This window comes from Culex pipiens, unplaced genomic scaffold (genome assembly GCF_016801865.2).
Source record: "Culex pipiens pallens isolate TS unplaced genomic scaffold, TS_CPP_V2 Cpp_Un0003, whole genome shotgun sequence".
Taxonomy (NCBI): domain Eukaryota; kingdom Metazoa; phylum Arthropoda; class Insecta; order Diptera; family Culicidae; genus Culex; species Culex pipiens.
Window position 1 is genome coordinate 826,998 of NW_026292820.1, and position 100,949 is coordinate 927,946.

The following is a 100,949-nucleotide window of genomic DNA, read 5'->3' on the forward strand; positions in this document are numbered from 1 at the left end:
ACACAACAACAACAATCGTGCGCAATTTGAATCTGTCAAATCAATGTGGTGTAAAAAGAGGTGGCGATGTTTTGATCGTAAACAATCGTTAATTTCTCGTTAATATATTAATTTCGGCAGTTAATTAATTAAATTATTTATTTTTTTACTATTGTCACGCCCCTCGGGCCCGAGCCTGTTTATGTCCAAATAAATAAATCGGAGATTCCGTTTAGAAAATTTCAAAACAATATTTGAAGCGGAATGAACCCGTCAAGCTGAAAACGGATCGATTGGGTGTTGATGATAACTGAATCTTCTGGCTGGCACCCATGGCTTTCTACCTATATACAGCCTTGGCTGGCACCCCTGTTCAGTGTGGCGTCGGTTGTCATTTCAATTGTGTGAAAGAGGAATACAGTTCTCTCCCAAATTTTTTTGTTTTTCGTTGGAACAAATAAATAAATCGTATCTTAACATAGTGTAAAAGGAAATCGTGCTCTGTATGCAACTTTTGAATTATAAAGTAAGTGAAGGGTTATTGATTTGTAGAGTGAATAAAAAATCCAGCAATTTTGTGAAAAATCTCATTCCACATAGCATATTTCGACGCATGTGTGTGTAGGTGAGAGACAGTGCTTGCTAACAAGTGTATGTTTGCTTGTGGTTGGATGGTTCGGCTAAAAACTGGTACATATTCGTAATCGATTGTTTTATAAATAAGAATATGAGAAAAAAGTAACCGTTATTTGTGAAGTGCATTGTTCAAAATATTTCGATAGAATACACAAAAAATGCGAATGGCCTTAATTATAAACGCAGTGTTGTTTAGTGAATCCGCATGATGTATCGCACCTCTTTCTGGTGAGTTCCAAGCAAGGTTGTATCGAGAAATTAAAAGTGAGAGTGTGTGCGTGCAACCAGTGGCGTACTAAGGGGGGGGGGGGGGGGCGGCCCGCCCCGGGTGTCACCCATCTTGGGGTGTATATGGAGCCATGTTCCTTTTCGATTTTTTTTTATTTGAACATGTACTTTTAGTCATGTATTCAACTATTTTATATAAAAATCACCATATTTCTTTTAGGAAGGTCAAAGTATAATCTAACAGTAGATACAGTTTCAACCGTAGATCCGTTTAAAAATGTGTTTAATATTTTGAACAATATTTGATTATATTTATTATTCTTTAGTAAAACTTTAGATTTTGCACAACCATTGATATGATTTTTAGATTTAATTAAATGTTTTAAATTTTAATATTTAACAAGATTTACGTCCGTCTCAATCCCTTTTCATAAACTTCCTTCTAATAAAATTTCCTGTGCAAAAAATAATTGTTATTCAATTCGATACTTTAATTCAATTAAGTTTAAGGTTTGTTTCACAGAATTTAAGATTTTTGGAAAGTAATCTATTTTTCAGTTTTACAAATATGTATGTACCGAAATCCCTTTTGTAAAGAAACATTTTATTTACTACTCTTTTCAATTTGAATGAATATTGAAACATACATTTAAACAACAAAATCTAAAAAATAGATTTATTCAAAAATTACATCAGAGAAATTTATGTTTTGCAAAACAATGCATATTATGATGTTTTTCGGAATTCAGTGTTTAAATGTAGAAAAAAATCCAAAATTTTTTTTTCTAAAACACACGCTTTTTCAATTAATAAATATTCCAGCTAAATCTTTACTAGGCAATAATGAGAGATACAAAACAATCTTAACGTTACCATTGTTTTCTTTTTCATTAAATTGACAGAGAATATTTAAAATTGAAATTTTTAAAAAAAATGTATTTAATTAAATTCTTGTACCAAATTTTATCATTTCATAATTATTAATAAAATTTAAAAAAGATGAGGAATAAACATACGAATTATATGAAATATAATTGTTAATTTAATCTAATCGGTTTTATCGGTGAAATCTGACGCGGTGACCAAAACAATATGGGAATAAAAAGTTTTCGGATAAAAGAAAAGTAAATCAGAACTGTTCTATTTATGGAGCGCAAGGGTAATGCAGTACGGCTTTGTCTTGAATACCAAGCTACCAGAGCAAGGCTCAAGACACATCCCCGAAATATTCGAACGCAATAAATGTCATCGGTAGAACCAAAGTAACGTGCCGGTTGTATGTATAGGCGGTGTGCGATCATTTCTTTTGGCCGTCCGGGAGTCATATGGATGACGCTGCAGGAATAATTTGTCTCTGTACATTTACTGTGTGTTTCACTCAGTACTTGTACAGAGCCAAATTAGAAGGCTAAAAGACTTGATCACACACACATACTTCCTCAAATGGCCCTTCGCTGACTTAGTTTTCCGTCCTTTATATCTTCTTCTATGACTCTTAGTCGACCTATCCACCTAAAATTTCATTATCTTTCTTCTAAAATTTGCGTCAGATTTCACCGATAAAACCGATTAGATTAAATTAACATCAGTTCTCGGTGACCAAAACAATATGGGAATGAAATATAATTGTAACATCTTTTTTTTGTTATTCGGGTAGTAGAATTTAACATGAAAATAATAATTTTGATGGGAAATTTAATGACAATTTCAAATAGGTACGAAAAATTCGAATTCATTTCCTAAACAACATTTATTAGGATTATGTCTTTTTTTGGTTTATAATGATTAAAATTTGTAACTCCTTCTTGTTAGATAGTATTGATTTCAGATAGATAACATGATTCGAAATATTATTTGCAAAATAGAGATTTAAAAATATTGCCATTTGTCAGGTTAATTTAAATTTGTTTATTGTTTATTATTTTTGTTTCAATGAAATTGTTTTATCGAACTTTCCTTCGACCGAGCACTAACGGCCATGTTTTAAATTTTATTTTAAAAATTGTCAGGCAGATCCGAAGGGGTTCACAGAATTATGATTTTGAAATTAATAAAATTTACTTTTTGAATATAGTTAGAATCTATGTTTCAACAAAGGAAATAATGTTTTTTCCATTTTCTTCCCTTCACTTATATTTTTTAGTTTTTAAATTTTTAATAAATCTTTTTGGAAAATGTGCTTATTCAATATTTTCCGAATACTCATAAATATATTAGGTATTAAAATGTAATTGTAGATTCTTATTGTTTTTATTAAATTTCATGTTTTTATTATTTTTGTTTATAAAAGCACTTATTCATCATTTTCCTAAACAACTTCATAAGAAGAATCCTAAATTGGCCGGATTCCACAGTAATCTTAAGACCAGCCCGCGAGACCAGCGTGCAAGTCTCTATATAATTTTAGCAACTGTCCATACAAAAATTGTAAGTTAGAGTAAGACTCGGCAAGAGTGCCCAACAACCTTTTCAAACCCTAAAAAAAGGCAAAGCAATCCACTTTAAAATGTTCAAGCAATCCACCTTTCAAACCCTATTATAATTGAAATAAACAAAACAAAGCATCCATGCCAAAAACGTTGGATATTTGAACAAATATCCTAAATTATGATCAATTAAAAATATAAATTAACGAAACATTAAACTACTTGTCACAAAACCATTTTGATATTTTCACATGCAATTTAGTTAAAAAAACAGCAAAAAAGGTGGAGTAATCGGCAATTACATTAAAATACAGAATGCGCAATCTTTGCTCGTATTGTTGCCGTGCTTCTAGATTATATGAAAATCCTTGTATTCGATTTTTTTGTTTTAGATTATAGTAAATTTAAGATAATCAAAACACATCTTTTGATTTTATGAAAGAGATAGTCAAAAAAATTTATGCCGGTATGATACAAAATGCGATTTTCAAAAAATTTTAGGATGTTCTCATAGCACTTTCAAAAGCATTTTTTTGTTTTTATATTCAAAATAATTATATAGTAAACTTAACTATTGTAAAGTTTTTAGAAATTTTTTAAAAGGCATTATTTTAAAGTTAAAGGCAATAAAGGACCAAGGCATTATTTTTAAAGCAGTCCCAAGTATGTACATTTTTGTTGATTCAAAAAGATATGAAATTCTCTTGCTTAATATTTTGGAAATTTTAAAATTCAAAATAACAAAGGTATTTTCATGTTTTTTCAAATACCTTTCATTTTTCAATAGAAGTTTTTTCCCAATGTTTTTTGTCAGAAAGGTTATATCTCAACTATTATTTTTCTGATTTTTTCAAATTCTGCAACTGTTTCCATAAATGGGCACTCTCTTGAAAAATTAAAAAAAATACTTATTTTTCTGAAATTAAATAAATAAAATGAATTAAGTTGTTTGACATGCGTTGAGTGTTCCAGTGTTAAAATAAAGCTTTAAATATTAAATATATATATTTGTTCATTTGAAAATCAGATTTTTTATAATATTAAAGTTACAAATACAAAGATGCGTGAAAATCCATTGAATACCATTGAATACCAATTAAAAAAACTGAGTTGACTCCATTCTTTTTGTGAGTGTTTTCAAGTCAAGGCAATATTAATATATTGACAAATATTGAAAGGTAAATCTACCTCTACCTTCAGTCTTAAGAACAAAAAAAAAAGATTCTATAATGTTTCAGCAAAATTAAACAAAATATGAATGAAACTAATTAACGCTTTTCAAGGAAAATTCAAGGCAAAATGTCTCAAGTATTTGGATTCAGTGTTAACCACTTTTTTTTAATTCTGATGTTTTGATTGATGGGAAAACATGCAACAAAATATTTGCACAATAAAAAAAATAACATTTCAATTCTGATTTAAAGACATCACCGAGTTCTTAATCTTTCCGGAATCAATTTTTAATTTATAAAATAATTAAAAATAAACTTTTAAATATGTATTTTAAAAAATTAAACCATTTTAAGATTTTTTGAACAAACTGTTTTTTTAAATGAACAAATATATTTAAAGCAAAAAAATAAAAATTAAATTATTGGTTGAAATAAAATTCATTGATAGTTGAAAATTTTTCCCTTTTGTGTTTTTCCGTTTTTATTTTTGAAAACTTAATAGAAAATTATTGAGCACATTTATTTGATTAACAAATTTTACAATTTGAAGTTTTATGTTAACACTGGAACACCCAACGCATGTCAAACTTACACGGACGCCCAACGGCAACTTCTACTCGCTGGTTCTTGTGCATAATTCAATCAATTTGGACGATTCTTTTTTTCTTTTTTGATTTGTAAGAATGTCTAAATGATCCTAGAAATTTTAAGTACTCGATTCAATTTGCGCAATTTGAGCGTTAAAAAAATCGCCCAAAATTCCGCGGGTTAAAAAAAAACTTGGAATGATGTTTTTGATCGCAAAGAATACAGATTTGATCAAACTAATTGTTGATCAATCGTTGGAATGTTAAAAAAAAAATAGTGAAATGTCAGTTTATCTGGTGTCAAAAATTTCAATTCAAGAAACCCTAAGTCCAAAAATGTTTTTTTATCTGCAGTTCTCAGAAAAAAAGCTTAAAAGTGTCTTGTCTAAAAAAAACAACGGGAAATTTACGTTTCAAAATATCCTCCTTAACCGCTTAAAATATTTTGCATATTCTAATTATTTTTAAGTTTAAACTGACAATTATTTTAGCTTCCAAAGACTTTGGAAAATATGGAATAGATGGTTTTTTAATTACGGCTAAACATTATGTATATTAAATCGAATCAGTTTGCTTTATTAAATTTGTTGCCTTTGGAAAAAGATTTATAAAGCTTGAACAAATATCATGTCTTATAATTATTAAAAGATATATTTACCTTAACAAAATTTCTAGAGAATACTAATACCGCGCATTTTTTTTTTCAAAATAAATATTTGAATTTCAAAATTTACGAATTTTTTAATCTCGTATCGAACAATTTTCTAAAAATAAATGCATCATTTAAAAAGCATAATGTTTTACTTAAAAAAAATAATGAAATTCAAATATTTTTATTGAGCGAATGAATTTTTAATATTTTTAAATTTTAAGGAAAATGATTATGATTTTGATTGAAAGAATATTCTGTGTAAACACTATCAAACGATAAAAATAATGTATTGTGTATTTGATGACACAACATATTTTCTGAATATTTTTCATTTTAAAAAAATCTGTTATTTATAAGGAAAATCGCCGAGCTGAATGATATGTTCTTTTTTGAACAAGTTCATCGATATAATTATTTCGATAATTATAATACGTGTATTTGCATATGAGAAAAACAATCAAATTATAAACACTTTTTGAAAAAGTCTTTGCTTTAATATAAAAAGTTTTATTTTCATTATTAAAAATATTTGTGTTTTTTATATTACAAGATGTTTGCTCATTGCAGAGTATTATTTAGAATTCCAGTTTGTAAGAAGAATACCCACGGTGCTCAAAATACCGTTATTATGAAAAAAAATATGCACTCCGAGATTTTGGGGTCTATCGATTCCTTACACCATAGCGCATCTCTGTGCAAAAAATAAAAACATTCGCTGATGTAGTTTTCGAGATACAGCCCTTTTAAGATGTTACATCCGATTTTTAATAAGAAAACCAAAACAATCAATACAATTTCAGCACTTTAAAGAATATGCATTTCGAGATACTGATGTTTTTTGCTTCATATGACTGTCAAGTATCTCTGGGCCAAGTTTCAGAAGGTTTACTGATGTAGTTCTCGAGATACAGCCATTTTAAAATGTTATTTCCGATTTTTTCAAAGAAAATCCATAAAATCAATACAATTTCAGCACTTTAAAGAATATGCATTTCGAGATAAAGGTGTTTTTTGCTTCATATGACTGTCAAGTATCTCTGGCCAAGTTTCAGAAGGTTTGCTGATGTAGTTCTCGAGATACAGCCATTTTAAAATGTTATTTCCGATTTTTTCAAAGAAAATCCATAAAATCAATACAATTTCAGCACTTTAAAGAATATGCATTTCGAGATAAAGGTGTTTTTTGCTTCATATGACTGTCAAGTATCTCTGGGACAAGTTTCAGAAGGTTTGCTGATGTAGTTCTCGAGATACAGCCATTTTAAAATGTTATTTCCGACTTTTTCAAAGAAAATCTATTTAATCGGCGTTAAAAGTCGGAAATAGCAAATTAATTCGGCTGTTCCTCAAAAACAACATCAGCAAACCTTCTGAAACTTAGCCCAGAGATGCTTGACAGTCATATGAAGCAAAATTCATCATTATCTCGGATTGCATATTCTTACAAATGCTGAAATTGTATTGATTTTATAGATTTTCTTTGAAAAAATCGGAAATAACATTTTAAAATGGCTGTATCTCGAGAACTACATCAACAAATCTTCAGAAACTTGGCCCAGAGATGCTTGACAGTCATATGAAGCAAAAAACATCATTATCTCGAAATGCATATTCTTTAAAATGCTGGAATTAAATTGATTTCATGGATTTTCTTTGAAAAAATCGGAAATAACATTTTAAAATGGCTGTATCTCGGGAACTACATCAGCAAACCTTCTGAAACTTGGCCCAGAGATACTTGACAGTCATATGAAGCAAAAAACACCTTTATCTCGAAATGCATATTCTTTAAAGTGCTGAAATTGTATTGATTTAATGGATTTTCTTTGAAAAAATCGGAAATAACATTTTAAAATGGCTGTATCTCGGGAACTACATCAGCAAACCTTCTGAAACTTGGCCCAGAGATACTTGACAGTCATATGAAGCAAAAAACACCTTTATCTCGAAATGCATTTTCTTTAAAGTGCTGAAATTGTATTGATTTTATGGATTTTCTTTGAAAAAATCGGAAATAACATTTTAAAATGGCTGTATCTCGAGAACTACATCAGCAAACCTTCTGAAACTTGACCCAGAGGTACTTGACAGTCATATGAAGCAAAAAACACCTTTATCTCGAAATGCATATTCTTTAAAGTGCTGAAATTGTATTGATTTAATGGATTTTCTTTGAAAAAATCGGAAATAACATTTTAAAATGGCTGTATCTCGAGAACTACATCAGCAAACCTTCTGAAACTTGACCCAGAGGTACTTGACAGTCATATGAAGCAAAAAACACCTTTATCTCGAAATGCATATTCTTTAAAGTGCTGAAATTGTATTGATTTAATGGATTTTCTTTGAAAAAATCGGAAATAACATTTTAAAATGGCTGTATCTCGAGAACTACATCAGCAAACCTTCTGAAACTTGGCCCAGAGATACTTGACAGTCATATGAAGCAAAAAACACCTTTATCTCGAAATGCATTTTCTTTAAAGTGCTGAAATTGTATTGATTTTATGGATTTTCTTTGAAAAAATCGGAAATAACATTTTAAAATGGCTGTATCTCGAGAACTACATCAGCAAACCTTCTGAAACTTGACCCAGAGGTACTTGACAGTCATATGAAGCAAAAAACATCATTATCTCGAAATGCATATTCTTTAAAGTGCTGAAATTGTATTGATTTTATGGATTTTCTTTGAAAAAATCGGAAATAACATTTTAAAATGGCTGTATCTCGGGAACTACATCAGCAAACCTTCTGAAACTTGGCCCAGAGATACTTGACAGTCATATGAAGCAAAAAACATCATTATCTCGAAATGCATATTCTTTAAAGTGCTGAAATTGTATTGATTGTTTTGGTTTTCTTATTGAAAATCGGATGTAACATCTTAAAAGGGCTGTATCTCGAAAACTACATCAGCGAATGTTTTTATTTTTTGCACAGAGATGCGCTATGGTGTAAGGAATCGATAGACCCCAAAATCTCGGAGTGCATATTTTTTTTCATAATAACGGTATTTTGAGCACCGTGATACCATGTGACATAAGTTTGGTGGGATTAAACCTAGAAAGGGGGGTGTGAGAAGGGGGGGGGGGGGGGTGAGGGGTGACACCGGGCAGCCCGCCCCGGGTGACACCCGGCCTTAGTACGCCTCTGCGTGCAACATGGAGTTAAACTTTTCGAAGTGCCATGGGAACCTTCACAGCAACTGCACAGAAAGTTTAACTCCATGTTGCACACACTCTTTCCCTTTTACTTCTCGATATCATAGGTACTCGCGATCTTGGTTTGCATTAGTGTGAGTTCACCACTCCGTGCCACGAAAACCAAATCAAACGAACAATGGACCGTGCCAGAAAAACCAAAACATAAACAAAGTCAGCTTCCATCGGAGTGACAGAGTCGGAGATATCGATTTTGACAACCGCACCACTACACACTCAATCGCGAGTACCTTTGGTAGAATGCCATGAGTTCCAAGGTGGCCCATACAACTTTCATATGTGTATGCATGAATGAAATAAAGCAAGCTACGTTGATTTGTTGTCAGAGTGGAACGGGAAGACAAGGTGAATAACTTGAAATGTGGATTCAAATTAAATACAGTTATCTGCTGTATCGATTATCTGAATAAATGAAATTTACTATCTATATTGAAATTTTGTTAGTATGAGCTATTAATACTTCTAATTAAAATATCCAGATTGTTAAAGATCTGGCTTGCTCTAGATTTCGCCCCAAATTGCAAACGGAATCCTGCGTTAAAAGGAGAATGAAAAAAAAAAAATGCAGTTCAATGGTGTCCAATTTCTAGAAGAATTTGTTTCTTTGCATGAATAAGGCTCCTAACATGATAAAGGTGTTTTATCTGCAAGAGGCGATGGGATGTGATTTAGTGCATGCATGTTTAAATTCTTATCTTATTTATTTTTTTATTGGACACCAACGACATGGGCCGCAATGGTGTTTTGTCTTACAAACTAATACACACATTAACGCCTAAAGAAAAAAATGAATTTCCTTTTGATAACATCACGAGACTAGTGTTGCCAGATGGTGCTCGTGAAAATAGAGTACAATTTTTCAAATTGATGAAAATACCCTAAATGGCGAGGGGGATATAACACTTCCGAGATGAGCTCGCAATTCGGTAATTGTCCTCCCGGGAGTACCTTCCTGGTGGCACCGACCACTCCAAGTTGTGGCCAATACTGTCAAAATGGTCATTTTCATTACCAGTATTGAAAACCATGAATTTTGATACCCATTGACTGCGCACATAAGAACGTCTGTTGATCCTGTCGCACTTTCTTTCCCGGTAAATACAATCAAAAGTTCTCGCGATACAAATACTGAACTGTTTATTACTAAAATACTTTATTCGCGGTAAATTAAACTGTATTTCACAGTAACTGTACTGAACCGAACTGTTCTGACCTGTTCTGAGGTCTGTCAGGGAATGGGACTGTTCTGAGGTGGTTTTCCTACAAGAAAATGTTCGGTCAGGACAAGTTCACTGACCTCTTCGTCCTGTTTGTGTTCTGTTATTTACAAATATGTGTGTGTTTACATGTAACGCAGAGTGGGAAAACTAGACAACATAAACTGAGGCAAAAACTACACGAAAACAGTACAGTACAGAAGTTTCTGACTAGAATCATCGTCTTGTGTGTAAACACCCATATTGTCCAAAATCGTATGGTTCTGTAAATGTCCTCCCGAGAGAACCTCCCTGAGGGCACCGACCACTCCAGCACGCAGGAAAATATTTTGTAGAATCAGCCTGTACAAGGCATTCATGAATGCATGAATGATTTGAAGCAATAACTAGCGAAAATGCCTCACTTTCTTCTGATACAAGTCGCCATATTGAAATTGCTTGAAGATTCATACCCGTGTCTTACCGGATACAACTTGCTGCTTCGAACAACTTTGGCGCGGGCACCACACTGGCCTAGGCCGACGAGAAGATGGCCGCAAAGCAACCTCGCACTCCTCCGGGGCACCCGGCAAGTGTTCGCAATGTCCGTGACATTTTCGGTTGCATCGATCACCACGACCAACCGCTTGTATTAGAACGGGCCAGAATCCAAGTGGCCACGGTGAAAGTATGCTGCTTCCAGAGTTCGGCCGCTGCAAAAAATATATAATTATTTATAAATAAAATCATGTAAACTTAATTAAACTTATCGTTTGTTCTATTTTTGATAAAATTTTGCAAGCACAAGTCCGGCAGCAGTTCTTCACCGAACGCAATCAATTTTCATACTAAAATAATCACGTAGAATTTTTGCCGAATGGCGCACTCGAGTCCCTTTCAAGCTACATTTCAAAACACATAAAAACTACATGGAAAACCCTGGTGGCAAAATATCATAAGGCTTTTCACGTAACATCAACGTGAAAACATTTTTTTGCCAGTACACTGTCACATCATTTTAACGTGTGTCACGTAAAAAGAGCCTAGCGAGGGGAAAATCTGGGATACGTGATTTTCAGGTAGCATCAACGTGTGGATTATTTTGAGTGTATAAACCATAAATATTTGCTCTAGATTTTTTTTTTACCTTCTAACGCCCATACATACATTTTTTCAACCTGGTTCAACATGCGTTAGTTTATATAGAATGTTAACGTATAACCGCAGGCCAAGGATTGATATCTAAGAGCATGCAATGGCACTGACCTTGTTGCGTGCTCTTCGGTTGACGTCCACGTAAGGAACATCCTGGAAGGAGCGCAACTAACTACATCCGTAGTTCTGTTAGATCATTCGAATTATCTTGATCAGAACAGTATAGCTCTGGTTCCTTGCGAGTGTCCTATTTTCTTAACTCCACGTTGGCTTGGTTTTAATGATGACCTAGCTGGTGGCCTGTGGAAACGGATCGTAAACCTTTGACCACCGCGGGACAGAGTCGAGACGGCTAAAAGAAAGGGGCGCGACAATGTGGGAAAGGGAAGTAATTTGTGATAGTAGACAGACGGTATTGTTTTGATTCGCAGTATGTTGAGTCAACTGCTGTGGATGTACCTGAAACATCGCACAACGGGGTTTCTCTTCTCTTCATTCTCAGCTACCGCCTATCTCCTATTTTTATTTTGCTCTACTGATTCTCGCTTCTTCACTGATTCTTCTATTTAATATTTATCATTTGATTTTGATTTGACTAACTTTTGATTCTCTTTTCTCTCAAAGCTTTTCACTCTTATTTACCAATTGATACTGCTGTAATAATATCAAGTCTATTTATCATTTGCCTAATCTTTTTTGATTTTATTGCGAATTTATATGTTTGATTATATAAATTATCATTACTATTATCTAAGCTTGTTTTGTATCTCTATTTATTAACTATTGTCTAATTTTACATCTAATACATCTAGCTTCTCATTTTTATTCTTTAAATACGCTCATCATTCTCTTTCTATTGATTCTTTGTTTTCTATTGTTTTCAATCTTCACCCTTTTTTCAAACAAGTGAGGTTTGAGCCCTTACTCAATTTATGGAATGGTTAAAGGATTAAAACAAATATTACTATTGTACTTTTGGTAAACTTTTATAACATGCTTAGGACCAAAAATTGTAACAAATCACCGCGACAAAAGAAATAGCAACAGATAAACACGACTCAACACTAGGAAAGATTTCAGAAGAAAACAATACACAGTAAAATAACAATTAGTTTTTGAATTCAAACTAAAATATAACAGTTTTTGCTTTAATGAAAATTGATAGGCACACTACAAATGGTTAGGCGCTTATACTTACATCAAACCCTACGTAATGTACCACCCCCGGCCGAGTTAAAATGCGTAACCGGAAAAGAAGGTGTGCATGCCTGGCACGAACACTCAAAGCGTGTTCTAACGTGCTGCTCGTACTGACTCAGAGCAAGGGTGAGATGTAGGTGTAAGGGCAGTGCGTGTTCGTCGGGAACCTAGTGCATAAGATCGGTCAAGGCCCGTTCTTACACTGAAAATTGCGAATTGCGAATGTTAACGTATAACCATGAAAGTTTCATCCAATTTGGTCGGTCCAGTTTCAAGTAATGGCGAAAAACGTAAAAAATCTCGATTTAGCTCTGGGCGGGAAGGGGTTAAGGGTATGTACTATAAACATATCTAGACTTTTTGGATTAAGTCCTTTATACTAGAGAGCCTGGAGCTTATTAGAGAACGGACATCTCAAACCAAAAGTACCAATCGAAGCACGAGAACTGTCAAACGGAGGTACCAAGCGAGCCTAAGACAAAGGATTTTGATCGATTGGTACCTCCGTTTGACAGTTCTCGTGCTTCGATTGCCACTTTTGGGTTTGAGATGTCCGTTCTCTAAGCCGGGACCGTGGTGTAGGGGTAAGCGTGGTTGCCTCTCACCCAGTCGGCCTGGGTTCGATCCCAGACGGTCCCGGTGGCATTTTTCGAGACGAGATTTGTCTGATCACGCCTTCCGTCGGACGAGAAGTAAATGTTGGCCCCGGACTAACCTAAAAAAAAAAGGTTAGGTCGTTAGCTCAGTCCAGGTGTAGGAGTCGTCTCCCTGGGTCCTGTCTCGGTGGAGTCGCTGGTAGGCAGTTGGACTAATAATCCAAAGGTCGTCAGTTCGAATCCCGGGGTGGATGGAAGCTAAGGTGTAAAAAGAGGATTGCAATTGCCTCAACAATCAAGCCTTCGGACACTTAGTTTCGAGTAGGAATCTCGCAATCGAGAACGCCAAGGAAATGCTGTAGAGCGAATAATTTGATTTTTGATTTGATTTGATGTCCGTTCTCTAATAAGCTCTAGGCTCTCTACTTTATACATATGAAACACAATAGCTTATAGGAACGTTTTTTTTTTTAAAAAACCTCTAGATATATAGATGATTAACTTTCGACACTTTCGAAAAAATGAAATTCTTCGAAATTTTTGAATAAGGTTAAAAAGATTAATAAACTTTTAGCATTTCTAGGCATGAATCAATACATAATTATTGATTTTGAAGGTAAACGAAAGCATTGGATGATTTTTTGCAAGAATGCTAAGAGCAGAATGGGGGGAGGGCAGAGAGGTTGGGGGCGAGAGCAACCTCATAAAGCTGTGCATTCCGTCGCCCCCGAAGACCAAAATTTGTTCCTGAAATTTAAATTGAAATTATTGCAGCTCGCTGCCTCGTCCCGGGTGGGACGAGGGATGAGGGCAACTCTTTCAAAAGTTTGGAATTGGATACGACGTAACTCTTTCAGAAGCGCTCGCCGCGAATGCGACGAGCTAGTTGGATGTCCTGATTGTTTCCCAACCACGGCTTGACCCACGAGAGGCTTTTCGGCGGAAGGCAGCAGGCGCGCGCCTCATCTTGTTGATGCCTCGTCCCGGGTGGGACGAGGGACGGGGAGTGAGGCAACTCCGAAGAGTTGGGAAGTCTTCACCCCCTACCACGAAAGATCCAAACGGTCCGGCCATCGAGAGGCAACTGGCTGACGGTGACGACGAGAAGGCGATGCGCGCTTCTTTTCCAGTTCTGGTCCCTCTCTCTCCTGCTGCTGCTGCTCTGGGCTGAGCTTTCCTGCTGCTGCTGCTGCTGCTGCCGGTCCGACGTCTGAGACGTGAATGTTGGAATGAAAACTGGCGCACTTTCTTATATATGATTCGGCCCGCTACTTCCCCTCCTTTTTCGCGACCGACACTCGGTCGCGTTGCTCGGATGATTTTCCCCTCAAAATAGGTACTTGACATTCCCGTCCGTGAGTGGGAAGCGCTCATTTTGCTTGCAAAATCTCTGCATTTTGAAAACATTTTAAAACATTCAATTGTTTCAATAGTAAAACTATTTTGCCAACAATGAAAGTTTTATAGCAAATTGCTGAATAATTTTCGAATTTGACGGATGACGCAGTTAACCAGGGCCTTCGGCCCGGGTTTTTTGGAATGGCACCCCAGTACCTTCGACAAAGACGTAGTCTACGTCAAAACATCAACTAAGAAGTGTTAAAATGTTTCAAATTTCATTCTCATGAAATAATTATTTTTTTGTGGGATTTTTCCACCCAACCGCCGCCAGCGATCCACCGGAGCAGGCTTGTTTTGGTGTGTTGTTTGTACATATGGCATGGAGACGACTCCTACACCTGGAATGACTTAACGGCCTAACAACAACCCGGGGGGCCGGGACTGACGGTTTACTTCCTCATCCGATGGAAGGTTGGAGCCGATGGGAAACATGCACTTTTTTGCAATTGGGTCCTTAAATTAAGCTTAACCTGGCCATGGTCTTCGTTTTCTACATACACGTATGGTATTCCTATAGGACCCAGAAATGTTTTCGGCTGCCAAAATTCGAGATTGTAACCGATTTTGGATGTCTTGACCGCGAATGAAAGGCTAGGATGTCTACTTTCTGAATCCGACCGACAGAACCGGTTTTGGACACCGTGGCCACCGGGAACCTACTTTAACCGAAAAAAGTCCTTTTTGAGGCCCCTACTTTGAGGACCTGTATCTCCGAAACGATTGCACATAGCAGGTTGCTTCCGGTTGCATTCGACAGATAATAACCTGAATTTTAAGTCCCAGAAAAAATAATTGGTCTATAGTGGCCACCGGTTCCAGTAACCCGGAACATCCGGAAAACTTGATTTTTGCAGTTTTTGACATAAAACCGTCACACGGACCAGTCTTTAGAAACGGATTAATTTGCAAATCATTGCAGAAGGATACTACATACTACCCCTGACTAAAAAAAACGAAACTATTGGCACTACGCCCCCCGGGGCATGGCCTTCCTCTAACGTGGGATTTCTGCTCCAGCGCCTCTGACGAGACAGGAGAAACCGGGACCGACGTTTTACTTCACCATCCGATAGAAGCTCAGTGGATAAGGCGGGAATCGAACCCGCGTCTCATAGCATCATCGGGATCGGCAGCCGAAGCCGCTACCCCTGCGCCACGAGACCCACTACTACCCCTGACTGTTTGGTATCGATTCTGGCCAACTGTGGCCAAACCGGAACCGGTTCCAGGGTACCACTAAAACGGTTCCAATAATTGTCACGCTAGAAACCCGTCATGTTGCATATCAAACTTAATGAAATTGAATGTTATGACCATCTGAGGTAATGCCGATGTCCCATGACCAAATTTGGTCACTCCGAAACCGGTTACCGGTGGCCACTGGGGGACACTTACGGAATATGTAATGAACCCTACCATCCGACGTATCAAACTTCATGAAATTGAAAGTTATGATCATCTGAGGTCATGCTGATGTCCCCTGACCCAACCTTGTCACTCCGGAACCGGTCATGCTGATGTCCCCTGACCCAACCTTGTCACTCCGGAACCGGTTACCGGTGGCCACTGAGGGACATTATCGGAATGTGCAATGAACCCTATCATCCGACGTATCAAACTTCATGAAATTGAAAGTTATGACCATCTGAGGTCATGCCGACGTCCCCTGACCCAACCTGGATACTCCGGAACCGGCTATCGGTGGCCACTGAGGGACAATATCGGAATATGCTATGAACCCTATAATCCGACGTATCAAACTTCATGAAATTGAAAGTTATGACCATCTGAGATCATGCCGATGTCCCCTGACCCATGTCGACCTCAAAGGATTTAAAATAGATTTTTAATTCAATTTTTAAAAACTAACTTCACGGCCTTTCTTGACAGAAAAGGTCCTACTTGACAGCTCGTTCCAAGGGGACCATAATTGATCCATCGAAAAAATGTTGTCTTGTCAATATTTTTTTTGCATTAAAATGAAAAAGTGATCAGAAATGGTTTTTAATCGTGTTTTTTACCGCCCACACATCTTCCCTCCTCCCCTAAAAAATCACCGGCGCAAATCACAAACGCAATCAAACTAAATCAGTCATGCTTATTTTACCTACCAGAAATGGATTTTTTTAATCAAACCAGACCTGACGCCAACTAGCTCTCCACCGCTCTGATTGCATTCCATTGCATAAACTTCGTATATTTTTTTAATCCATCCTTTTCATCTATACATGTAGAGTTAAAAAGAGATACTAACCATATTTCAAACAAGTAATCAAACCTTCGTTGAATTCGGTTGAAACTTAGATTCAATCACCTTTATTTTCTTGTTGAAACTAACATGATTTCGACCTTCGGTTTACCACAAGCCTGGCCTATTCAGCGACTACTCGCTAGCCTATGTTGACTTAAACTTTTCCGTAATTACTCACAAGCCTGAACCGTTGATGTCACAAGCCGTTGTTGTCTTCTCACAAGTCGTTGCAACATATCCAGTGAAATCACAAGCCGTTGTTGTCTTTTTCCAAATCGTTGCGGCCTATTCAGTGAGTTCACAAGCCGTTGTTGTCTTTTCACAAGTCGTTGCGGCCTATTCAGTGAGTTCACAAGCCGAAAGGGCCTATTCAGTGAGAGCTCACAAGCCGGAAGGGCCTATTCAGTGAGAACTCATAAGCCGTTGTTGTCTTTTCCAAATCGTGAAAATCCTTTTTTTACATCATACTTCTCGTTACTTTACGCAATCAATTCCTACTCTTGGAATACACAATTTTATTATTTGTTGCTGACACGACAATCACAACCAGGGCAAATTAGTCCTCTCCCTCCCTCTCTCTATCCTATAGTTTTGTTCATTTTTATCACTTCCAAAAGGAGTGATGTTAAAAGAATGTTAACTTTACGATACGCCATTCCGTTTGGTTACTTTCGATAAATTTGACGCTAGACACTAAATTTTGGTGCATTTTAGGCTTCAATGCCATTGCTCACCCGATTGACCAAAGTTACCACTTGTCCCAAGTAGCAAGTAAAACATCGCTTTTTATTTTTTTTGTTGAACAATTGCTGCACAAGCATTTTTATACGTTAATTACAACAACAAGTGTCATAAAATTTGGCATCCAATTGAACAAGTGTCATAAAATTTGGTCAATTGTTTTAATTTTGATCAAAAAACTTTTGTTCAACATGGTTGTGCAACACAAATGCCAAATCTAGCAACAGATTACGAATAGTTGATCTTGAAGTTTATTCTGACTCAAATGGAACATGCTTGTAGAACTCGAAAAGCAAAATCACATTTGCAGACATGATGTTCCATTTCAGTTTGCTAAACATGATAACATAGAAGAATTGACCTCTGGCTTCGGATGGGATTTCACGTAAACAAGATGTTTATGTTTATGTGTAGTTCACGTTCGTGTTCTAAGAACCGAGCAAGAACATGTTGACGAAACAAGCACAGATAGTTCTAAAAATAGAAACAGCTTATGTTCAAACTGTTAGTGAACTTGGTAAAACCTAGATGACCGCAGACTTCTTATTGACGTTTAGGCCTGTTCATCCTACATAACCCCTCGTGGAAAGAAGCAGACGCGCGCCCGGACTTGTCATTTGGAGTGATCTTGGGTTCGATACTTGCCCTGAGGATTCATCATCAAAAAGGAAAACTGAAAATGCAGCACCGGGAACCAGCAGCAGTAGTATAGTAGTAGTAGCATGCGATGTTAATTAGCACTCAGACATAATTGAACAAAAATCTCCAAAGGCATAATTAGGAAATTGAATGATTTTTTATGGTTGATATTTTTTTATTTATTTATTTTTTTTTTGTTTTTTAAAGACCGAATTACGCACATCCAACTGGAAGTTGGAACATTCACCTACTCCATTCGTTAGGCTCGGTTTGTCTTATTTTTCATATTCTGATATTCTGATTATTTCTTTTTTTTTTATGGAGTAGGGCTACATGCCCTCTCATCTTTTCATCGATCTTTACATTTTTTATTAATACTGCAGCACGTGCCAGTGAGCCAGAGCTCCTTTAAGGCAGTGCTTAACTACTTAACAACAATTTAGGATTTTTTTTAAGATACATTTTTTATGTTACGGGACAGCTTGGTTTGTTCAAGTTAGTGGCGTGTGATGGTGAGGGGTGGCGATGGGCGGCGATGGGTGGCTGTGGGCGACGTTGGGTGGCGGTGGGCGGCGGTGGCATGAAACGAAACGTAAACAGAGGCATAAGTGGTGTATCAAACATATTGGTGGATATTCTGCTTGATGATGATCGTCAAACGACGCTTGAAGGCAGCCAGGGTTGGTGATTGTTTGCATTCGCGGGATAGAGCGTTGTACAGTTTGCCTCCAAAATAGGTAAATTTTTCTTCCAAACTCGCTGTATGGCCGATCCAGAACAAACTCTCCTTGTTGGCGGGTGGTCCGAGACGAGACTCTGACTTGTAGCTTGAAGTTGTGGTGCTGGGTAGCGTCCGTTGAGTATTTGCGAATTTGCACCGTCGTTTGAAGCTCGTACAGTGCTTTCAATGGCAGCACCGAATCCGTCATGTCCGAGTACAGGTCAGTGGTAGGGAATAATGCTGGTTTCCGCGAGATGATTGCCACGCAGATCGGTTTTGCATGCTGCGCCCCAGTTGGCAATCAGGTACTGGATTCGTGAGTGTACCAGGGAAAAGTACAGCATCTTCATTTGTGGGTATGGAATATACGCAGCAATTCTCCAGAAGATTCCACAAAGTGAGCTTAGCTTGCTTTTAAGGGCAGTTATATGAGGTTTCCACCCATGGTGCTGTCAAGAATCAGACCAAGGAACGGGTAACTGGAGACTTCTTCAATCGTTTGCCCATCAACAGTCAAAGGTGGGTGGCCAGGAATTGTTCGCCTTGATGTGTGGAAGATCATGAACTTAGTCTTCCCTAGGTTCAGGGACAGCACATTCGACCTGAAGTACGCGTTGAGCAAAGTGATGTCTTCTGCAATCTTGTGTTGCAGTTCAGCACAGTCCCTTCCTCGGTAAAATACCGACGTGTCGTCAGCAAAGAGCCGCATTTTCCCGTTAAGTTTCAGCTTACTAATGTCGTTTATAAACAACAAGAACAGCAGCGGGCCCAGATTGCTCCCCTGGGGAACTCCAATACTGATGGGACGTCGTTCACTGGTGTGCTCCCCAATGGAAACACTAAAACCCCCGATTACGCTCAGTTGTTACGCTTTATGTTAGGTTGATTTCTCGAAAACAGTGTAATGTTTCTACATTCATTTGAAATCAATTTGTAGATCTGCACAAGACGTATAAATTGCTTTAAAAAGATTGCAAAAATGTTGCGTCGTTTCAGAGAAATCGACGAAATACAAAGCTTAACGCCTGAGCGTAAACGGGGGTTTTAGTGTACTGCAATCTTCCTTAAATAAACAGGCTCGATCATTCTGCACCCAGGTCTCGCCCAAGACCACGACATCAACACGTTGATCACATCTTTGAAGAATTTCTTTTAAAGAGTCGAATTTGGAAAGATTGTTCATACTACGTATATTTAGTTGCAAAATTTAAAAAAAAACGAAGTAAAACAGGGAGAATTTTTATTGCTCACAATCCACTCATCAATACAATCATAACTTTTATTGGTATTAAACATTAAAATCAAATAAAACAAAAGACAAATACAAAATCGACAGCTTTTCCACTACATGCGTGGTATCTTCTGGCGTCCGGGACTCGCAATTGGTTGGCTGAGTTCCGGCGATGAATTCTCAGATGAACTGAGCGGGCGCTTGTGTGAGCTTGTGTGTTCCAGCTTATGAAGATCTGCGATTGAGCGAATCACGTGAACCGGTGAGTTCTCCGATTTTTTCCCCAGCACCACACCATTACGCCCAGGCCAGATGAACTTGTAGTCAGTCAGGTACTCAGCTTCACGGGTCTCCTTCAGTAGGTTCATGCCAAAAGAAGTCATTTCATCGCGCAGCATTATTCTACTGTTGGAAGAACCGAATTTCGGGTCAACAGACGAAGGCTATAGTTGTCCACGAGCTTTCTTGCCGGCAAAAAGTCCTTCCTTGATCCGCTCATCGGAGAATGTCACCTTGATCGGGATCGTTGCTCGAGTGTTGTTTTTATCCTTGGGAAACAGCCGCTTTGCCTCCTTAATAGCTCCCTCTGGCAGGTTATATCCCACTGAGGTGGCAACCTTGCGCACCAGATCACCCACATCCTCGTCCTTCGTAGACGGTAAGCCAAGAATAACCATGTTGTTGGTTAGTTCAGCTCTGGCGAGGCGGTCCACCTCAAGCTCGAGCTGACTAACCTTGGTGTTTACAGTTTGGTGTTTTCCATAAAGGTCGCCAACATTTTTAGTTAAATTGTTGTGATCCTTCTTCAGGACGACCATCTCCTTCATGAGCTTGTCGAATTCACCAGAAATGAATGTTTGTGATTTTTCGATTTCTGTGACAGTGTTTTTAATGCCCTTCACCTCCGACATCAGCTCATTCATACGATTCAGCAGCTCTGCATCCACAGCTGAACTGCGCGGTACACTTTCGTGTGCGGCCAAGCAGCCGTCCGAACAGAAGTACGGCTTCGAACGTAATTTTGGGATTGCCTTCTCCAAAACATTTTTGCACTTGAAGTGCTCCCACTTGTGGCAATGGCAACATCCAATTCCTTTTTTTGGGTCCCAATTCTTCTTTTCGCAGCTAGCATAAATAATTTCTTCCTCGTCAGACATCGCGAACAGATCAACAACACTGCAGAGCACCAACAACAGCAAATCGGCAGAGTGACGGCACGGGTTACGATTTTTTGGTGACAGTAGGCTAGCACAACAGTAACGGCTGAATGCAGTTTAAATGCAACAGGCTATTATAGCACCAACTCGGACTACCTTCCCCTTTCCACCAGGTTCCAAGAGATGCCTCAGCGAGAGCCTGCTTCCCGGGCAGATAATACACCCCCACCAAAAGCCAGGCCACGATCCTCCGGCATCCCTCTCGATCAACTTACAAAGGGAATCGTATCGCCGGCCAGACAAAAAAAAAAACTGTTCGGCTGATCGTTTGTTGACCTCGGCTGACAGCTGCTCGCTGCGTTACGGGTGTGCATTACGCTTCGTACAAGGGGCGCACATCAAAAATCAAATTATTCGCTCTACAGCATTGCCTTGGCGTTCTCGATTGCGAGATTCCTACTCGAAACTAGGTGTCCGAAGGCTTGATTGTTGAGGCAATTGCAAACCTCTTTTTACACCTTAGCTTCCATCCACCTCGGGATTCGAGCTGATGACCTTTGGATTGTTAGTCCAACTGCCTACCAGCGACTCCACCGAGACAGGACCCAGGGAGACGACTCCTACACCTGGACTGAGCTAACGACCTAACCTCTAGGTTAGACCGGGACCAACATTTACTTCCCTGTCCGACGGAAGGCGTGATCAGACAAATCTCGTCACAAAATTTGCCACCGGGACCTTCTGGGATCGAACCCAGGCCGACTGGGTGAGAGGCAACCACGCTTACCCCTACACCACGGTCCCGGGGCGCACATGCGAGAGTATTATTCGGGCCCACTCAGGATGTTGTAAACTTTTCTGAATTTTTTTTTTTTTTTTTGAACGGACAATTGTCCACGAGGGGAGGGGGGGGGGGAGGAGTAACAGATTCCCAAAAAAATATCCACGTGGTTTATGGATGGTCCCATACCAACTTGTTTTTTTTATGGTGATATAGATCGTTTGACATAAATCAGCAATAAATGTTTCTTTTTATCATTTCAGGCATTCACTAAGGATGAGTTTATAACGATACTATTGCTGGTTGTTCTTGACAACTCATAAAAATGAAACGATCCGGCTTAATAGCTTATTTGCCATTCCTGCTTTTTCCTTATGTTAGTAGCTATATGGTAATTTTAAATGAAAACGACAATCCCGGTAAAATAGTGTTTAATGCATCAGTATACAAGTTGGGTTCCGAAAGACATTACAAAATAAATGCACACAAGTCGGCACATTTTGTGCACCATTTGCTTAATATCGACGCTAAAAACGGCGAAATAAGCCTTAGAAGACCAGTTCGATGCGATGGTATACACTATCCTAGCTTGTTCACTTTTTATGTAGATTCCACCTCGAATAGACTGCACAGCATAGATTACTACAGCCTGCCACTGCGAATTTTCATAGTGGGTATAAATTGTATTGATGATGCAGAAGCAGAAAGTTTTAGGAAACTATTTATGGAAGATGATGCTGGCAAAAATCATCGCTTCAAACGAAGGCTTACAACCAATGGTTTGTTCGAGGGTGGCCTGGTAAATACTCAACATTTGAAAAGTTCAAACATCACAAGCTACACAACATTGCAAGATGGCGACGTACTCTTCGAAACAATAGAGAATAACAAGCATAGAAGTGAAATAATCTCAAGAAAAAAGCGTTCTTCGCCAATATCCTCAGATGAACGAATACATCGAAAGATAAATGAAGCGCGACAGTGGATTTCGGAAACATTTGCTTCATATGCCATTCACACTACTGATAAGTGGAACCAGATTTGTCTTAAAAAATCGCAATACATAAATTCTGTGAATTCGTTTCTTCCTAAAACGGTGTTGAAATACTGCACGGTTAAATACATAGATGTTAACAACGGATTATTCAAAATTGAGCCCCATTCTGGTGATCTTGTTGCCAGCGGTGATGTGTGTATTTCAGAATCATGGAAACTATCCATAACTTTCAGCGTCAAATGTGACAGAATGGACGTTGTTGATGCCGACCATCGTCTTAAAGTGATATATCACCACCAGAACCTGAATGACACAGACATTGCGACACGCGTTAAAAGGGAGTTGAGAAATCAGAGCCCATATTTCGAGCAAGCATTATATGTAGTCTCTGCTCAGGAGGAACAGCCAGCAGGCACAGAAATAACCACAGTACGGGCACGGGATCCCGAACATTCTGTTGTTAGTTATACCATGGTTTCACTGTTAGATTCACGTTCACAATCTATGTTTCAAATCAATACAATATCCGGAACAGTCAAAACAGTAGCTATACTTGACCGGGAGGTAATGGACGTGCATTATTTTCGAATTATTGCCACAGATGACAGTTTTCCACCACGTTCTGGTACATCAACGCTTCAAGTGAATGTTCTGGACTGCAACGATCATACACCGGCATTCGAGTCGGAGGAGTTCCATGCAAACGTGCGGGAAGGCACTAGTGTCGGCTCATCGGTCATTACGATAAGAGCAACTGACCAGGATATTGGTAAAAATGGTGAAATTGAATACTCGATAGCCAGTGTTAGTGGCGATAATGTAACAGTCGGAGAAAATGCGGACAATCTTTTCCGAATAGAGGCACGTACTGGCACCATTACCACTCGTGGTGCTTTGGACCGTGAGATATCTGAGATGTACGTGATTCAAGTAATGGCTACTGATATGGCAATACCGCAAAGTGAACGAAAATCTACGACCGCGACTGTGTTTGTGAATGTTTTGGATGACAATGACAACTATCCGCAGTTTAGTGAAAGAACATACACCGTGCATGTGAGCGAAGACCAATGGACAAACGAAAACAATGTGATAGCTCAAATTCGTGCAACTGATGCTGACAAAGGAAACAATGCTGCAGTCAGGTAACAATATACTTTAAACCAGTGCTGCAGAGTCGGGTTATCTTTTTGAAGTGACTTTGACTCCCGCTTATGGAGATTAAATGTTTCCGGCTTAGGACATTAAGCGGCTCCGACTCCAGCTTTTCAAAAAGATCCGACTTCACCGACTCCGGCTTCAACAGCAACCTTTATACAAACAAAAAAAATGTTGAAAAATAGTCGACTCCTAGTCCGGCTTCTGAAATTTAGCGACTCCGACTCCATCTTCTCACAATTTTCCGGCTCCGACGCCGACTATGGGTCCTGAAAAGTACCCGACTCCGCAGCCCGGCGATAAACATTCCGGTTTTTATACGGATGCCCTTTGAAATCCTTTTTTCTGTTTTAGATACGCTATCATCGGTGGTAATACTCAGTCCCAGTTTTCAATGGATTCCATTAGCGGAGATGTTTTGCTAGTGAAACCCTTAGATTACGAAAGTATTCGCAGCTACCGATTGGTGATTCGTGCCCAAGACGGTGGCAGTCCCTCGCGTAGCAATACAACTCAACTGCTGGTAAACGTACAAGATGCCAACGACAATGCTCCTCGATTCTACACGACGCAGTTCCAGGAAGCCGTTTTGGAAAGTGTGCCCGTGGGGTACAATATTGTTCGTGTTCAGGCATATGACTCTGACGAGGGCGTTAACTCGGAAATATCGTACCGCATACAAGATAGGGATGAAAATTCACCACTTGCCATTGATTCCCGGACTGGATGGATACACACTACTTCTCCGCTAGATCGAGAGGAGAAAAGTCGATATGTTTTCCAAGTGGTAGCGATAGATGGAGGGATTCCGCCAAAATCAGCTAGTACATCAGTGGTCGTAACAATCCAGGATATCAACGATAATGATCCGATTTTTAATCCAAAATACTATGAGGCATCCATTGCAGAAGATCAGCCACCAGGTACACCCGTAACTACTGTAACGGCGACCGATTTGGATGAGGATTCCCGACTACATTACGAAATCACCTCTGGAAACACGCGAGGCAGATTCTCGATAACGTCACAAAATGGTCGAGGTTTGATTACAATTGCTCAATCACTCGACTACAAACAAGAGCAACGGTTTGCGCTAACGGTTTCTGCGACAGATTCCGGCCAACGTTCCGACCAAGCTATTGTAAACATTAATATAACGGATGCTAACAACTTTGCACCTGTGTTTGAAAACGCTCCCTACACGGCGTCGGTCTTTGAAGATGCTCCAGTTGGAACCACAGTATTAATGGTTTTTGCCAGTGATAACGATGTAGGTTTAAACGCACAGATAACATACTCTTTAAACGAAGGTTCATCTAACGGACTTGGATCCAATGAGCCATTCAGTGTTCATGTACAAACTGGAGCAATTGTAACAACCGCAGCGTTAGACCGAGAAACTACCAGCACCTTTTTACTGACTGTGACGGCTAAAGACTCCGGAAATCCTTCACTGGCAGATACCACCGACGTCGAAATAAGCATTACTGACATCAATGACAACTCTCCACAATTTGATGTACCTCTGTATCAAGCAACAATTGCAGAAGATGCTTTCATAGGAACATCGGTTTTACAAATTTCAGCTACAGATGATGATATGGGCCTAAATGGTCGAGTGAAATTTATGCTTAGTTCCAAAGATGTGGAAGATGGTTCTTTCGTGATCGACCCTAGTTCTGGTGTGATTCGGACGAACAAGGGTCTCGATCGAGAAAGCATAGCTGTGTACCATTTGATTGCTATTGCTGCCGACAGAGGGACACCAACTTTAAGCAGCTCCGTGGAAGTTCAAATACGTTTGAACGACATAAACGATTCTCCACCAACTTTTGCGTCGGATAAACTTACCATGTACGTTCCCGAAAATAGTCCAGTTGGTTCGGCGATTGGCGAAATTTATGCGCACGATCCGGACGAAGGAGTAAACGCCATCGTACACTACTCCATAATCGGTGGTGATGACTTGAACGCATTTTCGCTTGTAACTAGGCCTGGCTCCGAAAGAGCGCAACTTTTGACGATGACAGAACTGGATTTCGAATCGAATAAAAAGCGCTTTGAGCTCGTAGTTCGTGCGGCAAGTCCACCTTTAAGAAGCGATGTCCTTGTGGAAATATTCGTAACCGATGTTAATGATAATGCACCTACGCTTCGAGATTTCCAAATAATATTCAACAACTTTAAGGACTGCTTCCCAAGTGGTGTAATCGGGCGAATACCAGCTTTTGACGCTGACGTTACAGATAGATTAAATTATCGGATTTTGTCTGGAAACAACGCAAATTTGGTGCTGCTGAACAGCTCGACAGGTGGTTTGACTTTGAGTCCACAATTGAACACGAATGTTCCTCGGTTTGCAACAATGGAAGTGTCGGTAAACGACGGCATCAACGAGGCAAAGGCCATTATGCAGCTGATCGTGAGACTTGTAACTGAAGATATGTTATTTAACTCGATTACGGTGCGCTTGAATGAAATGACGGAAGAAGCATTTATGTCACCTCTGTTAAACTTTTTCATGGACGGACTTGCGGCAATTATTCCTTGCCCTAGGGAAAATATCTATCTGTTCTCAATTCAAGATGATACGGACGTAAATTCAAGAATCCTTAATGTTAGCTTCTCCGCCCGTAAATCAAATTTAGCCGCTGAAGAGTACTACTCGCCGCAATATCTCCAAGAAAAAGTCTACCTTAATAGAGCTATTTTGGCTAGATTGGCAACAGTTCAGGTACTTCCGTTTGATGATAACCTGTGCGTTCGAGAACCATGTTTGAACTATGAAAAGTGCTTATCGGTGCTAAAGTTTGGAAATGCGTCCGGTTTCATCAGCAGCGAAACGGTGCTGTTCCGCCCAATACATCCTGTGAACACTTTTGCCTGTAAGTGTCCAGAAGGGTTCACTGGCAGTAAGGAGCATTATTTGTGCGACACTGAAGTGGATTTGTGCTATTCTGAACCGTGTCAAAATGGAGGAAGCTGTGTCAGGAATGAAGGTGGATATACCTGTGTTTGTACAGCATTGTTTACAGGAGTTAGTTGCGAGACAGAAATCAATAGTTTGAAATCATGCGCCGCTGAAGTATGTGGCGAAGGATATAGTTGTCTTGCAGACAAGCAAACAATGTCTCATAGTCCATTATACACAAAGACATGCGAGCTAATGGCTCGTTCGTTTACAAGAAACTCTTTCCTGACTTTTCCTAGTATAAACAAAAGACACCGGCTTAATATTCAACTTAAGTTTGCTACAATGCGAGACAACGGTTTATTGCTTTATAACGGAAGGTACAACGATGAAAACGATTTCATTGCTCTCGAGATTATCAACGGGCGAGTTACGTTCTCGTTTTCACTTGGAGAAAGGATCGAATCCGTAATGGTGGATCAGCACAAAAAAGTTTCCGACGGTAAATTTCGCTTTGCATTTTCGACAAACCTGTATATAGTAACACTTGGTAACAATTTCAGGAAATTGGCATACAGTTGAAGTGAACTATTTTAATCGCACTGTACAACTTTCAATCGACAACTGTGACACTGCGTTAGCATATTCAAATCTTGGTCAATCTTGGAACTGTGCAAATCGGACAACTTTGGTTCTTGAGCGTCGTTGTGCTTCATTGACTGAATCATGCCACAGATTCCTGGACCTGACCGGTCCACTACAATTAGGAGGTCTTCCGAAAATTGCAACCCAATTTCAGATTCATTCGCACGACTTCATTGGCTGCATCAAAGATGTTTACCTGGACCACCGGTGAGCGTTTTTTTTACATGGCTTAAAAAAAATCAAATTCAAAATTTTATTCAAAAAAATGTTAGGGCTTGACGTATGAAACTGATTTTTTTGTCTTTCAGATACGTTGACCTTAATTCATACATTGCGGACAACGGAACAATTGCGGGATGTCCGCAAAAGTCAGCATCATGTAGTTCGGAGCCTTGCTTCAACGGGGGAACCTGTAGAGAAGGATGGGGTGAAGGTTGGCAGTGTGAGTGTCTGGATGGATTTTCCGGTAATGCTTGCCAGGAGACGGTTGCATTGCCCTGGCGTTTCAACGGAGATGGAATTTTAAGCTTCAATCCCTTGCTTCGACCGATACAACTTCCGTGGTTGACGGCGTTAACGATTCGAACTAGACAGAAGGATGCCTTTTTGATGCAGATTCAAATTGGACAAAATAGTTCTGCTGTGCTTTCGTTACGCAACGGTGTTTTATACTATACATACAACTCATCACCAATGTTTTTGACAGGAACAAATTTGGCCGACGGACAGTCCCACAGAATTGAGGTAAAATGGCTCATGAGCAATGAAATATCATTATCAGTTGATTATGGCCAGCAAACAGGAGTGCTTCCGATGACACAAAAAATTCAAGGATTATATGTGGGGCGCATAATGATTGGCGGAACAGACGGTAATTTGCCAAACGAAGATAACGATGGATATTTCAAAGGTTGCATACATGACGTGCGTATCGGAAATAGCCAATCCATACTGAATAGACCAACTATTAGAGAAAATGTTATCGATGGATGTACATCTAATGCCCGATGTCCAGAAAGCTGCCCGGAACACTCAACTTGCGTTAAGAATTGGGACCAGTCCTATTGCGAATGTAAACAAGGGTATGTTGGGGTCAACTGCGCCCCAGTGTGTACTGTGCATCCATGCCACGAAAATGGACGGTGTCGGTATGACAAAATGGCACGAAAAGGATATGTTTGCGAGTGTAATAGCACCACCAGCTCCGGGGAATATTGTGAGATCATTGTAGAAAAACCGTGCCCGGCAGGATGGTGGGGCGAACGGGGCTGTGGTCCTTGTAAATGCAATGTAAAAAACGGCTACCATCCAGTCTGCAATAAAAACACTGGTGAATGCTTCTGTCAGGAACATCATTATCAACTATCAAAAGATTCAGCTTGTCTTGCATGTGAATGTTATGCAATAGGTTCTTATGGAAAATCGTGCAGCAGTACAGGCCAGTGCGAATGCCGGGAAGGTGTGATAGGTCGACGTTGCGACTCATGCTCTAATCCTTATGCAGAAGTCACACTTAATGGTTGTGAAGTTGTGTATGATGCATGTCCTAAATCGTTCGCGGCGGGGCTCTGGTGGCCGAGAACTTCATTTAATGAAGTAGCCATCGAAAACTGTCCTTCCGCAGCCAGAGGAAAAGTTACGCGTAAATGTGACTTGGAGAACGGAGGTTGGGGCCAGCCGGATGCATTCAATTGTACTTCTGAACCGTTCTTGAATTTGCGCAAACAATTGTCTCAAATAGAAACAAAAGAGTTGGAGATAAATACATTTGTGTCGGTGAAAATTGCAGCCACACTTGAAGATGCTTGTGATCGCATCGGAAGAGTCGATGAAGATCACTCGAAAAATGAACAAAATAGATATCTGTACATCTTTGAAGGAGAACAAGCTTCGAACAACATATTTTGGGAAGCAAATGAGTTTGGATTTAGCTATTTAAGCGATGAACGGAACAAAAAGCAGCATTCATTTTACGGGTCAGATTTGCTGATTACAGAGCGACTGCTACATGAACTATTAAACTATGAATCTAATCAAAGTGGCCTTAATTTATCGCATAGCCAAGATAAACATTATATAAAAAATTTAGTTACTAGTGCAGGAATGATTTTAGATAAGCGATATAAGCAGGAGTGGAAAAGGCTAACAGAACTAACCCAGCGAAATCCGAATGATTTAGTCGAAGCGTTTAACAGATACTTGATGATATTAGGGAAATCACAGCAGGATACGTATACAGATCCTTTTGAAATAGTACAAGATAATATGGTGTTCGGGTTGGATGTTGTTGACGAAGAATCTCACCTTCAACATGAAACACAACTTCACGTTATCAATCGAAATTCTCAAAAGCTAGATACTCAAAAAACTGAACATGAATCTCGCAAACAAAAGCTCTCTATGATATCATTTCCAAAGTACAATAATTACATTCAAGATAAAAATAAGTTTGATCTCTACAGCAAAATCATTGTGCCACTCGAAAATAGAAGCAATAATGTGCGTGGCCATCGTGCTATAGTAGGTTATGCTCAGTACAAGGATGCTGGTGATATTTATGCTGCGAATTTCGATGAAACTATTATGCGTCGGTGGGGTGTCGACGTGATTATCGCCAGTCCATTGATTTCAATTAACATACTTGTTCCAAATAATATCAAAAAAACAGAAGAAAAGCCTTCATTTAATGATGTTTCGCAATACAAAGAAAATGACAACATTTCCGACACGCTTCTTAATCACGACAATGAAAAGATATCAAATGATTTGAAAGTTTCTATACACGATTTAAGCGGTCAACAAGATCTGAATATTCAAGGGAACGGTGAAAAAGAGGAAAATAACAATCCGTTTGAAGATTCCAGTATTCCAAACACCTTGTCAATATCTTCTGAGAACATAAACGCATACAGATTGGAAGGCAAAACAAAGCGTAGTGTCATTCAACAATACATGGACGCTGGACAGTACAATACACTAATTGAATACAAACCGATCGGAAATCCGTACTTGACACATCCGATTAAGCTACAAATGTGGTTGCAAGTACCACGACATAAATTCGGGCCTCGATCTAATCCTCAATGCGTTCGATGGAATTCCCACATGAATTTCTGGACCAGGCTAGGATGCCAAACGGAGGTTCCTCCTTATGAACATTTCTCATGGAATCAGACGATACTCATTACTTGCACTTGTAATCAAATATCCAGCTATGCCGTTCTCATAGACGTTACCGATCCGGATGACATCGCTGAACCATCGATGCCAGTTCGTATTACGTCGTACTCGGCTTATGTGCTGTCGTTAACAATGCTATTCTCAGTCATTTTGTCGCTTGCCTTACTGCGTGGCTTACAAACAAACTCGAATACTATCCATCAGAATCTGGTGTTTTGCATATTTATTGCTGAATTACTTTTTTTCGCGGGAACTAACGCGAGACAAACACTGATTGTCAATGAGGTACGTAAAAAAAGCTATGGGTAATACAGAGAAACCTCTTTTTACGCGATGGCGTTTCGCTTTTTATTTCGTAGATTTCTCTTAAACAATACAATATTTTTGCATGCTTCAAAAAGCGTTTTGCAGTTCTGAACAATACCTATAATCTGCTTCTAGAAGATTGCAAAAATGTTGCTTCGTTCCAGAAAAACCGACTACAGTTAAACCTCACATAGTGCGCAAAAAGGTTTCTCTGAACCGTCATCAGGGGTGACATTGAGTCTGGTGGTGAGATTGGATCATTAGGGTGTAATATGGTTGTATGGAAAAAAATAAGTTATCCAAATTTAGTGAGCACAGCAAATTTTCAGTTCCTTTTGGGTTCCTAAACAACTCCCTAAAGTTTGGGAACGATTGGACATATCTTGCGCAAAGCGATTCAATTTTGTATGGGAACTAGTATGGGAAAAATCATTTTTTTGGATTTTGATATTTCAAAAATCCACGTTTCACGCTATATTAAAACCGGGTTCATATTAGGTTGCTCTGAAATGTGCTCTATAACTTTCCCGAAGAGAGTATGTGCTAACTTGCTCCAATAAAAAGATGCAGCGTGTTCAAAACTCGTCTAAAACGTGTTTTTTGCTCGAAAATCACGTTTTAGACGAATTTTGAGGACGCTGTATCTTCTTTCAGGTCAAGTTAGCACCATACTTTCTTCGGGAAAGTTGTAGAGCACCTTCCAGAGCATCCGAATATGAATCCGGTTTTAGTACAGCGTGAAACGTGGATTTTATAAATATCAAAATCCAAAAAAATGGTTTTCTCATACAAATTCCCATACAAAATTGAATCGCTTTGCGCAAAGTGAGGACTTAACCAATCGTTTTAAAACTTTGGGGAGCTGTTTAGGACCCCAAAATGAACTGAAAAATTGCTATGCTGGAAAATCGATTTGGATATTACAACCTATTGGGTCATACATGTATATTTACAAAATAAAAACCCTTCGTAACGAAATTTTTCCCTGTTTAAAAGTTACGACTGTTACGGCCGCTTTGGACCTTTTCATCGGAGCTTTGATATCGACATTTGTGTAATTCTCCGGAGGGGCGGTACGGCACCTTTAATTTTGGAACATTCGAAAAAGACGTGTTTTTCAATCAATTGCAGTCTGAAATGGTGATGGTTTGGAAATTCGGTGTCAAAGGGATTTTGAACCGCTGATTTTCATCCCCATTCGTCAACGATATCTGCCAAAGTCACTAGTCACACTAGTGACTGGGCGACTGGGTGAGAGGCAATCACGCTTACCCCTACACCACGGTTCCCGGTTACCGTTGGTTGACATATCTTTCAATTTCATGAAGTTTGATGCGTCGGATGATATTCCTGGAATGTCCCCAAGGGGCCACCGGGAACCAGTTCCAGAATTCCTAGAATGGATCAGCGAACAACGGCATGACCGTAGATTGACATATTTTTCAATTTCATAAAGTTTGATATGTCGGAAGATAGGGTTTCTCTCATATTCCAGAAGTGTCCCCAAGAGGCCACCAGTAACCGATTCCAAATTGGCCAGGATGAGTCAGCGAACATTGGCATAACCGTAGATTGACATATCTTTCAATTTCATGAAATTTCATATGTCGAATGATAGCGTTTATCTCATATTCCGAGAGTGTTCCCAAGGGGCCACCGGTAACCGGTTCTAAATTGGCCTGAATGGGTCAACGAACAACGGCATGACCATAGATTGAAATATCTTTCAATTTCATGAAGTTTGATATGTCGGATGATAGGGATTCTCTCATATTGCGGAAGTGTCCCCAAGGCGCCTAAGGTAACCGGTTCCAGATTGGCCAGGATGGGTCAACGAAAAACGGCATGACCGTAGATTGACATATCTTTCAATTTCATGAAGTTTGATATGTCGGATGATAGGATTTCTCTCATATTCCGGGAATGTCCCCAAGGGGCCACCGGTAACCGGTTCCAGATTGGCCAGGATGAGTCAGCGAACATTGGCATAACCGTAGATTGACATATCTTTCAATTTCATGAAATTTCATATGTCGAATGATAGGGTTTACCTCATATTCCGAGAGTGTTCCCAAGGGGCCACCGGTAACCGGTTCTAAATTGGCCAGAATGGGTCAACGAACAACGGCATGACCATAGATTGAAATATCTTTCAATTTCATGAAGTTTGATATGTCGGATGATAGGGATTCTCTCATATTGCGGAAGTGTCCCCAAGGCGTCTTTCAATATCATGAAGTTTGATATGTCGGATGATAGGATTTCTCTCATATTCCGGGAATGTCCCCAAGGGGCCACCGGTAACCGGTTCCAGATTGGTCACAATGGGTCAACGAACAACGGCATGACCGTAGATTGACATATCTTTCAATTTCATGAAGTTTGATATGTCGGATGATAGGGTTTCTCTCATATTCCGGGAGTGTCCCCAAGGGGCCACCGGTAACCGGTTCCAGATTGGCCAGGATGGCTCAGAGATTAACGGCATTATCAAAGATGGACATATCTTTCAATTTCATGAAGTTTGATATGCAACATGATGGGTTTTCAACAAAAAATCAAATTGGCCGTTCATCGGGTACCCGGGAACCGGTTCCAGGTTACCCGGAAGTGGCAACTAACACTCCAGAGTGGTTCTGGCAATCGTGTATTGTGTTTTTAGTAAGTTTTATGAATCAATTTCAACTACCATGAGAGTATTGGTATCACATATACGTGAAAAACAGTAAATTATGAACTTTTCGGATGTTCCGGATTTCCGGAACCGGTAGGTCACCTGGCCCTGATATTAATATTTGTGGTCAAAGTACAGGTACTTGTCGAATGCAACCCGGAGCATCCTGATTGGTTGAAATTAGCCGGAGATACAGGTCGTCAAAGTTGGGGTCTCAAAAAGGCCTTTTTTCGGTTGTAGCCGATTCCCGGTGGCCAAAGTGACCAAATCCGGTTTTCCAGGTCGGTATCGGAAAGGGGACGTTCTAAGCTTTCATTTGTGACCAAAAGAACCGGAATCGGTCAAAAACTGGATTTTTGCCGATTTTTTATAGTTTGGGGTCGAAAAGGACCCCAATACCATATGTGTGATTTTTTTTTAATACCAAGGGAAGGTTAAGTAAAACATTTGCTATGCAATACAGGGCTGTTCAACTTAAAAACGTGATATATTAAGATATATTCAATTTACCCTGAGGTTTTGATTGAATTTAATGTAAAAAAAACTCTCAGCAATCGAATGCTAATGTCCGTTTTCCCGTAAGTGCTCGTCCAAAGGGTTACAAATGCATTTTAAAACTTAAAGCGCAAAATTTTCATATCTGGCAACACTGTACGTAAATTTTGAGTACGCCATTCGATTCTACGTCAAAAAATCTTCAATTTTGCATACCGTAATCTGGGGTGCATCGGGACTACAGTCTGAATAGGGACAGCAGTTTTCAGAGCACTTAAAGCTTTTAAATTTGAAAATGGATGTACACATATTGTTGGCCTGAGTCTGTTCTAACCGAAACCAACCAGAAAATTAATATATTGTGCTCCAACATGGTTAAAACTGCTGTCCCAATTCGCCCCATGTGTCCCGATCGACCCCAGTTTACGGTACCCAAGAGTTGACTTTTTGTAAACTTTTCTCTTAGCAAAATGCATTTAAAAAATGAGGTTTTTCCGAGGGGGATGACACTCCTGCGTTGACCGAGCGATAAAGCTCCCTTTCCAGACCTTTGCAGCGCTAACTTTTGCTTTCCCGCTTTATTTTGCTTTAACTCGCGTTAACCGCGATAACTCGCTTTTTGGCATGCGTTTTGTTTCGTTCACGCATCAGACTGCTCGATTTTTATGACAGCGAGAACTGTCAAACGCATATGACAGTTCTCGTTGTCAAATCAGTCGAGCAGTTTGTTTTGCTGGAACCGATCATCAGCGACCGAAATTCTTGACCGGATCCCGTCGCCCGAGAACCGCGACGACCATGAGGAGGAGGAAGATCCTTCTTCTCCACCATCTTCCTCCTCCCATAAAAGTAAAGTACCTGAACATTATCGCCAAAGCCGCCGTTAACACGACCTGCGAGGACCGAGAGCGCCAATGTTCGAAGGGGACACGCATCCGCGTCGATGCGGTTTCGGGGGGAGTTGCTTTGCTCCCGGTGCAACGTCGTGATGGATCACACCCGGAAAGGTTCAATCGATTAGCACTGGCAGGCGTAAATGCACTTGAAGAATTTGTAGGGAAAGGAAGAATCGAAGGCGTCCACCGAGGAAGGTTTCGCTGTACGTGTCGTGTGAGACACGGGTCAGGCAATATCCGGAAGGGACGTTTCACGACGATCCGGACTGCGGGGAATTCATGTGTTCCACGTGCAATGTGATAGTGGACCATAAGCGGAAGGAACCTGTTGGCCAAGTTACGCGTCAATCATAGTGCGAAATCTGCCTCCAAGCGGGACAATTCCGTGCTGCGGGTCAACAAGTTACAGGACCAGGACGGTCTTCCGGAAGAACCCCAACCGCATCCAACGCAAGCTGGCCCGGCTTCAGCGAATAAGCAGCTTCCAGATGGAATGTTAATGAAAACGGGCCGCGCGCTGTGACCGGGGTTGGGTATGATAAGTCTGCTGTGCTGTACGGCGATGAACATCCGGAGGGCCAGCCACCGAAGTGCCCCACGGAATCCTGCCAAGCACTTTACCGGGGATGTCTGACGGAACACTGTTACCGAGACTGAAACCGTGATTGAAAAAAAATGCGATAAGAAAATGACGAAACGGAAGCTGCTCAACCGGAACCAATCGGAACACCAGCAAAACTACCTCGAGAACACAAGTTCCGAAAAAGTTCGACGTGCGGAGAGAAAGTCGTGCTTTTAAATTGTTCTTATAGCGATAAAATACACAATAAAGATAAAATTAAATAATTTATTTGATTTAATTTTATACTGCTCGATTTATTCCAGATTATCCTTCCAAAAATGATTTCCTGATCTTGCCGTAGCTTCTTAGATAATCGGCGCATTGCAATCTTGCATCTGGCCCCAATCCTCCAAATCGCGACGCGCACTCCGCCTACACCTGCCTCCCATTCTGCGAACTCATTCTGGTAATCGTTAAGCACCTCCTTCTTGTTATTTTCACCGTGGAACAGCTCTTGCTTCGGTGCTGCAGACGACCCTTGAACTCCCGGCCCGACAATCGCTGCTTATTAAGGCAGTTAGGTTAGGTTGCGCGTACCCTTCAAGAATTCGCCTCCAGCTTGCGCCGATCGTCTTCCGGCAGGCATTCTATATCTACGTCCACCTCCTCCTCTAATTTCAAGGCTTGCGGGGTCCGTTCCGCATCCGCCTGCTCCATCTCTTCAGTAAAGTCGCACCAAAATATCAATGTCCATCAGGATGTGGTGCGCACAACACGGGACGATTTCACCTGCTCCGTGCGCCACAAACCAGCAGCGATTTCACCACCGAGTGGGCAAAAATAAAACACACTGATTGTAGCGTTGATGCTTTTCGAGCTAGTTTTTGTGCGTTTTAGTGTTATCGCGGAGTGACGTCCCCCTCGGGTTTTTTCCGAGGGGGACGTCACTCCGCGATAACACACTAAAACGCACAAAAACTAGCTCGAAAAGCATCAACGCTACTCAACGTGCCGAGTTTTCACATAACGCCACCTTAAAGCAAGTTATCGCAAGTTAACGCGCGTTAAAGCGAGTTAAAGCGGTCAGCGTCTGCTCGATTTTTGAACCAAACGAATCGATCTTGCAACCTTGCTGCCTTAAGTCGAGTAGTTTTTATTCGGGTTTGGCAACTCGGTATTTGTTTTGGTTTTTTTCCTGCAGTTTCGGGAAAAATAAACAAAGCGATCAGTGTGTTTTATTTTTGCCCACTCGGTGGTGAAATCGCTGCTGGTTTGTGGCGCACGGAGCAGGTGAAATCGTCCCGTGTTGTGGCGCCGACGGTGAACGTGATAATCTACAATCCGTAGTACACCGTTTACACCGATGGCGGGACCGGCAAATCCGACGGAGCAGATGTGGGGGCCGAAAAATATGCTGACAACTAGGCTGACGGAAGATTTCTGACTGCAACTCAAGGAGGAGAAGGGTAAGATTTTTTGAGGGTTCGAGTTAAGATTTTAATGGTTGATTTTGTTGGCAGATTTGTGTGATAAAATGCGCACCACATCCTGATGGACATTGATATTTTGGTGCGACTTTACTGAAGAGATGGAGCAGGCGGATGCGGAACGGACCCCGCAAGCCTTGAAATTAGAGGAGGAGGTGGACGTAGATATAGAATGCCTGCCGGAAGACGATCGGCGCAAGCTGGAGGCGAATTCTTGAAGGGTACGCGCAACCTAACCTAACTGCCTTAATAAGTAGCGATTGTCGGGCCGGGAGTTCAAGGGTCGTCTGCAGCACCGAAGCAAGAGCTGTTCCACGGTGAAAATAACAAGAAGGAGGTGCTTAACGATTACCAGAATGAGTTCGCAGAATGGGAGGCAGGTGTAGGCGGAGTGCGCGTCGCGATTTGGAGGATTGGGGCCAGATGCAAGATTGCAATGCGCCGATTATCTAAGAAGCTACGGCAAGTTCAGGAAATCATTTTTGGAAGGATAATCTGGAATAAATCGAGCAGTATAAAATTAAATCAAATAAATTATTTAATTTTATCTTTATTGTGTATTTTATCGCTATAAGAACAATTTAAAAGCACGACTTTCTCTCCGCACGTCGAACTTTTTCGGAACTTGTGTTCTCGAGGTAGTTTTGCTGGTGTTCCGATTGGTTCCGGTTGAGCAGCTTCCGTTTCGTCATTTTCTTACCGCATTTTTTTTTTCAATCACGGTTTCAGTCTCGGTAACAGTGTTCCGTCAGACATCCCCGGTAAAGTGCTTGGCAGGATTCCGTGGGGCACTTCGGTGGCTGGCCCTCCGGATGTTCATCGCCGTACAGCACAGCAGACTTATCATACCCAACCCCGGTCACAGTGCGCGGCCCGTTTTCATTAACATTCCATCCGGAAGCTGCTTATTCGCTGAAGCCGGGCCAGCTTGCGTTGGATGCGGTTGTTTTGGGTGGGTATCATTCGACCCACCTAGGAGGTTTGATCGTCTTCCGGAAGACCGTCCTGGTCCTGTAACTTGTTGACCCGCAGCACGGAATTGTCCCGCTTGGAGGCAGATTTCGCACTATGATTGACGCGTAACTTGGCCAACAGGTTCCTTCCGCTTATGGTCCACTATCACATTGCACGTGGAACACATGAATTCCCCGCAGTCCGGATCGTCGTGAAACGTCCCTTCCGGATATTGCCTGACCCGTGTCTCACACGACACGTACAGCGAAACCTTCCTCGGTGGACGCCTTCGATTCTTCCTTTCCCTACAAATTCTTCAAGTGCATTTACGCCTGCCAGTGCTAATCGATTGAACCTTTCCGGGTGTGATCCATCACGACGTTGCACCGGGAGCAAAGCAACTCCCCCCGAAACCGCATCGACGCGGATGCGTGTCCCCTTCGAACATTGGCGCTCTCGGTCCTCGCAGGTCGTGTTAACGGCGGCTTTGGCGATAATGTTCAGGTACTTTACTTTTATGGGAGGAGGAAGATGGTGGAGAAGAAGGATCTTCCTCCTCCTCATGGTCGTCGCGGTTCTCGGGCGACGGGATCCGGTCAAGAATTTCGGTCGCTGATGATTGGTTCCAGCAAAACAAACTGCTCGACTGATTTGACAACGAGAACGGTCATATGCGTTTGACAGTTCTCGCTGTCATAAAAATCGAGCAGTCTGATGCGTGAACGAAACAAAACGCATGCCAAAAAGCGAGTTATCGCGGTTAACGCGAGTTAAAGCAAAATAAAGCGGGAAAGCAAAAGTTAGCGCTGCAAAGGTCTGGAAAGGGAGCTTTATCGCTCGGTCAACGCAGGAGTGTCATCCTCCTCGGGTTTTTCAAAAATCTCAGAAAAAGGGGGGGGGCACGGGCGCGGGGGTGGACCAAATGTCACCAAACTTGGGATTCTTTGTTTTTGGGGCAAAAAAACCCCCATGCCAAATATGAGCAGATTTGGCGAAGGTCGATGTTGGACGCTTGGTCATTTGGGAAGGAATGACCCATATACATTGATAGAAGAGCGTGTTTACAAAAAAATACATCAGAAACACATGTGCACATGTGCATGCCGTGCTGATCGTCGCCGCCGGTATCGGTGAACTCGAAATTTCTCAAAACACGGGCAGACACGAGAGAATGCCCTGCTCGTCTTCACCATCGGTATCAAACAGCTAAACGACGTTTTTTTTTTCTTAACTTATTTTTATTAGGTCCGTTTAGGTGCTGTGACCAGGTTAGGACCGATGGACGGTTCATAATAATTTAAAATACATTTCTAGATTAAATTTTCAAAACAACCTATCCCTCATGGGTTTCCTATGCAGATAGGGCCTTTTGAAAATTTAATCGAGATTTAAAAAAAAAGATGGTCATTTTCCGCCGTATTTCCCGAGCATGTAACTGACAAGTCTCAACTGGTCCACGCGGGTCTTGCAGGTCTGGAACCTGGCCTGTACTCGTTAAAAATGTGCCATAGCTCAGCCGAACTGTAGAGCACCTCCTCTCCTTCCGCCGTGGTGGTGGCACCGGCGCTGGCGCCGGTATTTACTTGACTGCTTCCTGCGGGTCGAGGGCGATCCTTTGGCTTCACGTCCAAGACTGCGCCCGGCAGCGGAGGGAACTCCGCCGGCGTGAACGCCGGAACTGCTGGACTCTGCTTCTCCGCCTTCCATGCCGGCGGTTTCGGTTTCGACGCCTGCTGGCGCCTCTGGATGAAGTCCGCACGCTTAGAGCAGCTGCGGTCCGTGGCTTCGTGGGCTCCAGAGCAGTTGGCACACCGCTTCGGCTCGGCTTCTTGGACTTTGCACTCGTCCGTCTTGTGGGGAGCCCCACAGTTGTTGCACCTCCCCTTGAGGTGAAAGTTACTGGTTCCATGACCCAGCTGCATGCAGTTCCTGCACTGGGTCACGTTCGGCCGCTTGTTCCGGTAGGCCTCCCACCGGATGATAGTGCTTGTCACAACTTTCATCGCTGAGAGCTTCTTCAGATTGGTGTATCCCTTTGGGAAGAACACAATGTACGGAGTTTCGTCCACGGTGGACTTTTCCTTCTGCTTGATGACATGCACCTCCAGCGCGTCCAGCTTGAGATCCCTCTTCAGCAGGTACTTGACCTCATCCGGTTTCAGTTCATCTGGTAAACCACGAAGAATGACCCGGTGAAATCGTTCGCTTCTTCGACCGTGGGTGTATATTTCCACATTCTTCTTCTTGAGGAGCTCTTGCAGCTTGTCAAAATCATTGACAGAGAAGCAGGTCACCTTAGTTCCAAATCGGGTTAGTTTGTAAATCGGGTCGAAACCAAATTTACAACTTTCCACTATCGCCACGAGCTTGTAAAAATCCGTGGTGTTCTTCACCACCAAAGGTGGCTGCTTTTGTTTACTTGCCAACTGGCCGGGTGCTGGAACCGCCGGGACGTCCCCTCCTCCTGCTGGGCTGGCAATGTTGTTGTTTTCCGCTAGCGGGCTGAATTTGTTGTTGTTGAGCAGATTCTGCTGCACTTTGCTATCGTCCTCTTTCTTCCTTTTGCGCTCGTTCGCCTCCATTCCTCGGAATGTTGGGGCGGAAAGTCCACCGAAAGAACCGCGACGGCCACTATCGGCACTTTTGGCCCGCAAAACACGACACCTTCAAACGTAAACAAGGCCGTGAACGCGCGGTTGCCACACGTCCGTCACACAAGAGCACAGCAGGAGAACTCAGCTAAACGACGTTGTCAACAAGATGGACTCGACCGAGCCCCCGTACAACGAGGTCCGTTTCTAGGACATCAAGAAGAAAGTCTCGTCCTACATCAAGAAGATCGGCTACAACCTGGCCGCCGTCACTATCGTGCCCATCTCTGGATGGCACGGAGACAACATGCTGGAACCGCCCACAAGGATGTGCTAGTTCAAGGGATGGACCATCGAGCGCAAGAGGGCAAGACTGACGGCAAGCGCATGTTTAATACTATGGATGGCATCGGTCGGCGTCAGCAGTTTCACCGACAAGTCCCAGCATCTGCCCCTAAAGGACGTCAACAAAATCGGTGGTACGGGAACGGAAACCGATGTGAACAAGCCCAGTATAGCCATCGTCTACGCCCCGGTCAACCTGACCACTGATTGCAAGTCCGTCGAAATGTACCAAAAAGCCCTGTCGGAGGCCGTGCCCGGAGACAACGTCAAGAACTTGTCCGTCAAGGAACTGCGTCGTGGATACGTCGTCGATGACTTAAAAAAAATCGCCACCCAGGTAATCGTGCAGAACCTCCCCGGACAGATCCCCAACGGATACACCCCAGTGCTTACGAATTCAGCGAGATCCAAAAGAAGATCTTTCGTCGTTCCGGCAGGTCGAGATGAGCTGTGGCCCGAATCGCTCGATAGATCTTGGCACCGCGTGATGACTGGCGGATCAAGACATGCTCTTGCAGCAGGAGGTTTGAGCTTCTCCAAAAGCTAGCGAAGTGCAAGCACACCGAAAACGTAGTCACTAAGATCGAAACGAAAATCTCTAAGAAGATTTGCTGTATCATCCGGTTCTACCCAGTCACGAAATATTCTAGCAGAGCTGGTTCTGTCAGAATCTTGCTAGAACGGTGGAACATTTCTGCTAGAATTCTGTTAGAATATCCAGCTCTGTTAGAATTCTGCTAGAATCCTGCTGGAACGCCGTGACTGGGTAGGGGTCTAGGGGAAGATAACCGTCGAGTTGTGGGCGGCGGTGGCATGAAACGAAACGTAAACAGAGGCTTAGTGGTGTATCAAACATATTGGTGGATATTCTGCTTGATGATGATCGTCAAACGACGCTTGAAGGCAGCCAGGGTTGGTGATTGTTTGCATTTTCTTCGAGTCGGGAACAGAACACTGATGAAGTCTGCAAGTAGTAGACGAAATACGTATCTGTCAAGATTTTAAAAATATATAGCGGAATTAAAAGGAACAACTCGTCTCTTTGTATTCATAGTAATGCATTCTGCTAAAACGCTCAACCAAACCACAATGCATTTTCTTGTTTTTACCAGAGACTAAATGATGTTTTACGGTGTGTTTGCATTTACTTATTTATTTAGAAAATTATACCTAGACCCTCGACAAAGCGACGACACGAATCTTAACGGTACCCTTCTGAACCTTGGCCTCGATGGCCTTCTTGTTGCCCACGGTGGCGGCGACCTTCTTGGTGGCGTGCTTCTTCGCGGCAACCTACGTTGCTCCGGCAGTTTCCTTCTTCTTGTGGACAGCAGCTCCAGTGTCACCGGCGACTGCTAGTAAAGTGCTAGCTGACAATCTCTAGGTTGCGTTTCTTCTCGCCCGGCAGCGTGATTGGGCGCGCTTTCGCTTCACGCCGATTCCGCGGGCCTGCTTTTCGTTAGTCAGCTTCTCCTGGAACTTTCCGACCGACGCCGTCGACGCATTGGCGACGTTGGCAGCAGTCACCAGCTCTGTAGCTGAAGCGGCATCCGGTCCGCTCGCGGAGTTTGAATCGTTTTCGCGCGAGCAATGTTCCTCATCTTTCGTCCTTGTTGGGGTCCGAATTCTGAGGCATCTCTACAACCCAATCCTTCTCCTATTCGGCCTTGAACCGCTTGTAGCCGTAAGTTGGAACCGATTTGTCCAGCACCTTGTCGTACCTTCTTGTCGCGAACTTGATTCTTGATACCGTAAACTGGGGTGACTTTACACAGAAAAAAATATGTAAATTTACACAGCACGTAATTGCTGTTTCTTATGTAAACTCACTCAATGTAATGTTGAAATATGATGTAATGAGCAAAAAGTAATGGAAATTACTCCGATGTAAATCTAAATCTAATGTAAATCATGAATCTAACGGAAACGTTGAGCATGGAAACTCAAATCTGATGAATTTCTACCCGTGTTCGGCTTCCTGTAAATTCCTATTTAATGTAAATCATATATCCAATGTATTTCTGCCAAACGTTGACTTCAAAACTACCCGAACTAAAAATAGTTATGTTTGGTTCTCTTTCTATCGCTCTCATACTTCGCTGGCTCACTGCCTGTGCCTCGACCTGAACAAGTTGATGCTTTAGCCGCTCGTTTATAAAATGCGAAGATAGCTCAGTCGGCAGCGGGTAGCAGCAGTAACACCGAACATCCTACCCGTCGTCCGTTCGATTCCAGTCCAGCGTTATTCCACTTGGCCCTCGACGAGAAAGCGTCCCCTACCTGTGAAACAATTTTTTAAAATCAGAATTTCCTTTTGCTGCCCGCTTCAATCATTTTAAAATAGAACATACACACACAAAAATATTTCCGAATGTTACATCATTTATGATGTAACACTTTTGCACGTCATTAAACATTTAAATTTAAATGCAATTTAATGTAAATTTGCAACAAATTATACGTAAAAACATGATTTTACGTGTGATTCAACCGTTTACGTCGAATCTCAAGTTTACATCAACTGAGTTTACATGTGATTCATTTTTTCCGTGTCGAGTAAATTCACATATTTTTTTCTGTGTAGGCCACACCCTTTTCTTACTGCAATCCAAGTCGAGCTTCTCATTCCCATTGGCCAATCAGAATTAGTTGATTTGAACTAATGTAAATTCCAAAAGTAATGTAAATTCCAAAACTAATGTAAATTTTCAAAACTAATGTAAATTTCCAATAAATCTAATGTAAATTTCCAATTGACCTAATGGAAATATACATCATTTATCATGATACCTTTTGGTACATGATAAATAATGTAAATTTACAGAAATATTTTTTTCTGTGTAATAGCCCGGGGTGACTTTGATAGGTTTTTCAAATGCCCGTCAAATTAATATCTAAACATTAAGGGATAACTTATTATCGAACATATATGCAAAAATTAGACTGTTACATTGGATGTATCAAAATTAGTGGCCAAATCAAATTTCTATCAATGTCACCCTGCACCAAAAAAAATATTCCTGTAAATTTACATTATTTATCATGTACCAAAAGGTATCATGATAAATGAAAATGATGTATATTTACATTAGGTTCATTGGAAATTTACATTAGGTTCATTGGAAATTAACATTAGATTCATTGGAAATTTACATCAGTTTTAAAAATTTACATTAGTTTTGGAATTTACATTAGTTCAAATCAACTAATTCTGATTGGCCAATGGGAATGAGAAGCTCGACTTGGTTTGCAGTAGAAAAAGGGTGTGGCCTATGTTCTATTTTAAAATGATTGAAGCGGGCAGCAAAAGGAAATTCGGATTTTAAAAAGTTGTTTCACAGGTAGGGGACGCTTTCTCGTCGAGGGCCAAGTGGAATAACGCTGGACTGGAATCGAACGGACGACGGGTAGGATGTTCGGTGTTACTGCTGCTACCCGCTGCCGACTGAGCCATCTTCGCATTTTATAAACGAGCGGCTAAAGCATCAACTTGTTCAGGTCGAGGCTCAGGCAGTGGGCCAGCGAAGTATGAGAGCGATAGAAAGAGAACCAAATATAACTATTTTTAGTACGGGTAGTTTTGAAGTCAACGTTTGGCAGAAATACATTGGATATATGATATACATTAAATAGGAATTTACAGGAAGCCGAACACGGGTAGAAATTCATCAGATTTGAGTTTTCATGCTCAACGTTTCCATTAGATTCATGATTTACATTAGATTTAAATTTACATTGGAGTAATTTCCATAACTTTTTACTCTTTACATCATATTTCAACATTACATTGAGTGAGTTTGCATAAGAAACAGTAATTACGTGCTGTGTAAATTTACATATTTTTTCTGTGAATGTTTGGCAGAAATACATTGGATATATGATTTACATTAACACCTAAACTCCCAAGCTCGAGAAAAAGGGGGAATTTGTATGGAAATTCCCCCTTTTTCTCGAGCTTGGGAGTTTAGGTGTTAAATAGGAATTAACAGGAAGCCGAACACGGGTAGAAATTCATCAGATTGGAGTTTCCATGCTCAACGTTTCCATTAGATTCATGATTTACATTAGATTTAGATTTACATTGGAATCATTTCCATGACTTTTTACTCTTTACATCATATTTCAACATTACATTGAGTGAGTTTACATAAGAAACAGTAATTACATGCTGTGTAAATTTACATATTTTTTCTGTGTGGGCTCACCCTAGTTTACTGTATACCCTTTGCTTCAGCGATTTTTCCAAATTTTGTGAGCGGCTTTGGCGGCTTCCCATTTTGTGAGTTTTAGGCACGGGCTGCACCGACAACAACATCCTCTTCCCGTTCGGTTAGCAGTTCCCAGACGGCATTGATCAACAGTTGTGTATCTTCCCGGGTCGAATCCATCAGGTAATGCGCTAGGTAGGTACTATTCCACCGTTATTGGCTTGTTTTTCTCTCAATCTTTCTGCTTTTGCAAAACCTCTTTAACGATGTCCATTGGAACTACAGACGGCTTCCTTTTTGGAAGCGGTCTTCTGCGGAACTGGCTGCTTGGTGGCGGCCGCAGTGTTCTTGGCCTTGGCGGTGGCAATAGCAGCCAATTTTGGCGAAAGCCGCCGTCGGAGCCTTTTTGCCAGCAGCGGCAACGTTTCCGGTAGCAGCAGCATTCGTTACCTTTTTGACCGGCTCGGTATTTGGCTCTTTGGAGGTTCTTTGGAGGTTGCCCTTCCCCCGAAATAACCTACCTCATGGCACGGAATCGACGCTAGGGGCCAGAAGTTTATTCCGTCGAGTTTATTTCTTGTGTCGTGGAAAAATTTAGGCTCCCATGTCAATGTCAATGTTAAGTCGTTTGTGAAAATCATTGTGAAGATTGAGAAATTCTGAAAAACGTGCGTGACTCAAGGTTACTCAATTCTATTCAATATTTCTCAAAATTACTCACTGTCTTACCCCTTGACCACGAACAAAGTGTTTAAATGCCATGGTACGTTTTTCAAAATCATACCATGATATTTGAACACTTTGTTCGTGGCTCCCATTTTCATAAACGCTTGTCCAATAGGGTGTAATATCAAAATCGATTTCCCAGCACAGCATTATTTTAGTTCCTTTTGGGGTCCTAAACAACTCCCCAAAGTTTAGGAACGATTCGTTTATTCCTCACTTTGCGCAAAGCGATTCAATTTTCCATACAAATTTGTATGGGAAAACCCATTTTTTTGAATTTTGATATTTTAAAAATCCAAGTTTCACGCTGTACTAAAACCGGATTCATATTAGGATGCTCTGGAATGTGCTCTACAACTTTCCCGAAGAGAGTATGGTGCTAACTTGCTCCTGAAAGAAGATACAGCGTCCTCAAAACTCGTCTAAAACGTGATTTTCGATCAAAAAACACGTTTTAGACGAGTTTTGAACACACTGTATCTTTTCATAGGGGCAAGTTAGCGCCATACTCTCTTCGGGAAAGTTGCATCCGAATATGAATCCGGTTTTGTTATATCGTGAAACGTGAATTTTTTAAATAACATAATTCGAAAAAAAAATTTTTCTCATACAAATTTGTATGAAAAATTTAATCGCTTTGCGCAAAGTGGGGACTTAACCAATCGTTACCAAACTTTGGGGAGTTGTTAAGGAACCCTATAAGGAACCAAAAAGTTGCTGTGCTAGCGAAATTTGGACAACTTTATTTTTTTCCATATAAACATATTACACCCTATTGTTCAATCGTCCCCGGCAAAAAAATGCCAAGCTTTAGAGGTTTGTACCGAGCTTCAGGGTGCTCCAAATTCCAATGTTATATATACCAAAAGATGCGCAGGGATTGGCCTACACGCCGATGATGTTGAAGATAAACGCTTCAGTGGCCAAAATTCGCATTCGCATTCGCATTCGCATTCGCATTCGTGGCCAAAATGCCTCAAAAAGTGACATTTTTGAAAAAAGTTAAATCCCATTTAAAATTCAAATGCAAAGCGCCAGCTTATGTTACGTCCAATCAAGTTCATATCACAGACATCTGTGCTCATATTTTGGATTTGGGCTAAGTATGCCCACCGGAACATATATATATATATATATATATATATATATATATATATATATATATATATATATATATATGTATATATATATATATATATATATATATATATATATATATATATATATATATATATATATATATATATATATATATATATATATATATATATATATATATATATATATATATACAGCAATTCCCCACGAAAACAGCATGGATAAAAACAAAAGTGCTCGGATCGGGCTCAAAATTTTTCTGGGGGTTCCCTGGCCGAAATAATTAGACCCGTATTTTTTTGTTTGGCCATTAGGGTGACCTACGCCGTGTTAGGGTGGTCTGAAAAATGGCCATTTTCGTCAATTTTCGCAAAAACCACTTTTTTCAAAAAATCATAACTCCTCGCAATTTCAACCGATTTCAATTGTCTTATACTCAAAAGAAAGGTGATAAGTTGGCCTTTCAAAGAAAAATAGTAAGAAGTTTCAAAAATCTAGCCTAACATATGAAAAGGTCGAATGAAACTTTAAAATGCCGTTTTGACGGTGTCTGGACCAAAGAGCCTATGTCTGGAAATATTTTTATCGGATTCCCCGGACATTTTTACATAACATACTAAAAAATGGGAGGAGTTCATTAACAGGATTACGAGATATGATTTTTTGAAAATAAAATCCGTGTTTTTCGACGCGCCGCGCGCAAAAACCGGAAAATGACGAAATCGGCAAAAAATCTACTTTTTTCACTGAAACCGCGATAACTTTAAAATTTCAGCGATGACCTATGGATGTCTGGGTACCAAAAGTTGCGTCTTTTAATTACGAAAACGAATCTTATTATTTTTCTTTGAAAGGCCAACTTATCACCTTTCATTTGCGTATAAGACAATTGAAATCGGTTAAAATGGCGAGGAGTTATGATTTTTCGAAAAAAGTGGTTTTTGCGAAAATCGACGAAAATGGCCATTTTTCCGACCACCCTAACACGGCGTAGGTCACCCTAATGGCCAAACAAAAAAATACGGGTCTAATTATTTCGGCCAGGGAACCCCCAGAAAAATGTTGAGCCCGATCCGAGCACTTTTGTTTTTTTCCATGCTGTTTTCGTGGGGAATTGCTGTATATATATATATATATATATATATATATATAATATATATATTAATTATATAAATATATTATTATATATATAGTATATATATTATATATTATTATATATATAGTATATATATTATATATATTATATATATATATATATATATACAGCAATTCCATTTGAAAAGAGCCTAAACCGAAAAAAAAGTTCTCCGATCGGGCTCAAAATTTTTCTGGGGGTTCCTTGGCCAAAATAATTAGACCCGTATTTTTTTGTTTGGCCATTAGGGTGACCTACATCGTGCTAGGGTGGTTCGAAAAATGGCAATTTTCGTCATTTTTCGCAAAAACCACTTTTTTCGAAAAATCATATCTCCGCGCCATTTCATCCGATTTTAGCTGTCCTAGACGCAAAAGAAAGGTGATGAGTTTGGCTATTTGGGAAAAATAGTAAGAAGTTCCAAAAATCTAGCCTAACTATTGAAAAAGTCGTATGAAAACTTAAAATGGCGTTTTGCCCGTGTCTGGACCAAAGAGCCTATGTCTGAAAATATTTTTATCGGATTCCTCGGAAAATTTCACATAAAATATCAAAAAATTGGCGATGTCGAACCGTACGTTTCAGAGATATGATTTTTTGAAAATAAAAACTGAGTTTTTCGACGCGCCACGCGCAAAAACAGGAAAATGACGAAATCGGCAAAAAATCAACTTTTTTTACTAAATCTGCGATAACTTTAAAATTTCAGCGATGACCTATAGATGTTTGGGTATCAAAATTTTTGTAATTGAAAGACGCAACTTTTGGTACCATAACATCTATAGGTCATCGCTGAAATTTTAAAGTTATCGCAGATTTAGTAAAAAAAGTTGATTTTTTGCCGATTTCGTCATTTTCCTGTTTTTGTGCGTGGCGCGTCGAAAAACTCAGTTTTTATTTTCAAAAAATCATATCTCTGAAACGTACGGTTCGACATCGCCAATTTTTTGATATTTAATGTGAAATTTTCCGAGGAATCCGATAAAAATATTTTCAGACATAGGCTCTTTGGTCCAGACACGGGCAAAACGCCATTTTAAGTTTTCATACGACTTTTTCAATAGTTAAGCTAGATTTTTGGAACTTCTTACTATTTTTCCCAAATAGCCAAACTCATCACCTTTCTTTTGCGTCTAGGACAGCTAAAATCGGATGAAATGGCGCGGAGATACGATTTTTCGAAAAAAGTGGTTTTTGCGAAAAATGACGAAAATTGCCATTTTTCGAACCACCCTAGCACGATGTAGGTCACCCTAATGGCCAAGCAAAAAAATACGGGTCTAATTATTTTGGCCAAGGAACCCCCAGAAAAATTTTGAGCCCGATCGGAGAACTTTTTTTTCGGTTTAGGCTCTTTTCAAATGGAATATATATATATATATATATATATATATATATATATATATATATATATATATATATATATATATATATCCTCGGCAAACCGAGGATCCCCTTGTAGAGGATATCCATAGAGACTCTCATGCCAAATATCAGCCCATTTGGTTGATAATTGGCCTGTCCCCAGCGGTTTAAAGTTTACATAGAAATTACTATGCGATTTTTGCGCATTTCGTTCAATCATGATGATTTTCGAAACATGTTATGGATTTTATTTCTACTTTAATATTAAAACTGCTGCTTATGGGTGGCCAGCTTCCGCGGTATGCCACCGGCAGGGTTGCGAATGAGCGAGCGCTCACGGAAAGTGTGCTCGCTCCAGCTGGAGCGTGAGTTTTTATCAGGTAGCTCGTGCTCGCTCACGCTCACCGGAGCGTTTTGCGCTCACGTGAGCTGGTGAGCCAAAGTAGGTAGTTGTTTTTCCCTGTTGAAGCATCTGCCTGTTTGAAACGAAGTTTCTAGAACTATCTCAGCACAGGCAGCAAAAACAAACAAGAAAGTGGTAAACAAACAAAAGTAAGCAATGAAATGGATTTATTCGGCGAACCGAAATATACGTTCTATATTAAATTCAGAATTATCCAAGGGGCAGAATGATTCACTCTTGAGTGTGCTAACAAAGAGCTAAGGCTTCATCCATAAAGTACGTCACGCTCTAGGGGGGGAGGGGGGGTTCTGAGCAAGTGTGACATTGCATGTAATAAATATAGGAAAAGCGTGACAAAGGGGGGGAGGGGGGTAAATTTTGGCTGATTTTAGCGTGACGTACTTTATGGATGGAGCCTAACTCATTCTTAATGTAAAAATTCATTGACGTGAAGAGATGCACTGATATGTACAAAAATTGAATTAATTGACAAATATTTATTTTAAGTTTTTAGAATCCGGAGTTTTGACTCAAGGCGGTTTAAAAAACATCAAAAAAATAAAATTTGTTTTATTGGACCATTAAAAAACCCAGCAGTAAGCTTTATAAAAGTTATAATCATCCCTCATATTCGGAACATTTTATAGAATGTCCATATTCAAAAAATCATATATTGAATTTGTAATTGAATATTTTCAGAGGCTTGGTAGCGGAAGTGTTAAATATAATTTACTTGGGGAAAAGGAGCCATCCTTTATGTGCTAAAACATAACAATGACAATTTATATTATTTCATTCAAATGGGTTATTTCAAACACTAGCAATTTTGAGGCTTTTTTGTAAAAAGAGAACTGTTTCAACAATTAAACCCTATTTTCTAGAATAAGAATGAGAAAGATTAACTTTATAAAAATGATCAGCCATTTCCAAGCACTGAACAATTTATTAAACGGAATGACTTTTGTTTAATGGTTGCTCATTCAGATTCGCACGCTGGAATGGTAGCATACAAACTGTTTAGGTACATAAAACAGTTTATTTTTATATTTTAATTAACCAAGCACATAACACTGAATCGAATTTACCCCAGCATAAATCTTCTTGAATTATTTCATTGTTTTGTAAGTTTTCCTAAGGTTTTCAGTCCTTTTTGTTTACGCGCTTATACCCTTCCCCCAGCAATTGTCTCTGCTTACCTTAACTATTATTAAGGTAAGGCCGATTAATTCGAAAATATTTATATTTTCAACTCTGACTGTAGGTCTCCAATATGATTTGACCCTTGTGAATCCAATTTATTATTCAAAAACATGGTTAATGAAAATAAGCTTTTCAATTAATATATAAAAAAATGTTCCTAACTGATGTTTCCACTGACATGCTGCGCCTTAAGTAAAAAATCTAACTAGGATTGAAAAACAAAAAAACTGTCTCAAAAAAGTAAAACGATTCGCGATACTTCCAAAGTGAGCGCTCCGTGAGCGAAAAATGAGCGCGAGCGCGAGCGTGGGGCAAACGCGAGCTGAAAAAATCGGAGCAAACGTGAGCGCGGGCAAACGTGAGCTAGCTCGCGCAGCGCTCCTCCTCACGAATGAGCGAAAAGTGAGCGCTCACGAGCGCGTGAGCGCGTGAGGAACGCAACACTGGCCACCGGTCACGTCCGAAGACCCCAGGCTGAGCAGGTTACGGATGGACGTTTCGTTGGGCAGCAACATCGCGACCTTCATTTTCGAGCGCGACAGCGATGTAGAGAACAGGGTGGACTCGTTGCCGGCCATCATTTGGACAGGCTTGGAGGAGTTGGCCATTGGTTGTTGATTCGGGAAGAGAAGTCGACGTTTTCCAGCTGGGAAGTGAAGCGCCTGAACCGATAGTTCCCTCTTTCGAGAATGGCACAGATGTTGCCAGTTCATCCGGCAGAAGCTGCGCCGTCGCGAGTTGAGCGTTTGCAGGCGGGAGTTGCTGAAAGAGTTTGAAAGTAAATTAAATTGGCTAGACACTGAACACATTCTCATTACTCACCGGTGACTTCTTCGGTATTCCAGGTAGATGTTCTTGATCAGGTTCGTCGGATATCGCTCCAACCTCTGGAAGTAATCCGAGTACGACAGCTTCATGACCTGCGGCTTTCGTACAGACGGTCCTTCCAGAACTGGTGCAAACTGTTTTTCCGGATGTTTATGTAATACTCGTCAAACATGTCCCGCACCACTGCGGACCCTCAAGATATCCAACACTGTCCCGTCATCACTTCCGACACATAATGTTGGTCGTAAACCGCCGGCACCGAGTGCAACATCCGCGCTGACCACCTCCGATTATGCTGCTTCTCGTCGTTTCCCTCTTCCGTCGGACCCTTCTCCTCACCGTTAAAATTAACTTTATCGTACTTGTTCAAAAAGCGGATGTAAATCTGCTCCAACTTCAATCTCGTCTACACAGTAAAAAAATCATAATAAAATTATATCAAAAAAGGGGTGCATCTTTTATGTCAGAAAAAAGCTTTAATTTAACTCTAATAATGTGTAAATTTACATCTGGCAGACGCTAGGAAGAAAATATCTGTAATCCCAAAAAAAATATCAAACCGGCGATAGTTAAATCTACACAGAAAAAAATATGTAAATTTACACAGCACGTAACTACTGTTTCTTATGTAAACTCACTCAATGTAATGTTGAAATATGATGTAAAGAGTAAAAAGTCATGGAAATTACTCCAATGTAAATCTAAATCTAATGTAAATCATGAATCTAACGGAAACGTTGAGCATGGAAACTCAAATCTGATGAATTTCTGCACGTGTTCGGCTTCCTGTAAATTCCTATTTAATGTAAATCATATATCCAATGTATTTCTGCCAAACGTTGACTTCAAAACTACCCGAACTAAAAATAGTTATATTTGGTTCTCTTTCTATGGATCTCATATTTCGGTGGTCCACTGCCTGAGCCTCGACCTGAGCAAGTTGATGCTTTAGCCGCTCGTCTATAAAATGCGAAGATGGCTCAGTCGGCAGCGGGTAGCAGCAGTAACACCGAACATCCTACCCGTCGTCCGTTCGATTCCAGTACAGCGTTATTCAACTTGGTCGTCGACGGGATAGCGTCCCCTACCTGTGAAACAACTTTTTAAAATCAGAATTTCCTTTTGCTGCCCGCTTCAATCATTTTAAAATAGAACTTAGGCCCACGGGGTTGAGCACATCGTTTATCTGTAGCGCATATGGAGCAACTTCCGCAAATATGGTAAATATCGGTAAATCCAATGCACGATTATGCACGGCATGCGCGGGATTTTAAACGAAATTTTGATCAGTGTGGAATGTGACGTTTCTACACATCAGCTAGAAATGTCATGTCTAGCTGTCATTTGTTTTGTGTTGGACGAAAACGCGGATTCCGGCAAAAAAAAAACAATTTTGTGCTAGGCCAGGTTTCCGATTCCTCCTGTCCTCCTGTGCTGAACATTCAAAATGTTCCTTTGCCAGAACGGCCAGAACCAGCACTGTAACAATAGAACAGTTTGGACTGAGTGGGCGGTAAGTTAGAATGTGAAAACCAATCAGGATTTTGCCATGTTTACGCTTTTTCTGATTACTTTCAGCATTGAAATTGAACCAGAAATGCAACGACGAATGTTGATTCATCCAGCGCTAATTTGGCCAACTACATGGAAAATTATCTGGTCTTGTTCGAGAATCTGCCGGACGTCGAAGATCTTAGTTCTTCCACGGGTTAGTTGAACGGCGATGGCCCCGGAACCGTTGGCGGTCGCCGCCTTTTCGACAGACCAGTTCAGTCAAGCTACACAACGTATTATCATCGTTGCCGGTACCAGCTGGCAAATGTGACGTCGTTCTCCGGGTCGTAGGCGAATTCGCCTACGTGCAGAATCCTCGTGGCGAGAAAGGTGTCGTAACCTCAATCCACAGACCACCGCAAATTTCGCGCTATCACTCGCACTTTCGGGCCGAACTTTGGGACGGCCTCGTCGCCAAAATGCTGTGATCACGGGAGCAAAATAAAAGTAACGCGATTACAGTCTAGTAATTAGAATTTTATCACACGTCCAGCTAGTTCGGGCTCGGTCAACTAATGGTAAAGAACAATCTTCTCTCTCTCTCTCACTAGCAATCTTCCGGTCAGCTGTCACTGGGTGGTCATGTTGACGTGTACCGTTGTAGACGGCACCAACATTCGGTAGGGGCGCATCGCGTGGCCCTAACACATGCTGAAACATATCGGAACTTATAGATTTTGCTGATACGCGTCGAATGAAATCAAGATGATCGAAATCCATAATAAAATAAGGATTTTATGAGTGATTTTAGAAATAGCAAAAATTCGTTTTTTTTGTACATTTTAACCCAAAATACTCAAACTTCAACAACTTGTAACTTTTGAACCCCGGGGTTTAGAGAGTTCATCCATGTCTCGGCGAGATCTTTCGAATAAAGTTCCTTCCGTTCGTGTACATCCTTGGGCCAGCTCCCATACACATTTGCCCATTCTCCTTTGACTGGTTGGTGTTATTGTATGTCGCAAATGGTGGAATTGGGTGGCCTAGTGTATTATCTTTTTAAAGTTTTTTTTTTGTTTGCAGTTTGCTTGTAAATTGGTGGCAATTGCGTTACATTACGCCTGGCTAGCGGCATTTGCGTGGACAACAGTAGATTGTGTACATTTGTACCGTATGCTGACTGAAATGCGAGATGTCAACCACGGTCCAATGGGTTTTTACTACGCGTTGGGTTATGGATCACCAGCGCTGTTGGTCGGATTGTCAATTGGTGTCCGCGCGCATGAGTATGGAAACAGTGTATTGTACGTATATTTTGTGGATGTTTTTTGTAAAATTATCGACTTACTTCAAGGTTATTTTCTTTTCTTTTTCAGCTGCTGGTTGTCAGTGTACGAATCAGTTATTTGGTGGCTAGTTGGGCCGGTTGTTGCCATGTCGGTGATAAGCTTGTTAATTCTGTTTATGTCGGTTAAAGCGGCATTTACAATAAAAGATCATGTTCTAGAATTCGGAAATCTAAGAACCCTACTCTGGCTATCGGTAGTGTCGTTACCACTAATGGGAATTTTGTGGGTTCTTTCCGTGCTTGTTGCCTCGGAAAGTTCTCAGATGCTTCAAGTTTTACTGTCTGGCTCTGTGATAGTTCATGCTCTGTTTTCAGTCGTCGGATATTGTATAATCAACAAACGTGTACGTGAAAATTTACACAGGAGCTTCTTGATTTGTACTGGAAGGAAAGTTCCACTTCTTGATTCTTCAATGGCTATCAGTATTAGTTCCCAGAATGTTGGCCCGACTACCAAGACACCAGGTTTTACTGGTCATTATGAAACAGCACGACGTAATATTGGCATCAGTGCATCAAGTACTACGTCTCGTAGCACTACAAAAACAAGCTCCATCCCATACAGGTGAGAGACCTTATTTCAGTACTTGCTGAGTGCTTCTTAGTCTGACTGCAAATAATCTTTTTTTCAGAAGTGATAGTCAGTTTCGACACACTTCAACATCGACATCAAACTATAACTCAAACAGTGATGGTGGGCCAACTTACGTTAGGGGTTACGAGAGTAGAGGTATGCGAAAAAGTAAGGTTACAGGTCAGGACGGCACATCGCACCATCAAAAAGATCGACACCACAAACGTGATTCCGATTCAGGTAGTGAAACCGATGGACGAAGCTTCGAACTAGCTTCGAGTCACTCCAGTGATGATGAAGAATCCCGTGTTGGTCGCAATAGTAGCACTCACCGTAGCAATGAAAGAAATTCCACATTCTACCTATCCAATATTATGGAGCACGTTGCAACTACCCCTCCGGAATTGCATGTTGTGCAAAGTCCTCAGGTAATTAATTTGATTTGATAAACAAAATCGAACTAGACCAATCACAAAAAGAGGACAATAATTTGTTCTAATTTATATTCTTGATGATTGATTGGTATCGGTCGGAACAGACTCAGAACGGTTTTTTTTTAAAACAGCACTTCCGATCGGCTCAGTTTTTGGTATCAAATGAATAACTAATATTCGAAACATTTACAGCTTTTCCCTAACGTCAATGATCCGCGGTGGTCGAATCGAGTACCTGATTCATACATAAACAGGCCAAATGGTAAGAATTGAATTATTTTTCCTTGCATGTTCTGTTAATAACTGTTACATTCAACTCTCAGTTGGGCGTTGGTCACAAGAAACGGGATCAGACAACGAAATGCATCCTCAAAACGTTACCAGTACTTTGCCGCGACCGGATCTTACCGATACTTCATATTTGCTTCAAGACAGAATGGGAGTGCAACCATCATTACTTGAAAATATTCACGAAAGTTGCAACTTTTCGAGTCAGAACTTTATGCACGAAAACAACAGCCACAATATCAGAGAGTACAGAGACTTTGAAGACATTCCTCAACATATAACAATGCCGTACATTGCTGACGCAGGAACAAATAACCTACCGGGTTCCGCCCAAGTAGTCAATCACATGCGTGCCTATAACTATGACACTCCTTATACCATGAAAGATATTTGCTATGATCCATCGAAAACAAACAACTCTATACCTCAGTCGTCATATATAGGAAAAGAACGTATTTCATCAGAACTTTACAGCCCGAGAATAGATAATGTAGGCTCGTTCAAATCCAGTGTACAATCGTTATTGAAAAACGATTACCAACGTCATAAACAGCACAATGAAACGGATCGTATGTCGGAGAGTTCCGATAAAAATCCGTACAATTTCCCCTACACTGCTGAGGAAGATCATTCAAGCCACAACTATGCAACACGACACGAGGACACGAGGCGTCATCAATTGAATAACCCATCGTCAATTCAGCCCGAGGCTTCATTAACAATTGTCAACAATGACACAGAGTATGTATCACTTTAATTATTGCTCATAATCAAGCTTTGGTATCGTAAATGGGGGTGACATTGATTGGATTCCAATTTATTTTTCAAATATGATTGAAACAACATGAAAATTAGTACCTAAGTTTTTTTGTCGCGATTGCTTCCGGGAAATTTTGGGCAAATTTGGCTGCCGATTGAATGTGATTTGAGAACATTTGCATAATTTATGGAACTTCCATGATCAAAGGGGAGATTTCACGAAATGAAATACGCCGACGCGTTAGTTAGACTGTCCAAAAACGTTCTGATTTTATTGTAATCGAAAAGTCCCCCAGAGCCTCACACATGAGGTACTGCGGTTTTGCTTATTGAGCATTAATCGAGCTACTTGTTTTAATCGCGGCGAGGTTCGCAGTTTGGATAACTGTAGTCGGCTGTGCTGATGATAGAGGGTGACGTGCGGGAATTCCCGGGAAATCGACCATTTTTGGATCTCTCGATTCCCGAAAAATTCGATCGAGACTCCCGGGAAATTTTAAACTTATAAATGTCGAAGCAAAACTATATAAATTAATCAGAAAATTACTTGGAAAATTCTAAATTGTTTAGAACATTGGATGTTCAATGTTCGATGTTGAAGTTCGAATAAAACAATTCTTCTCTAATCTTCTTATTCAGAAAGTGTAAATTTTAAATTCCAATAATTATAATTGAGAAAAGCCAAAAAATAAGGACCCCCAAATTTACCATGAAGCAGTTACACCTCAGAATTGAAATCTAAAGTTTTTTTAAACATTATTTTTATTTATTATTTCTAAGAGGTAAAGCTTTTCCAAAATAAGTCCGATTTCCATATCCTCTCTCGAGCATAGCAATCTTCAAAATCTGTTTTTTTATTCTCAGTCCCTAAGTTAATTTCGCTGCATGTATGGTTTGGTAATTTCCATTTTTAAAGTCAATAAGTCATTTAAGTATAAATTGATATTAATTTTCAATGATTGCTTCAATATGAGTTTTGGTTTTATAATTGCAATTGGAGACCTTGATATGGTTAAATTCAGAAACACAGTTTTTTATGTTTTATTTTTCAAATAATATAAGATAGGTTGAATTGAAAATTTATTATAGGAGTTAAGTTGGCAGAATATTTTCTCAGATTCCATAAAGGCGATAATGATAGCGGGTTTTAGTTTTCTTCAAATTTATTTTTCAGATAAATGCACAGAATGAAATGTTCAATCATGATAAATTTTGCTATAACTTGTTAGCTAATTTTATATTTTTAAGCCTGCATGATTTGAACTGATTAGTTTGACTGTATAAGCAAAGAACTTTCCCGGATCCTTTCAATTAAAGTCAAGCCTTTTTGAAGTTTATGTTCCTCGACTCTGACCAAAAAAATAAAAAAAAGTTAAAAAAATTAAATTACAGGCCACGGTTTCAACATTTGAATGAAAAAAGTCCAAAAATTTTAAGTATTGACGAATTTTTAATTGTTTGAACAAAAAGTTTAAAAAAATATAAAGATATGAAATTTTTATTCATTTTGAGGAATTTGTCCATCAATATTTGGGTCATTCCATCTGAAGCGGAACAGCATTTGAAAATTACCCTCTCCGATCCTGCTCAAATTTTGCAGAGCTGTTGATACTATCAAAACATGCAAAAATCCCGAATTTCATCCAAATCGGACCACCCCCTCCATTTTTGTACATCCCCAAAAAATCGACTTTTTGCGATTTTTGACCAAAGGGAGCGTTCTTTTATTACGTAACGCAAAATTTAGGATTTTTGACCTCCCTCCCCCCCCCCCCCTTTGTAACAAATTGTAACAGATGAGCCTTCCCCCCACCCCCCCTGTAACGCGTAACGCAAGGTCTTTTTGCAAATTTTTATGAGTGCTTATATGAAAATTTTGCGTTACGTAACAGAATTTTTCAGCACACCCCCCTCCCCCAATTTTCGTAACATTTCGTAACAGACACCAACACCCCCTCCCCCCCTAACTGCGTTACGTAATAAAAGAACGCTCCCAAACCTCCTAGTTTCAAACAGCGATAGCTCAGGAACCACAAATCGTAGAAGGTCGGTCTTAGACTCAATTTTGAAGGAAATTGGACGTAGAATCCATTTCCGTGATCAAAATGATGATTAAAATATTTTTCTTACCTGTATTGCGCAATTGAAAACTTTAAACGGCCGTATCTCAAAACACCCCAACTTATTTTTTTTTATTTGACCTCACCATCGTGTTCCCCGGCCAATTTTACATAAGAATCACTTATCGACAGAAATGAATATGTTTCGTTCCAGAGATATCGAATTTTAAAGTTTTGTGTTTTCGTGATTACCTACATCAGCTTCATTCGCCGCATCTGCTAGAAGCACACAGGCGAGCTGATCAATAACTGCTACCTGGTCATTTATTGAAATAATATTTCATCATAAATAATCTTTATCAAATTGGGCAAAAATTAACTGTATAACACTGTAGGAAAATGGAGTTTAATCGCTAATGTTTATCTGCTCAAAAAAATGAATGAAGTGAATTTCTGTGCTAACCCACAGGACAGAGCAATAACGACACACAGTAAAGGGCAGAATTGGATTCCGATGGAGCGAGCAGGAAAATGCAATTAATCTTGTTAGTAACACTGAACAATAAGAGCACGATACATTCAAAAATCAAATTATTCGCTCTACAGCATTGCCTTGGCGTTCTGGATTGCGAGATTCCTACTCGAAACTAGGTGTTCGAAGGCTTGATTGTTGAGGCAATTGCAAACCTCTTTTTACACCTTAGTTTCCATCCACCCCGTAATTCGAACTGACGACCTTTGGATTGTGAGTCCAACTGCCTACCAGCGACTCCACCGAGGCAGGACCCAGGAAGACGAATCCTACACCTGGACTGAGCTAACGACCTAACCTTTTTAGGTTAGTCCGGGGCCAACATTTACTTCCCGTCCGACGGAAGGCGTGATCAGACAAATCTCGTCTCGAAAAATGCCACCGGGACCGTCTGGGATCGAACCCAGGCCAACTGGGTGAGAGGCAATCACGCTTACCCCTACACCACGGTCCCGGCACGATACATTATTGAGTAAAAAATATGAATTAAAATGAATAAAATTTGTTGATACGTTGTACTCTAGTGAAGGACGATCACAAGGAGTAGGAGAAGGATTTCTGGAAAGTATAAAACTGAAAAATGTAAGAAAATCACAAAGTTTGATCTGTTGCAAAGCGGCTAATTTCCCATATTTAGTTGCGATGATTTCGACACCATCCGAACAACAGTGTTTTTTTGGATTCTTGGAACACAATACGGCTGCTGTCCACACGTATAATGATTTTTTATAATTAAATGTACCTTGACCAAAATCATCTATTAATCAAATGGAGCTGGTTTAATATGATCAATCTTTTAAACCATGAATCAGATTTGCCAAGTTATGGTAAAGTATCAATAATAAACTATAATAATAATAATGATAAAGCAGGTTTTGGGATTTTTGCTGAATGGCACTATTTTGCTACCGCCCATGATAAAGGTCCTAGTCATGGCCTCGGAGGTACTCTAAAACGGTTAGCAACACGTAAAAAACGGTGCATTCAAAATAACCCAATAAATATTTCTTACACAAAAATAGATTGATCAAGGTAGGAGAACAGCATCTAATTTCAGCGTTCCTCTAATAGTAAGTAAAGTAAATCTTTCCCAGTTTACAAAGCGGATTCAGTGGCAATTTCATTCTCAACTTAATGTTAACATGTTGAGGTTAATGTTAACATTCCATAGGTCGCCTTCCTAAGGTGTAATGATAAGGTCCAGTTTGTGACGATACACTACCTTCCCTTTACTAAGCAATCGATTCCAGAAGGGAAAAGATCACCAGTTATGTTGGTCCGAGCCGGGATTCGAACCCCGACCTACCGCTTACTAGGCGGGAGCGTTACTACTAGGCCACGTGGCTCGGTCGCGTTCCTCTAATGTTGCTGATTAAAAGCGTTTTCAACTGAAATCGAGTGATAAATAGCTCAATAAGAAGTGAACAAGCAAGTTTCTATCAAAAGTTTTGCAAAATTTGTTGTTTAAATAGTGAAAGTGAGCAAATTGGACGAAACTAGGAGCGAGGACTTAACCTGCTAAACATACGAGAATTTTCCCTATTAGCAATTTGAATAAATATTTGCGTAAAATTATAAAAATATAAATTAAATTAATCATCTCCCAGAACACCAGGTAGCAGTTATTGATCAGCCCGCCTGTGTGCTTCTAGCAGATGCGGCGAATGAAGCTGATGTAGGTAATCACGAAAACACAAAACTTTAAAATTCGATATCTCTGGAACGAAACATATTCATTTCTGTCGATAAGTGATTCTTATGTAAAACAGGCCGGGGAACACGATGGTGAGGTCAAATTAAAAAAATAAGTTGGGGTGTTTTGAGATACGGCCGTTTAAAGTTTTCAATTGCGCAATACAGGTAGATAAAATAAATTAATCAACATTTTGATCACGGAAATGGATTCTACGTCCAATTTCCTTCAAAATTGAGTCTAAGACCGACCCTTCTAAGATTTGTGGTTCCTGAGCTATCGCCGTTTGAAACTAGGAGGTTTGGTCAAAAATCGCCAAAAAGTCGATTTGTTGGGGAGGTACAAAAATGGAGGGGGTGGTCCGATTTGGATGAAATTCGGGATTTTTGCATGTTTTGATAGTATCAACAGCTCTGCCAAATTTGAGCAGGATCGGAGAGGGTAATTTTCAAATTTGCACTTTTTCGTGCACAGTTGAGATGGAATGACCCATTTGAGAATATATTTCATAATTTTATTTTTTTTAATTATGTTGTGCTTTGCTTTTTGTTTTCATCAGTATTTATTTGTTTATTTTTAATTCGTAAAATAAAATTTTATGTTCTAGACAAATCGTTAGCTGTGTGCTATCTTATGACATAGACCATTTTGGCAACTGTGTGAAAATTCCACACAACAGTGCCTTCCCAGTTAACTCAATCCGAATTCTGAAACGGAATCTAATTAGAATCGTATACAAATTCCGTTTAAAACGCAACAACCGGTTCCGTGTTCGAACCGGTTGTTGCGTTTGAAACGGATTCCGTTTCAGAATTCGGATTGATTTGACTGGGTTGTTGCGTTGCAGACCCCTTCCCCATGGGTACTGCTGTACCAAGCATGCACCATTTTCGTAACGCGCGACATTTTTAGTTTTTTTCTGGATTGACACCACACCAGAATGGAGCCCTTAGGACAACATTCTTTGTCAAAATATTGGTCAAAAAGCCATTTGACATGATCATTCAAAATGGGTCCGCAGGCCATAAAAAATCACCTCGCCTCCCACGTTTGGCCAGCGGGCCATACGTTGGACAGCCCTGGGTTAAGTTAGGTATCTTTGGTTAAGGGGTCGCGGATAGTTTTGCACCTTTCGGCAAAGTTGTAGGGAATTGAATTTCCTACAAGAGTCCTACACTTGGACAATTTTGGGCGAGACCCGCGCCAACTGGCAAAAAATACAAAAAACTATGTTTTTCTGCATACATTTTTGCAATTTTTCCCCATATAAACTTAAACGATAAAAAACGACCCTTGAACATTAACCAATTTGGCTCAAAATTGGCACAGAAACTTATTTTTGCCTAAGAAATCAATTCGGAGGGTATCCATGATGTCGATTTTTTTTTATTGTCACCCTAGTCTACATCCAAAAAATGGTAAGAATAGGATAACTATATAGGTAAAACACTGAAACAGTTGCTTTTCTCCATACATTTTGACGATTTTTCCCATACAAACTTCAAGCGATTAGAGCGTGGGCAGAATGTGCTCAAATTTGGAATTTAGCCTAGTGATGGGCCAATGGTGATTGTCCACGCTCCATACCAAAAATATTTTATTTGTATGGAAATTGTCCACGATAGGGGGGGGGGGGTGAGATTTACCAAAAAGTGTCCACGTAGTTTATGGATGGTCCCTTTATTGAACCTTTAAAAAAACTCCAGTTTTATTTTTTATAAGAATAATAATGATATGGCGTTCCGAATGTACAATTTTTAATGATACTCCATTATTTTTTCTTTCAGCAAAAGAAATGACGACGAAGAGACAACCGTGTAAAAGTTACAGCTAAGTTTAATTAATTTAGAATATTTTAACATTCCATCAACGATACTCAGTAATAGCCATTTTGATAAGCCCGGCATGGTGGTTACAGAAGCATTCCAAATTATTTGTAGAGTTTTATTTGAAAAGGTCCTACAAACATTGGCGTACTCGTAAACACTTTTTTTTCGCAATATTGAAAATCTCCTTGGAGCACTATCGTAAACAATCCGACTTTTTGTAAATTTATATTATTTTATGCGGTCCCACCTCTCCTCGCATAAACTTTATAATTCTCTCTCTCTCTCTCTCTCTCTCTCTCTCTCTCTCTCTCTCTCTCTCTCTCTCTATCTCTCTTTATTTCTCTCTCTTGTTTTTAATTGTCAAATTTCAACCGGTTCAGCATATCAACCGGTTTAAATAGCCGAATGACACAGATCAAAACTATGGAGACTGTACGATTGATAGTTGTAATTGTATCGACTTTATGTCAACCATTCTTCTTACATATTGCTATTATTTGATTACTGGCTGTTCCTATTCCCGACAAACATATAAAACACAATAGCTTATAGGACCTTTTTAAAAAAAACTCTAGATTTGCAACTAGACTCTTAGGATTTACAGTAAGGACAACTTTGTATGAATTCACAAGAGTATTTCGAGCATTCCATGACTTGTGGCAATATGTCTTAATAAAATATTTTATTGGATTTTTTCCAAACAATACAACAGTCTTTTCATGATACCATGGCCCAGTCAAATCAATCCGAATTCTGAAACTGAATCTAGTTTGAATCGTACACAAATTCCGTTTCAAACGCAACAACCGGTTCGAACACGGAACCGGTTGTTGCGTTTGAAATGGAACTTGTATACGATTCTAATTAGATTCCGTTTCAGTATTCAGATTGGTTATGGGATGGGTCGCGCAATTTAAGTTACACTCAAAAAACCTTTTACCACAAAGTTGCATGAAAATTCCGGTGGCAGCCAATTTTTGGACCAAATCAACGTTTGGAACATGAGTCATGCAACTTTCGCATTGCATTGCATGTCAACTCCCCACTCTAACGTTAGGGGGGCTGCGGGCGATAATCTGGCATCGCCAGTGCCAGTTCAGACACTTTAGTTCAGACACAATCCTCAGAATTTTCGATTTTTTTGTGGCACACGCACACCTCTATACTTCCTTCATGGCCCACTCACACTCTCATTTTTCCATAACGCGCAAACGTCAAACATTTTCCTTGCTAATCGGAACCTGTCGGAACGTGTTTACAAGGTTGTTGTTTTTTTTTTTAAATGAAAAAGTGCGTTGCTTTTAAACAAAATTCATGGTGAGTTATGAATTTTATTTAGAATTCAAGACAAAATCATTTATTTTGATTTATTTTCCCGACAACAGGTTTGCTCGTTTGCCCCAGAAGATGGAATATTCACTAGGGACGGCTTGGCAGACTCGCAGCCGCCGCTGCTAGATAACACGTCTCTAGAACCGATCAAAACGGCCACATTTGGCAAACCAAGGAAGTTCTGCCACCAGCTGGCTTACCGGAACAGGAATCGAAGAATCGGAAGGTATGTTGCGGGAGTTGTTTGATGGGAATGCTATTTACGAAAAGCTGACACAGGATTGTTTTTCAGCAAAGGAAATTCCCAAATAGTTGGCCCTGGAGCCAGAACGCGGTCGGAGCGGAGTCGTCGAAACTACTCTCCAAAGCACATCGCCGTTGTACCTTATCCAATGAGCAGCACAAACGGCACTGGCTTAAGTGGAAGGATTGATTGCGACGTCGGACGGTATATCGAAAGCCACCGATTCCACCGGCCGCGATTGTTCGACGACACCGCCTAGCTACGGAAACCGAGAGGTTCAAGGCATCCGTTCTACCGAGGACCTACTACGGGTTAAGGTAGACAGTTTGTAACAGTTCTTTTGGGGGGGGATGCGATTAGCGACTGGTGAGGTGAGAGATACGGAAATAAAATTTGATTTTTTGACCCACCACCACAACTGTTTCCGCCAACCAACGATCCGGAAAAGACCACCCTTTTGAAACTGGCTGGGAGCCACACTGCGAAAGGGCGTGTTGCTTTGAGAACCCGGCTTAGCTTCTCAGGGCAGGTCAAGTAGGAACCACTTATTAAAAGCGCATCAACGGAAACGGAACTAGGAATAGAAAAGGGACTCAAATACCAAGTGTTCTTTGAAGGTGCGTTTCGCAAAAGAGTCACACGGAGAAATAAACTTCGCATCCACTCGTTTATTCTCTGGGGGCAGGTTTTACAATTTTGGGGAACGTGCACGTGTGGGGGGATAGAGAGCTCTCTTAAATCTAATCTGACCTGCTACAGCCTAAGGCTGTTTTATGTTGCTGCACACTCAGTCGCCGGCGCGGTCCACTGGCTCGAGGATTTGGCGCGTCCTCTACGGACTCGCACGCCTGTCCGATTCTCGATCGGAAGCTGGCCAGCTGGGCTGGCGTGAACGACTGGGTCCTCTGGCTCACGTGCGTTGGCGGGCACGCTACGGACACGTTGCTCTATTGCTGCTGCTGCTGCTGCTGGGCGGGCTCTCGGGCCGCCTGGTACGAACGCTGCACGGGTGCTGCTCTGTCGCTGCTGCTCTGTCGCTGCTGCTTCTGGGCGGGCTCTGGGGTCGCCTGGCACGGGCGCTGCGCGTATAGGGGTTTCCTACACGGGTGATACAACTCGCCACGGAGTGGCGACTTCGCGGGGACACGTGGTACTCGAGATAGCACTTCCAGGCGTCGGTGAAGTCCACTGGCTCGGGGATTTTGGCTCGTCCCCTACGGAGCACTCACCTGCCGATCGATGTCGGGTTATTGACCAGCGCCGCTGGCTTGAAACGGCTGGATCCAATGGCTCACGTGCTTTGGCGGGCACGCTACAGACTCGTGCTTCGAGCTAGAGTTGGAAACCACGTGTCACGGGTCGAACGCCGGATGGGTCGGATGCTGACGAACGTCGATGGTGGTCCTGTGGCTCAAGGTCGTAAACGAGGACCTCTACGGACGACACCACGTGGCCGTGGGAACGGCTCAGCGGACCAGCGAGGCTGGTTCTCGTCGACGATCGCGTCCTGTGGCTCGGAGGGGTTGGTATGGCCTCCTACGGACTCTCGGCGGACCCTGGCGGATAGGCACGGTTCGTTCGCTGTGCTAGCTGGCTTGGGCTGCTCCGGTGTGAAGCACGCGATGGCGTGGTGCTTGCTTCACGGTGCGGCACCGCGTTGTGGAACGGTCGCGGGTGCCAACGGGAAGAAAGACCTAACAAAAGAACCTTCGCATGTGAAGGTTCTACAGGCGAAAACGAGAAACCTTAGAACACTGGGCCTAAACTAGCGAATTTAATTACCTTTTGGTCTATTTTAACACTGCACGCCCGCGGAGGGTGGAAATGCACTCGGCGTAGAAAATTGGCCTAATATACAAAATGTGATAAAGCGATCTAAATTAGTTATTCTATTTGACGACCAAGGAGTAGACTCCAACTCACTTCCAAACGCAAATCTCTTGGCACACGCGGGTACAATTTGTACGGCAAATTCGCTTGGGTCACTTTGCAACACTTTCTAAACTTTAGCAACTCTACGACTTCCCTATTGCTTGCGATCTTCGCTAGCGCACGATCTCGGAGCAAATGGCAGAGAGACCTTGACTACGCTAGCTCGAAACCTTGACCGCGAAAAGTGGCTCATGCGTGGCCGGCACTGATTGGCCAAGGCCAAGGTCCTCTCGCATAGGGCCCTTGTTGCTAGGCGTTAAGGCAAATTTGAGAGAGTTTCGAAAGGTTGATCGATCCCGCGATCATCGTCTACGGGAGTTGCAGAGTAGGTCTATTTTTTAAATTTTTAGTTCCCGTGCTCGCCACCTCACACAGTTGGCGCTCGCTCATTTAGGGGAAATTGATGATCGCCCATGATCGTTCTTAATATGGTTACAAGTTGTCTTTGTAAGCTTCCTCCTCCGCATCCTCTAACAAGCGGCACTCCGCTGGCATCCCCAAGACCAAAACGGCCACCGTGGCCTTGGCCAAACAAAGGAATCGATTTCGAGGTGCCGCACATCAACTTTAGAACAATACCATGGGTGGCATCGCAGCAGTTTCCGCAGCCTTCTTCACGAAGGGCACGCACAACCCCGGCAACGATCACCACCAATTCTACCGCCTCCAGGACACGGTCATCGAGAAGGATCCGGAGTGGATGGTCGCCGTGAGGGGATTAGAAGCAGAGGTTTAGCAGGCGGGACGGGGTCAACGTGAAAAACGCGAAATTTTATGAAGTTTGACCCGATTTTGGAGACCAAGAGCGGCACCGGCGACAGTGGCCCCCAATCCGGATCGCGCTTCAGCAAGTTGTTCCGCCGTGGTGCGAATGTGTACATCCAGCAGATAGTGCGAACTTTCGCCAGGTGGTTTCGCAACATTCGCTTCCCCCAGCAGCAGAACCAGCGTCCAGCACCCAGAGCATCCTGCAGAACGTGCTGTGGCGCTAAAAGCTGCAAGATCAGCGCAAGATGTTGTTCGAGCCGGCAGTTGAATCGGCCGTAGCCAACCCGGAAGTTCAGCAGTTTGTCCAACACGTCTGCCCTACCATCCAACGCAGCCGGTGGCCGGTGCTGAGCCAGACGGCCGCCGGAGCGAACCAGTTATCCGCCAACTCAATGTTCCGCGGCCGTGCTGTCCAACTCGCTGCATCTCTCGCTGCCACAGGGGGCGTCACGCCGTGGCTTGAATCACTTCGGCAAGGCTTCCGTCACCATGGACCTCAACCAGGGTTGCGAATGAGCGAGCGCTCACGGAAAGCGTGCTCGCTCCAGCTGGAGCGTGAGTTTTTATCAGGTAGCTCGTGCTCGCTCACGCTCACCGGAGCGTTTTGCGCTCACGTGAGCTGGTGAGCCAAAGTAGGTAGTTGTTTTTCCCTGTTGAAGCATCTGCCTGTTTGAAACGAAGTTTCTAGAACTATCTCAGCACAGGCAGCAAAAACAAACAAGAAAGTGGTCAACACACACACAAACACAAACAAAAGTAAGCAATAAAATGGATGTAGTCGGCGAACCCAAATATACGTTCTATTTAAATTCAGAATTAGCCAAGGGGCAGAATGATTTACTCTTGAGTGTGCTAACAAAGAGCTAACTCATTCTTAATGTGAAAAATCATTGACGTGAAGAGATGCACTGATATGTATAAAAAATTGAATTAATTGACAAATGTTTATTTTAAGTTGTTAGAATCCGGAGTTTTGACTCAAGGTGGTTTTAAAAACACCAAAAAAATAAAATTTGTTTTATTGAACCTTTATAAAACACAGCAGTGAGCTTTATAAAAGTTATAATCATCCCTCATATTCGGATCATTTTAGAGAATGTTCATATTCAAAAAATCATTAATTGAATCTGTAATTGAATATTTTCAGAGGCTTGGTAGCGGAAGTGTTAGATATAATTTACTTGACGGAAGAGGAACCACCGAGGGAACCACCCTTTATGTGCTAAAACGTAACAATGACAATTTATATTATTTCATTCAAATGGGTTATTTCAAACACTAGCAATTTGGAGGCTTTTTGTAAAAAGATAAATGTTTCAACAATTTTACCCTATTTTCTAGAATGAGAAAGATTAACTTAATAAAAATGATCATCCGTTTCCAAGCACTGAACGATTTATTAAATGGAATGACTTTTGTTTAATGGTTGCTCATTCTGATCCGCACGCTGGAATGGTAGCCAACAAACTGTTTAGGTACATAAAACAGTTTAATTTTATATTTTAATCAACCAATCATATATACCTCAGCATAAATCTTCTTGAATTATTTCATTGTTTTTTAAGTTTTTCTAAGGATTACAGTCCTTTTTGTTCACGCGCTCATACCCTTCCTTTGTTTCCACTGACATGCTGCGCCTCAAGTACAAACCTAACTAAGATTGAAAAACAATAAAACTGTCTCAAAAAGTAAAACGATTCGCGATACTTCCAAAGTGAGCGCTCCATGAGCGAAAAATGAGCGCGAGCGCGAGCGTGGGGCAAACGCGAGCTGAAAAAATCGGAGCAAACGTGAGCGCGGGCAAACGTGAGCTAGCTCGCGCAGCGCTCCTCCTCACGAATGAGCGAAAAGTGAGCGCTCACGAGCGCGTGAGCGCGTGAGGAACGCAACACTGACCTCAACTGACCAGCGTTGATTTGCTAAAGTGCTTTTTTTGCTTCATTTTCCGAGAGTGTAATCACTTCTCACACTCTTTTTGTTCGATTGCCGAAGGCGCTTCACTTTTCAATGTTCTCATTAACTTATTTTCCCCAAAAACATTCATTTTTGATCGATTTTACATTTTACTAAGTTTCGTTCCTACAGTACCGTCAGTGAGGGTGACTTTGGGTCAAAAAACGATACACCTCTCGTAATTTCTTAATAGCAAAAACAATTTGAATAGCATCGAACATCTTTTATCGTAGAATTGTTCTTAGATGGTTTACTAACATTTTCCCAAAATATGGTGTAATTTGATGGACTCTACCTTAAATGGCAATCGTTTGAAAATTGACCCAATCCCTCCCCTTTGAGGGGGTGACATTGGGTCAAATGAAACTAAAATGATGCTCAAATAAAAAGATATAGTAAAAACAAGTCATCCAACAGTGTTTCTTGTTCGAGGGAATCGTATTGACATGCTAAAATATTGGAAGTAGAGATTTTCAAACATTTGAGTACTTTTTGATCAATTCCAACAAAAAAATTAAAAAGTTGATTTTTCGAGAGGTTATTTTTGACCAAAAACGTACCTCAATTTTAGACAGCTGCTAAAATGACAGGATTTGTTCTACGAACGAGATTTTTTCAGAAAAGTCAGCTTAAGATGTCCCTTGCACAACCCTTTTAACAGAATACCTGAGAAATGGTAAAATCCGTAAAAAATACTTTGACCCAATCTTACCCCCAGACCCAATGTCACCCCCACTGACGGTAGGTATTTCTTTTAACGGTACGCATCAACCATTGCTTTTGCACCCAGATATTTGTTACAGATATTTTAGTATCTTCAATACTACGGGAGCTATCAAAATATTTTTTTATTCATCCCCTAAATTACTGTCTTCGTAGTCATTTACAACAAAGTTTGACTATTTGTACAATCAGGTTCTGGCAGGATTGGGTCCGTAAGTTTGACAATTTAGGAATAAGAAGACAACGACTTCCTTGGTTGCTGTGCACCCTTAAGGCCAAAAGTTTCCGTTGTTACTTATTAAAAAAACGCAAAAAAACCCAATTACAAAAAAATACAAAATAAAATACATAAATTCAAAGATACAGAACATAAACAAACTTAATATAAAATACAAAAAAACAACTAAAAAAATATATAAGAAACAAGCTTTACCCGACAAACTTCGTTCTGCCTTTTTCGTTTGTTGACGTTTTATCTTTTTTGCTTATTCAGCCTCCTGTGATCAAAATTTGATTTTACGTAACTTTTCCCAAACAATCTGCAGATTTTCCGGAATCGGTTCCAGATTGACCAAAGTGTCAATTAGTCAGCGTATAAACCTTCCTTGGGCTTATACGAACCCAACGCAACAAAAGCACCTCGATCCGACGCTCCGTATTGAACTGATTCGCGTTCGAACAAAACCGTCGAAATTTTTTATATATATAGATAGATAAAACTATAATATATACTGAAATACTAAAACACAAAACTACGGAATACAAAAATTAAATAAAACACTAAAATATAAATAATTTGATACAAAAAATTTAAACTACAAAGAATACACAAACGAAAATACAAAAATACAAAAATATAAACCTGATTTAATCCCACCTGGGGTGAAATAGAGCCTTTCTTACAAAAGGAAGATAACTGCAGTTGATTTTCTTTTTCAAAGAAATAGCAAAATAAAGAATGGTTCATTCATTAATCAATTCAAAACTCAACCTGATTTTTTCATATAACTGAAAAGCCCCATTTGTTTGCCACGGCTGGGTGTAAGCTGTGCTCACACACAAGCATTTTCAATTTTTTAAATCAGAACATATTATTTTTGAGGAAGAGAATTAGCTCACAATTTGCGATGTTCGTAATGTTTTCAGCCTATCAAAATATTAAGAATTAACGAGAAAACAAAATAATTCCGTCTTGCTCCAGAGCGTTAAAGTGGTTACAAAATGACTGGCAGAAAGTGTTTCTACACCCGAGAATTGGCCGTGTTGTAAACGATGTACCGTAATCTGGGGTGAATCGGGACTACAGTCTGAATAGGGACAGCAGTTTTTAGAGCACTTAAAGCTTTTAAATTTGGAAATGGATGTACACATTTTATTGGCCTGAGTCTGTTCTAACCGAAACCAACCAGAGAAATCAAAATATTGTGCTCCAACATGGTTAAAACTGCTGTCCCAATTCGCCCCATGTGTCCCGATTGACCCCAGTTTACGGTAACGGTAAAGCCGCTTAAAAGTTCTTGAAAGCTTTGAAACGCCCACTGGAATTCACTAAACTGATATTTAGGCGTTAGGCAAAATTGTGAGCTTTTAAAACAAGCCAGAAAATTATGTCATTCATTCATTCATTCATTCATTTTTTATTTTGGTGGGCAAAAAGCCCCCTTGAGCTGTGTCAGACACATTCTCAAGAAGGCATAAAAACCACCTCATCTTAACGCATCAACAAGTCGAGCCAAACATTTCATTAGGGCACAAAACCAAAAAACGGGATTCGAGAAAATCGCTGGCAAAAAGTGGACAACTTGTTTCAATTCCTATTTAAAAAGAAAGCTTGACTGGTGGTATTTTTACTGATGATACGATAAAACACATCATTATCCTCAACTCTGCATTAATGCTTCTAAATTTATGTTGATTTTTGCAATAAAAATCATAATTTAAAAAAAATCTCGTTATTAGGCCCTTTTAGCTTTCCAACTGCTGTTCATAATGGGCCCTTTCTAAATGCAATTTCGAAGAGAATTAAAAGGGCACTAAAGCGCTGTCACCGGATTGTTGTTTTGAATGATGTTTACGGGCCCTTTTGTTTAGTAAGAAATAATGAGGAATTCAGTAGAAATTTTGATTATTGGTGAAGTTTTGTGATCGAATGGTGTAGATAAGGTATGTGAAACATAAAAATTCTTCAAAAGTGTACTGAACAGCAGCCGCGGGCCGTATTAAATATTGTATTTCGACGAAGTTTTTTTCTGCAGAAATCCTTGGTGAAACGTAAACCAAACTTTGTTTTGAAGTGAATTAGTGTTAAGAATGTATGAAAAGTTCACTTAATAACATAGAAAGTTCCTTAACCACGAAAAACTAACAAAAAAGAAAAGGGCACAATTGAACTTTTTTTCTGGTTTGGAGTGAACATTGTTATGTGCCCTTTTGTTTTTTTGATTTTTTCAATAGGAAATTGTTTGCTATCAATCTGATTCTTGGAGGGCATGTAGGGAGTGTAATAATGAATGGAATAGTGGAATAATCCTAAATGTTTACGTTTTGGTTTTGTGCCCTAATGAAATGTTTGGCTCGAAGTTTACAAACTCCAATGATACAAGATTTCTTAAACTAATACATAGAACACAAATAAAACTTTCCCTAATCCTAACCTAAACTAAGATCACAGTTGGATATCACAAGTAGAAAGCTTCTGGTAGCGATGGGTCAAGTTTTAAAATGGTTTAGGAAAAGTTTCCGGAGTACGTTGCGAGACAAATGGATGTCAAAGTGCTCGTAGCAATCGTTAAAGACTCTACACATGCTCGACACGGCCGCGTTGCGACCGTAGTTGGTCGATGCGCGTGGAATTCTAATGAATTGGTGAGATCTGATCGTACGGCGTTGAATGTAGAAGTTGACTTGCTCAAGAATCTCAGGACAGTCAATTGAAGACTTCAACAAATCAGACACGAAGATTGCTTTAGCTACGTCACGACGAACAGATAGAAGGTCAAGACCAAGGGAATTGCAGCGATCTGCGTAGCTAGGTGGATTTAGTGGGTCCACTAGGGGGATGTGGCGAAGCGCATACCTAGTGAACTTCCGTTGAACCTTTTCAATTCGCTCGATACCGTTTTGGTAGAACGGAGCCCAGACCACCGAACAATATTCTAGTGTCGAGCGAACCAGTGAGCAATAAAGTGCCTTCAAACACGAAACTTGACGAAAATGTTTAGCCACACGAAATCAACCATAAGTTCTCACCAACACTTGAAGCACCTTGATTTTGACAGTGCAAGCGGATTGTTGTTGTTTTCATTTATCAGCTGATTGAAATATTTATTATTAAGCACAATTGAATAATAAAACAATTTTATAATCATAGACCGTTCGAGGGGCGGGTTGGGAGATGTTTCGTCTAGGCTAGATTTTCTGCCGCGATATTTGTGGACCTGATTTGGACCTCAACCTTGACCTCAACACATTATCGTGCTCGTTTGCCTTAGATGTCAGGGAACGTTGACTGGCTTCAACATCCGTCTCCAAATTGACCGTGTCTGGTGTAACATCTTCGGTAGGGACTCTTGACACATTAGCTGGCCACTTTTGTTTGGCTATAGCTAGCCGCCGTGCCCGACCAGGCTCGATTGACGGAATTTCCACCGTCAGACAGGCACTTGCGTTGGCATGAAAACACTTCAGAAAATGTCACCCTCCTTCTCCTTCTACTACTGTTGCGCTCATGAGGCTGTTCCTTTGGCACATTATAGCCGTTCGAGGTACGGTTGGCAGAAATTCCGTCATGCCGTTCTGGACAGAACCAGCTACAACGGAATCCATCTTCCGGTAATCGCATGTACTCCGGAGATGGCAAAGTTACAGCTTCCAGTTGGCGAGTTTGAACGATATGTGAGTATTTCCTGTTAGATACTTGGAACAGAGTTCAAAGTTGGCCACATCCCGTTCTCGACGTGAAGAGCCTGGGTGGAAATCGGATGGGAACCTGGCTTGTGAGACAAGCCGCTTGCAAGCGGCAACGGTCGACCGACGACGGTCAACGGTAAACAAAAACAACAAGAAAAATGTGACTTTTCTTTACGTCAGTTATGACATTTCTATTAAAGGTGTATATATTCAGGGTGGGAAAGTATCACAGACAACAGACGTTTTGTCTCAATTCTTCCCTTGTGTAAATCATTGCTACAGTTTTTTTAGTTGTGGCAATCCGTTTGTGGCGCTGCAGTCGCTTTGCCCTGACACATTGCCGCTGTCAAAAAATTCGCTTTCCGCCTACTGTCATTTTCTTTCCGCCATAATATTTGTTGGTTTTCAACGTTTGTAATCGTTTGTTCTGGATGAAAAATTGATTTCAGCCGATTTCAGCAAATTCTCTCGCGCTTGCAGCTGCTTGACAAATGTGAGGCAACCAAAGTGGACAACCTGGTTCCCCAAGTAACCGCGAGGCACTAAATAGCGGCATTAAATCAGCATTATATTGGCATTTAATACCAGCAAATAATGCTTCAAAACATTAAATCAGCACTTTTCCCTTGAGAAATATTTCAAGTGGCGCACAGTGATGCCGATTTAATGCCTTCACCGAAAGCTCGAACAAAAAAAACTGCTTTATCGACGTCAAGGCTGGGGGAAAAAAAGGACAGCTAGCTGCTCCACACACTTGGTGGTGGGCCTCCTTTGTTTTTTTTTCTCCTGTTGCGTTTCATGTGTGAGTGTGACACTTTGATGTTATTCTTGCATTTTTCTCGTCGATCTCCAGGATGCGCGCCAGCCAACTGATGTATTCTGAAATGAGTGTTTGTTTTGAAAGTTTTAATCGATGTGGTTGATGCATCGAACATTAAGGAAGACTTTTTTTCTGCTGTTTCGAGTTTCTGGTTCATGAGAAAAACTCGTTGTCATTTTGTTGGACGAAAATTATTGACGAGTCACTTAGCAAATTGCGGCCATCCAGTCAAGTACAGTACAATCAATTACGGAAGGCTTTGGGTTAATAGGGACAAGTAATGGCTAACGGCTAACCTAAACTGTTTTTCCGAGGAGTGCTTGGTCCACAGTTTTCCACAAAAAAATAAACAAAAAAAACATTTCAGTCAGCGGGAATTGAACCCAGTTCACGCAAAAATAAAACTGTTGCACTCTGGGGGAAATGCGCCTTAGCCCGCACGCTTATTAGAACGGCATGACGGGAGAAGGATTAAAGTCAATAAGAGCGTGCCTGGCTGAAATGTTTCCCGTATCGATAAGTTACTTTGTTGATAAACATCAAATGCTTTGAAGCACATTTTCAAGGTCGTAAATGGTGATTTAATGCCAGTTGTAATGCTGCAAAGTTTTGGTACTTTGAGGCATTCGCAAAGCTTATTTACTACTTCAAAGCATTCGAGTGCTGATTTAGTACTGAATAAATACTTCAATTTAGTGCTTGTGGTTACTTGGGTCCTGAACCGGGGGGTTGGAGGATCGCTTGAAGTGGATAGCCGGTGGGGGAAACTGACGCGCCGGGGGGAACATTCGAGATTTAGGCCTTTGGTATGGCGACGAGGGTTCGCCGGAAGTGGCGGCATTTGAAGGTGGTGTGGGTTTCGAGGGCGTTGAAGAGGTTGGTGACTTCGATGTGAGGGTTGAAGTGATCGTGGTAGCTGGTTTGTCGGTTCCGGAGATAATCTTCGGAATGCGGTCGTTCGGGGCCTAAACGTTTACGGGGTTGGCCATGATAGTAGCTCTTGCTGACGGCGCCGATGACTTCCAGACTTTATCGTGTCATACTTTGCTGTTTCTCATTTTTCGACAGATCCGGATTGTTTCGTTTCTGGTTCCGGATCTTTTCTCTTCCAAGAAACGCTTGACCATCCTCCCGATTTCCACCGGGTCTCCTCATCATTTTCGCTCTCCTCTGTTGGTTTTGTTTATAAACACAACCAGCAAGAATTTGACAGCCTCAAGCGCGGCCCTGGTTGCTGTGTTTTAAAAAGCATCAGGCTAGAATATTTTTTTAAATATCGATAATGTAATGGAAAAAATACTTCTATGTGCTCGTGAATCGCGTTAATTAAAAACTAAAGTAGATTTACTAAACGTAATCTTCACTTTTTTTTTTCAATTTTTTTCGAAAAATTTAAAAAATATTTTTTTATATTTCTGGTTGATGCATTTTCAAACACACCTTCTCAGAAAACCATCATGGCTGCTTTAGAGAGTGGCAATAGGCTAACAGATGGCGCTACACACAAAAAAAATATTACGGCAATGACAAAAGTAACGTACTTTCGAATTAAAAAGTTGTTAAAATTTGCTACATTAAAAGTTTTTTTCTTGTTTTGAAAATGAAAACTTTGACTGCTACAGTTTTTGAAAATCTCATTGCTCACTGATTTAAAAGTTTTTCTTTTTAATTCGACTGTAAAATTTATTTCATTTTGACGTTCTCGTGTAAAGCGGTAAACGCACTTCGGAAGGAACCGGTCAAGAAAAAAATCAAATGGGCAGAAGCGGCAGCTAAAGCAAGCCAGAGAGGGTGAAGAAAAGCCCCAAGAAATCGCTCCCTCTCCTTTGTTCTGCTGTTCGTAAAGCTGTTTCTTGACCCCTTTACTTCCGATCAGCGTACTAGCCTTAACCGTGTACGCCTAAGTCGCAAATGTAAACAAACACTTTGGTGGGTCCGGTGGTGCTGGTGAGTCTAGGACGCAAAGTAAAGCCGACCGCGGCAGCAGCCAGGACTCGGACGCGGAAACCTTCGTGAGCCAAACAGCGGAACGCATTCGAAGGAGGGTGGTGCGTGTGCGGGACGAGGTGAAGTGTTCAAAAAGGACAAGGCGAGCTTCCTGCAGGAACTGCAGCTGTTCCACGACCGGAATGGGTAAGAAGAAAGCTTGGGTGTTTTGTGGGGCTTGTGATTGATTTTGTATGTTTTTTTAGGACGGGAGGTAGGAATGTGGATTCGCACCGGTTGTATTCGGTGGTGGTGGCCCGGGATTGGTGATTGAAGGTCAATTCCCGCGAGGACTGTGACGAGATCATCGAGGAGATGGCGCTGCCGAAGAGTTGCGTGAACAACGAGATTGCGTTGAAGAAGATAAACATCCGGTTTTGGACAAGTACGAGACAGGTGATTTTCACGGTGAGGAGAAGGAGCCGACGAAGAGGAGGACGACGAGAAGCGGGATAATCGGAGGTAGCCAGAGCGGATGTTGCACTCGGTGCCGGCGGTTTACAACACCTGTGAGTAATGAGAATGTGTACAGTGGCTTGCCAACTTCACTTACTTCCATCTCTTTTAGCAAATAACCGCCCACAAATGCTCATCTCGCAACGGCGCAGCTCCAGCCGAATGAACCCTGGAAAGCGTGCCGAAAAAATCTGTGTCTTTCTCGAAGGAGGATGAAGTGCTTGAAATCGAATTCCGTTCCGAGGGCCTCATCAACCCAATGTTCCGGATGCGCTTCCAGAATCGGGAACTCCCCGTTCAGGCACTTCACTTACCAGCCAGGAAACATCGATCACCCTTGCCGAATCTACAGCCAATTTCTCCAAACCTGTCCTGATGAAGGCCGGCAACGTGACCATCCTGTTCTCTACTTTGCTGTCGCGCGTCGAAACGTCCGTCTGGAACCGTCCAGCTTGGGGTCTTCGGAAGTGACCGGTGGCGTACCCTAAGAATCGGTACAGCTTGGACTCGGATCTTGGCCAGAAGCGTTAAATACAATAACAAAATGTCTTATTTAACATACTGTTTAAAACTTTTAAGAATAAATATAAACCAAGCCTAGAATCAAGCACATTTTTCTGAAATTAACACTGTAATATTAAATGTTGTTTATTCTTGCTATTAAAGGTTTCTTTTCTTGTTGCGTTACGTAGTTTGTGAACGACTAGAGTTAAGTCTTTTGTTGACGTTCCCTCCGAACGTCATTCATTGAAGCGCGCGTTCTCGCTCTTTCTCGACGATTCATTCATTCCGTTTCCGAGTGCGCAGCAATAAAGACGTTGTTGAATAAACGCTGTTTTGTGAAGTTAAGCAGAAGTATTTTATTTGACACAGAAATAAAACATGGTGTCAGAAGCACTCGTGGTGTTCCGGCGTCATTGAAAATCGCGGAAGTGTAGTGAGAAAAACTCATCCCAAGCGACGAAAAGATCATTTGCAACAGTAATTTTGGACAGTTTTGCAGTGAAACGTGTTTTATCCTGTTGGCAGCCATATTTTTTTCGCTCTCGCGTTGGGTTGAGTGTTTTCCGGAAGTGAAAAGTGCAGAAAAATGGATGCAGATCAGTTCGCCCAGTTTATGGGCAAGTTCCAAGAGATGATCGGTTCTCTGAAGGATCAGCAGGCGAGCGCGCCGGCAGCAGCAGCGGCACGTGGGCCTGCGGCGAATTCGCCGGCAGGAAATTCGGCGGCGGCGTCCATTCCTCTTCCGCCCCCGCTGGAGTTGGAGGGCGATATGGAGGAGAATTACAACTTCTTCGAAGGAAACTGGAAGACCTATGCTAGTGCGATTGGCATGGACGGTTGGCCCGATGCGCAGAACAAGCAAAAAGCCAGCATTTTGCTTTCGGTGGTGGGAAAAGACGCTCTGAAAAAATATTTTAACTTTGAGCTGACCGCGGCCGAGCGAGACGATCCAGCATTAGTGTTGACGGCAATCAAAGCAAAAGTGGTTCGTGAACGGAACAAGTTTGTGGACTGGTTCGATTTTTTCTCGCTCAGTCAAGAACCAACGGAGAGCATTGACAACTACCTGTGTCGACTCAAATCGCTCGCAAAAGTGTGCAAGTTCAATGCGTTGGAGGATGAAATGGTGAAGTACAAGTTGGCCACCTCGATCCGTTGGATGAAGCTCAGGTCGAAGTTGATCACCACCAAGAACTTGACGGAAGCAAATGCTATGGACTTGTGTCGGGCCGAAGAGATCGCTGAGCGGCATCCGGTTACTGCGGGTCAGCCGAGCGCGGAAGTGAATGTAGTGAAGAAGAGCAAAATGAAGTGCAAGTTCTGCGGTGCCAAGCATGACTTCACCAAGGGTGCGTGCCCGGCGCTTGGCAAGAAGTGCAACCGGTGCGGTGGAAAGAACCACTTTGAGAAAGTGTGCAAGGCTGACCGAAGAAAGAAGCTGAAGAAGAAGAAGTTCCGAGTGAAGAAAGTGCAAGAAGAAACCAGCTCGGAGAGTGAATCGACGGAAGACAGTGGTGATGAAGAAGAGGAGTCTACTGAGAGTGAAAGTGTGTCCATCGGAAAAATCGTCGACAAGTCCGGCAGCGGCGGAAATGTCTCGGCGGAACTGGAGCTGCTCCTGGACCAAAAGTGGCGGCTGGTACAGTGTGAGCTAGACACCGGCGCCAATACCAGCCTTGTGGGACGAAATTGGTTGAAAGAGATGACCGGAAGTAGCAACGTCAACCTACAACCGTCATCGTACCGGCTGCAAGGATTCGGCGGAAGCAGCATTCCGGTGGTAGGCCAGGTGAAAATTCCATGTCGCAGAAAAGGCCGTAAGTACAACCTTGTTTTACAAGTCGTTGATGTCCCACACGGCCCGCTCCTCTCGGCAAACGTGTGCCGTCTCCTGGGTTTCGTTAAATTCTGCAACACGGTCAACTTTGTTGCGCCTAAAACCGACCAAGAACTCCTGAACATCTACCGTGTGAAAGCCCAGGACATTGTCCATCAGCATGAGGGCGTCTTCCAAGGTATTGGTAAGTTTGCTGGTGCTGTGTCGTTGGAAGTCCGCCCAGATGTACCACCGTGCATCCAACCTCCGCGACGGATTCCGATAGCGATGAGAGGTAAGCTGAAGGACGAGTTGAAAAACTTGGAGCGGGAAGGCCTGATCGTGAAGGAGACTCAGCACACCGACTGGGTCAGCAACATCGTGCTGGTGAAGAGGAAGGAGCAGAAATCCGAATCCATTAGCATCTGCCTCGACCCGATTCCGTTGAACAAAGCGCTGAAACGACCCCATCTTCAATTTACCACAATTGATGAAATCCTGCCAGAGCTGGGGAAGGCGAAAGTTTTTTCAACGGCAGATGCTCGGAAAGGGTACTGGCACGTGGTATTGGACGACGAAAGCAGCCGGTTGACGACATTCTGGACACCGTTTGGTCGCTACCGGTGGATCCGCTTACCCTTCGGAATCGCTCCAGCCCCAGACATCTTCCAGATGAAGCTCCAAGGTGCGATTCAAGGACTGCGTGGCGTCGAATGTATCGCCGATGATTTGCTGATCTACGGAACTGGTGACACGTTGCTGGAAGCGCTGGAGGACCACAATCGCTGCTTGGAGAGTTTGTTGGTTCGTCTCGAGGAATGCAACGTGAAACTCAACCTGGAGAAGCTGAAGCTGGTCGAGAAGTCGGTGAAATTCTATGGACACGTGCTTACCGACAAAGGAATACAACCAGACGAGAGCAAAATCGCGGCAATCAAGAACTTCCCACAACCCACGGACCGAAAGCAACTGCAAAGATTCATCGGAATGGTGAACTACCTCAGTCGTTTCATACCCAATCTAAGCGCAAATTTTACTGTTCTACGACGACTGATTTTGGAAAAGGAGCCTTGGATCTGGTCGGAGCGTGAGGAAGAGGAGTTCAAGCGTGTCAAGCAGTTGGTTGCGGACACGCGCACCCTGCAGTACTACAACGTGAACGAGCCGATCGTAGTCGAGTGTGACGCTAGCTCTTTCGGTTTGGGCGCAGCAATCTTCCAGAGTCGATGAGTCATCGGATACGCATCTCGTACACTCACGGCAACCGAAAAGAACTATGCGCAAATCGAGAAGGAGCTGCTCGCTATTCTTTTCGCGTGTGTACGGTTCGATCAGCTTATTGTTGGGAATCCGAAAACGACGGTCAAAACCGACCACAAGCCGCTAGTCACCGTGTTCAAGAAGCCGTTACTCTCAGCACCCCGCCGTCTTCAACACATGTTGCTGAATCTACAGCGCTACCGTCCGTCCATCGAGTTTGTGACCGGCAAAGAGAACGTGGTGGCAGATGCAATTTCCCGAGCGCCGTTTGATGAACGCCAAGCTGACGACAGATTCGACAAGCGAGACATCTACAAGGTCTTCCGGGAGGTCGAGGAGGTGAAGCTCTCCAGTTTCCTGAAAGTCAAAGATGAGCAGTTGAACGAGATTATGGAAGAATCGGCGGCCGACGCATCAATGCAACTTATTGTGAAGTACACCCTGGAGGGATGGCCGACATCCGTGGACAAGGTGCCGGACAGCGCTAAGATGTTCTTCAAGTACAGGAATGAACTCAGCACTCAGGATGGTATCGTGTACCGCAACGACAGGATTGTTGTCCCTCACTCGCTTCGACGGAAGTTGACGGAAAAGGTCCATGTCAGCCACAACGGGATAGAAGCAACCCTCAAGCTGGCACGAGCAAACCTATTCTGGCCCGGAATGAGTGCTCAAATGAAGGAAGCGGTCGCACAGTGCGGAATTTGTGCCAAGTTCTGTCCGTCTCAGCAGCATCCACCGATGCAGAGCCATCCGATACCTGTGTACCCGTTCCAGCTCGTGTCCATGGACGTGTTCTTCGCGGACTACCAACGGAAGAGTTGCAGATTTCTCGTCACCGTCGACCACTTCTCAGACTTCTTTGAAGTGGATTTGCTGAAGGATTTGACCCCAAAGTCAACGATTGCTGTGTGCAAATCGAATTTCTCGCGACACGGAAAACCGCAGCGAGTCGTAACGGACAACGGCACCAATTTTGTCAACCGTGAATGGCAGCAGTTCGCACGTGAGTGGAGCTTCGAGCACACGACATCCGCACCGCATCACCAACAAGCTAACGGGAAGGCGGAGGCAGCGGTCAAAATTGCGAAGCGGTTGATGAAGAAGGCGGATGAAGCTGGAAGTGACTTTTGGTATGCCTTACTACACTGGAGAAATGTACCGAACAAGGTGGGCACCAGCCCCGCTGCACGCCTGTTTTCTCGTAACACACGGTGCGGCGTTCCAACCTCTGCCAACAATCTGAAGCCAAAGTTGGTATCGGGAGTACCGGAAGCCATTGAAGAAAGGAGGCAGAAGGCGAAGCAGCATTACGATCGGAAAGCAAGAAAGTTGCCTCAGTTGGAAACAGGATCTCCGGTGCTCGTGCAGCTGAACTCGGAGACAAACAAACGCTGGACACCGGGTACTGTAAGCAGCAAGCTGAACGATCGGTCGTACGTCGTGGAGGCAAACGGTACGCAATATCGACGAGATTTGGTGAACTTGAAACCACGTAAAGAACCTCAAACGCCAGAAGCCATTCCTGTTCAAGCAACTGTTCCCAACGTCGAAATGCCACCAATCGAAAGATCCAACAGAGAGTCGTCGTTCAGGTCAGCGCCTGCCGAAGCTTTGCCGGATCAAGAACTGAGCAACAGTGTTCCAGATGTAGGTGTACCAGAAGCGACCACGAAGCCGAAAGCAGGTAGAACTCCAAAAGCAGTGAAAACCCCGAAACCATCGAGATCACCCAGCGTTCCGGCAGCAGGAGAGAAGTTCAGCCGAACCAAGAGAGATGTGAAACTACCAGCCCGTTTCAAAGATTTCTATCTTGAGTAGCTTTATTTTTTTTTTATATAAAACAGAGAGGATGTTGCGTTACGTAGTTTGTGAACGACTAGAGTTAAGTCTTTTGTTGACGTTCCCTCCGAACGTCATTCATTGAAGCGCGCGTTCTCGCTCTTTCTCGACGATTCATTCATTCCGTTTCCGAGTGCGCAGCAATAAAGACGTTGTTGAATAAACGCTGTTTTGTGAAGTTAAGCAGAAGTATTTTATTTGACACAGAAATAAAACATTTCTAATTAAAAGTAAAACACTTTTACCGATACAACGATTTTGTTCCATAAATGCATGGTAGTATCAAAAACTTTCCAACTTTTAAATTGAAAAGTTTGAACTTTCTACGAATATTCACCAACGCGAACTTTTAATCCAACGAACGATCTTTTTAAATTCAGAGTATTTTTTCTTTGTGTGTAGTAGATTAGCAGGATGCGGCAGCCATGTTTTACATACGATTTTCAAATTATTTTGTTCTAGCCGCTACGTCTGTTGTCTGTGAAAGTATTAACATAATAACGAACGTTAGTATACTTATTAACAACGGAGTTTCCTGCCCCTTGTGCTCAAATAATTCAACATTTTTTCTTGCCTGCTCCTTTCATATTCCCATTAGCTGAAACAACTGCATATAAAACTTAGTTCAGGAGCATACAAAAATCCTTAAACAACCTTCAAACAAATCATTCTTCTCAGCTGTTTGATCAGGTTCGTCTTGGGTTCGTCCTTTTTATTACAAAACAATTGCATAAATAATCACAAGGTTTTGTGGATAAATGTACAGTGTGTGCATCTATTTGAACATTCTTTTTTTGTCAATTAAAGGATTATCAATTTGATTTATTCTAAAAGTGACCAAACACGAATTTTTTTTATACATTCCAAAATTCCAAACTAGCGGGGTTCAGCTGTACCATAATTATACCAGATTTCAAAATGGCGGAGCGGTTTTTTGTCCAAGATGACGGCAAAATGGTTACAACGGATAATTTAAAACAAATATTTTACAGAATTAAAACTTTTTTTGAAATATTAATTATATTTTGCGTAAAATAAGCCTAATGCAAATATTTTTTGATGTTTATGTCGATCAAAATTGAAAAAAATAGGTGTCGCTGAGTCTAGAATCGAGGATAATCGCTTGTAAAAAAATGGGAAACCAATAAATTCCAACCAATTTTGCTTTTTTAACACTTCTGAGTCACACATATCAACTTCCGGTCACGCAGAACAGATACCGGATGTTTCGGATACCGGTTCTGGAGGTTCTTAGACAGAACATAGTCATAACACTGATTGAAACATCATTGTAATCCTCAACTGCAAATGTGATAAAAATGTAGCAGAATGAAATTACATAAGCCGACTTCGGTACCAAAAGAACAGAACAAAAATAATTTTAAGAAAAAATGCAGATTTGCCAATTTGAATTAGCGAATCTGAATTCGCGAATTGGAACAACTGATAGCTGTCAAAAGCTTAAAACCACGTGCTCAAAAATATCGAACAGCCGACTCGATTTGGAGGATAGAAACATAGAAATTAAATGAAAAAAAAACCTCTCGCGGGTGAACCACCACGAAATTGTGTTTATTTGTTCATCAAATTGAGTGGCTTTTATTGCCAAATGACCATCTCATAGTCATCGAACTTTGGTGGCGGATACGGCGAGGGCGCGGTTTGGAAAGTCAAAGGTGTTCGAGTCTCGATAACGGCACTTTTTTTTGGTTGATGAACTGTTTTGAAAATGAACCCATGAGAATAACGCTCTCGCTAATTTCGGGATTTATCCTCTGTGTCCGTTTGCAGTACCTTTATACTACTAGATCGTGTTCTTTATTCTCAGTTGGCCACTATTGCTAGTATCAAACAACTAAATCTTCTTTCAAGCGCAAAAATTTTGACGCCATGGAAACCTAAGTATTTGAAAATATTTCACAAGGTAAAAGCGCAGGATACTCGTATTTATACCTAGAATTTCAAGCGCTCGCCATATGGAGAGATTCGTTTTTTTTTTTGAAGAATAAAATTTGATTTTCAACTGCAATTCTTTGGAAATGCGATGCAAAAATTATGGTAAAACAAATCATATATGTTGATCAAAAATAAATTATCAAAACGAAGTTTGAAAGCGCTGTGAAAGTTTAGAACCATAGAAAAATATAGCAGCAGACTTTCCATACTGCCCCTTCATCTGCGTGTTTCACTCTCGTTTTATTGATGCTAAGAATAAAACAAATTTTAATTAAATTCTTCCGAATAAAAATCAATAATGGTGTTGTTGCCACCTTTACCAACACTTTCTTGAAATTATGCCAGAGTAGTGGCATAATAAAGTATACCATCGCCGATACGCGGCGCTACTTGTTCTCGAGAAAAAAGTGATACAACTTGTTTTTGACAGTTGGACTTCTATTCTATGATCGAACCCAGAATCATCCGCTTACAAAGCGGACAGCGTAACCATTCGGCCACGCACTGCAAATCTACACTCAAAGTTAAAATCACTCTTTGTACTAAAACAGATATAAAAATGTTTTAAAAAGCTGATTTTCAGAATAAACCCAAATTATCTATATTGTGGTTTCGGAAATAAATCGAATTTTTGCGGCGACTTCTCCGACACTACGCAAACTTATCAACTTCATTTCTGAGTGTAACGATATCCCAGTCACGACGTTCTAGCAGGATTCTAGCAGACTTCTCACAGAGCTGGATATTCTTACAGCATTCTAGCAAAAATGTTCCACCCCACATTGACTGGGCAGCCCGCCGGCGGTCCGCTGGCGGACCGCCAAACCGCTCTGGCGATCCGCCAGCGATTGATTTGGCGGACCACGGGCGACCCGCTGGCGGATAAAATTTGCAACAATTTGGCGCACGATCAGTTTTTTTATCGTGACGTTGGTCCGCCAGCGACTCGCCCCGGGGTCGCCCAGGTTTGCCTTGAAATGTTTCACCCGCCGTTCATCCGCCCCACATACGCCGTTTTGTATGGTTCAACCGCCCCTATAGGATGGTCCGCCAGCGGGTCGCCCTCGATACGCCTCCCATAGAAAGTTCATCCGCCTAAAAAGCCCCAACCGCCGTGGCTCGCCCTCGACCCGCCTTTCATATACGGTTCGTCCGCCCCTGTAAGATGATCCGCCAGCGGGTCGCCCCCGATCCGCCCCCTATATAAAGTTCATCCGCCCAAAAAGCCCCAACCACCTTGGCTCGCCCTTGATGCGCCTTTCATATACGGTACAGCCGCCCCTGTAGGTTGGTTCGCCAGCGGGTCGCTTTTGATACGCCCCGCATATAAAATTCATCCGCCCAAAAAGCCCCAACCGCCTTGGCTCGCCCTTGATGCGCCTCTCATATACGGTTCAGCCGCCCCTGTAGGTTGGTCCGCCAGCGGGTCGCCCCCGATCCGCCCCCTATATAAAGTTCATCCGCCCAAAAAGCCCCAACCACCTTGGCTCGCCCTTGATGCGCCTTTCATATACGGTACAGCCGCCCCTGTAGGTTGGTTCGCCAGCGGGTCGCCTTTGATACGCCCCGCATATAAAATTCATCCGCCCAAAAAGCCCCAACCGCCTTGGCTCGCCCTTGATACGCCTCTCATATACGGTTCGTCCGCCCCTGTAAGATGATCCGCCAGCGGGTCGCCCCCGATCCGCCCCCTATATAAAGTTCATCCGCCCAAAAAGCCCCAACCACCTTGGCTCGCCCTTGATGCGCCTTTCATATACGGTACAGCCGCCCCTGTAGGTTGGTTCGCCAGCGGGTCGCCCTTGATACGCCCCGCATATAAAATTCATCCGCCCAAAAAGCCCCAACCGCCTTGGCTCGCCCTTGATACGCCTCTCATATACGGTTCAGCCGCCCCTGTAGGTTGGTCCGCCAGCGGGTCGCCCTTGATACGCCCCCCATATAAAATTCATCCGCCCAAAAAGCCCCATCCGCCTTGGCTCGCCCTTGATGCGCCTCTCATATACGGTTCGGCCGCCCCTATAGGTTGGTTCGCCAGCGGGTCGCTCCCGATCCGCCCCCTATATAAAGTTCATCCGCCCAAAATTCCATTCCATTTTTGAACATGCGAAAAAAGATGTGTTTTTCAATAATTTGCAGCCTGAAACGGTGATGAGATAGAAATTTGGTGTCAAAGGGACTTTTATGTAAAATTAGACGCCCGATTTGATGGCATACTCAGAATTCCAAAAAAACGTATTTTTCATCGAAAAAAACACTAAAAAAGTTATAAAAATTCTCCCATTTTTCGTTACTCGACTGTAAAAAAATTTGGAACTTGTCATTTTATGGGAAATTTAATGTACTTTTCGAATCTACATTGACCCAGAAGGGTCATTTTTTCATTTAGAACAAAAATTTTCATTTTAAAATTTCGTGTTTTTTCTAACTTTGCAGGGTTATTTTTTAGAGTGTAACAATGTTCTACAAAGTTGTAGAGCAGACAATTACAAAAATGTTAATATATAGACATAAGGGGTTTTCTTATAAACATCACGAGTTATCGCGATTTTACGAAAAAAAGTTTTGAAAAAGTTACTTTTTGCGTTTCTCTTTGTTTCGTCGTCCGTGTCTGTCGCGGGTGACCATGAACGGCCATGATCGATGACGACCAACTTTTTCAAAACTTTTTTTCGTAAAATCGCGATAACTCGTGATGTTTATAAGGAAACCCCTTATGTCTATGTATCAAAATTTTTGTAATTGTCTGCTCTACAACTTTGTAGAACATTGTTACACTCTAAAAAATAACCCTGCAAAGTTAGAAAAAACACGAAATTTTAAAATGAATTCAATTTTCAATTCGGTTTTATTGGTGAATAATCATAATACAATAAGTTCTTTTGCAATTCATAACAGAGTTTTGGAGTTCCTTTCAGCTGTGTGTTGAATCATAATCCATTTTGGAACAATTATTTCTATAACTAAGGCACTAACAAGAGCAAGAAAAAATAAAAAAAAACTTGCTAAAATTGCAAAGGAAAGGGGAAAGAAAGAGAAAAAGCTTATAACTAAATCACAGTATTTTATCCTTTGTAGATGTGCTTAATCATCAGCTCCCCGAGGGCCAGAAATTGCTCCGCCTTGTTACGGCAGGTCCGAAACCGCGTCATCATCTCCCCCGCGAGAGCAAAGAACTCCGGCAGGGTGAAGAGATCTTCCCCGGTGACTCCTTGCTGGGCCGCATCGCCGCTTCCGGCAGCGACCACGCTTGCAAACGACCGCCCCCATCCAGGAGGGACCGCTGGGTTGTCCGCTGGAACCGTACGCTGGCCAGCTGCAGGAACGGCTGCACTCGTACTTCGCAGAGGAGGGTGGGACGCTGCTGCTTTCTTCTTCCTCTTTTCCTGCTCCTCGAGGTAGGACTTGCGCGCAACGCATCCGCGGTAATTACCGGTATGGCTACCGCCGCAGTTCGCGCACTTTACGCGCGGCTTGGTTTGTTCTGCATCATCTCCAAGATCCGCTTTTCGTGGCAGTGCACACACCTCCGAGAGATGTGTTTCACCGCACTTCACGCAGCGGGGCGGGAGGTTGCAGTTCCGCGAGCCGTGGCCAAATTTCTGGCAACGGTGACATTGCGCTGCGTCCGTCGGATTTTTGGAGTAAAATCGCCAGTTTACCCAAAAACCGTCCAACGCCTTAGTCCGCCGCAGGTCTTGAATTTTAACGGTGCCCCGGTCGAAGTACAACAAATACAGTGTGTGTGTACCTGTGACGGTTGTCTTCCGCGAGAGGACTTTTATGTCTCGCGGCGTTATTCCGACACCCGAGAGGTGCTCCTTGAGGACGGAGATCGGGCGGTCTTGGTACCCCTGCAAGACGATCTTAACAGCGGTCTTCTGCACGGGGTCGAATGTGTAGAACTTGAAGTTTTTACGCTTCAATTTCTCCACAACCAGGTCGAAGTTCTTTTGGTCAAATGTGAACACTTGCACTGACGCTTTACCTATTTTGAGGCAGTACACGAGGCCTTCCAGCTGCTCGTCAACATCGTCCGCCAACGTGTCCAAAACAAAAATTGGTGGTGGTCGTCGTTCCTTTGGAGTAATTACTTTTTTTGGCGCCGGCACTTTTTTCCGTGCACGACCATCGTCGTCGTCGTCGTCGGTAGTGCTACCGTCGGTGTTGTTGTAGCTGCTTTCATCGTCACTCAGCCTCGCGAACTTGTTACTGGTGGGAATGTTGGCGGATGTTGAAGCGCCATCGGTCGACGGATTGCCGGAAGTAGCTGAACGGAGCCTTATAGGGCTGCGATCCTGGACGCGGTAATTAGCGTGTAATAACTTCGGGTCGAATCCTTTGGCGCTCACACTCCCCGGCGCGATGGCGGTCGACGCGGCGTTGGTTTGTTTACCTTTTTGCACACGGCCGGTAGACGAACTTCGCGGGTTTTTCGAGGCCGCACTCGAACTGCCACGGCCACGGCCGGCCCTTGGCATGCTGGTGGAGCAAACTCGCGGCGAATCACGGTAAATTACGGCAAAAAAAATCGGAAAAACGATGGAGCACTTAGCACTTGACTGCTGCTTGCACTCGTGCGTACACGGAGGATTTTTTTTTTTTTAAATGAAAAATTTTGTTCTAAATGAAAAAATGACTTTTCTGGGTCAATGTAGATTCGAAAAGTACATTAAATTTCCCATAAAATGAAATGTTCCAAAAATTTTTACAGTCGAGTAACGGAAAATGGGAGAATTTTTATAACTTTTTTAGTGTTTTTTTCGATGAAAAATACGTTTTTTCGGAATTCTGAGTACGCCATCAAATCGGGCGTCTAATTTTACATAAAAGTCCCTTTGACACCAAATTTCTATCTCATCACCGTTTCAGGCTGCAAATTATTGAAAAACACCTCTTTTTTCGCATGTTCAAAAATGGAAGGGGTCGTACCGCCCCTCCGTCACGAGATATCAAAAAACGGACCTCGGATTCGTGATCAGGGACAAAAGTTACCCCTTAGGACAAAGTTTCACGCAAATCGAAGAGGGGTCGGGGCAACTGCTGTGTGAGTTGGCGGAGAATTACCCACATATTTCATCCGCCCAAGCAGAATACCCGTTCAGGTTCCTTTAGGATTCTGATAGTGTTTTTTCAAGTTCATCTAAAACTGAAAAAAAACACAAAGTGCCTTATATACAAGAAATGCAGATCTTTGTAGATTCTTGTGTGCTGAAATTTAGAAATAAAACAAAAATATGAAAAAACATAATTTTCAAAATAATTTTGTTCTCAATACATCTTACGTGCGTTGTTAGTTCACTGAGGTGAAATGATGAAAAAAAAATAAAGAAACAAAATAATATATTGATAAGCAAACTTGTTGCGAAGATTTTCCATTTCCTGCAAATAAAAATAATTCTTTAAATAATTCTTAAAAACTTAATTATTTAAAATGTTCATGTATTATTGGTACTTACATATAAACATGCAACGTATTGAATGTTAACAATTCATACTCTAATATAATCAAACACAAGCGCAGCTAATCCGAAGAAAGTATCCTAGTAGATTACACCCCATGTTCTTTCTTGTCATTCAATTTGATCATATATTGTATGGGGGAATGGTAGATATAAATATAAAAATAAATCTTACAGTGAAAAGATAAATACAAATAAGCAGTAATTTTAAAGATGATTCCGGGAAGCTGCAAAACAAACAACTATAATTAAAAAGACAAATGCTCCAGATGGTTCCATTGCTGAAAGAAAAGGAATAGGATAAGGAAGGATATAAACATTTGAATAAATCATCTAGTGAATAGATAAATGTAGGCATTAAAATTGAAGAAGATTCCCGGAAGCTGGAAGAAAGATAAATATATTTTAAAGAAAAATTCTTCAGACGGTTCCATTGCTATTTCAGTAACTGTTCGGATGGGTGAACCAGATTTTTGTAGTAGCCGAAGTTTTTGTTGTTCAGCAACTCAAACTGTAATTTTTATTTATGTTTAGTTTAAATTTGATAATTTGCTTAAAACTACTTACAAGAAGTGGTTTCCCTCTTCACTGTTTACTTCTGACACTGGTTGTTTATTTTGCTCTGAAGTTCAACCGTATGTTTGGGCCCAACATGGGGAATGTTACCCTACCAGTCGTTCTTGTTCTGTTGGGTTGATTACGCAGGTAAGTATTGAACTTTGGGTTGATTTTTCTTGCTTTTAGGTACTCACGGATCGTTGTAGGAGTTCACGCAGGTGGTTTGATTCGTGTTAACACAGGTGAGGTAAGTTTGGGCGAACGTTGGTGTGCTACAGGTGAGTTTGCAGAAGGTAAGTTTGTGTGCACTGTTTGGGTAAGTGTTCTCATTTTCTTTCTACTTACAGGTCTACGTCTTCAACCCTACTTCCAAAAACCTCCACAAGGCGAAATATCTACAAATTCCCTAGCAAATCGACACTATTTTTCTCCGCAGGTTAAACATGCACTTTCAACTCTCATTGTTTACATTTTGTTTCTTCACTTTCTTCTTTTCTCGCATCCGCTCGATTCGGACAGTGACAAGTCGCGCGTCCGGAGGAGTGGCTGCGGGTTCTGTCTCCTAATGTTGCACTGCGTGTCGCAACAGTAACTGTCGTTAGTTCATGAAATTTAATCATATATGGCATGGAGGAATGGTAGAAAAAAGGACAAGGAATAGGAATGATATAAACATTAAAATAAATCAAATGAAGAATAGATAAATACATATAAGCAGTTCATTTATAAATGATCCAGGAAGCTGAAAAAAAATTAAACACAATTTTAAATGATATTGTTGCCGCTGAACTGATAATTGAAAATAATTGAAATTACTTCCTACCCACGTCCTGCATTATGCACACCTAAAAAATGTCAAACAAAAGAAAGACAAAAATCGCTTCTGCACCACTAATTGCCTCCACTGCTGGCACTGAACCCGCAACCTTTGGAGTGTTAACATTCACACAAAGAAACATTAACATTAATTGAGTAAACATTGGCACAAAATCCGCTTTGTAAATGCCACCTCGATACTCTTCAAGAGGTTTCCTTGGGAAGGATATACTTTTTACCAAAATGTACACCAAATTTCCATACAAACATACAAAAAAGAATAAATCAAATCATAACAACAATGAAACATATCAAATTCTAAGTATTCCAAATGATTGCACATCTGCCAACAATATTTATAAGGGGTGTCACATAAATTACACCAACAATAACGATTATTCTTGCAAAACAACCTTCAATCACTATTTCAAACGCACTTTCAACTGTTTGTTTACATAAGTTAACAATCTAAACAACACAACACTTCTCCCAACACAAACTTAACAACGAAAATCAGCAGCCGCCGATTAAATAACAACACCCACCGAAGCTCGTTGAAAACTGACTGAAATGTCAAATTCGAAATAAATTCCTTCAGATGCAAACCGCCACGGCAATCAGCCTTTGGCTCGCCGCGGCGATTGAGGGGCGAACGATATTGAAACATTTCAGCGATAAGTTTGAACCGCCCAGGCGATGCGCCCATGGCACGCCAAGGCGGATGGAGGGCGGACGAAATTGAAAAAATTCAAATGTCAAATTTCAACCGCCCAGGCGGTCCGCCCTAGGTCCGCCAGGGCGGTTCTAGGGCGGACCACACGATCAGTAACGGCCGCCGATGCGTAACGTCCGCACTGAGTTAATGTGGGACCGTTCTAGCAGGATTCTGGCAGAACCAGCTCTGCTAGAATATTTCGTGACTGGGATGTTGTGCTGAAACGTCACTGACAACATTTTGTCGCTCTGCACTGAAAGAAAGACACATAGCAATATCACATGTTTTACACGTGATTCTGCCCCATACGACTTTACATGGGAATGTCATGTGCAAATCACTTGAACAAAATTCATCGCGCGACGTGGTAGATTCAAAGGCAAATCACGTTAACCTCACGTGTCATTGCACATGATTATTACATGAAATGTTTATGAGAATGAAATGGATTGCACATTAATATCAAATGATTTTCTGTTCAGCTTCAAGTGAAAATTTTATGTAGCATATTATTAAAATACGTTTCAAATGTTTTTGATTTTTGCCTTTTATTTTTATAATATAAATAACACTTAACAAACTTCTAAACGTATACACACGGAAAGGAGTTCCATCTAAAATTTAACAATTCAAATTAGCTGGCTTCAAATTGGTGAAACTGTGATTTATTTGGTTAAATCAGCTAAAATTACAGGTAAATTTACCATCCTGGTATTGGTGAAATAGCTAACCCTGATTGCTGATTTGCTTTCCAAAACTGACAGCCCAAATTAAAATGACAGGAGAGATGTTACCAAAAATAATGGTGTTTCAGCACAATTTTGCGTACAATTACCGAAAAAACTAGCTGGAACCGGCAGCATGGATTTTTGACAGATCATCAGTTCGAGAGCAAATCTTGACTTTTTTTTGATAAGGTCCTATAAACAAATGTAAACATTGAGTGTATCCCTTTCACACCTTATGTCAAAGTCCATCGGAGTAAGCGGGATACACTCAATGTTTACTTTTGTTTATCGGACCTTATCAAAAAAAAGTCAAGAAATCAAAGCAACGTCTTGTATAGACGTATCCAGTTTGAAATGGCCGCTAGGTGGCCAATGGTGTTAGAAATGACAGCTTCCATGTATTTGAATATGGGAGCTCAGGAAAACTCAATTTTTAAGCAATAAAATGATTATTTATGATAAAAGTATTGATTGATTAGGTGCACAAAATGTGTCTAGAATATTATTAAAATAAAAACTATTCGAAAAATTTGCAATTGAGATAAGTACACCATTCGATTCAGCAGGAATTTTGGGCACCAAAAATATATAGTTTTCATATGTTAAGTATTTTATTTTAGAAGAAAATTAACAAAAAGTATGAAAATCGAGACAATTAGTATGGGAGCTGTCAAATCTCTCACCATCAAAAAGCAGCGTTGAGCTTTCGCAGGATTTGTCTATCGTGTTCGATCCTGTTTGAGCCGATCAGTTCGAGAAGTTTTTTGGTGATTATGTGTGTTGTTTGAGTGCAAGTGCAAGTGCAAAAGGAGATAGAATGTGTTGTTTGAGTGAATAAATCAAAAGCCAGAAAGATTTTCTGCGGATCGGCACCTGAAGGTAAGTTTCAGTTAATAAGGTGAGAAGTTTTTTGTGTTGAGGGAAAGTGGTTAGAAGTTGAGCCTCTCATTATTGTTTGGACGATGCGTAGGTAAAAACATGGGGGCATCACTAAACCACTTTGGCAACACTTTGGCAGGAAAAGGGGAGGCTGGCGATTGTCCACACTCTACTTTTTGTATGCACATCTGTCCTCCTGGAGCGGCGGCGGGTGCAGAATGCCTAGTTATAGATTGGCCAATGTTTGACAAATCCGAACAAATAGGGCACCTAACACCTTTTAAGCACGTCAAAAATAGTGTTAAATAATGTTAAATTAATTTAAATTCAGTAAAATTAGGTTCAATCAAGTTATACTAAAATTAAATTTAAATTTGATGAGTTAATTTTAATTAAATTAAGTTACACTTGGTAAAATTTAGAGAAAAAAACTAGAATTAAGTTAAATCAGTTAAATTTATTAAATTTAGTTTAATTAAGCAAAATTTAGTCAATTTCAGATAAATTTAGTTGAAATTAAATCGTTTTTTTATTTTAGTTTAATTTGGCCAAATTTTGTTAAATTAAGTTGTGTTAAGTTAAATAATAAAATGAAATTAAGTAAAATTTAGTAAAATGAAGTAAAATTAAGTAAAGTAAAATTAAGTAAATAGACCAGTTTGACAGCTCGCCCAGAGCAGACGTGTGTCCTTTGATTGGAGCTTAGCGCGTTTTTGACGGTGTTTTTTCTAACTTTCGCCGACGGCCATGGCGGCGGCCGCAACGGCGGAGAGTGAGTGGACGGAGCACAGGACTGAGGATGGAAGGCCGTTCTACTGGAACGCGGCTATGAAGAAAAGTGTGTGGGAGAAACCGGACGGGTTCCAACCCAAAAAGCAGGCGGTGACAGGCATGGAGGTGGAAGACTCCGAAGGAGGAGGAGAGGACGGGGGCGAATTTCGTCCCGTGATCAAGGTTCGGCGCAGGAAGGCTAAGGAGGAGATCAACGACGGCAATGGCCAGGAAGTGGAGAAACTGCTCAGCAACAACAAGTTCAGTCCGCTAGCGGAGAAGAGCAACAACAACAACAATGCGAACCCAGCAGCAGAAAAAACCACCCCCGTGGTTCCAGCACCCGGCAAGTCGGCCGGGGAGAAGAAGCAGCCACCGCTGGTGGTGAAAGACACGAGCTTCGCCAGCCTTGCGAAGGTGATGTCGTCATGTGATGTCCAGCCGGAACACAAACTGACGCGGTACGGCACCAAAATTACGTGCTTCTCGAGCGACGACTTTGACACGGTGCAAGCCCACCTGATGAAGAACAAGGTGCAGTTCTACACGCACGGAAAGCGCAGTGCGAGACCGCACCGGGTAGTAATGCGAGGTCTCCCAAACGCGGAACCGGATTACGTCAAGGAGCTGCTCAAGACGGAACATCAGCTGGACGTCTTGGCAGTACACGCCATCAGGCGGAAGCAGCAGCTTCCCGCTATCGATGAGACGCCTTTCATCGTGCTCTTTCCCAAGGGGCACACCAGTTTGAAGGAGTTGAGTAGTAAGGTAAAGAAAGTGGGACCAGTCGTCGTCCGGTGGGTGGCCTACCGGAACAAAGAACCGCACGTGACCCAGTGCAAGAACTGCTTGCAGTTCGATCACGGAACCAGTAACTGCCATCTCAAGCCCAGGTGCAGCAGCTGTGGGGGTGCCCACAGCACGGAAAAGTGCAAAGCAGAAGAAACGCAAGCCAAGAAGTGTGTCAACTGCTCTGGATCCCACGAGGGTCTGGACCGCAGCTGTCCCAAACGTGCGCAGTTCATCCAGTCGAGGCAGCAGGCGTCCAAGCCGAAGCCGCCAGCATGGAAGAAGGAGAAACAGACTCCGGCTGCAGCCGCGTTCACCGCGGCGGATTTTCCTCCGCTACCTGGAGCGGTGCCGTCCATCGGGACGGAAGAAAAGCATCCTCGTCCCGCAGGAAGAAGTCGAGAAAATACTGGCGCCGGCGCCGGTGCAACCCCGAAGGACCAACCAGGCGAACGGAAGCTGTACAGCGAGTCCGAGCTGTGGGCCATTTATCGAGATTATAGAGTTCGCTTGAGGCAGTGCAAGACACCCGAGGAACAGATTGATGTGATCGCACACTTGTTGACACATGGCGCGGGAAAATGACCATCTTCTTTTTATTATTTTTTTGTATTATCGTTCCTCGGTCCTAACCTGGTCGTAGCACCTAAAAGGACCTAATAAAAATAAGTTGAAAGAAAAAAAAAAAAAAGTAAAATTAAGTAAAATTAAGTAAAATTAAGTAAAATTAAGTAAAATTAAGTAAAATTAAGTAAAATTAAGTAAAATTAAGTAAAATTTAGTAAAATTAAGTAAAATTAAGTAAAATTAAGTAAAATTAAGTAAAATTAAGTAAAATTAAGTAAAATTAAGTAAAATTAAGTAAAATTAAGTAAAATTAAGTAAAATTAAGTAAAATTAAGTAAAATTAAGTAAAATTAAGTAAAATTAAGTAAAATTAAGTAAAATTAAGTAAAATTAAGTAAAATTAAGTAAAATTAAGTAAAATTAAGTAAAATTAAGTAAAATTAAGTAAAATTAAGTAAAATTAAGTAAAATTAAGTAAAATTAAGTAAAATTAAGTAAAATTAAGTAAAATTAAGTAAAATTAAGTAAAATTAAGTAAAATTAAGTAAAATTAAGTAAAATTAAGTAAAATTAAGTAAAATAAAGTAAAATTAAGTAAAATTAAGAAAAATTAAGTAAAATTAAGTAAAATAAAGTAAAATTAAGTATTTTCGTATTTTTGTATTTTTGTATTTTTGTATTTTTGTATTTTTGTATTTTTGTATTTTTGTATTTTTGTATTTTTGTATTTTTGTATTTTTGTATTTTTGTATTTTTGTATTTTTGTATTTTTGTATTTTTGTATTTTTGTATTTTTGTATTTTTGTATTTTTGTATTTTTGTATTTTTGTATTTTTGTATTTTTGTATTTTTGTATTTTTGTATTTTTGTATTTTTGTATTTTTGTATTTTTGTATTTTTGTATTTTTGTATTTTTGTATTTTTGTATTTTTGTATTTTTGTATTTTTGTATTTTTGTATTTTTGTATTTTTGTATTTTTGTATTTTTGTATTTTTGTATTTTTGTATTTTTGTATTTTTGTATTTTTGTATTTTTGTATTTTTGTATTTTTGTATTTTTGTATTTTTGTATTTTTGTATTTTTGTATTTTTGTATTTTTGTATTTTTGTATTTTTGTATTTTTGTATTTTTGTATTTTTGTATTTTTGTATTTTTGTATTTTTGTATTTTTGTATTTTTGTATTTTTTGTATTTTTGTATTTTTGTATTTTTGTATTTTTGTATTTTTGTATTTTTGTATTTTTGTATTTTTGTATTTTTGTATTTTTGTATTTTTGTATTTTTGTATTTTTGTATTTTTGTATTTTTGTATTTTTGTATTTTTGTATTTTTTGTATTTTTGTATTTTTGTATTTTTGTATTTTTGTATTTTTGTATTTTTGTATTTTTGTATTTTTGTATTTTTGTATTTTTGTATTTTTGTATTTTTGTATTTTTGTATTTTTGTATTTTTGTATTTTTGTATTTTTGTATTTTTGTATTTTTGTATTTTTGTATTTTTGTATTTTTGTATTTTTGTATTTTTGTATTTTTGTATTTTTGTATTTTTGTATTTTTGTATTTTTGTATTTTTGTATTTTTGTATTTTTGTATTTTTGTATTTTTGTATTTTTGTATTTTTGTATTTTTGTATTTTTGTATTTTTGTATTTTTGTATTTTTGTATTTTTGTATTTTTGTATTTTTGTATTTTTGTATTTTTGTATTTTTGTATTTTTGTATTTTTGTATTTTTGTATTTTTGTATTTTTGTATTTTTGTATTTTTGTATTTTTGTATTTTTGTATTTTTGTATTTTTGTATTTTTGTATTTTTGTATTTTTGTATTTTTGTATTTTTGTATTTTTGTATTTTTGTATTTTTGTATTTTTGTATTTTTGTATTTTTTGTATTTTTGTATTTTTGTATTTTTGTATTTTTGTATTTTTGTATTTTTGTATTTTTGTATTTTTGTATTTTTGTATTTTTGTATTTTTGTATTTTTGTATTTTTGTATTTTTGTATTTTTGTATTTTTGTATTTTTGTATTTTTGTATTTTTGTATTTTTGTATTTTTGTATTTTTGTATTTTTGTATTTTTGTATTTTTGTATTTTTGTATTTTTGTATTTTGTATTTTTGTATTTATAAGTCATAAATAGAAATATATTGAATAAATAAATTGTACTATATATACATTAATGACAATAATGACAAATATGACATAAATACTTAATAATTCATAATTACAAATTATGACAAAAATACAAAAATACAAAAATACAAAAATACAAAAATACAAAAATACAAAAATACAAAAATACAAAAATACAAAAATACATAAAATACAAAAATACAAAAATACAAAAATACAAAAATACAAAAATACAAAAATACAAAAATACAAAAATACAAAAATACAAAAATACAAAAATACAAAAATACAAAAATACAAAAATACAAAAATACAAAAATACAAAAATACAAAAATACAAAAATACAAAAATACAAAAATACAAAAATACAAAAATACAAAAATACAAAAATACAAAAATACAAAAATACAAAAATACAAAAATACAAAAATACAAAAATACAAAAATACAAAAATACAAAAATACAAAAATACAAAAATACAAAAATACAAAAATACAAAAATACAAAAATACAAAAATACAAAAATACAAAAATACAAAAATACAAAAATACAAAAATACAAAAATACAAAAATACAAAAAGACAAAAATACAAAAATACAAAAATACAAAAATACAAAAATACAAAAATACAAAAATACAAAAATACAAAAATACAAAAATACAAAAATACAACAATACAAAAATACAAAAATACAAAAATACAAAAATACAACATACAAAAATACACTACCAAAATACCACCCTGACAAAAAACAAGATCACTCCAATACCTCACGCCACCAAACCATCACCCACACTTCACAACCCCCCTACCCATTCAACCCACATATGACCCCACCCTCCCACCCCCTACATGCTGACTACCAAAAAACGTACCAAGAATAGCGGAAAATCATGCTACACCAGCAAAAAGTCTTTTTGAAAATAAAAAAAAACAACTTTACAGACAGCAAGGGATTTTTAAAATGATTTCGAAATTAACAGTTAAAACAGTCGAAAAATTAGCAGGACTTACCGAAAAACGAAGCAAGAACAAAAAAGAAACGAGCTAAATCAGCCAAAAGGCTGGGTGAATAATGCGTGCTTTGCAGGCAGCAACGGAGGCTTTTGAAAGAAAACTTGTAGAAATAGTGGAAAAATTAGCTATTCCAACCAAAACACCTACCAAGAATAGTGGCAAAGTTAGCTAAACTAGCTAAAAAGATGTGTGAAAATACCTGGTTTCGCAGCCATCAATGGAAAATTTTGAGAATGATTCCAAAAAAACTAGTTGAAACAGCATAAAAACTTGCTGGGCTAACTATAAAACTTCCTAGAATACCATAAAATCTACCTAAAATAGCTAACAGACCTTCTCAAAACATACAGCTTTTGAGACTGACAGCATTTTTCCAGCTTGCAAATTAGTAAAATTTACTAAAAATTTAGCTGGATTTATCATTTTTAGGACCTGGATCCAGCTGTCAAATCCAGGATTTATTTTTAGGATTTCCAGCTAAAAATATTGGTGGTTGAAAAAACAACCAATTTTTTTAGGATTTTTAACCGAAATTTAGTAAGATTCACGATAAACCTTCTTTCCGTGCACAAACTTAACTTTTTCGAGAAATTTAACTTTCACAATTGTTTGACAATTCACACTTAAAAATAAGATGCACGCACATTCTGGACGATCAGCGATCCGTGACTCCTTGGCCACACACCGAATCTCTCACCTCACAGAGGTCCTGGAAAAGTCTCTTCCATGGAAAGTTTCGCTGGACTAATGCCTATCCGTGATTTCCTGGAAAAATGGTATAAAATTGTCTGCTTAGTATTCAATTTTGCTAAGAATTAATAAGAAAATACTTACCACATAATCCTGAAATACTTAAAATATTAAAACCACTTTTTTCGGGAGCAAATTAAAATTAAAAGTGCGAGCTCAAACTCGTACCCATTGAAAATTGCCATCTTGCTTTAGGATTAATTTTCATCATCGATAGCATTTGAAACTAACGTGAATTTCACTTGGAAATCAACGGACAAGTCGATTAGGTCAAATCAGAATGAAATTCGTTTGAATCTCACGTGACTTCCACTTCAAAATCAAAGGACAAGCCGATTGGGGCAAATCAAAGTGAAATTCATTTGAATCCCGCGTGAACACCATGCGAAAGATGAGTGAATGTTTTTTTTCCTAATGATCAGCTGGAGCTGAATGATTTTCACATTCATTTGAAATGAAAAGCATGTGAGAGTCAAAGGAAAATCACGTAAAGTTATCGTGTTGGTTTTTGGAGTAGCTCACGTGAAAAAACATTTGATTTTGCTATGTTGGGTTTTTTCAGTGTGGCACCAAATCGAAACGAGCGATTTCAACTCTCGCCGCACTTTTTCTTTCCGCATTTTGCGTCTCCTTCACGCACCCCTCTGTCAAATTTGTGTTGATTTTGTTCTTGCTAAAAATGTGCCGATGCCGGTCATTCTTTAGTTTCAAATTTGTTTTAAAGACTGTTTCTGGAAGGAATCTCGGTTGCTAGATGCTGCAAAAGGTGGTCCATTCTCCAATGTGAATCTCATTTTCATCGAAAAAATAGCAGCTTCCTTAAAGACAGAACGATGACCGCGTTCATCTGCACTTCCTGCCGGGCCTGTTTACCGCAGTGGAACATCCTTCAATAATACCGGTGGAGGTTATTTCGGGTAATATTGACACCTGATATTTATTTTTCAAGTCATTTTTTGACATCTTGCAGGTTGCTTTTAAACCTGCAAAAAGAACAGCAGGTCTAGAGCAGATGAGCAGGATTCGCAGTGGGCCAGTGCAAGCAGAACATCACAAAGATTGGATCGGATTGGGTTCTCCGTTTGCACTTTAAACAAAATACTGTGGTAAC

General features: G+C 40.6%; 5 protein-coding genes across 5 annotated transcripts; 4 read left to right on the plus strand and 1 right to left on the minus strand.

Moving 5' to 3' along the window:
- Window positions 1–360: 360 nt before the first annotated feature.
- On the plus strand, window positions 361–63,857 carry LOC120424212 (protocadherin-like wing polarity protein stan). Its single transcript, XM_039588266.2, has 11 exons — window positions 361–505; window positions 22,237–24,115; window positions 24,483–27,541; window positions 27,603–27,891; window positions 27,993–31,149; window positions 54,715–54,935; window positions 55,008–55,544; window positions 55,612–55,981; window positions 56,180–56,249; window positions 56,311–57,016; window positions 63,107–63,857. The coding sequence occupies exons 2-11, from the start codon at window positions 22,299–22,301 to the stop codon at window positions 63,138–63,140; spliced, it is 10,260 nt and encodes a 3,419-aa protein (XP_039444200.1). The 5' UTR covers window positions 361–505; window positions 22,237–22,298; the 3' UTR covers window positions 63,141–63,857.
- LOC120424215 (elongation factor 1-alpha-like) lies at window positions 41,215–45,033 on the plus strand. The gene has a single exon (XM_052711369.1). The coding sequence runs from the start codon at window positions 41,233–41,235 to the stop codon at window positions 41,719–41,721; it is 489 nt and encodes a 162-aa protein (XP_052567329.1). The 5' UTR covers window positions 41,215–41,232; the 3' UTR covers window positions 41,722–45,033.
- On the minus strand, window positions 50,501–53,351 carry LOC120424216 (uncharacterized). Its single transcript, XM_039588272.2, has 3 exons — window positions 53,160–53,351; window positions 52,132–52,543; window positions 50,501–52,071 (listed from the first exon to the last, which is right to left on the minus strand). Exons 2-3 carry the CDS (start codon window positions 52,224–52,226, stop codon window positions 51,720–51,722), a joined length of 447 nt encoding a protein of 148 aa, XP_039444206.1. The 5' UTR covers window positions 52,227–52,543; window positions 53,160–53,351; the 3' UTR covers window positions 50,501–51,719.
- A 195-nt stretch (window positions 63,858–64,052) lies between the features above and the next one.
- Window positions 64,053–80,830, plus strand: LOC120424231 (uncharacterized). Its single transcript, XM_052711356.1, has 2 exons — window positions 64,053–64,706; window positions 64,773–80,830. The coding sequence occupies exon 2, from the start codon at window positions 78,362–78,364 to the stop codon at window positions 80,819–80,821; it is 2,460 nt and encodes an 819-aa protein (XP_052567316.1). The 5' UTR covers window positions 64,053–64,706; window positions 64,773–78,361; the 3' UTR covers window positions 80,822–80,830.
- Window positions 80,831–81,028: 198 nt separating this feature from the next.
- On the plus strand, window positions 81,029–82,672 carry LOC120424209 (uncharacterized protein K02A2.6-like). The gene has a single exon (XM_039588264.1). It carries the CDS (start codon window positions 81,029–81,031, stop codon window positions 82,670–82,672), a length of 1,644 nt encoding a protein of 547 aa, XP_039444198.1.
- The last annotated feature ends 18,277 nt before the right edge of the window (window positions 82,673–100,949 follow it).

What these genes read in the sequence shown, in the direction of transcription:
- LOC120424212 (XM_039588266.2), top strand. Translation starts at nt 22,299, where the DNA reads ATGAAACGATCCGGCTTAATAGCTTATTTGCCATTCCTGCTTTTTCCT. An exon ending in AAACACTGATTGTCAATGAG is followed by an intron (nt 31,150 to 54,714) that starts GTACGTAAAAAA and finishes TTTTGTTTGCAG; the next exon opens with TTTGCTTGTAAATTGGTGGC. An exon ending in ATACATAAACAGGCCAAATG is followed by an intron (nt 56,250 to 56,310) that starts GTAAGAATTGAA and finishes TTCAACTCTCAG; the next exon opens with TTGGGCGTTGGTCACAAGAA.
- LOC120424215 (XM_052711369.1), top strand. Translation starts at nt 41,233, where the DNA reads ATGGCATCGGTCGGCGTCAGCAGTTTCACCGACAAGTCCCAGCATCTG.
- LOC120424216 (XM_039588272.2), bottom strand. Translation starts at nt 52,226, where the DNA reads ATGAAGCTGTCGTACTCGGATTACTTCCAGAGGTTGGAGCGATATCCG. An exon ending in GAATACCGAAGAAGTCACCG is followed by an intron (nt 52,072 to 52,131) that starts GTGAGTAATGAG and finishes AAACTCTTTCAG; the next exon opens with CAACTCCCGCCTGCAAACGC.
- LOC120424231 (XM_052711356.1), top strand. Translation starts at nt 78,362, where the DNA reads ATGGATGCAGATCAGTTCGCCCAGTTTATGGGCAAGTTCCAAGAGATG.
- LOC120424209 (XM_039588264.1), top strand. Translation starts at nt 81,029, where the DNA reads ATGTTGCTGAATCTACAGCGCTACCGTCCGTCCATCGAGTTTGTGACC.